The following is a 142,880-nucleotide window of genomic DNA, read 5'->3' on the forward strand; positions in this document are numbered from 1 at the left end:
TAAAACTAAACTACTGACAAAAAACTGAAAAGGGAATTAATCATAGTTGATGGCACATCAGTTGTTGAACTACTATTTACAGCCTGAATCTGACAAACAAAGTTGTGCTTGCAAATCAGATGTTTTTAATGTTGGTATCCCTAAAACAGGAATACAGTGATCTGCTAAGCCTGCTACTTTGACTCCAACAACATGCAAATGAGCTCATGATCGTGAACATCTTTTCCTTCTCGCAATGGCTCAAGTCCAACATGACAACAAACTAACGCGTGCCGGTGTTTCACTGTAGTGACTGAACTATTTATAGTTTCAGCCACACAGTTCAGAGCTCATCATCTGTATATTCTGTCAAAATTTACTTGCCATTCATTAATCCGTCCAGGAGCTAAACCTTTGTGCGCTGAGTCAGTTCAGACCTGCTCTGGAACAGACTCATTCAAACTAGGAGGTGATCAACTGATCAAACTAATTCAAATGGAACAAGGCTGGAAATGGACAGCACAACATGGTAACTGACTGAACAGTGTTTGAGGAAAAAAAGGGGAAGACCCAATGATTAAATTATGTTTGTAGTCAAACAGGCAACTGTGACAAGCCTCTTGCATAACCTCCTGGGAACACTGTATGGCTTTTAAAATCCATCATCTTGCCAGACTGTGCAAATGACACATGTATAGAGCTTACTTTGGAAACAAGGCACCACTTATCACTTACAATGTGCCAAACAAACACTTCCAAGTGTGATCTGTGCTCTCAAACTGAACAGCACAATTAAAAAAATACTTATTGTGCCTCAGAAGGAGCAGGAAATCAAACACTTTACTGACCTCTCAGCAGCATCTCTCCTGTCCTCTGGCAGGGAGAAGACACAGCCCATGGCATGCAGCCCTGTAGCTCACAGCTGCCACTAGCACCCCTGGCTAGGCCACGCCGGGAACCGCCACGCTCAAAATCAAAAGCAACGTCAACACTCCGCAGCCACAGGATGGAAAAACAAAACCGGTCCACAAAAGGCAGCCAGACGCTCGCAGGCTTGGAAGAGCTGCCTGCGTTCACCTTAGAGGCTCCAACACGATCTGAACTCTGCCTCTTCCTGTGCTGCTCTCTGCAACCAGCAGCGTCTGCTCTCCACACACACACACACAGAAAACTCCACCGCACTTACAGCCTACAAGCCCTGTTAGTGTCTGGCAACCGCTGAGGACACAATGGTGGGAAACTGACTTTCCCATAAAATGTAGCTGAGCTGCAGACCCACACTTTTGACTCACACAGACACGCACTGAAACACTCTGGGGCTGAAAATGCCTTCCTCCTCATCCCCGCCCCTTTTCCTCTCCGGTCTGAAAGGTGTTAGGAAGGAAAAAGTCTACAAGATCCATTCTGAGAATTTGGCCAGTTATCAGAGCAACTCCTCGGTGGACCATTGAAAAAAAAAAAAGGAGGGGGGGGTGAAAGCTGTGAATGGTAGTTTTTCATCCCCCGCCCCCCATTTCACTGGAGGAGAGAGGGGAATGTCATTGCTATGGCAACCTCATTTATCATAAAAGGATTCCATTTGTGACATGGCCCTACTCCAATGGCAGAGCAGCTCAGCCCACACAGGCACACAAGAAAAACAGGGGAGTGGGGAAAGAAGAATGAAAAAAAAAAACAACTAAAAAACAAAACTAACTCAGGACTAAGAAAGGGTTGCTTGTCTTTTTTTTTTCTTTTTCTGTCTGCTTCAACTTTCCACCTTTGGAGAGGACTCACAAAAGGAGCTTGGCTCACCCTCCTCATTTGCTCTCCTCCAGGGAACTTTCAAAATGGATTCAGGGCCAAAAACAAAAGCACAGGAAAGACATGGAAGACTACGCCCCCTTCATAACAGTTAGGTAATCACTGCTCCCTTTAAGGGGAGGGGAGACCAGCTTGGCTCTTGTGTTGCTCTGTGTTCCCTTCCTGTATTCCCGCCCTCCACAGATACACACTCTTCCCACAGCAAAACACGCTCTACAGGGGTCTTTCCCCCTGTTCTGGCCAACCTTCTGTTTTCGCACAAATGGTCAGGATCCCCCCTCCCCACTCGGCCTCCAACACTGTCTCCATTCACACAACCACGCAAGACCTCAGCCACACAGCGAGTGTAGCTGCTGCTGGCCCGTGGCTTTACTCCGGTGACCGAAAAAATCCTGTTGTGGTTGGGGAGGGACTAGAAATGTGGCCAATGGAAGGAGAGTCCATTGAAATTAAGCCAAGCCTCCATCCCTCTACTGACAAGTGATGAGGGGAGGGAACAGAGGAGGAGAGACACGCAGAGAGTGGAAGATCAGATAAGTTTCTGCAAGGCAGTGAGAGAGAAAACAAAGGTCGCTCCTAGTGGAACATTTACAAGCCTTAAGCCATGCACTCTCACACACTTGTCTAAACGCCCAGGGAGTTCACGCAGCCCACAAGAGGGACGGTATTTGTTTCTTTCCAACTGCTTGTATGTAATAAGACACAGGAAGACCACTGGAGATACATCCACCTATTCCAGACCTGGAATTAAGCTGCTTTTTAAAGCAAGGCTACTTAGGCATTGGATATTTACAAATTTATTAGGTCATTGCAGCCAAAATGTGGGGCACTATGGCCAAAACCAATGATGTGTGACAAGTGATATTACATTGTCTGAAGACAAAACAGTATACAAATCAAGTTATGGTATTGAGAAACACTGAACAATATGAATTATATTTATATTATATTAATATTAATATAGATATTTTATTTATTTATTTATATATATTTATATTATAATATATATATATACATATATGTGTGTGTGTGTGTGTGTGTATATATATATACACACACACACACACACACACACACACACACATATATATATATATACATATAATATATATACATATAATGTGGAAGATCTTTTGTATTGGTCAAGATTATAATATTCCAAAAAAGTTAAATCAATGAAATATGAAGTAATAAAAAGGTAGAAAATAAAAAGTATTTAACTTTTATTATTTTTATCTTTTTTATTTCAACCTTTGCTTCCCTTGTGTGTTTGTAAATGTAGACTCAAACTGAACACACTGTATACTGTATTGTTACACTCAACTGTGATTTACTGTAGTGGATCATAGCATACTAAGTATGGCATTAATTTGCAGATGCTCCAGTTCAAAATGAGACCAAACCTTTCTATGGATGTCTGAGCCACAACAAAGGCCAAAATGCAGCGTGCAACCATAAAAGAAGCAACTCTGACAGCTGACTCACTCTTAATTAGCCAATGGGGGCCGCAGGTAATCAGCAACTGCTTCGGTTTGACATCACAGAGCAAAAGGCATTAGGTTAGGCTAAAAACAAGCCCCAGTCTGTCGCAGACATAGACTGTATAAAAGAAGATTGAGCCAAAGCTTGATTACATTTAGAATCAATAAACAGAATAGGAATCAGGACAAGAATCTGCAAAATCTTCAAAATACCAAACACTACATGAGACAGACAAAAAGTAAAGCACGACCTTTCAAATATGTATAATATAGGCGCTTCTCCTTTCATATGGAAGCTTTAAAAGGTTTCAAGGTCTGAATACAAGTCTGGCAATACTCCAGATGCTCCAGGTCTAAGAATCATTAAAACCCAAGCACACAATGGCAGGTACTCACGGTGTGTCGAGCTTCTTGAATTCTGGAAGGGGCTCAGGCTTCTTGCGGGACATGAACCAATAAATGACGAGGCCGACAATCAGGGAGAAGAGGAAGAGGTCCAGGTTGCTGAAAAGAGGCTCCTCTTCGGCCACCACGGGCTCTGTATGGGCGGCACTCTCTCCGTCCATGTCTGTCATGTTAAGACTCTACATGGGGACAGAATAAACACACTTTATAGGCTTGACAATTGATTGAAAAACTCATTGAGCAGATTATGCAATCAATAATTGCAGTTAAGAGTATGTTAGTCCTTGATTGCCTTCCTTATATCTATCGCATGTCTCAGAAAAGCAGATGAATATGTACATTTTAAATTCAGTTTTACTTCAAAATTCCAACTGAACAAAACCGGGCGTAAAACTGGTTAAGCCGCCGCACAGAGATACATGATTGCTAACATATGTGGGAAGTATTCTACATACTGGACCACAATGATGGCTTTTGTTTCAGTATAATTGGAAAATTGGCACTACATTTAGCGTGACATACTCTAACATTGTAACCCACCGCTTTAGTATACGAGGAATTTCTTGTCATGCATCAACAGCAGCAGCTCTTTTCACACTCAGCACGAAGGGACTTCATGTTCTCAGCTCTCAACTTTCAGTGTGGTTGAAAGGGTGAAAACAATGAGATCGGGCTGTCTTTTATCCGTTAAAAACTGGCTAGTCCACAACCAGAGAAGAGTTTGAGTGGCACAGACAGTATACACACAGAGGCTTTCTACTAGACTGCTGACTCACTGATATATTAGGCAAACCACTTCAACTATCATGTGCAGAGGTAACTGCAGGCCAAACGCCTGTATGTACAGAAGTCACGTTGCCTTCAAGGCTTGTAATAAAACCACAGACGTGCTGACATGGAGTGTGTGTGACCATCTCTTAGATGATCATTATTATTATCATCATCATCATCATTATTATCATTATTATTAGTATTATTATGGGTCTTATATTAACATTTTATACCAGATCAATTTCTATAATCAGACAATATGTTTTGGAATAGGTGATAATCACTCATACTAAAATTCACTAAAGATTTGAGCTTTGAGCATGGCAGTAGCTGCACTGCAGCTTTGCTAACAAATACCTTAAGTTTAACTGGTTTGTTAAAACTGCACTTGCTAGTTTTATATCTGCATCCAACTATGCCCTTTACCAAATCTATAGCCTGACAATACTCCAATTTTAAAGCTCACAAAAATTTTGGCGGCTTTTTTCTGAAACACACTTAACAAAAACACATTGATAAAGATCACTTTACTATTAACTAATTACTTTACTATAGAATTGTGACTGAGCTATGTACAAGGAAAACATTTTACAGCTGTAAAATAAACTTGTCAGTGCTCTTCATCATTTGTTTGTCTGTACTGGAAATATGGTTTCTAAAGGACCTAAAACATACTTTCTGTACAGACATTTGTTTTTTTAAAACCCGACATATAGGCTACACGGATAGGACGCAATGTAGTAATGAGATAATACCAGTAAAGACATCTGCCTCACCTGGAGATTTGGGAGCCTTATTATTAGGTCTAAGGGCCACAATACAATTAAAAGCAGCAATAAACTCAAACTCAACCTGAGTTTGCTGGTTTGAGGCAATAAATCCTGCCATCATGAAGGGTATTAATCTCAGTTTTAATCAGACAGTGTGGAGGCGAAACAAGAGGGCAGAGAAATATGGCATGCAACCATGGTGCCCAGCTGGAACTGAACGAGGGACGGTCGTGATTATGTGGTATGCACCTTAACCATTTGTGGCACAGTGGAACTGTTGTGCATTACGCCGATACACCCCATTTATGTCAATAAAGGGTAGAATGAATATTACTGGTTTTAGCTGGATGTACTTGATAAACTGCCAACTCGTGTTAAGTCTGATCCTCCAGGAGCCACAAACTGCATCACGTCTACAGTTTCAGTGTCTCCTGTCTGTTGTGATATTGTATCCATGTCGACTAGTTTGCTTAGTGATCTCCCAGCGGCGTCAATTAGGAGACCGAAAACACAAGTGCCTCCTGTCTCAAGTTGTAGAAGTCAAAACATGTGTCAAACGTGTAAAAAGTTAGCTCCTGAAACAATCAAATCAAACCTAAACAGAAACAAAGGCCAGTTTTACAAATGACTTTGATAAGAATTAATTGATTTCTCCTCAGTGGTGTACTCCCTCGCAAAGACATGACCTGAGGTGAAACTAAAAAGGATAAAAATACCCATAAATAAATAGCTGTCAGCAGGCAAGCTGTGTTTAATTACGGTTTTAAATACTGTTTTTAAATCATCCATCCCAAACACATCTCCAATGACTGTACTTTATTTTAAGTTGCACATTTTTGCACACATGTAAATATATTTATATCTAGCAATAGTAGTTTATATTTATATGTTTTTATATTTTATTCTATCCTCTTCTTTTTCACTCTTTGGCATTCAGTGCAGATGGCAAAGTAATTATTAAGTATTTTCATTGTACAGAGAAACCCGTTTCTGCACTGTACACATGACAATAAACACTTTGAATCTCTTGAATCTCTTGAATTCTGTATACTGTAGCTTCAATTACACACCAATCACTGGCTCACACATGGTGCATTCAACATCATGTGAGACTATGGGTAGTTTCCAACAAGGCCAAATGAAAAAGGCTTTAGTAGCTGTTGCCGGTGGGGATTTAATTGATCAATCAATCAGACATGGACGAGTTTTACTGGAGTTCATTCAGACAATTGACCTCCTCTGCTTCAAGCAAATAGTTGTGCAAGTACCAGGCGAGGCGGCGGCACCGGCTCCATGTAGCTGTACATGTAATACAGACGCCACTTAAATTCATTTTAGTGGAGTTAAGTCAAAGCTGATGGGATGAAAATAACGATGCTGGACAGATAAAACTAGTAAAGTCACAGCCAGCAGGAGTGGAGAACAGGGCCCTGACTAATCCCCGGAGCGTAGTAACACCGGCTGGAAACATGACACTGTCAAAAATACAATTTAATCAAGAGACAGAATAGTGTCGGCTGTAAAATAATGTGTGGAAAGCGTATTAAATCTAGTGTATTTAACGCTGTTCATGCCGAAGACACCACTTGCTCCAAGACAGAAGTTAGCTTCAGTTTGCGCAACACCAGAGTCAGCACTTCACTGGAGCTAATGTTTCACTGACAACGCCGCTCATTTCCTCTGCTTTTAAAGTTTTCTTGTTGTGTTACTACCTACGTGTAGTTCCCGCAGACTGCCACGGAGCACAGCTCGGTGTAAAACAGATAAAAATGTGTGTTTGGTGCTGTGCTTACCTTCGCCTCCCCTCTTTGTGTCAGTCAGACTCACACTGCGCTCAATGCGGAAGGAAACTTTACGCCATGTAGGATCAAACCATCTCGATCCTGGTGGGGGGGGGACTCCTGCACTTTCACCTCCAAAATACGTCTAATTTCGGCGTGTTTTCTTTACTTTAAAACATTTACATGAGTGTTTTGTTATGCTACATCTCTGTTGACATTGGCTCTTAAAATTGAGCGTGTTTATATTAAATTTTTGCGGACACGTGCTTCAGGTTGGACCAGCCCACAAAAGGCATTATCTAACGTCACTGTGTAGATGTAACCTGCTACAACAAACAAGTGTGGATGTGCAGCAGGCCAAGGGTCACGGTTATGTAATGCAATCAGCAGAGCAGACTGTGTATCCCTCAGACGGACAGGCCGACATTAGACACGTCCTTCTCAACTTGAAGGCTGTTCACAACACCAAGGACACATCATGTTAGATAGCACAACAACCAATAGTGGAAGAAGTATTCAAATGCTGTGCTTAAGTAAATGTGGCAATGGCACATTACACAAGTATGTCACAAATAAAAGTCATGCATTCAAAGTCTTAATGCAGCAGTTCACTATGAACTATTACACAAAAATGTACGTAAAGCACGAAAAGTTAGAATAATCATTTTATGAGCAGGACTGTACTTGAGTACAGCTTTGAGCTTAAATTGATGGCTTTCATTTTTACTGTGTGTGTAGATTCACTGTAGTTATCCCCAAAACTCAATACACAACACAATACACAATACTGTACTGTAGCCATATCAGTACATGACAATAAACTGCACAGTATCTGTAGGATTTGTAGTTTACCTGTGCAGAACATTGCCAGGTACTTTTGTTGTATATATGGTGGTGTGGCCGTAGTACAATTTCTAGTGGAGTTATTTGTTTTTATATTTTCATCTCTTTGTGTTGCCTTATGTTGTTTTTGGTTTGTGTTTTGAATTTGGATTAACACTATTCTATTTGTCTATGTATCCTATACTTGTTACTGCTATAGTAACTTTTCAGATTGAGGTTTTCAATTGGCTACTATTATCAACATTGAAGTACTACTAACACAGTAGTGCATCAATGACAGTGATGCAATAATAATAGTGTGGCAATACAACTGTGAAAGGGTTGTCTCTGCATAATATTTAATATATTGTGAGCACATTTTGTCGCTAATACTTCAGTACTAGGAAATATTTGAATGCAGGTACTTTTATAGCATGGTATTTACTGAAGTAATCATATTTGATCTTTTTTTCTGGTTTAGCATGGTAGTAGCTGGCAGAGGTGCTAATTTGAACTACTTTAGATTGTACTTAAACACAATACTTAAGTCACACCCCCACTGGTTCTGTCTACAGGTAAGCCTGCATTTGGTAGCTAAACATAGGGAGGAAAGAATTGTTCAATGTAACATAATGATATAAAATAAGATGCAGTGTTTTGATCCCTGCAGGGAAGCTCACACACTCACACACCCAACTTTAACTCTACCAGTTAAAATGCCAATATAGGAATGATGGCTGCAATCCAACATATTCAGACACATGTATGCACAAGCACAAAATATGTAGAAGTACTAAAAACAGCACCACAGAGACTAGAGTACCTGCAAAAAGATATATTTTATTAGAGTGTGCGTTTAACCATTATTTTTTCATTATTTGTTGTTTTTTGTCTTTTCCTATGAGAGTAATTATACAAAGACAAGAACATGGATGTGCTGTGGAGCACAATTTTACCTTTAACACTGCTTGATTAGTTATAACACATTTTTCATACTTATGTATCTACTGCACGTTTTGTTATAATAACCAGAATACTTAAAACAATTCGAGAGCAAAATAACAGCAAATAATGTTTATGGCAACAATGATGATATGAGCTTTAATTTTGAATAGACGTGTTGCGTTTTTTTAATTGCCTGTATCACAGACTCTTTGGTTTCTGATTCCTGCTCTTGAGCTTCTGACGAACCACCGCGACAGTAGTGAAGAAGTTTCCCATGAAGAGAATAAGGAAGCTGAGACTGCACATTAAGACCTGGCATCGCGTGGAACACAGAGAACAACATGTTAGAAATAGTTGAAGCTTTAATTTAATGATGTGTGGAAGGGATCAGGTGAAGATTAAGCATTCATCATTAACATGGAGTTAGTTTGAAACGTGTGAATGCAAATGCATGAGGGTGATTTGACAGAGAAACTATAGTTTTACAAGAAAAGAAATACATTTAAAAGTACATTATAATGTAATTCTAGTCAGTAATATCTTATTTTCATACACACGATAAGCTCTCTAGTGATGTAAACATACATAAACAAAAACAAAGTGTTAATGCTAGAAAACGAATTGATAAATTATCAACTTTTAGAAAGCAAGACTGGTGGTTATGAAAGCACCGACCTGCCATTCTGTACAGTCTGGAAGCTGAGCCATTCTGAGGAGAGACAGGCCATTGAAGAGCTGCCAGAACTGCAAGACAAAATACGAGGACATGAGAGGTTATTTTGTTAAAATTGACTGGATATAGTTAAGCTATCACGCAGAAGACCAAAAAACATAACCATTTTTGAAATCAGTGCTAAATACGTAGAGTCATATTAAGTCTAGAATGACATCAGCCTTTTTGGTCAGTTTTGTCTGTGTCATTCAGTCCACACCATGACAAAGCACGATCTTTAATGCAAACTAAGCAATAGTTAGAGGGAATTTCTCAAGTTCAGTTGCACATTATCTCAGTGTTACAGACTGTCCTGTACTCACATGACCGAAAAAGAGGAAGGGCAAAAGAAACGTCAGTCCTTTCCACATCCACGACTGAAATCCCTCTGAAAACAGAATTTTTTTTTTACTCCCACTTCTGTTTATTACAGCAGTGATGACAAGAGCAAACCTGATGGAGCAAATCTTTACTAAACATTTAATTATTATGATGTGCCTGGCTGGGTGTGTGTCCTTGGCGAGCTACAGTGTTTCTCACCCACGGTCAGATCCATGTTGTGTCTTTCCCCCAGAGCTCGTAGTCTGTACAGACACCCACTCTGATAATAGCACTGCAGACACTGAACAAAACCTGTCCAGATGAAAGAAACAGCCATCAGGCTTTGGTTTGATTTAGTTTGAACCGCGAATGTATTTCAAGTACATTGACCTTACTTTGATACAAGGAGTAGGCGAGGAACTGGTTTCTGAATGTTTTGTACAGTTTCCCATCTGGCCTTAGGTTTGAAAGGGAGGAAATTTGTTATTAAACAAGGGAAAAAAACTGTAATTTCATTGATCCTGTTGCATTTTCAAGTTTAATTTCCCATGTTTGTATGTGTTAAAATGTAGTTCCATTGATACTTCATTTGGTATTTAGAGTATTTATCTTCCTCTACTCACCATGTCAGCATTACACCGGACAAAAAAGCTGAGACGTAGTGATGAAAAACCCACCAGCCTTTAATTCTATGGTACAGGACACATTTTTATCAGATATGTAGATTATATGTTTTCACACTTTGCTTCAGGATAGTGGGAGGGGTGGGAGGGCTGACCTGGAGCCGTTGGTGATGAGGATGCTTTCCCTGATAGTTAATGTACAATAGTACCACACCAGCAGGAAATTGAGGATTGCATCAAGAAATCTAAAGCCAGGGGCATGAGACAAGTGCTGGATTTAGTCAGACAGTAGAGAGAGTATCCATGTGATGGAGCTTCTGTGACGTGCTGATGCTTACCTGTAGCTCACAAAGAAATAGCATATGAAGGAGAACAGCAGCAGGAGGACTGTGAGACAGAGCTTGAACTTCTCGTATTCATCTTTGTAGGCAAATCTGACGAGGACGTGACAAATTCAGGTCTCAATAGACAGTGTGACGCTTTTCAAAACTAACGAAACAGGCAGAAATTTCCCTGGACATGGTCACTGCTTACTTTGACTGCTTGGTGAGAAGAGTGACATTCACATTTCCAAGAACCAAGTGGAGGTACAATCTGCAATATGAAACAAATATATTGTTATTCTTATTCAGCTTTATATAAGGAATTAAATGTCATTTTTGGGGTGCTTTTGGATAAATAGAAGTCATTACCCATTTTTACTAGGAAGGAAAGTTTCCATTTCAGAGAAAGTATTTGGCCACATCTTCATTTTCTCTTTTATTTCATCCAAGGTCTTTGCATCTTCTTCTGATGCTCCTGTGCTGCATCTGATGGATGATATAAGTGCATACGATAGGTCTGTGTCATTGGCACATGGTGTGTGTCTGCATACGTTGCTGTACACCTGTGTCCATGCAAATGTGTGTGTGTGTGTGTGTGTGTGCGTGCGTGTGCGTGTGTGTGTGTGTGTGTGTGTGCGTGTGCGCACAAACTTTTTCATCAGGTGGGACATGTCCTTAAGTCTTTTACGCTGACTGGAAATGGAGGATGAGCAGTTTTTTTGTATTTTGGAAAATTCATCCAGTTTCTGTAAGTACAGTCTGTGTGTCTCCTGGATGAGAAGAACATCCACAACCAAAGGAAATGTAGATTATCATTATTATCATTAGATCTTCCAACCTTTTTGAAATATGGTAGATTACAATCTAGAGCACGATCAAGATATCTGACATGAAACCTTGCTGATCTATGGCAGTTTTACAAGACGTTTTCCTGGATATCAAAAGCACTTCATTGTGTGGTTTGAGTAAGACAACAGCAAGCAAACAGTATGTTAAACACGATTTACACCAGTGCTCCTTGTGATTAATCTCATACTGTCAGCTTTTTTGGGTTAATTTCTTACCTGAAGTTGTTGATACTCTTCTTCCAGACTTTTCCACTCCTCCAGAACGCCTGTTAAACCGTGAGGCATTTTGTTAGCACTAGTCTTTCTTTTTAATTGTTTTACCTAACCCTAACCACCAAGGAAAGACATGCACATAATGCTATGCTCAAGTATTTCTCTTCAGGGTGTGTTTCACATCTCCATAGTCAGTTTATTATGTAACGTGAACTTTGGCTGGTACAAATGTGAAAGATTTTGACTTGGACATTGTTCTGTGGCAATGCTCCGGTTACCACAATGTCCAGTAATCACTCATAGAGCTTAAAGCAATCATCGTTGACTACATTACAATGCAACGCAAAGACAACAGGTATACATTTTTTACTTTTACCATAATTCACCCTGATCCCTGTTAGCTGCATGTTCCTTTTGAGCATGTTTTCTCTGTCAGCATGTTCTGTCACTTTCACAGCAGCACATTAGTGACATCTTGTGGATAAAAGGACTAAATCAGTGATCAACTCACTTCGCCATTTCGATCATGATGGAGGGGGAATGTTGTGGCACTTGTAAATCGCTGGGCCTAGTGAAAAATGAGCAGAGACAATAATTAATTAAACAAAAATTCAGTTAAATTGTTTGTGAAAATGCAGAGTTTTCTTTTCAACTGTAACCTGCACATTATAGACTGACAGCAGCCAGTCAGATTAGTGTCTTGACACTGTAAAATTCCCATCATACAGATCATAAGACACACCCAGAGAGATAGATAATAAACAAAATTGCACAAATAAAACATAACTAAGTAAAATCTCACCAAGAAACTAAACTGAAAAAACAAGACCCTAATATAATTCTTTATGCATTATAGTTGGTTAGAGCAAGTCTTGTACAGTAAATTCTTCTATTACATTGAATTTATGTACTGCATATACACAGGTTTTCAGTTACAGGCAGGACATATGCAGTATGTACAGGTGTACAATAATCTATGAAAAACAAACTGCAGTGGTGTATTTTTTTTCCCAGTGGAAATAATTTCCCAAAAAACAGCACTCAGTGAGGGTTTGTCGAAACGCCGCTTTTACTCTGAAATGTTCAGGCGGAAGTGGCTTTGTTGACCCTGTGAGGCGCTCATGTTGGCGCATGCGCGCTGAGCTGACAGCGGCCGGTCAGAGACAGCTGTGTGGAGCTGCGGAGCTGCAGTTCATCAGTTTACCTCCACACAGAGAAGCTCTCTGCACAGCTTTCTGGACGCCAGTTAACTCACAGCGAGACTACACAGGTTAGTCAACACAGAGGGAGAAAGAAAGCCCAAACAGTTTTATGACAAAGGTAAGATTTGATCCTGTCGGTTCGACCACAGCTTAGCTAACGTTAGCATCCTTTAGCTACAAGGCTAACAGCTGATTATCGTTATTGTCATTTATCAGTGGTTGAAACTGAGCACTGTGAAGGAGAATGGATGTTTATAATGCTATCTAATATATGATCTGAACTAAAAACCCTTTTTTAATGTTGAAAACAAGCTCAAACGGCCCCCTGGCAATGAATCGGTAGACAGAGTGACTTTAGAAACTCAAACTTTAAATCTTAAATACTTTGAGCTGCTGAAATGTGCTGTTTGAAGCCAATGTAGCTTTCTGTCCCCTTTGACGCAGGATTATTTGCACATTAGTGCTAATCTTTTCCCGATTGGGCATGATTGTGGAAATACCAACTTCTAAATGAATGTTGGTGGGGCAATCATAGTATTAAGATAACTTAGACTGAGATTGTGCCTGGTTTCTTGTACTTGAAAGGGACAAACTGGTGCTGTTGTTCACACCGAGCTTATATGATTAGTGAGTCCAGTGCCTCAATTGCAAAGACTTCAGAAATGTCAACAGAAATGTCAACAGAAATGTAATGATTTAGGGGTTCTTGGCTGTTCAGATCAGTTAAGTAGCTTTAAGACCTCACTTCTCATTTTTGGTGTTTTATTTGGTCATTAATTCATTAGAAAATCTTGGTAGTTCTGCTCTAGTGGTTCCTGAAAGTGTGCTTTTTTTTTATTCAACTCAATATTTCTCTGTTTAGAAAAAGTGTTTGTTCACTGTACTGCTTCACTGTTAACTTTGAGGGGCTTGTGTTTGTTTTCCAGCTGACTGATAGGAGATGTGTGCTGCTGTGTACGTCCTGTCTACGGTAACGGGCTACGTGCTCACCTCTGCCCTGCTGCTGAAATGCCCCTCTCTTTTGCACCGGAGGAAGCGAGAGGCTTTTGTCAGCAGACACATTTCCCATCGTGGAGGTGAGTTAGTGGAACTCATTCTGATTTTCAGCATGTATTATCCAGGAAGTTATTTTTTGTATGAAAATGATGAGCGTAATCTCGTTCTTGAGCCTCAAGGTTCATGTTTTGATATTAGTGTCTACATTTACAGTATCATTATTATCGTATTTTTACATCTTGACACAGTTGAGTGATGTGTGATTGGGTTTTTTCAGTTATTTTGACTACCTTTAATTCTCATGAGCTAGTTACTTATAATAACTAGCTCATAGTGAATAGAATAAGCCTACTGTTCAGTGTCAGGCTGGTTAAGCTGTTACCATGTTGTTAATAGATGTAATTGCATAGTTTTGGTTATATTGCAGTGTATTTATAGCTGTTCTTCCATCAGGCACAGGGCCATTAGCTCATCCCTGTTTGGCCTTTTCTAGCAGCGATGGCAATGCTCCAGCTGTGAGTCCTACAGAAATGTCGATATTAAGAAAAAACTGTAGCACGCTCAGTGTTTACTTTTTGTATTGCAGGAGCAGGCGAAAACCTGGAAAACACCATGGCAGCTTTCAAGCAGTGAGTAGAAACCTTAGAGTCACATTGACAAAGCTCTTTCTTCGAAATTGTCTTGGAAGTGTGAAACATAGCTGGTGCTCGTACTTGTGACTGTGGGCAGCGAGTGTCATCTGAGCCCGGTAGTGATCCGTTTGTGACCACAGACCGTTTTGTCTGCTTGTCTGTGCTTGTTCAAGCATCCACACGTTTCTGATTGATTTATGAATGCAGTGGGAGGTGAACTACTTCATATTATAATATATATCTAGTATTTTATTGAACGTATATGCGCCATGTTTTATAGCGTGACTGTATGTGCACTGTGTGTTGGTTCATGCAGCGCGGTGGATCTTGGCACAGACATGCTGGAGTTGGACTGCCACCTAACGAAAGATGAACAGGTAGTGGTTTCACATGATGCCAGCCTGCAGAGGTCCACTGGCATCAACGCCAACATCTCCGACATGGCCTACGCTGTGAGTTATGACTCTGCAATTTCTCTTTAATCACCCCATTTTTGTATCTTCCAGCTCTTGGAATTGTTTGGCTCTAACTTTTAGAAAAACATGGAAGTTTGTTAATTTTGGAGTCTGTATTAAAGGTTTCCTGAGGACTTTAATGCCTCTAGTAGCTGTTATTTCTCTGAGTGGGTCCCTGTTTCTCTCCAGTTACATGGATTTAAACAATTTAGAACACTTTTAAAATTTGGCTTTGCAAATGTTTTGTGTGGAAGGAATTGCACTGGACACTTTAAGGATACATCAAGGTGTTTTGGTCAGTAACTCTGAATGCAAAGATAACTTTTTAATTCTCCTCAGGGCACATTTTACATGTCCCCATATATTTGAATATTTAAAACTTAAAACCAACTCAAGCAACACTTAGAGTTGTGTTTGTGTGTAGACTAGAGGGCAGTGGATGAGGTAACAGCACTAGAGCGGGGTGGATGAGGTAACTGCATCGATAGATCACGTACCTTGATCAGGTGAGGTCCATACCAAGTCACGTGATGTGTCACAGGATGAACTTTTGCCTGATAAAAAGTAGGAAGTAGAAGTCTTGCTGAGTCAGTGGATTAATTGTTGCTCACTTAGGATTTCTGCTGTGCTATCTTCTCTTCTGTGGCCTGCATCTCACATACGTACATTGAAACAAAGCTCTTTGTTTTTCTGATAAGCCTCACAAAGTTCAGCTCCAGTATTTGTGTGTGTTTGAAGATCAGAAATCACAACTTGTGGTTAAATGCCACATCAGCGAAAATAAATTATAGTGAATAATTTCATACCAAAATGATATGTGTGGAAGTGAAATTAGTTTTACAGTTTTACAAACAGTAATTTTGCATCGAAGTGTGTGTCCTGGGTTCCTGACTCTCCTATGCTGACTGTCATTAATGTTAACACAGATCCTGGTTCTGACCCGACATTACAAGCTCTGACTATTGGCTGTATTTGTTGTTTGTTAACCACTCAGTGCCGTGTGCTCTTTGCAGGAGCTCCCTCCATACCTCTGCAAGCTGGGTGTCACTTTTCAGAGAGGTGAGCCTCACATACCTAAGATTGGTGTAATTATTCCAAAGCTAACACCTCCCACACACACATGCTTAATAGCAACATCAGTTTTTACTGGTTAGTGTTTATGCATAGGAACAAAAACATAAATGTTGTGTCTGTTTAAAGCACAATACATCAGTTCATCAGCAACAAAATTTAAGACATATATTTGTAATTCATAAGCTGTTGACACAGGAGCCAGAAAGCCACAGAAATGATGAATACGTTCATGCTACCTGTATTATTGAGTAGAATCTGACGCTGACTGTGTTTTTAACTTTGTTCTTGTCTGTGCAGAGTGTTTCTGCGAGGGCGGAGAGGACAAACGCATCCCTCTCCTCAGGGACATTTTTGATGCATTTCCCAATACACCTGTCAACATTGACATTAAAACCAACAACGACACGCTCATCAAGAAGGTGTGTGTGTTTGCAATTCACAGACTTTTAGGTGTGTTTTTTTTTAGCTCATACATCCTTAAAAGCAGCATTAGGAGTTACCTCATTGTATAAAAGATTAAAGATGAATCGTTGTCATTTTGTCCCTATTTCCTGAAAAGGCATTTCTGCCCCATGTTTCGCACCTGTGCACACCAAGTATTATGTGCGATGTCTTTAATGATGACATTTTAATCCTTGCAGGTCTCTGAGCTGGTCATTAAGTACGACAGAGAACATCTGACCGTCTGGGGCAACGCTAGCAACCAGATAGTAAAGAAGTGTTACAAAGAGGTACATTTACAAGAAATGCAAAGTCCAGTTAGTCTTCAGTCCAGTCAATTCAGGGCATCAATCTCAATCTCAAAAGACACTAGCTACCAGTAATAGATTTATTTTATCTAGTAGGCCTCACATCAGCATGGATAAGGTGCAGAAAGCAGGAGCTATGCAACTGAAGAGCAAATTTCAGATATCTTTTTAAAAAAATCATCTTTTGATCAATATCCTGTTTTACAAAATGTCCAAATTTGATTCTGAATAATCTTTAAGAGTACAGATGTGTGTTTTATTATCATGTATCACTTGTGGTGACTGAATTTAAGGGAGTTGACCCTAAATCCTAAAGCCTGTATGTTTGTTTGTGTTTCGTAGAATCCTCGTATCCCAGTGTTGTTCAGCTTTCCCAGAGTGTTGCAGCTGTTAGGCCTCTTCTACACCGGCCTTCTGCCCTTTGTTCCCCTCAAGGAGCAATTTCTGGAGATCCCCATGCCCTCTATTATTACAAAGTAGGTAAACGGACTGTAAAAGCACAAATAGGATCTGGTAAAAAAGGATGCACTTACAGAACATGCATCAACCCTCTGTAACAGTGTCCTTTGCTGGTTGTTGTACGACACGGCACGGGTACAAGTCCTCTGCTGTTCTCGTTTTTCGGTTACATACAACAGTAACGCTACACTCCACCAGAGGTGATCATTATCAGTCTGCACGTCCACTACATTTGATAGCAGCAGGTTGGTAGGTTGAGGTCTGTTTCCCGCCTCACTGTGGCTAAAGCCCATCCCTAAATGGTAGCACGGTTTACTGGGTCACAGGATTAAACTAGCATTCTGCTAAAAAATGAACAGGAACAAACCTAGTGTTTAATCGACAGCGCTGGCCAGAAAAAGAAAAAAAGACATGTCCATATATGCTGTCAATATATATGTAGCTCAAAATCTTTACCATAAAAGGCAAACTTGACATCTGCAGCACTTTTTAGCTGCTGCAAAAAAATGTTCTCTAAATGTTACAACGTGATTTCAATTTGTGGAATTAAGCGTCAACATTCACAATAGGTTTAAATAATGTTAGCACAAGGTCTATTTATAGGGCAATTTCCTGACCTTTCAGCCACCTCTTGTGGCCTTCATCAGCAGATAAACACATCATCACTTCAGACACCAGGGACAAACCTTGAACAGAGACCAGGGTGTTATCACATCCGTCTATCATCTATCATGACCAAAGTTACATACTGTACTGTATGAGCCAGCTCTGTGTGCTGATGAAGGCGTAGAGATGTGGCTGAAAGCTCTGGAAATGTTCCAATAAATGGACCTTAAATGTGCGGAATAGCTTATTTCCCTCTGAGGGCCAAACGTCTTTACGTGGCTTGATGTTGATACGATAGAAGCTTTTTAAATGTTAACACACACGACTTTGCTTCGTTCTCTTTCATTAAATGTGCTTGATGTTTTATTTAGGTTTTTAAAAGTTGCAAGAGGTTCCTCACTTCCTCGGCTCAGGTGTAGCCACTACGCTGGGCTCACTGGTCGGCTCCTTTCAGAGCGCCCCGGTCTGTCCGTGCTACCTCAGGACTGTTTGAAAGATTATTTCAGTCGTTATTGAAGTCATTAAAAGAAATATTCACACCCCGTGCCTGGAGAGTGTGTGTTAGTGGCTCACAAGGATCAAGGTCACAGAGCAGATTATACATGCTGAACATTCATTAAGGATTAAGTGATTATCTTTGTTACACATTTGTTGCATCCAATTTCTCTCAGCCCACTTCTTTTACGTCTAATTTAGGTATTGATTCTGTCATTATTTTTGGGAAATGATTTTCAGCAGAAAATGTGCAACAAAGTTTTTGCCTGACTGTAGCCACATCAGTGGAACGTAACTTTTTGACTTATTCACTTCTTTTTACATTGCTGTGTGATTTTGCAGACTTAAGGATCCCAACAGATTAACAAGGAGTCAGAGATTCATCACCTGGCTGGCAGACAGGTGAGTCATTATTGAGTCCCTCTGTACTCTCACTTCAATGTCAGACTGTCTGAATCCGCTTGTCTTTTTTTTTTTTTATCATCTTTACTTACATTTTGTGACTAATTTTATGCCTTTCTCTCTGCTGAGCATTTGTGTTTCTGAGAAGAGCTGATATTTACTTAAACGGGGACTTTGGGAAAAACACACATACATTACTGAGTCACCGTGATTAATGCGAAACATTTACAACTAAACTTCCCTCTCCTTTTACTACACTTACAGTTTGTCTGTGCTGATGAGTATTTATTTTTCTGTTGCAGTTTGCTGATGAGGAAAGCTCTATTTGAGCATCTAAGCGCCAGGGGAATACAGGTAAAGTTGCTGTAATGAACTCCTCCATAACAATCCTCACAAATGAGAAAACTGTGAATCCAACTGATAGATGCACATTGTATAGGAGTAATAAAGTGGCCACTTCCTTATTAAGCTGATTTATCACAGTGTTTTAGTTCCTGCTTGCTTGAATAATCTTTTTTTAATAATGAACATACCTAAGAGCAGTTAGGGACATACACATAGTTATGTCAAGGTTAAGTCGGTTCATCTTTATTATCTTCCAAGAATGACTAGAAATCATTCCATAGTAATCCTGAGCCTGTCTGCGTGCTCAGAGCTGTTTGTTGTAGCTGCAGTGTGATGCTGTAGTTAAGAGCAGTCACTGGGAAATGTTCCTACTAGTTCAAAAATAGGCCCGAGTGGCCACCAGCGCCGCTCTCGCGGCACAGAAGCATTCTTAAACCTTTGTGTGACTCCCTCCACTGTGTGACGAGCCGTATGTGTCCCGCGTCTGGTTTCAGGTGTACATTTGGGTGCTGAACGATGAGGAGGACTTCCAGAGGGCATTTGACTTGGGAGCCACGGGAGTTATGACAGATTTTCCCACCAGGCTTAAAGACTTTATGGGCAGGAATGGCATTTCTAAGCCCCAGTGACCTGCCAAAATCTACCTCAACCCAACCCCCGCCCCCACACCAGTGATTATCCCTCAACCTGACTGACCTGCCAAATCAGCCGCCCCCCTCCACGCCAACACCACTTTTACTACACGCATTCCTGCAGGGCTCCTCTCCTCCTCTGTGTTTTACAGTCAGTAGGAATCTCCATCATGTTCTGCATCCTGCACTGTATCAGTAACCACTTCTTGTATTGGTGATACAAACGTCAATGTTTTCAACAACCTAAAATACTCTTAGAGGACACACACACACACATACATATTATTTCCTTTGAGTTGTGTTCCTTGCAGCTTTTTTGTTCCCTCGCTGGACACCGTCCTGCTCAAACAACTATCAGTATCACTCAGCTACTTAAAACCACACAATCTTTTCAAGTTCATCTATAAAATGGGACAAAATAGCCATTGAAATCAAGTGTTTCCAAATCTTATCGGTCTTGAATTTCATAATCAATTCATGGCTTTTGACTTGAAAATGTTTGTTTTTTTTAAATTATTGTTATTTTGGTTTTTAAATTATTTTGGCTTTCAATTTTTTTTTCCAATTGTACTGATGTAAAGATATGATTTTGTCTTAAAGTAAGTAAAGGGCAGTTTGCAGTATTACTGTGTTGTGGTTGGAGTATTGATCTAGTAACAACACCAGCAGATGCAGTCTGATGTTATAACGTTGTGGAGATTTACCAGCAACAACGTGATGTTTCGAGGTCTGAAACATTCTTTTGTTTCACAGACTGGCTGTCACTTTGCACATTAAATAATCCACTAATCTTAGCAGCTGGGAGATATTCCTGTTTGGTTCTGATGCAGCCATCAGGGTGCTGACACGAGTCCTCGGCTACGTTGAATTTTAGTCTCCAATGAGCAGCGTGAGCCCTCGGGTGCCACTGCTGCATATTTACAATTCAAAGGCACATTCAGTTGAACTTTGGGCGGTTCTGTAAAAAAACAGTTGTTTTTTTTTTCTATTGTTTAAGACAATAGGTCGTACGTTGCATGGCTATGTTGTGTGTTTATGCGTAGTTGCTTAGATTTCACACCGATTCAAATGAAATGACAGCGGCCTCGATTGCCCATTAATGAATCTGAGAGAGAAGTTTTGCACAAAATAAGAGTCGTACCTTTTTTCATCTGTGTTAATGTGAGTACAGTTACCACTGAACTTCACATGTGAGATGTACGACTGTTTTTAATGACAGCACTTCACAGTTTGAAAGTGTAAAGATGATTAAGGATTATCATACCACTGACGTTTTCTAATCCAAACCTGTGACCACACAGTGAGGGCCAGTAATGAATGTAGTATTGGTTGAATGTATTCTATGTTGTTCAGTGTTTTACAGTCCAAACGGTGTTGCTGTTTAACTTTCTTCTGTCTGTTGTCGGACATCTTGTATCAGTGCTGTCACTGAGTGGTTTTTCATGATATTTTACATCGTTTTGAGAAATATCTGTTTTTGTGACCTACCAATCACGTTACTGATCTTACATTACTGATTATGATCGACAATATTTTGATTACTTTACCTGTGCTTTGCTGACTGTATATTAGTTTTGCATGCCTAAATGAATATGTGTGTGAATATGTTGTGAATTCAACAGAACCAGTTTGTGGGACCTGGCTGCTTAGGCCAATCAAAATGCCTTATCCCACATTACATTATCTGATTTCATGGGAAATTATTGACAAAGTAAATTTTTATCACTATCAATAAACACTTAAGATATTGCTATATAAGTGGTGTGTATGTGTGGTATAATAACTGCTTCATAACGTTGTTTTTGGCCACTTTGGGCAGCAAATATATGCCAGTTTATGTGGCTGCAGACTGACACAAGGTGGCGCTGCAGACTGGAGGGACTTAAGGAGTTTTCATGCAGACGGAAAGTTAATGATGCTGGACATGTTGTTACATAAAATCCATCCGCACTGACACTTTTCCTCCACTCCACTTTGAACAAGAACCGGTGAGGTATTTCGGCTCTTCCCCTGGTCGATGTCCTTTGATAAAACTACACAGTTAGTGAACATAAAACCAGACTGGAAAATAAAACACACAGTAAAGCGTGTAAGACTTTAGTGAGATTATTGGCTAATCGCTTCTGCTCTGGGCCAATAAGCGCAGTGTTGCTATGCCGTATCGGCTCTCTGATTGGCTGACACGGCTGTCATTTACTCATCGGTGCGACTTTTTCCCAAAGATCATCAACTCTGCCGTCAAGATAGTTCGCTTCCTCCGGAGCGTGCGCCTACGGCCTGTCACGTTGACGCCAGAGTTTTTATTTTTCCATTGAGTAACTTCATGAACAGAAGCTGGTCCATCACGATGGGAAGTAAAGTGTTGTAGTTAAGCAGCAGCCGTAGGAAAGGTGAACTTTTCCTTAAACGTGACACAGTTATGATAGAAACCGCCTTGTGTAACTGTTAGCTAACTTCTATGTTGAAGCTTATATAAACGCCAACACGGCAGAACCTAGCTTTAGATAATAAAAACAACATTAAAATTCATATAGCGTCTATTCATTCAATATAAGCAATACAACAAATGGCCATAAACATCCGTCACTAACGTAATACTGCGCAAGCCTTTTTACAATTATATCTAGTATATCAACAGCATTTGTAGCATGTGTTTCCAAACGTCTTACCACAAAAGACCAGACACCGTCTAGACACTTAAAAACAGAAGTTAACAGTGTTACTGTTCACCTAAAGAAACTGTGCTAACTACATAACGGGCTTTTCTGCGAATCCGGAAGTGAGCCGGAGTGAATCCTCTCGCTCCGGCTGGCTCTCACTCTCTCTCTCTCTCTCTGCCTCCTCTAAACTCTGCTGGGCATCGCTGCGCGTCAAAACATTGCGTCTCTGCAGGACTTGCCAGGGCCAGAGAGAAAGAGGAAATTTGCCTGGGAAGGAATGCGAAAGGGGGTTTAGGATTGGCACTGCCACGAGGAAAACGAGGAGGTGCGACGTTTTCTAGGCTACGTGGAGATCCGTTTTTTCCTCCCTTCAAAGGTAAAAAAAAAAGATTCCCTCTACGTTATTTGTCACTGTGCTGCATTTGTTGTTACGCACTGTTATTATGTCGCCCTGTGAAGCTTATTCTTGCGTCGATGTAAGTATACACAGCCTGTCCGGTACTTTTTTAACCGAGGCAACTTTTGGCATGGGCTGCAGGTACACAAGTCGTATTTTCACATTAAAAACACAACTTCATGGTTTTATTTCCTGTCGTCATGCGTGTCACGATCGTCACTGCTGACTATGTTTCATCGCTGCACTGATGTTTTTCCTCCTGGATGGGATGCTGAGGTCAACTCCGCAGTGTCTAGTGGGTGTTATTAGGACTCATGCTGTTTGTGGTGGCCGTCCTGCACGTATACGCCATCATCCCCGTGCGCGCGCTCGGCCGTGATGGTGCACGTCGGCGGTGATCAATGCGGGTTATCCTGTAATACGCACACGTGACCGCAAACTCTGACGCCAATCACCTGATTCCCATCGATGTGTCAAAGTCACTGCAGATGTTAGAGTGTGGATGCTGTGCTGAGTGTGTTGAGTGTGTTTCGTTGCTGATCTGAGGCATCCCCGCCATCTGTGCGCCGTGTGGTGGCTCAAGTTCTGCCCCAGATGAAGTGCGCCACTGCCTGTGACCTGATTCATAGAAAAAAAAAAATCACACACACGCACTATACATCTTAAACATTTATGATGTGTTACTTGGGGTGATGAGGCCCCTTCTGCCATCCCAGTCAAAAACAGGAGGAAATGCTGCATCCATCTCCTGAAAACACCCACTAAGTAAAGTCCACCTGAGCCCACATAGACCGATTAAGAATAGCCACTTTTATCAAGTCACAACCTTTGCACTCTTTGCGATCAATTTTCATTGCTGAGCGTGCACGCAGATAGTTATTGATGATGTTAGGAGTCGATGCACAGCGATCGAAGATGTTGCTCAGAGAGCTGCTGGCCCTGAAAGCCGATCCTCCTCAGACACAACATGTACACATAAACAAAAGTTGTGCCCAATGTGCTGTGCCTGCAGCTTCACACATCACCCACGTTGTTTTCTCTTGCTTCTCATGACAGTATTCACTGTTTATCATCGGGTAGCCACGCAAGAAGAGCAATGCAAGTAACACTTTAGGATGAATTAGGAACATATAAGTTATAACCACAGTGAACAAGCAAGTGTTTCCTTCAGGGTTTGTACTAAACTCTAAATACACATAAGCACAAGTGTCTAAAACACCTGAGAACAAGCTGCCTTCCTCTCCACAGACACACACACAGGAAAATTTGAAGCAAGTTCGGATAAAACATAGCAACAGTAACCGGACACACACACCTAGGATGCAGGAGCATCGCTTCATCAGTGAGATTTGATATGTCGGAGTAGAGGGGGGAGGAGAGAGGAGAGTTTTTATTTTCTCCTCCAGTCAGTGATGTCATGCTGCTGTATGCTGCTGGCCTCGGTGTAAGACCGAATGAAAGTACACAAAGTACAGAAACTGTGTCGGTGCAGCTCGTGGGCAGCATAGGACGCACTGATCATCCAACGCCGAAGGGACAAACGCTGCTTCTTCCCTTCCTTCTTTCTTTCTTTCTCTGCCCACTTCAGCGACGCCCTGTCCCTGTCTGACTCTCACACACACACACACACACACACCCCCCCACATCCATCAACCACCATCAACACCCCCTTCGGATCTCTTCCTCCCCTCTGTCTTTCTCCAGCTCTTGATCATTGTCAGAAACAGCATCAGCAGCGGCAGCATCAGTGCGTTACATAACAAAGGTTTTTTTGTTGGGATACAAGGGCCCTTTTTGGCTGCTGAGACTCGTGGCACGTAGCCTTTTGTGATGACACCCAGAAATGACCAGAATGAACAGCTCGGTGACCTCAAACGACCCGCGGCAGAACTGATGAATAGACAGAGCGACAGCAGAAAAAACAAATATACAAACAGGCTGAGAGGCAGACGGAGAGAAGACACAGGCAGAGTGACAGAGAAAACACAAGAGGGACAAACACCAAAGACGCACACACGCAGAGGTTATGCAGACAGTCTTCATCCTGATGTGATGGTTTCCATTAAATTTCCTAGTGTGGGAGCCCACAGCGATCAGTTCCTCCAGTCATCTGATCATTTATGCAATTTGTTATTCTGTCAAAGGAGGTTTTTTTAGTGCAAAGCAGCCTGAATTGACTCTTTTGCGTCAGCGTTTTAGAGCTTGTCAGCATCCTCGTTCCCACAAACAACGTTGCCTTACAAGATGAATTACAAGCATGTCCACCCACCAAGATGAGCGTTCTTATAAAATGCCAAGCGGCATCACAGTCCAGCCTTAAACAGGTCGAGGACATTTTCATCTGATCATTGCTGCACTAAAGTCTGTACCTGCTTTCTTTAGTAGTACCAAACACATATGTTTGTGATTATGGTGACACGTCAGCCTTCGTGCTACAGTGTCAAAGAAATGTAAGCCAGTGTCAAAATCAGTGTCAAGTCAATGTCTAAATAAGTCAAAGCCGTGACATCTGTAGGTTGTTTTTCATCATCAGTTAATCTGCTGATTATCTTATCAGTTAAACAGTCAATCAATCGGGTCTATAAAATGTGACGACATGCTTGTCACAAGTTTCCAGAGTCTTAAAATGTCTCATTTTGCCTGACAAACAGTCTAAAATCCAAATATATTCTGTTCAGAACGATAAAAATAGAGAAAAACACTTAATCTGATGACGACATTGCGATGTACATGTTTAATCACAGGAGTCAGAGGTGTCAGTTTTCACCCAAAGCCTCCCACATGCACACACACTCTGTTGTTATGGTCGTATTGGAGCGATTCCTCAGAGACCTCAGGCTGCAAATAATACCCAGACCGAACTATACATGGATTATGTTTGACCCGTGAGAAGATGTGTAACACGTGCAATACTTTAATCCAGCACCGCCGCTGAATGTCCGTCCGCTAAGGGCACATTAGTACCATTATGCACCAGAGGTCAGTTACCAGTAACAGCATCCCACAAAGCCTTTTCCCCAGATGTTGGTTTGAGTGAACATCTCATCCCGTCTGTCAGCTGTGACGGACGGCTTCTCCTCTGTACATCGCATTTACATTTTAAACAGTCACTTTGATGTTATTTTATCCCGAGTGACTTGTAGCAAATGAAGTGGCTCAGAAGAAGGAGAAGCTTAAATTTAATGTTATTAAATCTGTAGCTTAAGTTTGAAGCTTACATTCCTAGATTACCTACAGGACCTAAGACTAATTGCTGAGCTATAATCAGTCCGCTTTGTGCGACTTTAGGAGATTTTCTTGATTAAGTGATTAATTGTTTAGTCTACAGAATGTCAGAAAATAGAAATAAAACGCCCAACTTGTTTTCTCAGAGCCCAAAGTGGCATCTTAAATTGCTTTTTTTTTGTCTGATCAACTCAGATTTATTTAATCTACTATCATAGAAGACCTTTAAAGACATTTAAAAAGCTTGGACTAGTTAACATTTGGCATTTTTTGAATAATGACTTATTTATCAAAATTATTGCAGATAAATTTGCGTTAATTGACTAATGGATTAATAGACTTCATTAATCATCAATAGACTAATTATTTTGGCTCCACAGCTGCCACATCATTCATCAAGAAAATACTGTATGGCAAGAACAAATGTCAGAGGACTGGATGCTACATAAACTTCTTCCTTGTCCTCAGTCCTGAAATGACCGAGAGGATGAAACAGGCTTTGGGTTAAACATCAAGTGTGTGTGTGTGTGTGTGTGTGTGTGTGTCAGGGGTCATTTCTGACAACTGTACTGAGTGTGTCTTTGTGCCCCAATCCCACGCCGCTGGCAGGGAGTCAGAGGAGAGAAAACAAGGGCACGTCTCACTGCCTTATTTATTTATATCCCCCAGTCCTTCCCATCAGCAGTGGAGCCTTTATCAGCCTCCGTCTGATACTAAAAACAATCATATTGCAGAGCAGTAAAGTAAAGAGGCCTCTCTCTCTCTCTCTCTCTCTCTCTCTCTCTCTCTCTTTTGTTTGTCCTGAACTCACAGAGGCCTCCTGCTCCCATTCAGTATTTTATTAGTTTTTCCAGATGGTTCAGTAAAGACAGACAGGAAGGAGAGGAGACAGAGTGGGACAGCATATTGTAAAGGTGATGAAACAATTTGTAAAAACAAAGATAGTACATTTATAACAGAATCTTACAGCGCCGTAGTCCCGTAAACTGTGGAAACAGGATGCGAGACAATAAAAGTTGCATATACTGTTTGAGAGAGGCTACGAAGCAGGTTTATAAAGAGTCGCGCTGGGGAATAAAACTGGATTAAATCTTGTGATTGATAGGGTGTGTTCTTCAACAGTGCCGAAATCACGATTAAAGTTGCATCAAGCAACAAAACCACAAAGATTATATCTGCACCACAAAGTGGAGAGCAGAGGCCTCGAACCATTTAGTTTTTCCTGTACAGTTAGTCAAAACATACCCCTGTCCTCCTGGCCCCAGGGACTTTTGGGATGGGTTCCCAGGCCAGCTCACTAATCTTCTCAGTCACCAGGGCACACCAGCAAAAGTATTTTAAGGGCTCGGTCTATTTGGATATCATGGAGTGAGCAGAGCACGATCCTCACAGTTGTGCTAGGCTAAGCAGATTATCTCTGCAGCCTCATAGACTTAAACACAGAATGTGAGGTATAGTTTAGCTGCCTGCGTCCGCTGCATTGAACTAGAGTCGGTGCAGAGCGGTTAACCACAGCTGCAACTGTTTCTCAAGTACTTTCATCATCAGTTCTCTGCAGTTTTGTAAAATGCCCATCATATTGCATAAATATCTACAAACAGCTGCATTGGATGAGATAAAAATGTTGTTGGCATTAGAGGAAAAGACAGTGGAGCACCAACTCAGTAGGATTCATCCTCTGGGGACCATGAATGTCAGAATTTGATAGGAATTCATCCAGTAGATGCTGAGATATTTTAGTCTGAGTCAAAGTGGAGGACTGACCAACAGATCGGTGTTGTCATCCGTAGTGCTACGCAGCTAGCAAGGCTAAAAATGTCTTGAAGTAGCTTTTATCTAATTATATTAACTAATTATCAAAATAGTAACCTATTCGTTTTTTTGTCTGTCCCTGCTGTGGTGCTTCAAACTGGCCTCTGGGGTTGGTCGATATGGTGGATCCCTGTGTGGTGGTTTTCTGTATTTGTACCGCATTTGAATCTCATCTCATCTCAAGTGGAATTTCTTCAGCTTGGAACTGAAATGTGAAGTTTAGTGACTCAGCCTGCAACACAGGCTCATTAATAATGCATGATGTCTCGTTACATCATAGCGTTTTGAGGTTTGAAGAGTTTCACAGTGGCTGGCGGGTCGGAGAGCAGACAGTAATCCCATCAGCAGTTATACACCTGTGGCTCAGTTTTCACCACCAGTTTAAGGAAGCAGCTGTTACACAACCGCGTAACCATTAGCTGCTCTTTCATCCTCACTGTGCTCAGGTGTTCGCCTCCCAACCCACCGCCCACCACGGCCCTCACCTGTGTGTTGCGGTGCTTCCCTTGTGAGCCGACCTGGGCTGGCAGTCCCTTCTTGCACCGCCCGCCAACCCCGCCCATGGTCAGAATGACGCGCTCCAAGACCTTTCAGGCGTACCTGCCGAGCTGCCACCGAACCTACAGCTGCATTCACTGCCGAGCTCACCTGGCCAACCACGACGAGCTCATCTCCAAGGTAACCGGCGGCAACAGTCTGCTCCGGTGACTTGACTCATCTTACCAACAGCGGTTGCCCTGAGAAGCCATAAGGACACAACTGAAATTCAGGCAGCTAATTATTACAGAGTTGAAAAATAAAGTCCACAGGCAGATGTATTTTGAAATGTATTTGAGAAACAAGCAATTTCTCTCTTTCAGTTTATAACACAGTTGACAATTATTTTTATTACAAAGGTTAACAGCAATTAAAAAGACAAGTGCTGAGGATTTAAAAAAGAAGGAGACCCGATGAAGAATTCAGCAGGCTGAACACCTGTATGTCTGTGTCAGCCGCCGCCACACTATTGCGTGTGGATGGATTATGTTATAAGCTGGTTAGTGAATTGGATTATGAATGCACTGTCACTTTTTCCACAAGCGATTATGAACACACTGCTCACCTGTGCACAAAGGCCTTCTGCCACAGCCGCACGACATAAATCTGTTTAATGTGTCTCTTCAACAGCAGCTTTCTTGTCGCGGCAAATAAACACCTGCAGGAAAATGAACTGCGTCGCTACCTGTTAAGCTGCTTTCTAACTTACATTAGTCCACCGTGATGTTATCAGTAGCGCATGGGCTGTTACTGGGAGACTAAAGACCAATTTAAAGTATATGTTAAAATAGATTTTGTCCTCAGGTTTTAAAATAAGAGCTTCTATTAAAGTAAAGGCCTGACTCAAATCAGCAGGTGGGCGTTTTTATAAGGAAACCAAAATAGGGCTCTTATTTGACTGCAGCAATATAACAGCATGCTGTATCAATGTGTAGTTTCTTGTGTCAGCCTCTTCATCTTTGTTTTTCGTCTTGTCTCTGCAGTCGTTCCAGGGCAGCCAAGGCAGAGCCTACCTGTTCAACTCAGTGTGAGTATTCCTCTAAAAAAAGCTTTTCAGCCCGCAAATAGCTTTGCAGTTGGCCTTATGTGTTGGGCCTTTATACTGGACTAACACAGGAGACAAGTGAACAGCTCAGGTGTTTTAACTTTATAATGGACGTTGTTCCACACAGTTGTTGTGCTGTTTTTGAAGTCCTGTTGTAGACAGAGCCAGCCTGTGCCTCGGGGTGCTGTAATTATCAGAACTGGGTGTGAAAATTAGGCTGTTTGAATCCATGTGGCCTGGTGCCCTATCAGTATGCGCTGCATGAGTGGATGGGAGGCAGTGACTCACATGGGAGCGCATCTTACAGACCATGCAAACCGAGCCACTTGCACAATACTAATTTTTAAACCTCCTTCCTCTCTACTTTCCTCCCCACAAATCATTTCCTGTCTCACAGGGTGAACGTCGGGTGTGGCCCTGCGGAGGAGAGAGTCCTGCTCACAGGCCTGCACGCTGTAGCAGATATCTACTGTGAGAACTGCAAGACGACCCTGGGCTGGAAATACGTAAGTGCCCTTGGCTGATTTGATGCACGGCACCACAAATTGCATCCAAGGTTGGGAGACGATAAACTGGGAGCTTGTTATTATAGCACACCCCAATTTTATTTGCACCCTGATTATATTTGGACCTCCTTTTCAGTCAGGGTCAGCACGGTGCTACGGCTGTGGGCTGCATTAAGTATGAGGCAGATTTTTCCCAACAGATGGAGACAAGAAGTTGATCTTATGTGACTTGCGATGAGTTTAAAATGTGAAAAACAGCTGGTCAACAGCAGGGTTTTCAATTAATTTGTCACTCAAATCTGAAGCTTTACATACGTACAGTTTAGTCTTTAACAGCTGACGAGAAGTTGTAAATTTATATGACTGTTTTCATCACAGCTGTCATATCTAGGTGGTAATAACGTTGACTGGACATTTACAAAGCGGCAGTGTAGTTCAATGAACAGTTTCACAGTTAAAATAGCATCAACAGCCTCACTAGTGTTTGAGCTCTACAGTCAAAATGCACATGCAGGATGTATTTAGTACAGGTGGTATTTTAGGTCCACCGTCAGGGTGAACTAGACAACATCCACACATGTTAGCTGTCTTCATGCATCAGCAGAGCTGAGCATGTGCAGCTGTCACCGGTGAACCCCGTCAGCATGGAGGTGAGAGTTTACACTATGGGGCACGTGACAGTATCTGTAAGGGGTTAACACACACTCATGCACACACACAGTATCCTTGTTGTTTGACTTCTGAGAAGGCTGCATTGACCAGCACTCTTTGCCTAACCTCTAACCGTAACGTTCAGCGCTACGTGTCCAACCTTAAACCTGATTCTTTAACCTTCCAGCCTAAAAATAACAATTTTCCTTATGACACCTGGTAAACAGCTGGCAGACCAGCTTCAAAATTAGATACTTTTCTGGGCAGTTTCTATTCCTGTCAGGACCCCACAAGGCAGAGAAAAACAGAGGTCACATGCCCACAGAAGCACACAGACACTAGATAGGACTTAATGGAGGGCTGCCATTAATATCAGTGGCAGCGGTATTGATTTTCTGCAGTCGTCAAAGTTCTATTGAAAGGCTTGACCCACTGCACTTCTAAACTGAGAAATCTGATAACGTGCCTCCGCAGTTCTGAACCAAAATAGCAAAAGACAAAACAAGGTGCAGACGCTCCACGGTGGAAGAACATTTGTGTCAGGCTGCTCTGTGACAGTGTTTTCAAGAGAGGCTTACAGCTCAAGGTGAGCGGCTTGTGGGCAAGAACACAAGGTTTTTAATGAGCTCAGACAGGAAGCAGAAGTCGTCATTTTGTGTCATTATTTATGGCATTAATTAGCAACTCTGACGAAAACTGAAAGAAAAAAACCATTTTTAAAACATGAATTGTGTCAAAATGATTCCCATAATCATACATAAATACAACACACATCATAAAAAACAACAGATAAATCTGGAGTGATTTAACCTTTACGTTTCCAAAGGGACCTTTATACATTTGGGGCTCATTTGAGGTTCACTGTTTGCTGCTATCACTGTCAGTTACAGGGGCCAGAAAAATCCAAATATGGGGATATTGGACAAACTGAGGTGGGATTAGCAAGCACAGCTGAGTGTGATCATGTGACCACCATGAGAGACATCTGTTGATTAAAGGCATATCCACTCCTAACACAATATCTTAGAAACAAGACACAAATACACATATCAGGAGAAGGAAAATTAGGTATTTTGCTATAAATTTCTTGGTAATTATGACTTTAGTTCATGTATTTTACCTAATAGATGGAGTAGAAAGCTTCGGTGTAGATCAGAGTCTTTTCTGGCTTTTCTTATAAATCCTCCTCTGATTTTTGGAATTTGGGGAATTTTGGATTTCATGTTACAGCCTGCAAGATTAGAGCAGAGTCTACATCTGCGCTGGCTGTTGCGAGGCTGAAACCTGTGGCCTTTAGCTGTTTTAGCGGAGAGAGACACATTCCTGCCAGTGCAAGGTATGACGATCCAGTCCGGTCAGCGTTTTGGTTCTGCAGTGTTTAGTGACTGACAGTTATATAATAAGCAGCTTCCAAAGAGCCGGCAGCGGAGACAGGCCAGGACTGAGTCAAGGATTTTCATGTACAGCTGAGAAGACTGTCATGCTACTGGTGTCCCTTTCCCTGCTGTCTTGCTCTCTGTCAGAGATATAAACATGTTATTATTCACTGTTCGTCTGTCATTTGAGTTAAGAGCTGTCTCTCTCCTCTCCTGTCCCCTGCTACACCCTCCAGGAACATGCCTTTGAGAGCAGTCAGAAGTATAAAGAGGGCAAGTTCATCATCGAGCTGGCCCACATGATCAAGGACAACGGCTGGGACTGAGGGACGAGCAGCACGGCGGCAGCAGACGGGAGGAGGGGGGACGCTGGGGGACTGGATGGATGGACAAATGGATTGGAGGGAGGAAGGGAGGGGTGGGGTAAGGGAGGGATGGAGGGAGGGGAGCTTGTGTGTGGTGGGTGAGTGTGTGACTTTGGTTTGGCTGATTTACCATTAACCTCTGTAACTCTCTGCCCATCCCTCCCTACCACGCGTCTTGATGTGTACACACACACACACACACACACAGACACACACACACACACACACACACACACACACACACACACACACACACACACACACATCAAGGTCCCAGACATCCCAGCTTGACAGAGAGACAGACCAGGCAGGCTTGTAAGCAGCTAGCAGGACTAGGTAACTGGCCAGCAAGACAAGACGTCTCTTTTTTCTTTTTAACCGACACATGATTTGATAGCTCTTTAAAAGGTGGCAACACTCCCTCTATACCCACTAGGAGACATCTTCATAGTGTGAAGTATTCTACTTAGTCTAACGGTAATGCTAAAACCAGTTTTTAACAGGTCATATGGCAGAAATTTAGTAAGAAGGTGGCCAGTTGGGCTGGTTCATTTCATTGGCCTTGGCTGAGGAGCTGACGGGCATTCACTCTGTCCCCAGCTTGAATGAGATGACTTAAGATGATTATAGCAAATCCAGCTGATCGGGGCCATGCCAGCTGGGCCAATGATGAGGCCTGGCGCTGAGGCTTGGCACGGAGGCCCGAGCACATGGGTGTTGGGTTGTGGCAGGGGAGGGGGTGGGGAGGTTGGGCGCGGGGATTGCCGCCTGGCCAGGCCGCTCACTCAACGCGACGGGGAGAGGAAGATCCTGATCCCAGTTATGCGGTGGCTTTGATGGCTTCTGGCTGGGATCCACTTCATGTCTTGCCAGCGATGCAGCACAGGATGGGCAAGGGTGGGCCGAGAGTGAAAGAGATACAGACAGACAGTTGTCCTAAAACCTCGCAGCAGCAAAGCAGCTCCCCTGGGTTTTATTCATCCTCGGATACAATGAGTCGTGTAAAGTGATCTGCTGATCCTTCCCGTGTATGTCTGGTGGCGGCGGACGCATCGCTGCGTCCACCTTTGTTACTTGGCCAGATAGAATTACACAACATAAGCGTGTCTCAGGTGAACAACTTTGGCTGGGATTCCCAAAGGTTTGCGAGCACTGTGAGCATCTTTCTGCTGTCGTAGGTCGATGAGCAAAGGTGACGGGGCTCTGCAGGCTGGGGGTGGAGGGGGGTGGCGGGCAGCTAGTGGTCAGCCAGACACAAACGCAACCCCTGCTATCATGTAAATTGTAGACAGTTTGATTTGAAGAAACTGAAAAACAAATGGCCAATGCATGACTGGTTTCATGGGCCGAGGGAAAACGCAAATAGTACAAAAAAAAAAATCAACACGAAAAGTAAGTAATTACTTTTACTGAAGTTACGAGGTATATACATGACCACAGATGTGTGTACTGTAGATGCATATGTATAAAACGTAATCCTCCTATCACTCTTAGGCTCTCTTTCAGTCTGGGATGACTGCTGTTTATCTGCTGTTACACCGATCATCAACTGGCGCTCACAAAACATTATTACAAACCAACTGGGAAACATTGTGAAACAATGTAGACCAGACTACTACTACTCACCTATTCTTTTGTTCCTCAACGCACCAACAACGTATCTTCTTAGGTTTTCCCCATTTTCAGATCAGTTTTTCTTTGTCATTTTTGCCCACCTTTAGCATACTAAATATTCTTCATGCGTCAGGGGCCTTCAAGTTCTGATACCTGGGTGATATTTGAGGTAGCATTAATGGGAAGCATTGCTCAGGTACCTTGATGCTGTCTTTTCTTTGCTAAGGCCAGGATCCTACTTAATGTGCTGGATGTGTTATTCTCTGATGGAAATTTTCAAATTTTCAAATGAGAGAATCCATTACAGCTGCTTCCATCCCACGGAGATGCAACATTAATGCATGCTTGAAGTAAAACAAGTGTTCTGACCACTTTTGTGCTCGGTCCTCATCACGTTTTTGTGAAGACGTTTTTTGTGTGTATTAGAGTTGCGATGAAACCTTGTGCTGTAATACAACATCAGTTTCATCTCGGTCCATTAGAGCTGTGAGATCCCTCTGCAGTGGCACACAAGCATTTCAGATTAAATGCGATCCTGGTTTAGAAAAGCAACATTAGTTTTGCCCTGTTTCTCACACGCAGTTTCCCGTTGCTGAGAACATTGCTCAAGAAGTTGTCCTGTTCAATATTCTCCGACCAAACCTAAACAAATAACTCTCTGCGGTGACGCTCAGCAGCTGACCGCTGAGGCTGCGACATTGAACCCAGCACAACCAAAGAACCCACCCATCAACAATAAATTGACCAAACAAAACGTTTCATTTTGCTTGGGCAAAACTAGGGGGTGTGTATAGCTGAAAGCCAAGGTTGTGGATAGCCTTTCTCTGTGATATATATAATGCATTATGATTTTGTAAACAAAAGATCTTAATATATGAATATATTCTATTTACTGTATTCACCACGAGGATTACCATTCATGTCAACCTCTGTGTTACAGACTGTAAATAGTGTTAATGTATTGTGTTTTATCTATGATCCATACGATGATGAATGAATATGATTTAGGTCATGTCATGCTTTCTCTCTGGTACCCCACATTGGCTGTACGATACTACTTTTTTACTGAAAATGTTTCAATTTTAATGTCTTTTGTAAAGGAGGATGCTGATGTTGACTATATATCATTGGATCTTCATCTAATAAAATGCACCTTGATATCTGTACAGAATATAGTGTTTGTTGTTTTTCCAGTGCTGCCTTAAGTGTTGATATCGGGTGTCACACACTTTAAAGGGGCACTCAAGTGATTCAGCATCTGAACTGGGCCACTCACAAAAGGCTGATTGTGGAAAATAATTGATAAAATTGATACAGCAGAGGCCGAGATACGCTGACTTTTAGTGCCTAGTATGAGTCCAGCTACAAAAACACTGGAATCTGCAAGACAAAATATTTGGACATTTTAAAAACAAATACATCTTTTCTATACTTAAGCTGTCTTGATCATTTAATGAGCTAGTTTAATAAATTAATCTTTGCTTAAATACATTGAATATGTGATGTGAAGGTTAATAAACCACATGAAACCAGCCAGAGGCTGCTGGCAGGAGAGCAGTCCCAGCTGTTTGGTTTTTACTTCTCTTTTCTCGATCTTGTGAAACTTTTTATGCTGTCTTTCCCCAGAAATTACACAATAATGTTTATGGAAAGATGTGATGTCAGAAAGTGAGATTCAGGTCAATTTTGAGCAAATATGTACTGTAATTATTGTTTTTTTGGCTTTGGAGGACAGTAATATCTAAAGTAAGCTAATATTACTTAACATTAACTATTATTATGCCAGAGCAAGTCAGGCTGTAGCAGTAAAGGCTGTATGTTTTATGGCTTTGTGTGAGGATTAATGTGTTGTTTCTTCTCTCTAAAGCTTTTGATTTAAAGCACCACATGTAAAACTGCAGAGGCCCTTTAAGAGATCAAAGTGGTTCTTGTGCACAAATCGCAGTCTTGCGTCACAGATAACTCACATGAACCTTATGATGATGATGCTTTGTTTTTGCAGATGATAGACGCGAGTGCAGCTTCAGCTACACTAATAACACCGCTGCCTAATTAAAATACGTCAGTAATAACAGTAATGGTGAGAGGAATGAGTCATTCACACTAATTCTGAAGTGGATTTGGTTTGTGTGGTTTGTGTGAACTCAGGCAATATCGTCTTCAGACAACGTGGGCACAAAGCCTTCTGCGACACAACGGTGATATCTGATGGTGACATTTTATTGTCCCCATGGTAACAAGTGCATCATCTGTTACTATTAGGGGGACTGGGAAAAAACAACAAGATGATGTTTTCTGTGAGAATGGATTTGTGTATTGTGTGTGTTAGTGTGTGTGTGTGTGTGTGTGTGCGGAGGAGGAGGGTTATGAGTGGGTGATATAAGAGTCACACCTGTTAGTCATACATTAATCGGGCTTCGCGTCACGTTTGCTTTCCTCCCCTCCCTCCCTGTTCTCCCTTCTCTTCCTAATTCCCTCTCCCCTCCACTCACATATCTTTCTTTTCTTGTCTCCCTTTCATCTTCCATTATCATACTTTATCCCTTCCTCTCCGCCCTCTGTCCTCTGTCCCTCCTCTCTCTGTCCCTGTAGTGTTGTTTCCAATGATCCTCCTCTGGGCTGATTTCTCTCCCTGTCCAACTTGGCTAACCCACTCCAAATCTCACTGCAGCAGATGGTGCTGTGTTTGCATTGGACAAGGTCTCCTAGCAACCCTGTCTTTCTCTCCCTCTGTTTCCTAAAGCAGAGCAGTGGAGGAGTCAGTGTCATGCACTGTCTGGGTCTGCCGTGCCCACCCCTCCTCTGTCTCTTTGATTGACCTGACCGCCTCTCGGTGTTGATGTCTATGTTTATGTCTGTGCGTCTGTCTCTCCCTCGGATGCAAAAGTAGGGCAGGGGCTGACTGTCTGGATTACTATACATGTGTAATGATTAAATTTGATGTGAAAATGGGCAAAGCAGGACACAACACCCAATGTGATTTATAACCCTATGTGACCTAGATTTGTACAGATGTTCACATACGTTGTGGCAGCAGGGTGAGATCACATCTGGGTCACACTGGGTTTAAAGACAGTTTTGCACTCATTCAAGGTTTTTCTGCAACTGTCTGTTCAGGTGCTTTCTCAGAATCTAACATGTAAAATGAGATGTTAACATCTTAGGAGCCATGCTAATGAAAACACACAATCAGGTCTGCATGTAGAGACATGCTGTACAGTCCTGCAGGCTAAAACAGACAGTCTGCTCTGCTGACACACACACACACACACACACACACACACACACACACACACACACACACACACACACACACACACACACACACACACACACACACACACACACACACTGCACTTTACAGGGGGGCAAATAAGGACTTGAAAACTGACATGGTGTTGGTTGCCTCAGGCCTGCAGACACACACACACACACACACAGACTCACACACGCTGTTGCATCTACATACATATGAGAACCTTTAATACAGCTTTACTACACTCCACTTCATCGGCCTATCTTAGCATATTCAGCATTTTAAAAGTCAATTAAAGCAAATAATTATGACCATTATGCAAATAAATGTAACTTAAAATAATAAGACTGAACTTTTAACAGAAAAGTGGATGATAAAGTGTTGCACAATGTGGTTTTTATCTTATCAGTTGAGCTGCAGCAACAGAGAGCCTGGACACGATGGGAGTAAGTAGAGGAACGCAAGGTCTTGTGGACCAATCTGTGTAAAGCTGAGCACCATATACTCAGATTCTTGATCCAGGCCGTCTACGATTTCTACCAAGCCAGACCAAATTGGGGAAATTCCAAACTGGGGAAAAACCCACCTCGCTGTGCCCGTAGAGAGGCACGGAGCACTTCCTCAGCTGCTATTCAAAAGCCTTGGGGGAGAAATGCTGCCGCTGGCCCCATGACCATGTCCTGAAGGCTACAGCGGACACCATCTGCAATAGGATCCAGCCACTGCAAGCGCCTCCGCCAAGCAAAGAAGACTTTTGTCAGGGGAAAAGCCAACACCAGCCTCCAGGACAGGACCAGCTTTGCCGGCCTGCTCACAATAGCACAAGACTTGGAATTGAAGGTTAAGTTGCTTCCCCAAGTCAAGTTCCCAGAACATCTTGCAACAACAACAACAACACTGAGGCCAGACATGGGGCTATTCTCGGTAGCCTCCAAGCAAGTCATCCTCCTAGAACTCACCGTCCGGTGAGAGGATCGCCTTAAGGAGGAGAGGAAGAGGGCAAATGCCGAGCTGGTGGAGCAATGCCGAAGCAACGGTGGCGAGCAAGGTGGTGTGAGCCAATCGAGGTGGGATGTCGAAACGCTAGGCATTCCAGGGGTCAGCAGGTCAGTAAGGCTGCTGAAATGGCCTCACAGTGGTTGTGGATTAGGAGAGGAGAGTCACGAGTAGTGCTACCTAGATCACCTGGGTGAGGGGGTCTGACCTGACACGGCAGATGGTTTTGTTACACAGAACCTTCTGGGAAATCATCTGTAGAACCTGCTTGTAAAAGGTGGATGTGCAAAATACTTGGCAGGTGACTGACTAACTTCAACCACTCAGATCAACAAACCATAAAACTTTCTTAAAACTGCTGTTGAAGCCAGTCCAGTTCTTTGCTCTTCTTTCAATTGAAGCTAAAAACATCCATTCGCCATCTTTTAACATATTCACCACGCAGGCTTGAGAATAGTATCGCCGTTCTCTCTCTCTTCTCTGCAAAGCAAGCGAATAAGCATATCTCCCAAAACTATTCTTTTAAACTGTTTAAACATTTGGTCCTCACAAATGCAGACATTGCGGAAGTCTCGAAAGTCTCTAATGGCTCACAGAGTAATCATCCATCACACAGACAAACAAACACACAGTCTCTCACACACACACACATGCACATAAAACCACCGCTGCGATGCCTCAGTATTGCTAAAGGACAAAACACAATACAAATGGCAGCGACGTGCCATGTTATGATGCTGTTCTCCCTGATTAATTGCTTTAATTTACTTTTGCAGCTGCATCACACAGACAATGCTTTTTCATTCTCCTTGAAGTCTGCTCACTGCTAGCACAAAGAACAGCAACCCGCTGCTATTTCCAGTAAATAACAATATACTGTCTCACTTCCAAAAGCTTCTTTTATACACCTAAGTGGCACCAGATATTGATTGAAAGGAAGCCACGAAGCCTCCCCAGGTGATCGTCTACTCCAGCATCTAAAAGCTACCTCTGTGGCTCTTCCTTCTTTGTGACGGGAATCATCTGCCCCTGAAGGAAGCAGAGTGCTGCCTGCTTGTTTTTTTTTTTTTTACTAGAAGAGCCAACAGGCCTCAGCAGAGAGGGGAAGGCTTTTTTTCCCCTCATCCTCCGACCTCATATCTGTATCAGGCTCTCAAAAAGCAGGCCGAGGCCGGCGTTGGTAGAGAGCAATGTGCAAGGCAAGCACAAAACAATGCATTCAAAGGCCTTCAGTGAGGGCGGCCTGAGTGATGACACTTTGCCGTTCAGGAGGCTGACGCTCCGACTCAGATAAAGCCCTCCATAAACAGTAAGAGCATTCAGACACTTTCACTATGCAAAGTTTGTTCCTTTCAGGTGTCCTTCACAACCTGAATTCCTCTGTACACTGTGTTACAGCAGCTGGGCTCAGGACAATGCCCACTATTATCTATAAAGTGTGGACAGAATATAGGTCACAATTTACCTACCTACCTAAGGATTTATGACATTTACAGCAAATACAGTCTCTGAGATTCCCCCAGTGTCCAATCAGGTATAAGAAGCTGCTTGTGTGTGTTTTGTGTGTGTGTGAGGGAATGGCAGCTGTGGTAAACTGTAGAAAACAAAGCACCTGCACACATGGGAAAGAAATGAAAGATACAAAAACATTCTTTTTGTTTTTCCTGCAGTCCAAGAATCACCGAAGTCGGTTCTTGTCCAATATGCAACTTACACATTGTGACATGGAAGCCTCCAGTGCACATGCACTAAAAAAAATGACTTTACAGTGAAATAAGAGACATTTTGTGTCCAACAGTTAAACTTTTGAAATGAAAAATATTTTCATATTCAGTGATTCTGAAACTGTAGATTTAAGTTAAGAATTAGTAAAGTAATTGATCTTTTTTGAGGAAAAACCATATCTGACACACATGATTAGTGTCTTCAAACATGTCTGAGGTGACATTCAACATGAACAAATGTCTCGACTCTGACCAGATGAGCTGGAGAATGATTTGTCTTTCTTTTTTTCCAGATCCATAAATCAAAAAAGCAATTTAGCTAATAGGCAGTGGGTAATTTTACTGGCTTTAAATGAATGTGGTTTGGTTTATTTGGCTTCTGAGTATAATAATCCCATTGTGACCAGGAGCATTTTTAGTGTGAAGAGCAGACGTGATGATTGAACGTTTTAAATTACAATAATAATAACTGAAGAGCTAATTTGGTAAACCATACACATTTTTCTTGTTGTATCAAACTAAATGCAAATAATCACTGACCATCACTAATCAACTTGGTACAGCTAAAATTGCTGATAACAGAAAAGTTTCACTTTTGTCTCCGAAACACATCGATGGTCTGAGTCTCATGTGCTGTACCTGTACCTCATCTCCATGACAACATTGTCACATGTTTCCAGGCACACAGATGATGAAGAAAAGGCAATTCATGCTGATGAAAACACCCCCTCAATCCAGTCTAATTCAGCGGTAAATCTGCATTGGAGAAACAGGGATCAAAGTCCAACTTAATCCTTGTAAGCGTGGGTAAGAAGATGAATAAAACCGAAGTGCACAGTGTGAAACTATGTGGACCTGAATCCCACTCAGGAACACATTTCATCTCTCTAATCCATCAACATTGTGTACTACTACTGTCAAGTAAAAAAACAACTGTAAATAAGAGGTATTTATCTTTGTTTGCTGAAACTACGATAACACAGAGGGTGGGAATAAGACTCAGAAAGCTGAAAATCTGAAGAAGAAAAAGATAAAAGGTTAATTATAAATTTGGAGAACTTTGGTGTCTTGTGATCATGTTGCTGTTGTTTTGTTGTGACAGTCTGCTGAGAAACGCAACACCGGAAAATAAATTGTGTGATGTAAATGATGTCATGATGACTTAAAATGCATTCATTTATTTTACTGCAATGAATTATTAGCAGTTTGAGTCTTTAAAGCTATTTTTTTCTAAAACAATTCATCAACTCATCTCAGATGAAAATCACCTTGTTTCAGGTATTTTGTAAAATAAATAAATAACTCTTCTTGATTCCAGGGCAGCAAACTCATATATTCTTTCCAAACTAATCCTGGACATTTCTTGGAAAAAGAAAATGACAATGACAGTAACATTTATGAGGACTCACTTAGACAGAAGGTATTTAACAGGATGGAGACATCTTTGCTCTAAAATTATATTTGTGTCTGCAGGAAACTTCTGAAACAGCATTAAAAACAACCACTTCAGTTCAGCAGCTAATCCCAGTGTTTGAAGCCATATTTCTTTTGCTGCTTGCTCAACATTTTACATGTCATTACATCGGCCGTCTACATGTTGTAGATGTTGTTTCAGCAGCACAGTTCTGCAGTAAGACCTTTATTCCCTCCTGTGCAGCCACATCATGAGTGACGGGCTGTAATGTCGGTGTGTTTTAAAGTATTAGTGTGTGTGTGAGGCTGCTCGGTCCCTGATGGAAGCCGCTTGTGTCGGAGAGCAGAGGGGAGACAAACACGGAGACGCTGCTGCTGCTGCTGCTGCTACTGCTGCTGCTGCCAGGAGACCTGCTGTAAGGCAGCCCAGCTCAGGACTGCAGAGACTATAAATAGCTCAGCCTGTCTTTCTTACAGGCACCACCCACCACATTACCCATGAGGCAGAGGAGCAGCACAGAGCAAAACAACACAGCACCACTGCATACTGTACCACATGTAAATCAGATCAGAGGTAACCTGCTGTCTACCGGCTGAATGTGGACAAGAGGTGATACCAAGAAACTGGCACAAGCAGAGGACAAGCGGTGCTGATAGAGAGCTCGGCTTTTCAAGATCAGGGGCTGGTTTTTAAGACGTGTTTTGGTCTGCAGAGACAGGCCAAGATTTTTGCTTTTAGCCTCGTGTCATTTGAGTTAGCAAACAAAAACTACTTTTAAGTCTAACAAGTTAGCAGCGGATGTCAACTGTTGGGAGTGAAGACAAACAGAAAACCAAGGCTCAATTTATAGTTTGAACAATGGTGTAAAGTAGCAAGTGAGAAGGTAGAAGGCCCTTTGAAACCACAGAAACTGGGGAAATTCTTCTTACGTTGGTCTGCTGACGAGCCAAATGTGAAGCCCCGAAACTCACAAATGTACTAAAAGCTGAACAGGCATATTAAAAACAGAAGTGAACACATCAATGAGAGTAAAGAGAGAATGTAAAGTTCACCTTTTGATCAGATTAAATCAAAACTTGATTTATTGATGTATATATCACTTGTACTTATGTACAGTTTTTCTTCTAAAACATATTTTTTAACCGCATGTGTAAAATGTATAGCTACCAGTTATATATCTCTCCTTTCTTTTTCTGTTTATCTATTCTTTTAAAATACTGAAGCAGCATTGAAGGTGAAAGGGCAAAGCAAGAAAATTCATTGTGTGGTGAAACTCTCTGTACATAAGACAATAAAAGGGATTGAATAATTGAATTGAATAATCATTTTAATCTCCCATCATTGGTCCAGGGTGTGTGAAGCTAATGCTAACAAAGTAGGAAAAAGAAGAAGATAGAATATTACATTTAATTATTTAACAAAGTAGTATTAATTATTGATTTATTCAGATACATTTTTGACTACCCTGATAATCTTTTACTACATTTAGTCTCAGGGCTTTAAGCTTTAGCTCAGTGTTCAGGGCGCCTGTGGTGGTATGACTAAAGCTCTTCTCTGGACTGTGTGGCTGTGTCTTTGATTTCCATCACTCTCGCTGTGGCTTTGTTGCACCTGTTAGGGTGGGACAGATTAAGATATCCCAGTGTAGCCCCTCCCACATTCAATCTGAGCAGAGGTCCCATAAACCAAAACCATTGTAAACACCCCTGGGAGGGTGTCAGGCCTGTCAGACACCCCAGAGCTAGTTTGGACGGACCATTTGTTTGAATGCATCTTGATGACAGCTGTCGGCCTGCTGTTGCTCGGTCACTGTTAGCTCACTGATTTCCTGAACAGCAGAACAATGAGGGACTGCTGTTCTGGACGTTAATGGTCCTGGCTGATGGTTAGCGAAGTGTGTACCTGGTTTGTCTTACCTGACAATAGGTGTGGCCCGTTAAGCCGTCAGCGAGGAATCAACTCCTGCAGAGCGCCTGCACAGTCTGAAGAGATAGGAATGGATTAATCATGTAAACAACAGACCCAGCATTCAAAGTATGTGTTTCTAGTAAAAAAAATAAAGTGAAGCAGAACGGGGGAAATAAGCATCAATAGAGGTCGATAAGAACTTGGAGACACTAGTTTCTTCTATGTTTCTGTGTTATTGTCTCAGTGGGAGCCTGTTGCACTGCAGATACGAGGAAATAAGATGATGTGTTTGATCCTGGAGCACACTTTAGCCCAGATTAGGGATTTCTGTAATCTCAGCACAGTGGTTTCAGATTACGTTCATTCATTTAAGGCCTCTAACATATCTGTCTGTGGGGCGGGTGGGGCATATTGTGTTATAATTTATTTCTGCTGTGGGAAAAACATGCAGGTTGGAGCAGGAGCGACAGCACACTCTCTACAAAGTCCATTTTGTGGTTCTAATTTAGCAGGTTTATTTTTTTATTTTTATTGAATGCCACCAAAGTACTTGCAGTAGTCAGTGCTTTTACTGGAAAAGAATCTACCTCGGGAAAAAAATCAATTAGGTGCTTTAGGATTTCAGCTCTGCTCAGATGTAGATGTGAGGTTACGGCTCCTGTAAGAGAGTCATTGAGCCAACACACACATCCCACGCTCACAAACAAGCACCCGATTGTGTCTGCGCCGAACACATTCAAATTAATCACATAGACGTATACATTATCTCCTCCTAAAAACAGCTTAAGTGCAGCCTTTATTCAGTTTCTCAGAACTCCTCGAGCGTTGCATCAGCAGGTAAGAGGATTAATAGAGCGGCGGCTGAGTTAATTTATCAATCAGCTGTTATGTAATATTTGACTTTTCCAAGAATAAAACTATGGTGGAAAAACAGGAACCATCAGTTCGAAGAGCGGGGACAACTGTGCTCTCTACTCTCTGAATTACCTAAAAAAAAATAATAAATCTGTCATCATCTCAGGCCTCTTCGCTTGTTACATTTCATGATCTAACAGCAAAAACCACAGTCAACACCTGAGTCTGTATTAACGAGTTGAAATGTTTATTTTAAAAACTGAAAAAATAAAAACAAACCCACCAACATAGTTTTAGTATATCATACAAAGACATATTTCAATGTTGCTATGTGAGTATTTGTTTCTCTTTGACTACAGTGTGAGGCAGTTTGAAAGGCTGGCTGAGCTGGTAGGACTACAGACACAGACCCCAGAGAGACAGAGAGAGAGAGAGAGAGACAAAGAGAAAGAAAGAGAGAGAGAGAGAGAGAGAGTGAGAGGTTAATAAAGAATATTTGGGCAAAAATACAACCAAACATCACTCAAGGTGCTTTCAATTCATCTTCCAAGACACTTGAAATACCGTAAAAAGTAGATCTATCCTTCTTTTGTGGCATTTTTTTCTGTTTTATATCCCAATTTCTAAAGAAATCAGCTACCGTTTTTGCCCAGGTGAGGAAGAAGTGACAGAACACAGCTAAAATCATTATTAAATACAAAGACCTGGAACAGTACTGCAAATATTACTTGCTGTGGTTTTAACCTGGTCGGAGCAGCAGATGGGTGGCGTCAAATTCTGATTAATAAAACAAATTTCCCGTCTGTCTTTTATCACACCCATCTGCCTCTCCAAGTGTTTCTTTGTTTTTTAAAGAATTATCGAAATTATCGGCAAATACTATTTGACCAGCGTCTGTTAAATAAACCAGTGTCACAACTTTTTTAGATACACAGCTGAAGCGGTGCGTCAAAACCACTAAAGTATGTTAAGACACAGAGAGAGACAAACTCAGAGAGAATCACCATCGGCATCATCAAACGGAAAGAAGAAATAAGGTGTGCCTGCTCGTCTCATGGTTCACACAAAAGGCATGAACTGTTTTCTCTCGGAGTCCACTGGCAACAAGCTGAAAGTCAGTCCATCAGTCTCTGTGGGAATCTCAGTTAAATAACAACCTCTTGTGGGAAATAATGACTTATATTAGTCGTGTGTGGCGTTCATGTGCACCATTTTGTATCCCTAATTCAATGAAACTGAATCCTCACTTGGCGAGATGCAAAATAATGATGCTATTGGGTAGAAAGAAAGCGTAACGATTAGAAGGCTTGTAGTTTATATACACAGCTACTTGGTCTTGAGGAAGCTATAGAAAACACTGCAGCCTGTGCTGCATACTTCAGAGTCCATTGTGGTCCTGGCAATGCAGTTAGTGAAGAATTTATAAAACTGCAGTCAACCATCAGTCCTGTAGGTTAGTCGGAGAGGCAGGATCATGTGATTCACCATGTAAATCTTCATGAATAAAAAGGTTTGTGCAGCCTTAAACTTCCCCAAAACGGACATTCGAGTTTGATCTGAAAAACGTTTTTTTTCCTTATGTGGCTTTTGCAGATTTCTCTGAATAAGCGGAAGGCAGTCCTGCCTCCAGGAGCACGGTCGCCCTGCAGCCAGAGTCATTACGTCTCCAGGAAACTTGGATACCTGTCTGTCAGAAGACACCACCATTAGCAGTTCGTTCCAGTGTGACTAAATCCCGGCTCCACCTCAAAAGCTGCTTCAGAAGATTTGTTGTGGTGCTGACATTTGCAAAAATGTGCACCAATAAGAGTCTTAAATTTGATTTAACAACTTTTGCCTTTACTGCCAGACTTGAAACTGTTGTTGCTAAGGAAACAAATTGGCAAACCTCAAAGTGTTGTTGCTTTTTTCTATATAAAAAGACCTTTAACCAGTAAAAGGGGAAAATGACAAAAATTACCCCATGTCGTTAGTGTTTGGGCAACGGTTCTCTCTCATCACCCCTACCCATGATGCACCGCTACCTCTGACGATGTAGCATGAGGTAGTTCACAGGGAGGAGATTTTTAGGAGGAAAAAAAAAAAAACGGTGCAGCTTTCCTCTTCTGAAACAATTTTCCCCCACTCCTCTGCAAGCTGACAGTTTGGAGTGGTTTGAAGAGTTTCCATGCCAGCTCCCGTTAAATTTACACACACACACACACACACACACACACACACACACACACAAAAAAAAAGGGGTCGGCTCAAGTTAACAGTCACGGTCGTTACAATGGTGGAGAGGTGAAAGGCAGAAAGTCCAGTGAACCAGCCAGTGAAGCGGTATGGACTTAACAAGGTGATAACTCACAGTGAGAAAAGAATAGGAAGAAACTAGGGAGTAAGAGGGCATCGACAGACAGAGAGCAGCTTTGTGAGCTCACGACGTGGAGGAGAAACACTTGGTTTAGTAGGAGAGCATGCACGCCATCAGACAACAATATGGGGGGGCGGCGGTACGGTGGGCAGTCACTGGTCTCCCCCACTTGCTGCTGAGAGCCCGGCCCTTGTGCAGTGCATCCTGGGATGTCTTGAGTAGAACTTGTGCTCGTAGCGTCTCCGCCGTTGTTAAAAACCAGCGAGGAAAAAAGACAATAAATACTCGGTAGAACGGGTCCACTTCACTTCGACTGCTCCTCACCGACACAGACCTGGGGGAGAGGCCAGGTCGAGGGTGGGGTGGGTGGCTTTGAGGCCGTGAAGTTGTGCTGTATCTTTTCTTTCCCCCTCTTTCCCTCACATCCAATTGTTCGTCCCTTTGACGCCCCGCCCCCGCCCCTCCTGCCTCGTCGCTGAGCCCTTGGTGCCGTCCTTCATGGAAGCTTTCGGACACGGGTGGAGAAGCAGGTTTAGAATAGAAGCACCTTTTAATTTGGCTTAGATAACAAACAAGAAAAAGAGAGAAGAAAACAAGGGAGAACGAGACTGAAAAGTGTGTATAAATAGAAAGGCAGGCAAAAGCTGGTCTTCTTGTACAGGAGGGGGGGCGACCGGGGAGGGGTGGGGGCAGGTCTCAACCTGTGCCTGTGGAGAAGGAGGAGACATTTAGTCATTTCTGACATTTTTACTACCACAGTACATATCCACTGTATCGTGGTTGCCCTTTGCCCTCACCGTCCTCGCCCTCTTCCCAGCCCTCCGCTACCCCGGCCAGCTCGTAATGCTTCTTCCTCAGCTCGCCCAGGCGCTCTCGCTCCCTCTGCAGACGAGCCTCCAGCTCCAGGACCAGAACCTGAGGAAACGCAGACACAGGCAGGGGACAGACGCACACTTGTCATTTCTCAGCAACAAAGCATGAAAAAAACATCATTATTTCTATGAGTCACACACAGAACAGAACAGAGACAAGACTTCTGGACCAATTAATTATTCTTCCTTTTAACCCCAACATGTAAGACAGAGCAGTAGTAAATACAGTTCTTTCTGGTTATATTATTTTGTCTGATTTCCCCTTGTGTCTGTGGATGTTCTCTAAAACCCAGTTAACAATCCCCATTTATACAGGGTTTAGTTAGACTCCTAAAAATACACTTCAAATAGAAGCCCTCTGTGCATTTACAACAATGGGCCGTGTGTGTGAGCCGGTCCAGACCTTTCTGTGTTTTTCTTTCAGTGTCGGAGGGGGGAGCAGAGCGGCAACACAGAGTGAAGTGTTCACATGGGTTTGAAAAACAATGCACCTTCAGAGTCTAATGTGGAAACTTTATTTATATATGCTTTATTTTATCTCTATATATCCCTCAATCTAATTTTTAATCTGAACAATAATTAATTAATTCGGCTGCTTACCTGTGCATTCATCTCTTGTCGTTTGATCTGGGTGAGAGTCATGCTGGAGAAGTCCATCGTATCTGAACACAAACCACAAATCATGTTCAAACACCTTGTGAGGTTTTCATAGAACTCATCAGTCTGACCTGCCGCACACTTAGAAACATATTTCAAACTCAAAGTCTGAAGAGATGACTGGACATTTTGTACCACGATCAGATCCAAACATGTGTGAAGCAGCTGTCAGTTTTTAAACCAAACAATCTAACTTTCTGAGATCTTTGTTTGCATGTGATTCTCTCACCTGTCTCCTCAATCTGGGACTTCCCAGACTTGGTAGAGGCCACGACAGCAGCAGTGGCCTGGGTGACGCCCCGGGACGCCTGCTGCAGGCGGTGCAGGTTGGCGCTGTCTTTGTCTGCTTTTACCTGGAGAGGGAGAACGGCAACAAGACAAGAGAGGTGAGATCAACAACATGGAAACGCTTATTTTGCCATTTTCTTGTACAAAACGCAAGTAGGCACACATCCTCTGTAAGATCACTGGAGTTGTAGGGCTGGAAAAAGGGCTGTGAACTGACTAGACACCACGGGGAGAATGAAATCTATGCACGCTCACCTTAGAGGCAGCCACTAGCTGTGCTGTGCTGGCAGCGATTTCATGTGAACACACCATCAACTCTTCAAACTTCCCTTTGCCCTGAACCACCAGATCAGCAGCGTCTCTGCAGCAACACAACACAGAGTAAATGAAGTCAAGGGGGACACAGCGAGAAACGCCTGATTTATTAAAGACTTTCCACGCTTAAAACCTGATGAACAGTTTTGTTTGTACTTTCTGTAAAGGTCACCTCATTCATTCTTTGGGACGTTTAGGATTCACAGAGTAACGACAGCCGAGTACTACACACTTTCCCACTGCTAACTTTATGCAGTAAAGCGCTTTTATACTCTGCAAGTGACACTCAAGGGAGGTCTGATACTTACACCATGACCGTGGCACCCCATCCCACTGCTTTGGAGGCAGAGATCAGGCCCTCAGTCCAGCGGGAGTTCTTGACATAAAATTCCTTCATGGTGGCTGCCCCCTGGTGGACAAAGAAGGGAAGTATTACATTTTTTAAACTCTCCAGTATGAGCACAGGGGCTGAAACTGATGACTATGATCCTTTTTAGATTAATAAGCCAATTATCATTATTGATTAGTCAATTAATTTATCAGTCTACAACACATCCGAAAATGGCAAAAAATGCAAATCACAGTTTCACAGGATCCAAGGCAACATATTCAAATGTCATGTTATGTCTGACCAACAGTCCAAAACCAAAAGATAATCAGTTTATTACTTTCGGCCATCGACTGATCAGTTAATTCAGTGTTTCAGCTCTCGTCTGCACACAGCGTTGTAAAGATGTGTAAAACATCCTGCAATAAATACAGCCTCTGCATTATAATGCAGCCAGTGCCTAATATTATTCTAATTATAGAGGTGTTTTTTTCTTAGCCGCATAGTCTGCTTTTTTTCTTTACAGATTATTTTTGGTATTGCTTTTGCTTTACTTGATAGTACACAGTATAGAGAGAGACAGGAAAGATGAGGGAGAGACGGGGGTGACATGCAGCAAAGGATTCGAACCTGGACGCTGCGGTAAGGACTCAGCCTTGTGGTAGACGCTCTACCGGGGTCCACGTATTAATATTTGATATTATTAATGTAATATGTGAGAAAAAGGGAGTCCATAAAATATATTCTATATACGTGACCTCCTTAGACAGAATAGTTAAGTTAAGTTTTCTAACTGTTAATTGACATTTGTGAAGATGAAATGTGTCCATTAGAACTGAAAGACTTCTGAAGAAGTTAGAGGCTGGAATTAGAGAAATGATGCTGAGTATCTAATGAGACATCTTCCGAATATGAAACCTTCTTCAAATTCGGGACAGAACCAAAGAATAAAAACTGCATCATAACTCACCCTGCCGCTCTCCACGATGTCCCTTTGGAGATGTTTGGAAGACAGAACGAGCTCCTTGATCGCCTGCATCAGCTCTGTGCAGGAGGCCAAAATCCTGCAGGGGGCGACAGAGCAGAGGACACAAACACTGACGTACTGATCTTTCTAAAACATCATGAGGCCCGTCCAATGCCGTGCCTGCAAATATTCTGAATGCATCTTATTCTGGCCCAGTCTTCTCAGCTTATAGCCAATAAAAACCAGTCAACCTGACAAAGACCGGCTCCATTTTGAAAGACGGAGCTCAAAACAGGAAGAAATCAGCCTCCTCGCTTTGTACAAATCACAGTTAGTTTCCCCACAGTTTAGTTATTGTGGGACCGATGCAACCCTGACCTAAATTCTCAATGTAGCATTTGTAGCTGCACTGGTTGTTTGCTTCTTTTCTTAATTATATCTTATAGCAGAGGTGCAGCAGTTACTGAGAAAACAGCTCTTTTATCATTAATAACTAAGAGAGAAGTTTAATTGGCTTCATTTGCACACAAAGAGAAATATTTTACAGACTGCATGAATAATACATATTTTTTCACTTTTTAGAGTTTAAATAACAAATACAAATCTGAAGTGCACGACATGCACGCACACACACATCACTATGAGGCAAAAGCAGCAGCACTGAGTTAAAAAGTCAAACCCTACAACTGTCTAGTGAAGATTTATATGTAGCCAACAAATCCCTCAGATGGTTCAGTTTGGAGCAGATTTCTGAACTTCCTGGAGCTGTTAGCAGCACAATGTAAATACGCCCATTTGGTGTAAGACATCTACAATATGATAACAGTGTGCGGAGCTGCCCCAGAGAAAAAAAGGAATGGCATTGTGAATATTCAAAACTAAACTAGACTAAACTCATTTCAATTTCGTGTGGACGTAAAAAAAAAGTGTAGTGCAGACAAACATTACGTGCAACGCTGGCTTCAGTCCTCACTTTCAAGCTTTGTGGCTGAGCTGATAAAATTCTTTTCACATCAGCTCTCAGCGTGTGGCCGTCTGCACTAAAATATCATGCGCCTTGTTGAAAAGCATCTCTATCTCCTTTTCCAGTCCATTGTCTTTGTTTGCACTAATTACTTATTGTGGTCAGCTCTTTCACAAATGGATAACTTCAGGTTTGGCTTGCTGTATTTACAAATAAAAGACGATTCGGTTCCTCAAGATTCCGATTTTTTTTTAGCCATTTTCATTTCTCTTTAACTGATGATTTCAGTTTTGCCTAAGTTACAACTTCTGTTTTCATCTTCATGGAACTTATCACTACAGTTTGGGGAGGAGAGAAGCCAAGATTAAGCCTTAGAAAATAGAAACGTTTGCTTGCAAGTCATCTGTATTTCTATTTCAGGTAAACATGATATTCTTTGTAAGCGTAATGAGGCTGATCTTTTTGATCAGTCTTGTTCAAATCCTCTCCTGAATCGCATTCAAATGCACGATTCATAAAGTATTCAGTTCATTTGAGGCTTCATCTTTTTAGCGTATAGACGTGGGAGACATTCGATTGTGTTTGTAAGTGATACAGAAAAAGTGATTCCCGTCTGTTTCCCTCATCTGCGTTTTTACCTCTCATTGACCTCCATCTTGACTCCTGTGTCAACTGCTCGAGAGGTGTTGAGCATTTCCTGTTGAGATCCACAGAGGCACAAAGGAGACAAAAAAAACACTTTGAAGTTAATACTGCGGTAGAGTGAAACAGGGGGCAACGTCTTCACACAGCATGCAAAGAGACACACACACACACACACACACACACACACACACACACACACACACACACACACACACACACACACACACACACACACACACACACACACACACACACACACACACACACACACGCACACGGGGATGTGCATTTCAATACACATCTGCCGTCAGATGACCACAGCCACACACACACACACGCACACAGACGTGAACACACACCTCTATCCTGGCAGCTGCTGATTCCACAGCAGCGGAAGTGGCAGCCATTTCCTGCTCCACAAGATCTCCCAGCTCCCCTTGCTGTAGCTCCAAACCCCGGGGACGAAGTTTCTGAGTGAAGACAAAACAAGACAGACTAAAGTCAGTCTGCAAAAGTTGTTAAACCAGCGCACATTTAAATAACCTAACCTTTCATCATGCTCTAGATTCAGTTACATTCCTGTTTTCATCATACAGCAACTTTGGAGACACTTTTCATTGAACTTCTTTCCAATTTCAGAGAACAAACATTATGGAACAGTATGCATGTAGGAAGTGCGGACCTCTGCAGTGGCCCGGATGGCCTCCAGAGCTGCCTTCAGCTTTCCGTTGTCTGCTGCCGCCAGGTCGTCCTGCTGCTTCATCTGGCCCAGCAGAGCCAGAGCTTCAGCCCCGCATGCCTTCACACTCTCTGACAGGGCTGACCGGGACGGAGACAAGGACAGGAGGGATGCATGTGTTATTGGCCAAATAACTGTCATTAAAATATACATACATACACGAAGACCATCTCCTGATAGATATAATCTAAAGATACATTTTAAAGCGTTAAAGCTAACATGTCCATACTGTGACATCGTTTACACTCCGTTTTCTATCAAAATACCGTGTAATGTCCTCTGTAAACTCTTGTAACATGTAACAGTGCCACTAGTGGCTGCAGCTGCAGTGTGAATTATACTGACATCTCCTCAGGCTAAGTGTCAACTAACAGCTGAAACAGCCGTTCTGATGGAGGGGGGGAGAGAGGGAAATCAAAACTACCTCTACAGCAGCTGTTGGCCTGTTTTTCAGATGCAGGGCAGCCAGACGATTTGCATCACACTGTACACAGACTTTCAAATGCTGCACTCAAATGTTTCAGCAAAGTGCAAACAAACACAGGCCTGATGCACTCTCCATCGATTTACAGAGCCACAGCTACCGACACAGCTCCAGTTCGACCCAGTTTCAATCCTACACGTCTGTTTTTTGTTGCACTGATAAGACTACTGGCCAGATCTCCATTATATTTTGGGCATGTTGAGACTTGCTCAGACTGCTAACACCTCCCAAGAAAGCAAATCCTGCAAAGATTACTGTGTGAAGGCAGCAACTTTGCTCATTTCATGCACGTTTAGGTTTAAAATTCTACTCTAAGCTATTTGGAACTCATGACTGATACGAGGTATTATGAGAGACTCACCAGAGGATCATTTTGATAAGACACAAGCTTTAATGTATATAATGGTTTTAACTTACATAACCCACCCATGTTGTAGACATGTAAGAGACATAAACCAGTTGAAGACATGTCAGAACATGCACAAGTCAGGGCGACTGACTCCCAGATTAACATCAAGACAGACCTGGAGAATACAACCTGATCATTTCTCCCTCTCACACACACACACACACACACACACACACAATGCACACTTACCATCAGCTTGCTCCACAGGCACCATGTGGGAGGTGGCACTACCCTGAACAACAGTGTCGCCCACCAGGTGGCCACACTGGGTCACCACTCGCACCAGCTCAGATACATCTACAGAGGCAAATCATTCAAAACCTTTAGATTAAAGCAGAAACTACACAAAGGAGGTACATTTGAATTCAAATGCTGCTGTTTAAAAGCTTCTTTTGAACTTTGATCACAGATTCTCTCCTGTGAACTGTGAACAGATTTCTTATAAAACTTCAAAAATGATGTTCAGCTTGAAAGGCAGGTTTCTTACATCCACCAATAGAAATAACAACAAAACCCTGGCCTATATCTCAGGGTGAGCAGAATTTCAAAACCACCAAGGCTATTGAAATTAGATGTCAGCTCAGAGGGCAGTGATTTCTTTTATGCACTAAAAACATATCACCTCCACAGCGTACAGCATTTAACATGCAAAGACAGACTGAGACAGAATAATATCCAGTCTGTAGGGCTGCAGTACTTTCTACAACGTGGCACTGGAAAGGTTCCGAGTAGCAAAGACTTTTGAGTGTACAGGTTTCACATGTAGGCTGAATCACACCCACTCCACAGACACAGAAACAAACATGGATGCACAGGGGACGCAAGGGGAAAGGAAAACACCAGGAAAAATTGGAGGCATGGCTGCGGCCGTCAAAATATATTTAATGTATTTCAGCAATAAAGGTAAAAACCGAGCAGATTAAGCATGCAGCGAAGGCTGAAGGAGCTGCAGCTGCTGCGTCTGGATGTGCCATGGCGTGGCTTTATTGCTGAAACACGCATTATCTAAGGCAGAAAAACACTCAAACATTTTAAAATGAAGCGTTGGATTTGGATTAAGTGCAGTACGAGTTGAGACGATCGCTGCCCAAAGCACAGGAAGTAATAAAACACAGCTGCTTTAATTGTTTTTTAGTTCAATTTTTCAAATGAAATGCAAAATTAGTGCATTGATTTTGACAGCACTAATATATTTACATGAGTGAGTTTGACCATATATGTATGCATATATGTATGTATATATGTATGTATGTATCCCCTACACACCTATTGTTCAACCACTTGAAATTAAAATGTTGTGTAAGAATGTGCCAAAGGCAGCGCAACATCAGTTGAAATGACTAATTATGACTTATTAAGTAGATCTTATTGCACTTCGTCACACATGGTGCTACCCTGAATCCTCTCACCTGTGTTGTCAGCCAAGAAGGCCTCTGTGGCAGAGTGGAGTCGGTCCATACAGTCTAAAGAAGCCTGACATCTGGATGCTAGGTAGTCTGCAGGGGTGGAAAATACAAAGAGAGAAGACAGGAGCTAAAACATAAATGCACACAATTACTACACACAGTGCTAATTAGCATCTCAACGCTGAATGAGAGCGGCTCTGAGCTACGTTACAGCTCCTGACCTGCGGAGCTGGTGCAGCTGATGTGTGCTGGGTCATCTATCTGAGCCAGCGAGTCCTGGATGATCTTCTCTGCCTCCTCCACAGCTCCCTGCAGACTGGACCAGCGAGCTGCTACCAGCTGGCTCTCTAAAGCCTGCTCTCTGCTCTCCTGTGGACGCACATAGACGCAGACGTGCTTGAAATGATCAGACACACACCGGTTCTCTCGCTTGCTACTGAAGCATCTGTCCGACTTATGACGGCTAATTAAGGAAGTTAATGAAAGAAAATGAGACTTCCTCACCTTCTCATTGAGCTGATTCTGCAGGGCTTCTGCTGTCTTGACCCCGCTCTCCCTCTCAGCCGCCAGCGAGCTCTGGACTCGCTCTAGCTCCTCCCCGCGGACAACCAGCTCCGCCTCCACCTTCGACAAGGACTGCACTAGCTCCGCCTTCTCAGACTCCAGAGAGACCAGCTGCGTGCTGAGCACCTCACTCGACTGCACAAAGGAAAAGTTAACATCAGAAGAAAAATGATTTTGCAGCACAATGAATGCAAAGAAAGACACGGTTAGGATTATACATAGCTGGCGTGACATGTCAGGATGTGGTATGATGCGAGGGCCCTGACCTCACATTAAGAAAAATACTTTATCTTCAACTAATTATAACAATATTGTGTCCATTTAAGTTTGCGGAGAGGTTTGGGTTGAGGTCAAGTTCACAGTCAAACAAACAATGGGAAGCTCTGGTTGTGCAACTTGGCTGCAGTGCAACAGTCGCCCGTTATGGCAACAGAGCGAGGAGTTACATCACCTGCACGTTTGTGAGATGAATATTTTGGACTAATGAGGTGAGTGCGTGAAAGTGTGCTGCAGGTAAGAAAGAGCGACTTACAGCCTGGGCGCCAGCAGGTCCGACAGAGAAGGAGAAACGAAGGAGAAACAGAACTGTTAAGAATACGGATGCACAGCAGGAGCTAGCGAGAGCTGGACACTGGAGGCATGTGACAAGAGCGATAAAACGTGGGCTTTGTGTGAAAAGGATTGTGAGAGAATAGAGAAATGGAGGAGGAGGACAGAAAGTGATGGGAGTTGATAAGTAGTGGCGACAAAAATAGGACGTCAGGAGTGGGAGGCAGAGATGGAGGAGAGGTGCGGGGGAACGGTGCAGAAAAGACGTGCGAAACCAGGGGTGGAGGGAGTCATGAGCAATCAGAGGGGTTGTGAGGGCTCATAGCCTGAATTCACGGCTTACTCAACGCATTTTCTGTCACTCCCCTCATTATCCACTTTAAAAATATTTCTGCACATCAAACGGCCGCATTTTACGCAGGCAGTTGTTTGGGGCGAGACTTCACTGCTTCTGTGTTTTCAATCTGGTCTCTTCTTGTAAATAAATTCCTTCACTGGCCCGTTACAAACATCGACTTGGCATCCGTGAGTTCAACTTGGCTCAGCCGTGCGACGAACGCAGGCCAAGCTGAACACAAATCCACTGATGTCAAAGAAATGCTTTAGCGATTCTGTCAGAAACACTTGAGATTCTGCTGCAGGAGGAGCAGTCAGTGACTGAGAGGGGAGGTGACATAACAAATGGAGGGAGAGACGGTTGTGTGATAGATGAAAGACATGGTTTCTGAAGTGTGAAAGGAGTCTGGATTTAGATCCTGGTCCAGGATACAGACTGATACACACACTAGCTGTTCTTAGCTAAGAGGAGAAAAAGCTCAGAATTTCAAGATTGAAAATGTTTCTGAAAGCAGGTTCATGAACAGCTGATCCATACTGTCGACCTTCACAATTACCAAAGATGTAACTAATGCCACCAAACTACAATCAATAAATGATTAATGATGACGTCATGAGTGTGACGCCAGCAGCCCATTAGTACATTTTTTCCAAACTGTACTCCATTAGGGTCACCCGGGTCTGTTGTTCAGTGTGAACATTTTCATATAATTAATCTTTTTTTAAAAAAAAAAAAAAGGTGAGAGGAAAATGACCTGTTGTGATGAGACCATGGAAGTCTTCAGGGAGTCCAGCTCCACCCTGCTGGACACCAGCTCTCTCTGGAGCTCCTGAAGCTGCTCCAGCTGGTCCTTCTCCTGAGCAGGAAAAGTCAAAATTTCACTTTTCAGTCCATATCAGCTTGAATTCGAACACCTTCCCAGCCTTAACACACGTTTCAAGCTCAAAAACAGTCAAAGAAATTATGTTTTTGTCATTTCGTAGCCATATGATTGCACTGTGGGTCCCAAAAATCCAATCTATTTCCCTCAGCATCAAAGCTCCGAATACATGCACCCTACAGTAGAGAGGTTTGAGTATTCTTCCACAGCACTGTTGGACAAACCATTCGTCTGCACAACTCTGAGCTGAAGTCATGGGGCTGAACTTGCTGTACGTGTGTGGCGCTGATAACAAAATTCATCTCCGGCTCACCTGTCTGTCTGCAGTCTCCTGAGCGGCCTTCACCTTCTCTTGCATCTCTTTCCTCACGGCTTCCACTTCATCCTGTGCTGCCCGAGCCACCGTCATCTGCCGGGTCACCTCTGCGTTCTGCGCACACACACACACACACACACACACACACACACACACACACACACACACACAGAAGGACATGGGACACAGATGCAGAGAAACACACCAAAATAATTAGGACAGATCTGGATCTTCAGCTTGGGGGGGAAATATTTAAGGACAGAAGGAGGACAGAACTTAATTTAACTTGGAAGGTCCAGGTCTATTTTATAGGAGCGGACAAGGACGTAGAGACCGATTTGATTAATATAAAAGGTGTAAGACTTATCCTTCTCACCTTTCTCAGCAGGTCTGCATGGCTCTGAACCAGCTCTGAGTACTTCTCCTTCAGTTTGGTGTAGCGCTGCTCGTTGGCCTGAGCTTTTTCTGGTAAGAAACACACATCGGCACACAACAGAGGCCGAAACAGACACACAAAATTACTGGCAGATATAGTAAACGACTGCAGGAACTCCAGGTGAGCAAAACTGCAGATAAAGGCTTCATTTAATAAATTCTTTAGTTTTCTCCTGTCAGATGACTGAAAATAACTGCAGAATGGCTGGAAGCTCCAACAACTGCAAACTATGCTGATGTGATTGATATCTTTCTGAGTCACATCTATGCAGCAGCGATAACATGATTACGTGACCGAGAGGCGACAGTGTGCGCTAAGCCCAGCCTCACTCTCTATCTCCGTCAGGCTCCGCTGCTCCTTCTCCGTGTCCTCTCTGACCCTCCGCAGGTCGTCCAGCTCTGCCTTCAGGAACTCGCTCTCCCCTGCAGCCTGCAGCCTCAGGTGGCTCTGCTCCGCAAGCTCTGCCTCCAGCTCGCTGACACGCCCCCTCAGCGCCTGACACAAGCGACCGCTCTGATGAGGGACGGGGAAAAGAAAGGAGGCAGAAAAAGATATAGAGACAGGTGAGGAGTTGGTGAAAAGCTGATGAAGACATAATTTCTGCAGAGCAGAAAATAAATGAGTAACGTGTGGTTTGTCTCCATTTTACCTCAAGTCTGAAAGACTCCAGCTCGTCTTTGAGTGCCTGGATCTCCCTCGTCAGCTGTTCAATCAGACGGTCTCTGACAGGTAAAGACAAAATATTAATCAAAAACATAATGAAACTGTATTTTCATGGGTGATTTGTAAATGTAATTCTGGTCACTTCTTTTGTATGCATCTAATTACATCCATTTTTTACATTTATGTGCTGCAGTCTCTAATATACAAACAAATTCAAACCAAAGATCCATATCTCTGCAAATGTAAAGAGAATAATTTGGCTTCATGGTGATTTTTAAGTAATTATGACAACAACAATCACAGAAAAAGGAAAAATGTGTGTTTGACTCACTTGTCGTCCTTCCGCATGCCGTTCTGACTGTTGAAGTTGAAGGGGTCTATAGCAGCCGAGGTGCCAAACAGGTCGTCAAACTTGGTCTCCAAAGCAGCCTGAAAGTTAAAAAGAAAAATCTCATTATGATCACTGATCATGATCAAGATCAACTTATGCTGGCACCATTTTATTGTTGGTTGAGCTTTGAGTTCCCTTCCTTTCCTATCTGTGTCTCGTGTCCTATATATTGATTAGGAATTACTGCTAAAAAGATTATTATCTCCTCCAAGCCAACCGTTCAACCGCCGTCTATGATCCAGGTGTTATGGGTCCAAAATGAATGAATTATTTACCTCATTGTCTCCATTTTTTTTTTTTTTGTTTCCACGTGTCAGCATGAATAAAAACCAGATCTTTATAGAGTAGTCTTGCCAAGAAACTAAAAAATATGTGGTTTCAAGGAGAATCTATTCTGTTGGCAGGTTATTTCCTGTTTTATCTCCCTCAGTTTACAAGCCTTTTCCCTCTCGACTACTCCCACAAACACGCCATCCCTCTTGCATATTTGATAGCCGATTACCGCCGGCCATCTACAAAACAGATGAATCGCATTTAAGAAGGTACCATTCGGGGGTTCTTGTCTTGTTTAGTTACCGGCAGCACGGGCACGTCTGTGTCCACCAGGTCGTCTGTCTCCACCACGTGCTCAGACTCGGGGGACGAGGACTCGGCGGGGATCACGACCACAGGGCTGATGTGCTCCGACAGAGCCGACGCACGCAGGAAGTTAGGAGGGTTCTGCAAGAGTCCCAAATCACAGTTTTAATCCCTATGTCACTTTAAGATGTTTTTCTTGATGTTTTGTCACTTTTAGATTTTTCGTAGATTCTACCAGGATTTTTAGAGAATTTAGGGAAGAATGTCTAAAATGTCTTTACCCCTTGAACGTGGGATTTTTCTTTGTCCTATTCAGATATAAGTTACATCAATATGTGCTTCCGACATTTGACATGGTTTGCAAATAAAGACACATATATCTCGATGAAAGTGAGTTCATCATTTGCCTTTTGTTTTGTGTCATGTCCATAGCAACTTGTCATGTAGCGCACGATGAGATGCAAGAATGAAGATAAAAGCATTAAAAGCAAACATTTCTGGTGTGTACTCCAATAATGTGCAGGATAAGTTACACTAGGAGAGTGAATGTGTTTTCTATCACATGCAGTAATGCATATAAACATATGCTGCTACAGCCATAGCATGTCAGTAATATGAAGAAGGGGTGCTAAAAGCTGAGGAGCTGATATGAGAAGAGAGACACTGAATAACATATTATAAGATGTAAGCAATAACAGCTGCGACTGGTGAAAGGATTCTGAATAGGACATCGGTAAACAGACACCTGGAACTGCCGTCATGGGTCAGCGTAGACGTACGTGTGGATAAAATGTGGAAAATGCGAGACAGAGTGAGGGCCGTCCTCACCTCAGGTAGCTGTGGGATCTGAATCAGCCTCTTGAAATACTGCAAGTTACTGGAGCGATAGAAGAGACTCTTTAACCTGAGAGAGAGGGGCGGGAGAGTTTGACATTGAAAATTCATTCAACACGGTCCTGAGAGCTCAGTCCTCGTGACCAGCTGTGTTTCTGCCTGTTTGTGAACTTCATACTTCTTAAACTGTTCCTGGAAGCGATCTCTGTGGCCCTGGAGAGTGTCTGCTGGAAGGCCTGCAAGTACACAAAAAACACAACCACGTCAGTGCTAGGACGCCACAACTGTTCAGGTATTCTGGATATATATAAACACAGTGGATGATGGGATCGTGTGCATAAAAGTATCAAAGCCAGCAGGTGAAAGTCTTCAAACCTGCGAAACGTCTACTTTTCAGAAACTGAGAGGAGCTTTTTTGAAACTGAACTGCATGCATTTATGAGTTTATCCAGACGGGCTTTGAAAGGTTTTTGGAGCCCGAAGGGCCTGAAAACTTCTTTAACTCTGGTTCTTTACTTCAAAGATTCAAAGCTGACACCCTCTCAGTCACTCATATGAAGTACTCATACATTATTTTTGTACCTCCGGATGTTTGAGAGCTAAAGGTAAAGCTAAAAACTTGACAGCTAAATCCAATGTTCCTCAAGAGGCAGCGGACCTCATGCAAGGAAGCACTCGTACAGGCACATTCAGTGTACGAGTGACTCAAGAGAATTTGTGGCGTTCAACCAATTTTCTCCTATTTGAAATGTTCAAAATTCTCCAGATAGTCCAGACCTGTCGCATGAGTCACAAATTTTTCATTTAGTTTAAATCAATTAACTAAAATAAACTTTCCATTTCATCATCATGCCTCGTAAACTTTGTTTAATGATTTCACTGTCTTATATTTATTTGCATATCTAGCCTCCATTCTGTCTTTTTTTCTGCTCTGGTGACACATCGCTGACAGCTGTATTAATATTTTCTCCTGTAATTGTTTGAGGTCCTGTAATACAACTAGAAACTGATTAGTCGATTGAAAAAAATTAACCGGCAACCATTTGGTTAATCTTTTATAATCATTAATGTCACATTTGAAGCAAAAAAAGCTTCTTGTTGGTTCCATCTTCTTCTGTTTCAGCATATATGACAGTAAATTAAATATGTTTTGGTTTCAAACTGTTGGTCAGATAAAACAACCAATCGAAGGACATCACTTTGGGCTCTAGGAAGTTAGGATGTGTATCACTACTTTTTCTTCTTTCAGTAACCAGGAGATTGATTGATAATGAAATGAATTGCTCGATGCAGCCTCACTACGAACATTACTACATTTTCTACATTTCTGTCAGCTTTCTGACTGGAATAACTGCCCTGTGCTGTGTGAATTAGGTGGCATATCCCTTTAACCTAAACTCAATACATTCAAATCACTAAAACTGGAGTTAACAAGATTTTCCAATCCCTGCAGAAACATTCAAAAATTCACAATGTTTGTATCTTGACCAAAACCACAGAGCAACCTTTACTGTGTACTATTTCTACTATCCCTAGTGAGCCTGTAGTTGTGCTGTTTGACCAACAGAGGTGTGCGTCACTCACAGGAATGCAGCTTAAACAGCAGCTTGACGGTGTAGTCATACAGGTGGCTGCAGTCCAGGATGACTTGGATGAGGGGGGCCAGGCGACACTGACCCGCCGCCGTCACTGACACTGACCGAGACATGTCTAGAGAGCTGAATACTGCAAGGGGAGAGAGAAACGCACACCCAATCAATAGATGTATCGGCGAGATCAATATGTGCCCATTTAGACTTGTGTGAAGCCATCAGGTATGATTACAAACACAGCAGGAGTCACCACACACTCACACGTCAGTGACTATTAATGCAAACACGGACAGACAGTCCCGCTTGAGTCTCATCAATCATGAATTCTTCATGAACCAGTCAAGTTGGGCTGCCGTGCTCTCCATTCAGTTCACCGCCTCGGCCACCAAACTCATAAAATGGCTGAAAGCGACACACGGCCCGAAAAAAAAAAAAAAAAAAGGCAGGAAAAAGGTTTAAAGTGGAGCAAAGAGGGAGCAGCAACCTGAACACTAACAGGATTGTCTGCCTCCATCATTACACCCCGCTTTCATTTCCCTGCCACCCTGCTCACACCACCCCCAAAGCCAGGCCCAGAGAGCCTCTGTGCACTGCAGAGGTGTGGTTTCCTGCACAGCTAGAAAACACACACAGAAACATACACAAAAACACACACACCTCAGGCCTGCTCTCTTTACCCCAGCATGACGTGATGCTTTTAAAATACACCAGACCAGACGAGGAAGCTGACAACGGCTGTGAGATTTGGGTGTGAGGTAACGCAGGCTCTAATGTGATGTGGATTTTTTTTTTTTTTTTAAAAACACTAAGTCCCATTTGTTCTGATGCAGGGATGTGGTTTTGGCAGGTATCTCAAATTCTTTGGAAAGAAGACAAGGAGGCAGACATGGAGATAACATCATCAGGATGCAGAAAAAGACTGCAATTTTCTTCCTGCTCATTTATGAATGGGAGCGCACAGCTTTTCCAGCGCTTCTTCTGAGCTCCTGGTCACATCCTGGCCGTCTATTTTTAGTCCTGTCCATACTTTAAGAGACATTAGTCTGGGATGACTCACCCAGACAACAACAGGGCCACAGTGCAGGATGAAACCGCTAACAGTGGTGAAGCAGGCTGAGTCACATGAGGTGGAGCTCTGATAGAGATCATCTACAGCGTCTATTTCTGCAAACCATTATGTACGGTGCACCTATCAGTCAGGCCACGTCTTCCTGTCTGTCAGGGTGTGAACTGCATCAGTCTGTGCGTCTGCGTGTGTGTTTGTGTGCATTACGTCATGCTAAGATAAGCACAGTTGGTAGCACAGAGCGTGGAGTCACACCAGAATAACTCACCACCCAGGAAGAGGTTGAGCTCACACTCCAGGTAGTCGAACATTTCTACGGTCAACTGGAAGCTAAAAGGGGCGAGAAAAAAAGACTTTATTTTTTTTTTTTTACAATTTTACTGGCTTTCACACACAGGTCTGTTTTTCTATTGTATCACAGTGGTAAATTCTGACCGAGGTGTGTGACGGACAGCTTTCACATTGATGTGCTGTAATTCCTCTCTCTCACATGCCAACGCCACTGCTGCTTCCAACAGAGCGAGTGTTTCCCAGTTACTTTAAAATACTGGATCATTTCCTACGTAATGCGCACTTGTGACTGTAGTGGGAATGTATCCAAGATGTCACAAATTGATTCAAGTGATTTCAGTTACGCAGAATTATACTATCTCCTACTTTTTCATACCCAGGCCTCTGAGAATCTTAACTATTTAACAAGTTAAAAAGTTAAAAAAAAAAACATCCCTCTTGGGTTGAATTGCTAACATGTTATTTAGGCTTTAGCCACTGATGAGAGGTTACTAGTGGACCCTAACTTGTGATATGCCTAAAAGGTCAGGAGTTACTACAACAGATAATCGTACCAGAACCGCTTGGAGGGAGACAAAAACAATGAAATGAACCTGCATCATGAGGGTTCATTTCATTGTTTTTAGCATCATTTCACACCTTGGCGAGCACAGTTTGAGAAATAACACTGAAACTCATTAATATCTGGATCCTGGGGCCCGGTCAGCACGGCGGTCCCGCTCAACCACAATAACAATGACAAACGGCCAAGAAGCAGCGGCACGCCACACTCACAAGTTATTAACGTCGTTCTCTCCCGCCTCGTCAAGCTGCCTGTTTGACATCTGCAGGTTGCCGGGGAAGCGAGGGTTCTGAAGGAGAAGACAGCAGGAGGAAGTTCAGCCACGCTGACCAACACATAGCAAGAATGAAATGTTTCGAACCACTTACAATGTGATAAAACTGATCTTTAACCAATCAATAATGATGGCTGTTTTGTAAGGCCGGAACATTTACATTTACTTGAATACTTAGGAACAATCTTGAGGTACTTGTACTTCACATGAGTACCTCCATTAAACTGTTAACACATTCAGCAGATGCAGAGCATAATCAGTTTGTCCACCTGGCAACCTCATTTTTTCAGATTGTTGATTAAAGCAGCTTTCAGAAAATGATCTGAATAGGTAGATGTATTGTTTGGACTTTGGCTGCTCTTGTGAGTTTCGCCTCACTCACTGAAGCCAATCAAAACAAAACCCTGTGTCTGAGTCAAGCGGGCTGCTACGCTGGATTTACATAGAACTACTGTTTCTCTGCGGTCCAGATGGTTGATGAGCCAAAAACGTAATGAAGTTTAACGCCGTTTCCTCGTGGTGAGCAGGAATGAGGACTCCAAAGTTGTGACGTCAAGAGAAAAAGGACCCACTGTTGTCAGGTAATAGCTGTAAGTATATAATAATTTAAAACTTGAACTCATTATATTTAGAAAATAATGCTAAAATCAGGTAAGGCGTGTACATGTTTTTGGTTCGCCAGCTCTTTGCAGGTTAAAAGTTCATATGAGACTGTGTCTACAGGAGCAGATTGTTCATTAATTGACCTTTTTACTAGTGTGTGTGGAGAGAATTTGTATTTCCTCTTCAGTGAGCTCAGAGGTTATTTTAGACACTGCATGAGGCTTATAGGTTAACCTGCATGCCGACAGAGGCAACACATTTAGCAAATACAGGGTACAGAGAGGTTAAAATAAAGTTGATCAATGGTTTAATCTGCCCAAGTGTCACATGACTCCTTTATAATTCCCAAGTTACGCCTCAGAAACCTGCCCTCTAAGATCGCTCTCAGCCTCCAGCAGGGGAACGACTAACCACATCTTCCTGTGATAGCATCAACTCTGCCTTTTTGGTCACTGGTCCGCTCCAATGTCTCATAAAAAAAAAAAGCTACATTACAGATTCTTGAGAGACCATTAGCGTAAAAGCCAGAATTTTTTTATGAAGCTTGTCCCCCGCAGAGACATGCTCGCACTAAAAGGAGAGTCTGAGACCAAGATAATGAGTGATGAGGGAGACTGGCGCAGGGTTTTATAGGCCAGGCCGACTCACTTTGATGTGGAACTCCATTTTGGTGATGAGCAGTTTGAGGTAGATGCTGCACAGCTTCCCATAGCCTTCACTCAGGTGACCCTGGGGGGGGGGGCAGAGAGAGAGAGAGGGGGAAGAGAGACAATAAGAGAAAGAAGAGAGACATGATCAAATGTAGACATTCATCTTTTGCCCTTCTGGAAGGGTTTGCAGGTTTGCTGGATAAAGTACACAGAGGAAGCAAATCGCTTAGGTGTTTTGAGGAAATTTGTTGTGGTGTTTTGGCTGAAAGCAGCACACAATAAACATGAAAAGAGCGAGCAAACACTGAGGGTTAGACTAAACCACAGCAGGCAAAATATTCTCTCCTACTGCGCAGAAAAACACCATAAACCAGCTGACGTTTGGAGCAGGTTCACTTTCACTAAACATTTCCCTGGCCTAACAGTGTGGACAAAGTGAAAAGTTAGAGAAGCTATGCGGCCAATTGCTTCTCACTTCCTTTTTTCTTCGAGCCTGGGAGTGCGGGAGGCGATGACACAACAGGAAAGAGAGGCCACAACCCCAGTCACAGGGACTGAACTTCCTGCATCCTCCTACTTAGTGACATCAGCAAAAGCCGAGTAACCAAAAAACTAAAAGTACATCCGCAAATACAAACCACCCACCCAAGCTAATGTTGCTTAAGACATAACTGAAGTTTACACAATGAACCCCACAAATTCCATCATAATATCAATGCAATTAGCTGTGGCGCCTTAAAACAGGTGAGATTCCCCACAGAGGAGCTTGCAGACAAGCTTATGTAATCCTGCTGTCTGTTAGCCACAACATGTAGCTGGCAGGCGATGTGTTGTGAGCTCGGACGATCACACTTGGCATGTTTTACGTGGGTTTGTCCATCACAGGCCACAATGTCTGTTACTCAGCAGCAGGCCGACTAGAAACAATCACGTGATCTGATGACCAACGCTAAGAGGACAGTTGGTGGCTAATAAACGACTAGAATCAGCGTCTCTCGGTTGTGTGCCACCGCCAAGCAGTCAAGCTGCAGTTTACACTCATGTCTGTCCAGACTCAGCATTAGTGTCACCAATTCTGTATCCAGCCAAATGTGAAATCCGGTTACAATCTCCCCTTCTGAGTTCCTGAGTGTTGAATAACGGCCAGAAAAGTGTTTTTGTAGAACATTATAACGTCACAGTGAACTTTCTGATATAAAATGTCATCACTTCATTATTTGATGCTGTCATAATTAGCGTACAAGCTCTTCAATTATGGCCAAATCGTGTTTTGTGAGGTCACAGTGACCTCGACCTTTGACAGCCAAAATCTGATCAGTTCATCCTTGAGTCCAAGTGGACATTTGCACCAAATTTGAAGAAATTTGAAGGATTTAAAAGAAAGGGACGGACAGAGGGACAACCTGAATTCACAATGCCTCCGGCCACAGCTGTCGCAGGCACCGAGGCAGAAAAAACAAGACATTCTCCTTCTTTTTAGGGGTAAAACGACAAAAAACTACTGATGCATGTCGCACTTCTGGCATGTCGTGATGTCAGAAAAGGTGTTTTTCAGCTGCTGTCAAAAGTCCAACTCAGACAGGAGTAAGTGGAGGAAGGTAATGACACATTTCCCCTCCTTTTAAAAAAAGTTGTTTCTGGCGGCATTTTAGCTGCTGCCAAACTGCAGGAGCTGGTTTTGCAAGAGCATAATGACACGCTGCAGGAAAAGCATGCAACCTTCATCACCAGTGGGCAGAGTATTACTTTTAATGTTAATATGATTTATTTGGTACTTATGTAGCTGACAGACAGTTATAAACTACTTCTGTCTGTCTTTAAGAAAAAGGATCAGTGCATCCAACAGTGGCTGATGCATGCAGCTCTCTGCACATAAAATCAGTTTGGTTATAAAAAGGTAGACGAGCAAAGACAGAACCACCTGTAAAATGATATTACATTACTTCACTTGTCAAACTATATGGCTACAGGCAGTATGCCTTTTGTGACATCACCGAGTTGTTCCCAGAAGTGTAATGTGATAACTTTCAGTATATTTTTCTTCCTCGATTCAGTGCCGACCTTCAAAGATGAAAATCCGTTATTCCGTTTGTAGAAAATCCGTTATATTATCTTCAGTCTGTTATTCACCCGTGTTACTCCACATACAGAGTCACCAGTAGAGAGGGTCAGTGGCATAAGGCCGGACTCCTGATGCCATTGTGACTGCGTGCTGTGATTTGACCACATTTATATAATAATCTCCGTGTTCTTACCCACATTCTGCTCATGTCGGTTAAATCAGCTTTGTTTCTCATGGAGTCCTTTATCACCTGGAGGGACATCAGCAGAAACAAGGGGGGGGGGGGCACAGAAGGGAAACGAGTTCATATAACAGGCCTCATCACATGTAATTCACTAAATATGTGACATAAACTGAAGAATGAATCATTAGTAATAATAATTAGTAATCACAATTACTAGAGAGAGGCAAAGCTACAGCGGAACAGATATGAGGGCATGTGTTCGTGTTGCATTATGTCGTCTTCACGTACGTTAGGATGGCCGTCTCGCAGCAGCTTGTGGAAGACGTGGCAGAACTTCCAGCAAAGCACCGCGTTGCTGGAGAGAGGAAGCCGGTTGACCGCCGCCCAGAAGGTGTGGGCACCTTTTTCATGATGGGTTCCCAAGATGCAGGGTGATGGGGACAGTCAAGGATCACTGGATTATAGTCATGCATTTAATCACCTGTTTTTCCACGTCTTTTTAGACCTCTGCCTCCTCACAGGGACGTCACACTGATATACCCAAACATCATCGTTTTTTATTAGGTTGGTTTTCTAGAAACACATATTTATAAGATCAATTTAAACGGATTTTTACTGGACTTTAATGTCCCCACATGACCAAAAGTTGTTTCTTTTGGTGCAAGAAGACCCTGATTACCTCTGTTTAAACGGATCTTCAGTAATTCAAAATAAAGACAAAAAAGAGAGTCTTAGCTATTTCTAAAGGCCAAATTACATGTTCTTAATACTCATTATAATTACAAATAATTTCCCAAATCTCTTTTTTGAAAAGTTAAAAACCAACAACGATGAGCTCTCTTTCTGTGTTGTGCTTTTCCGTATGTGTTGGATGAGACCAAAATAGGAGGAATCTCCAGAGAGCAGCACTCCCCTCTGTATGTGCAGCTTTGTGTTTTGTTTCACACATGACTAAATTAGCTCTGCAGCGGGGCCACGTGTAGATGATGGGGTTTCACTAAGTTTCTTGTTTTGATCTTGCACTAACATAACCCTCCAGCCACGGAGGAATGGCTCCACACACACACACACACACACACACACACACCGAGAGACAATATGAGGATATTCCTGGCATGCTTCTCTTTGACAGCGACCTCCTGTGTGTTGATGGCCTTATTGATGCTGACAGCCTGTGAAGAGGAGGACAGGAAGGGCAGAGGAGAGAGACGGAGAACACAAATCAACCCACAGCCATTTTCACACCGCTTACAGAGAAAAATATAAAAACCTTCAAGTGTCAAGAGCTTCATTTTGAAACCTGGCACCTTTCCACCTTTCAGAAAGTTGCTTTTTCCCTTTCTAACCTCCTGGGAAACGGGAAGCAGTAAAGGGTGATTGACCCATTTTCTGCAGAGTTGGTATTCAAGGCAGGAGCTGAGAGGCCTGAGCTCCTCTCTGCTTCTGAGGAACTCTGCAGAGGCAAACATCTGTCTCATCCACTGACATATGCTATAACATCTGTATTTGCATATCTCACATGCAGATAACAGTTACTATCTTAAATTAGGGAGATGTAAGTGTATGTAAGAGGGCAGGCAGTCAGAATAGTGCATGTGATTTTTCATCTCATGCTCCCAAAAAGAAAATATCATGTAGTCTGGCTGGATCACAGGATTTGGGACCACTTCCAACCCAGAGGCCTGCGTTCTTATGTCTTTTAGGGGCCAATCCTTCACATTAGGACTGTGAGCCGGCAGACTAAATGAAATAGCACCGGCAGTAACTCACGTGTGGATGATCAGGGGAGTATCTGTCTGCGCTGTGAAATCTGCTGAGGAATGTTGGCCACGCTACTACTGAACCCCCTCCAACTTCAGCTCAAATTTAAGTATCATCTAATTCGCCTCACAGAAACACTAGAGAAGTGTCACCACTTTTCAGTTACATGTGCATCCTGCAGGCAGACTCAGTTAAGGATTCACATGCACAGTTTGACAGCCATCATTCCTGTTATAAAGCTGTTGCGGCCGTAGCGCTCGGTGTTAACACGCTGAAATACAAGCAGAAGTAGTTTTAAAGGTTGTGTTAGCTGCTGTAGAGTCAGTAGTGTTGACACTTCCCTTAGTGACAGTTGTTGGTTGCAACACACAGTGTTTGTGACATTTATTTATCTAATGGAGAGAAAATTATATTTCAAGGAAACTTCAAACTTCAAAACCTGCAGCCTACATTACCCACAATGCAACTAAACCGCTCTGAGCTACAGGTGTGCTAATCTTGTATTGGCTAATGTAGCCTCCAGCTGCTGGCTTCAAGCACATGTGAGGGCTACACAGGTCAGCTCACTTCTTTTTAACTCCTCGACTCCAAATTTCTTTTCTGTTTCCAAACTTTCAGTCTTTAGACCCAAGTGAAGTGATTTCTCAGATTTCGCACAGCTCCCCTAAAGACATTCAAACAGGCTTTGGTGTGTGATGAGTTCCACTTTAAGGGATCTCCGAATCATTACGATTCATCCTCTGGGGACCACGGATATCTACAAGTTGAAACACATCTAATAGTTTGAGACATTTCACCAAAACCCGCCAACATGGAGGTACAGGAGTAAAAGTCAGACCATCAAAGTTAACTGGTTTCACTATCTGGTGACAAAATTTCATGGCAATTCATCCAGCAGTTATTAAGGTAATTCAGACTGGACCATCATGTTGGACCGGCCGACTATCAGACACTGACACTGCCGACCATGCAGCTAGCATGGCTGAAAACCCTGTACTTATTCTCATACGATGCTTTTTCATTACTTTGGGTTCATGTTATGCAGCAAAACAGGAAAACTGTATGATGAAAAAAATACAAAAAGGAGCCCACCACAAAATGGTCCTGCTATAAAGTCCAGGCCTGCATTGTTTGAGGGTTTCAGCCGTTTCAGATGGTTTTCAAAACAAGGTGTTGTGGCTGACATATCACGTTACACATGAGATGAAGATTAACCCCCCCCCACCCAACCCTTAAAGTCAAAACCTTGGCCTGAAATGCCAAAGTAAAAAAAAAAATATATAAAGCCAAACATGCATTTTGTCATGACCCTTTGTATGGTACTATGACCCATGAGTGGGGGGGCTGGGGTCAGCAGAGGACGGGAGGCCTGTTTCATAATCTCACTTCCCACAGATGTCCTGAGTCTGCTCCTCCTCTTCCAGTATGTGAGCTGTCAGGACTGGAAGTTCACCGCAAGGAATCATTGGAGGAGGAGTGGGCCAGGAGGGGCGGGAAGGGAAGGGAAGGGAAGGGAAGGGAAGGAGGCAGGAATGAGGGAGAGAAGATGGTCTCTATCAGAGTCACACTCTGCTAAAATGATTAGTTTTCATCTGAACGCTTCCGTATCCTTACAGCGAAGAAACAAATATGCTTCCAGGTGTCACAGATGGTTTTGAATCTGAAATGTCTGGAAACTCAGTCCAGAGTATAATATTTCAGTTATAACCATAATCCCTTCAGAAACACAGCTCAAAAACAAAAACTAAACTGGGATTAGAGAAAAACAATCTGGTAAAAAAAAAAAAAAAAAAAAAATCCAGCTCCTGTCTTGTCTAAACAACAGCACACAATAGACTGCATCTTCCACAACACACCGTAACTTTGTGATGTGACTGACATATCATCATCACCAGCTCCGGCAAGTTGGCAAACACGAGTTTTGTGTTGACAGAAATCTAATTTACGGGTGAGATTCAGATTAAGTCACAGGAATGGTTGACTAAAGCAGAGGGAGGACAGGAGGAGGAATGCAGGCGCTGGCTGCTGTTTCAGCATATCTGACTTTAAATTCCTCTCCGTCCACCCGTCTGCGCTCGGCTCGTAAAAACACGCGATGACGAGGGGGCTCTGCGGCATATCGTAAAGATGATGACCGACCACGCTTCCACTCTTGTCATCAAACACGCACGATGTTGTATGTTAAACATAAGGGCGCCGGACCTACAGATCCAACACCTGTCCTGTTGCATCATCTTCATAGCTGGTACGAACCAATGAGAAAACAGAGTTTCAGTGTGAGAGTTATCGACACGGACGAGAACCAACTGCAAGGTGGTAATTGCAGCTCTGAAATTATTGGCAAAACACAATGCAAGCTCAATTGCGTAGCTTTATAGTGAACATAAAAAGGCACAGCAATAATGGTAATATTCTCAGTGACACCACGCACGTCCTTTATAACCAACTTTAGGCTTTAGGATTACCTGTATGTAAAACAAACAGGAGAAAGTTTTAGTTTTATCAGTTCCTGATGTAGAAATTAATACATACACTTTTTCTGCATGTAAAGAGATATATATATATACACACACACACACATATATATATATATATATATATATACACACACACACACACATACATACATATATACACATATATACACACATACATATATACACATATATACATATACACACACACACACACACACACACGTGTATATATATCCTCGCTGTATCAGCTGGTGTTGGATGTTAATGTCACACTTTGAACACAAGAAGAGCAATTTCATCACTTCGATTTTGTTGTGTCATTTCACCTCATTTTGCTTCCCGTTTTCTCTCACTGTCACTCACACACAAAAATCAAGGGATGATTGAGAGACTCCCAGTGCAAGTGGTTCCCACATGAGGATGACCCAATTAGCCCACAGTGAGACTTTGTACTTTGTGTTTGGGTTGAATGAGAGTGCCAGCTGCCTAGGACTCCTGGCATTGGCTGCTGGCATCGATGCATCAATGGCCTATTAGCGCCTCGCAGTGCGGCCACGCAGACCGGCTACAAAGTGAAACGATGAGGAATTAAATCAGAGGTGAGAAGCAGGCAATTACGAGGATAAAGGGCAAAGATCAGCCCTGAGGGAGTCCTCCTTACATTGGATAATGCTGTCAGAAACCTATGTCACTGCGTCCACGGGGGGCCAACCTCAGCTCCTTTCTGTTTCACTTCCTCCCTCACGTCTTCCTTTCATCCTTCCCTCATTTTCAACTCATACCCAACAGTTATAAGAGGGATTCAATCCATTACGCGCCAGCTGAACAAAAAACTCCTTTTTGCATCTTGGTATCTACAGAAACATCTTTTTTTGCACAGCTTTGCGTGCGAACAAAGTGTTATTGATACAGTGTTGAAAGCATGTTAAGTTAAGCCTGGCAAGCCCCAATCAGCCCTTCTGTAGAAAGCAGGGCATTGATATGCTGATCGTAGCCTGGCTCTGTCCACTGAGGGGTCAGTGCACAGAGCCCAGGGAGAGGAAGCATCTTCTGCCTGCTAAATGAAACAGCCCTCACTCATTGACTCCCTTCCCCAACCTCCGCCTCGCATCTGAGCGGCTCCTCTGAGCGATTCGCAAGAACATGTGACTAATGCCTGCCTTTGGAATTCGATTTCCACGTTAGCACTGGAGATATGTCATCGCATCACCGTCACTCCCTGATGGAGCAGAGAAAAGACAGCGCTCTTGGTTATTTTGGTCTCCGCTGTGGCACATTTTATGTCAACATTAATGATGAGGCTGGGCCGCAGCCAGTAATGTTCAATCATGAGAAAATGACTGTGGAGAACCTTATAAGAGCCAAATGAAAGGGGGCAGGGTAAACTCGGAAACACTTGTTCTCAGTGGATTCGAATTCTCATGGTCGAGGAGGCGGAGGAGGTATCCTTGTGTGACCCTGATGATTTATTATGGGAGGGCAGTGATTAATCTTAGTTACAGTACTATGATTATCTGACCCCAGTCATTTAGGTCTGGAAGGAGGAGGACACAGAGCGGGTGGCACCCATGATAGACTGCGCAGTCTTTTTATCTTCACACATTTATCAGATCATCTTTGATAACTGGCTCTTGTTTCGTTCTTCTTTGAGTTATTCTTCCTATCAAGTTAGTCCAATTTTCTTAGGAGCCCTTATGCCAGGTCCTCTACTTTGTAGGGTTAGCTCTGATAGATCTGTGGGGCTTTGATGTTTGTAGAATGTATTCGGGCAAGAGACGAAACGATTACTCATAGTGATCGATTAGACCAGTGTTACCCACTGTCCTGCATGTTTTAGATGTTTCCCAGCACCTGATTCAATTGATCAGCTCCTCATCGAGCTCTGCAGAAGCCTGATAGCGCCTCGTGCATCTGAATCAGTTGTGCTGGAGCAGGAAAATGCCTAAAACATGCTGGGCAGTGGGCCGCCATTACCAGGATTGGGAAACACTGGATAAGACAAATGACAAAGTTAAATGGCAACTATTTTTGCACCGAACTAGCATTCCAGTCACTTTTCAAGCAGGAATACCAAGCATGCCCTGGTACCAGCTTCTTAAATGTTTGATGTTTTGTCCGATTTAGTTATCCGAGATAACTCAATATCTTTCAATTTCTTTTACTGTTCAAATGAAAAAGTTATTTGAAAATATCCCCTTTGGCACTGAGACAGGTGATAGACTTTGTTACCCACTGGACAATAATTTGAAATTTTCACCACCCAAGAAGAGAAGACAAGAGTAATCTTTTGCCATAAGATGCAGTTAAGTGAATGAGCTCAGTCCTTGTGAGGGTTTAGAGTCCTTGCCTTTAACCATATCACTTGGTCATATCAAATGGTCCCCAAAACTTGTCTTGTGAACACATGTGAACTTATGTATTTATGGAGTGTACTTGCAAGACAAAGCACAGGTGTGCACAAATATTTGACAAACAGTCAAGTACCTGCAGTTAGTACCTGCAAACCTCTATAGTCCAAATCCTACAGGATGTGCTCCCTTTGATGCCATTATAAGCCCTGAACATCCCTTTTGTCAAGCACTTGCCCTGATGAAGACCTGAAGACAGCAAGCTTAGTTTTGAGAGTAAAATATACGTTGGACTGATGAGTACACAGCCTTCCATTCTCAATATTTGATGCTTTTGTCCTTCTTGCACCTTCACATTGTCTTATAAGTACGATCTGATCAAACACGTCTTCCTTATCAAAACTAACTATTGACTATCTTCATCTGTCGTTAAATCATTCCAATTCCACTTTTCCCACACAACAGAGAACACATAAAAACACTTTTCATGCTTATTCAAGAGATTTTAGTATAAATGAATGGTGGTTTAGGTGCCTCATCAGGGAGGCAGGTGGACACTGCTGCTGCTGCTGGGACTTGTCCAGCTACTGTACTGTACTGTAACTGGGGGATGGGTAAACATCGAGGGGATGATGGAGGGAGGAATGAAAACAGGAAACATGCACGGCTGTATGTGAATGCAGCAGCACTGTAATGCTGAGGTGGAGGCATGGTCACTGTGGCTGACGCACTGGGGTGGAGGTAGTGGTGGTGGTGGGGAAGGGGGTACAGGCGCTCAGTCAGGCTTCCTGTCTTGGCACACCCTGTACTGCCCATTTCCTGCCTGCCTGCTGAAAAATGCCCAGCTCCACCTCCCCTCTGGCTAAAAACCTTGCTCAGTCAACCCAGACAGCGCCTGAGACAGTCAGCCAGGCCGAACATTTCATTCCTTCTACCCTCTCACATTTCCAGCCACACTCTTCCAGGTGTCTTTTAAGGAAAACTACTTTTTTTTCCAACTCTGGTCTTATTTTCATAGCTTTGACTATCAGTTATGAAAAAATGTACCAAAACAGTTGCCGAGATCCGGGAACAAAATATGCCTAAAATACTAAGTACAGGTCATCTAAACAACTTTATCAGGATGTAAGACTGAAAGTGAGCACACCTGTAATATCACTAGTCATCCCTCATTGCACAGGAATGCACTCAAAAGGAAGGCTAAAGCTCAGGCAGGAAGTTGATCTGCAAACTATGATGACAGTTTTACCATTCACTTTTGCCGTCTCCTGTAAATTAGTCTGACTAACCTCACAAACTGCCTAATCATCTGACTATTTTGGTTTCTTGATAACTAAAAACACATTCTATAATGCAAATGTAACCAATGAATCACCCAAAAAATAAAATCAAAATCATCCTCATCGCTCCCTAATTTATACACAGGTACTTTAACACTAAACAACTCATAACATAAGTTATTAAACCTAGATTTCACTGAATAATTAAACAGTTGCCTATTTACACATGTGGCCAATATGGAGCAACATTAGCATTCATCTGGAGTCATGTTTCTGGTCAAATAAGTCAAATATTGTATATGTGGTTCTTTAACTGCTAAACACTCCACTATGTTCACCAGCTAACTTTGAATGTCTGCTGTTTGGTGCTGGGCAGGTAGTGTACAATGAGTTTATCACAGCTTTTTTACTTTTTTACCAAAACTTTGAGCTGAAAGAGGCTTAAGCGCTCCATAGAGCTGAGAGGAAGTGAAGAATCGGGTCATAATTCTCTGTGGGTTCATCATTGCAAGTGACCCCTTTTACATATTAATCTGTTTCAGTCTAAATTGTTAATATAAAAATATAGATAATAGCAGCTTTGATGTCAGCTGATGCGGTACAAAGTTTCTTTACATCAGTAAGATGAATATACCTGCAATTTATATGATCCAAAAATGACCAATTGGACCTTTAATATCAGCATGTCTTGTGTAATTGGATGATATTATGGCTAAAGGAAGGTCAAACTGAAAGCTAGGCTTACCACAGTGTTTCCCACAAACACACAACCTTCATCATCATGAAATGGCACTTTTTACAAATGCATTCAAAAATAAGATAATACATGGAAAAGAGTTTTGGGCCCAAACATTTTTCCAAAATTAACTCCACCCGATTCCAAAGGTCAGTCTTCTGAACAGAGCCCTCTGTGTTGCTTGTTTAAGGACCATTTTATGTGTTGCATCCGACACGAACATCCGCTCCCATACAGCAGTCACTCCACACCTCTTGTAAAGGAGCCCAGCTGACACTGAGGAGAGGAAGGTAGTGGAAAAGATGGTCTATTATTCCAGCGTGCTTAAACGCACACACGGCTGTGAGAAGGAAATTACAAACCCACAGAGATCGAGACGTTATACAGGCCTCATCTGACGCAGTCTGCATATTGATCCGCACCGTTATCAACACAGTGAACAGAATCTGCACTGCAATTAATAATTGTGCTCATAAGTGATGAAGTGTAACTGGGGGTGTGTTTTCCACAGAAAGCACCGAGCATCCTCTATCCCACTAAAAGCATGATAACAGGGCATTTGGTGATGCAGATAAGCCCAGTGGGATGACGCCGTCTCTTAAGGGCCCATTAAAAAGCATGAAAACATACAGCTTCAGGATGTTTGGCGTGTGTGACCTCAGAGCACCGGGCTTCTGTTCCTGAGGGCAGAGGTGGAGGGCAGCAGCTGGTTAAAGACACACATGTGCTGAAGGCCAGGCTCCAGCATAATTAAACTCTCAGGGCGACACCCCCACGGCAGGTTTATGAGCCTCTCCTAATAGCTCGGCTTTCTGCAGCCTTGTGTGAAGGAGACTCGGCCCTAAACCTCAGCTTCCTGCAGGACCGGTGATGTCACGAGGACGCATTATAAAAGGAACATCTGTGCAGCACAGCGACAGTGTGCACAGATCTGACACCAATTAAACTGTCCGACAATACTGTTGTCAGTGTTTCTTTTCTCAGCGCCGGTCTTTTTAGCTGCCTCAGTTTGTAAGATTTGCTCATGAAATTGTTTGATACACGTCATTAGAGGCTTTGCTGATGTTTTATGTGGAGATAAAAACAGGTTTGTCTTCCAGGGGTGAGACAGTCCATACATACATGTTATTTTCATTATCAATGAAGCTGATTATTCTCTCGATCAATTAACCGTCTAGTCTATAAAATGTCCAAAAATGCATATTTTTGGCTTGTTTTATCTGACCAACAGTCCAAAACTTAAATACATTGATTTTGCTCTCATAGAAGGCTAAGGAAATCAATACACATTGATATTTGACAAGCTAGAACCAGTTTTGCACATTTTTGGATATAAATTCAACATCAAAATTGTTGCCAATTAATTTTCTGGCCCATGACTTTTCATTTCAGCTCTCACTTCAGGTCTGTTTTGATGAATTAAGTTCATATCGAACTTCTAAAAACTTCTGTTGATTGAGAGAGGTAGATTTTGCATTTCTCTTCAATTTGAGGAAGGTTTGGCCGGAATAAAAATGTAAGGCGCAATCAGGTAAATGCCACACAGTAAACTGAACTCATGGGGGCTAATGACAAAAAATAAAAAATAAATAAATCAGCATCGTCATCGTCATCATCATTGTTGTTTATCAGGTATCTCTTAACGACACACAGCAGCTCTGAACCAAACGTATGAATCTTTCATGCGATCAAGTTCCCCAAAACTCTTGAATCCATCTTGAATTGGCTCTACCGTGCAGTGTGGGAATGCGGCGTCTGCTTTCATCTATCTCTACTTTGTTTTCATACCACCGTGTCTCACTTGCATCCCAAACAGCCAAAACACAGCGGCAGAAAAAAGAAGACGGAGAACAGCCTTGGGGAGCTCTGTAAAACCACAATACTGAACCGTTTCCCTACAACATCAAGAGGTTTGTCTCCGACTACCAGCACAGTGAAACTAACAGGAGATCCAGTGGAAGAGATTTTCCATCACTACACCTACGACATGTCTGTGCTACATGCCCCGGCTGACTTCACGTGGGCAGCTGAGATTTATTTCAGAGACTGGAGAGCGATTTTCCCGTTTGGATTCAGTGCCTCTTTACACATTTGCTACTATCAACGTCTACCATTTCTTTCTCAAAGGATTTCCTTCACTACAAACCCAGAGGATCACTGGAAAGAGGACTCTGGGTGTGCTTTCATCACCCACCCTCCCCCACACCTATACAAGGGCTAAAAGTACACCCATCCATCCATGTTGGCAGTGAAAGGCCGGTCTTGTTGCTTTGGCTTATGTGCACCTGCTCCAGTACACTCTGGACACTTGGAGCCTCTATCGCATCGTTCCCAGCACGCAGAGTCAAAAGAAATCATATGCACACAAGATATCGGATGGTTTGTTTGGCTTTTGAATATGCAACAAAGTCCAGAAGGTTAAATGGTGCTTTTACTGACCTGCATGTAGAAACGACAGTGCATCATCTCACCTGACTTTAAATTAACACCTAGTGTCTTTTTGATTTGAGCAACACACCGACAGTTACACAGAGACACACCGTTAGTCCTGTCTTTAGGTTACTCGGACATCAATGCAATCTGTAATTGACATTCACGGCACATTTAAGCCGCGCTTTGCTGAACTTTCTCCTCTAACCTGCAGCTGGAGGACTGAGCCATGTGAAAAGCAGAAAGCTCCGGGCAACAGATGAGCACATCTCAGACATTTTCATGTCTAGGACCCCAAAAATAGACGCGGCTAAAGCTGCAAACACCCATGAGTTAAAGCCCTGGTCTCATGATAGGATGGTTTTGGTTGCTGTTGCTTTAATGTCGGGGCTTGTTTAACAGTCTTTCTATGGTGGAACTGAGGAGAAACCTGTGATTATTTCCACTGCATTAAGTGGATTTAAACTGTTCTTCCATAAAAAACTGGGATCCCCTTCAAGGACCCTCTGCCCCAGTCTGGCTGCTCAGACCTTCATGCCTTCTTCTTCACAACAACAACAACAAAAACAAAAAAACAAACTTGCCACAGTCACATTTAGCTGCAATATGGGCAGACAACAACAAGTCCCTGCTTGCATATTCGCGCAAACACCCTGTGCGTGAGTGTGTGTGCACGCAACAGGACTTCTTGGACACCACCCCCACCTCCAAAAAAACACGCAAAGCCTTAGCCTCTGTTTTGTTGGTTTGTGTTGTTTTAAGAAGAAAAAAAAAAAAGAAAAGAAAGAGAACAAATGGTTTCTTCAGCACTTACAATTTTGCTGAGATCCATGATCGTGCCCCAAAGCGGTGAGTGCGGATCCTTGGAGCCGGGGAGGAGGTCCGCTGGCTTTATCCTAACGCGGAGTAATTAGTAACGGGGAAGCGATTGAGGCAACAAATGCATTTGGGAGGAGAAGGGAGGAGGGGGGGAGGTGGAGCGGGCTCTCAGCTCAACATGTGTCCCGATTTGGTATTAAAATGCTCCTCTGTCCTTCCTACGCTCCTTCCTTCCGCGTCCCTTCTCCTTTTCTCCGCGAGCCCTGCGTGCTCCCTTATCGGCGAGGACTTCCAGCATCCGACCGCCGAAGGAGCCGAAGCTGTCTGGGAGGAAAAAAAAAAAAAAAAAACCCAGAGGAGCACCGCTGATCGTGGGCTACCCGCTCATTTCAGCGCCGCTTCACACTCAAAATCGGCCCTGTTTCTATGTATCAGCCCACATAGCGGCGAAGAGCGAGACAGTAGGCTACCTTTATTTTGCAAATAGCCCGCTCTCTTGTCAGACAATAGTAGCATGGAGCCTGCAGAGTGGGATGGCTCAAACCCAGTGGTTCCCAAGCTGGGGTCCGGGGACCGCCGGGGGGTCCTGTGTGAGGGGAGGTGTGTGTGTATGTGTGTATGTGTGTGTGTGTGTGTGTGTGTGTGTGTGTGTGTGTGTGTGCAGGAAATGAGAAACCAGCTGAATCTCCACTGCTGGTCCATTCATATGGAGGCAGTGTTGTTGCCCAGAAATGACTGTATCTGTTGATTGGCTCAGCTCCCTCGCAGCAAAACATCTGCTGCACATATAAAAAGCCGAAAATCCAAGAGGGTGTTCCTTAGGGTTGATGTGTCAGTGTTGAGATCTATTACAGGGGTCACATGCAAGAAAAGATGTGAGGCGAGACCCCTCCACCGCCTAAATAAAATGTGACCATCACCACAAACGGCTGACACGATGCCACACGGCCAAATGCTTAAGTTAAAAAGTAAATACAGCTACATTCAGGTTTTATTTCTGTGTGTGCAGTAATATCATGCTTATGGTAAACACATGAAGCCTTGAAATGAGCATGTTTCAAAGGTGAAAAGGGGGGATAGAAAAAACAAAAAAAGCTCTGCATCCACCATGTGAGCAATTCTAAGCGACTGATGCCCCCATCTGGTTTGTCAGAGACTGTATCCTCAAGGCAACACTTGTGTGTTTGACATGAGCCTGGAGCATGAACTAAGTACAGCTTTAGAATAGGCGTTTTATACACAGGACATTTTGACATGTCACAGTAGGAAAAAGAAATGCAGGTATAAATAATAATGAATTAATAGCTGAATTCTATTTAACTTTGGTTTTAGGGTCCTGCTCTTGTGCCATCGTTAATGCTATTATAAAATATTTGAAAATCTATCATAACACAAATTATATGATATTCAAAATTAACCACAGTTGTTTATTACTATAGCTGGAGTCTGTCCCGGCATTTTTGTTTTCCGCTTTCATTGCAATCTACCCAAAAGAAAACATTTATTTATCACTACTTTAGTTCAATGTGAACGCAGCCACAGACAGAGAAGTGGCTGACACCCATCTGAGAGACACTGCTTTCCTTGTATAGGTGGAAAGTTCATAACCATCACCCACACGATCCGTTCTCCTTTCCAGCAGGTGACGAATGCTGGATGCCTTTACCTGAAGACTGTCAAGGACAGATTCAGTGGAAAAGAGGCTATGAGGTGGACGAATGTAGAACTCAGGGTGGACTGGCATTGCTACAATATATGATTTGTTTCTCTGATGTAAATTGATTCATTAAAGAATAATAATGCTACTCTTGTCATGTCAAACTCACCAGAAACGATAAGCCCACAAGATCCATATTTAAATCCAGGCCACTGTTTTTAAAAGGCGTCTCTGTACAATCACAGGACATCAGCTGACCCACCGAGGCCAGGCCAGCCCCGATAATCAATATGCTACTAATTATGTCGTCGGGGCAGCACATTATACCTCCAGGCTGCTCAACATAAACAGTCTGTCTCCAGACAATGCTGGCTCTTTTCCCTCCCCGAAGTCGCTTCACTTCCTGGTACGGCGTGGGCCCTTCGCTGAGGGCAGCCTCACAGAGCATTTCTCACATACAGCGGTCCCACTCTGTCTCTGCCTGGCTTTTCACTCAGCCACCCAGAGCCCCTTCCTCTTTTTATGCAAGTTTACCATCCTGGAATAAAGGAGATTGAGTTCTCATCTTAAGCAAGGCACATAAAATATTTAAAAAAAAAACACCTGTTGCTTCCTCAAAATATACAGATAGGTGAAAATGAATGCTGATGAGTGATGTTTATTTTTGTGAAGCCCAGTTTACTACAAAATCAATAAAGGCCAGCTTTTCATCTTTGCCGTCAGGATTAATGCAGCATCAATGACGCGAGTATCTCCGTTTCTCCATTGAAGTGAAAGTTATGCAGCTTGTGCATATGAAGATCCAACAAACCTGCCTATTTAGCTTCAAAAAGGTAGTCGCTGCGATAGAAGCGATCCACATTAGTGTCTGTCACTGAATAATTTCTGTTGAGTTGTAAAGCCTACACTGAACAAAGTGATCGCAGGGGCTTAAGTCCTCTAAGGTAGCGGCCTCTTTCACACATTGACTGACTCTGAGGTTATATAATCTCTCCCAATGCAAAATCCCTGATCGGAGACCCATGTTTCTACCATCTGTATATTCTAAAGGAGTCTTACATCAGACTTTAGGCGGTCTGCTGCATTAAAGCAAGTCTGCAGAGAACATTTAGTCTAAAACATCACTTAGACTGCAAGACTATTTTAGTCATAAATAAGCTTTCCCTTTCATTTTGACAAGGTACAGTATAAAAATAAACAGCAATCCATGCAAGTTGGCCGTTACTAGGGCTGGGCAATAATCCAGTGTTATTGTTTATCAACTTTTAGCGGAAGCATGACCCACAGATGTGGTTATATCATAATTATTCTGCAAAAGAGGACACAGTTCACTTTCTATATGACTATTTTGCCATAACTGATAACAGACAATACCTGTATTGATACGTATTTAAAGCATACCACACCTTAGACGGCGCCGAATGACTTCTGTCACATAGCTGACGACCATATTGTATGTGAATGATTATTTAAAATGCAGCCAGTCGTGTTGAAACAGGCTAATTTGCATACCACACGCTTACACCGATGATGTAGGTTTCAAACTGACTTTTGACCTCTGCTGCATGTGGAACAAAAAGCAGCACTCCATCTGTCTCTCTCCCTTTCCGCTTTACAGTGCTGTAAAACACAGACGAGGACGCCAAAACAATCTGTAAATCAAAGCCATTGTTAACGTCGCCAGGAACTCATCGGTGCACTTTGTTCCACTTACTGACCTGTCACTCATGTCCAGCTCTATTATTCCACAGCCAGTCGGTGCAATGAGGCCACAAACCACCGCCTGCTGTTTCTGCTGCCTCAGTGCTTTTAATGGTCTCGCTCTCATGCCTGCATGCTTGTCTGCGTGTGTACTGCATGCATGCGGATATCCCTCCATAACTTCCCTGCATTTTGAATTGCAGGATGTAAAGAGAAGCAGAGGAAGGCTCGAGACAATGAGCGATGGAGGGGAGAGCGACCGGGCATAAAGAAAGACAAAAGAATGAGGAGAACGAGAGGCAGAGAGACGGGGTGATTAAAACATTCTTGTCTACGTCCGCCCTGCTGAGTCCTGCTTGTGCCCGACGGCCTCGGCCCTGCTCCTCCCCTGAATTCCACAGCTGCCAGGGCACCGAACAGCACTAAAAGTGGGTGCAGGGCATGGGGACGAGGGGCGCAGGTCCACACACACACACACACACACACACACACACACACACACACACACACACACACACACACACACACACACACACACACACACACACACACACACACACACACACACACACACACACACACACACACACACACACACACACAGTGATTCCCAACCAGGGGTACCTGTACACCAGTGGGTACATCTGCAGTTGTCTGGAGGTTTGTGGGAAGATTATGGAGTAGCTCAACTAACTGAATAAATCAGACACAAATATTAAAAAAAATAGACACATATTGACATAATTAACCAGCTACAACACTTGAACCATGTGTTGCAGTTGGGAATGCGTACAAATTAGAAAGTGGTTGAAATATTTAGCTAAAAGTGACGGATGAAGTAGGTAAAGTTTAAGGCCAAATGGTTGAGAAGTCCAGTTTTCTGCTGCTCCACGTGATGCTAAAGGGAACGCAAACTTGACCAAACCGACCATGATATTGACATCTCAGTTAGATAGAAAAGTTTGCAGATAGAAAACCCAACACAGACACAGATACAGATACAAACAGGAGTGACCTCCATGTAGACGAGTACATGAGGAGGAGGAGGAGGAGGAGGGGGAGGGAGAAGTGGAGGAGGAAGAAGAGGCTGGCAGCCAGTCTAATTTTAAGGCCTTAATCATATAACACACAATGTGGTGTCACTCAGGGGCTCACGCTGCATGTCCCAGCTGAGGAACTGGTGCCCCAGAGGTTTTCCACAAGTACTAATTATGGCTCATATCGGTCCAGAGATTACTACCTACACCAGCTTTCAAATGAAAAAACCTCCTCTGGCCTCAGAGGTCGTTTTGCAATCTAGAGAGAGAGTCGGCATCTCTGACATTTTGGAGCCTTATGATAAAGATTCCAAAATATGTACTGTTTCGCAAGGACTTGTTATTTACATGTTGGTTTTTCGTTCCGCTATTGAGAACACAATAGAGCGCAGACCCAAAACATGCAATGACGTTTGGGACAAACACACCACAGATTAACCCTAAACTCTAAATTAAAGAGTCAGCTGCTATTATGAGGCTAAACATGTCATTAAAAGCGAGCGTTGCGTGCTATCTGGCTGCCTTGTTTCGTTCTTTTTATAACCCAGTGTGGACACTATGGCAGAGAGGATTTTGAACACACCCTGGTTGTTTTCCCAACTCAACAGAGAGATAGGCGAGCACTTCTCAGAATCAGCGTTTTGCACAACTATGGCTTTAAAGCCGAGGCAGGCGACCCTGCTGTCTGCAGTGAGCTCTGCAGACATGTTCACATGTATGTAGCTGTAGAGCCGTGACTTCAGGTTGCATGTTGAATGACATGCTGTATAATCTAGTGTCGGACTGCTGACAGTCGCCTCTCTGGATACATTTCTCTGCGTGCACTAAAGATGAATATCAATGTTATGCAAAGCGACAAACTTCAGCAACTCAAAATGCTTCTCGGTCTTCTGCCACAATAACATGAAAGAGCCTCATATTTATCACGAGTATAGGCGTATTAATATAAACATTAAACTGTCACCAATTCATAGCTGAAAAGAGAAAAATCTAAGACAGACAGGCAGGCAGGCAGACAGAAGGTGAAAGCCAGCCACCCAGCAGATTTAGGCAGCTTTGGAGCACAACAGATCAGATGAGATTATCTCTCGCTGATCCCCTGTAAAGTAGACAGCAGATTCATTGATTCCTGCACCGCCTGCCACAACCCTGGGTCCCTAGTCAAAAATCAACCACAAAGGCAGGAGGGGGTGAGGAAACACAAACAGCGAGACTAGTGTGGTATCAAATCCTAATCAGTCATTTAAAAAACCATAAAAACTCAAGAGGAAACATGGGCCACTGCTACACAGACAGCACTGAGTGTCAATGACAAACCAGGTGATCGTGTCGAGACATGTTGGAACACAGAAAACTATTGGAAATCCAGCTTGTTTGATCTTGCATGAATATTTTCTCCCTCCATTTGTGCGCATGTCTTTTTACTTCAAATCTCACGACGCGCGCACACACACACACACACACACACACACACACACACACACACAGACACTGACAGAACATGGGAAGAAACTATGTACAAGTATTATGTCGAGATGCTGGACACCATTTTCCCTTGACACACTTCCAGAGGGTGTGATCTCAGGAGCCTGACAGTGACCTAGTGACCAGGCTTGGGACACATAAAGCCACGCATGCGTCTTTCCAAGAGTCTAATCCACGCTGCTGCTGCTGTCCCGGATGGGAGAGGCCCGAGGGGGCCGGGCAAACGGTATGAGACCATTCAGATGCAGAATTGCCAAATACCTCCTGTGCACATTTTAGGCCTTGTTGACTGTACTGTCCAATTTAGCAGCTGCTGCAAATGGGAGAAGCACGTCGCAGCACTACCACGGCAGTTTGGGCTGCCTTGATTCATCTGACCTACTTTCTCCCCCCCTTCCCATCCCTCCCCTGTGCCTGGTCTGGGGAGAGAAGAGGGGAGGGGAGGGGAGACCACCGGGCAGGAAGCAGCAGGCTCCACAGCATAACAGCAGCCTACATACTCAGGCTCGCTGGGAGAGCACTTCATGCAAAGTCACATGTAGCTACACAGCATTCATTATTCACCAGAAAAGCAAACATGACAAAGAAAAAGCATCCAGTCAGGTCTCACTTCAGATCATCACTGGCCCTCCATTGACTGTGAGGCCCACAGAAAGCACTGACTGGTCTGTCACACATGACACAGCTCCACAGGGCTTCAACCTGCCTCCCTCCTGTCTGGTTTTCTCCTGCACATGGGCTAAACAGCCCAATTATCTGAATCCAGAAGGCCACTGACCTACATTTCAACAGCTCTATTGTTGTGCAGTGGTATCTCTGCTTATCACGGGGATAGTAACACTGAAAAAAAACACACACACAACCATAATCTGGATTAAGCACAGTGTAACTGGAGAATCAAAACCGGAGGGATCACTAAATGCTTTTCCTCAGACAACATGCAGGAGCTGACAACACCATTATCCTCCCACCTTATGGAGCAGCTCTCAGACAGGACCTTCATCCAATGAGGAAAACATTGTTATTATATTCATGAGCCCCCCCCCCCCCACACACACACACACACAAACACACACACGTCCCTGCTCCATACCTGCCCCCTCTCAAAGTTTTCCTTCTCCAGCTCCAGGCTGTTGGCCCCTCCGGTCCGTCGGATCACTTTGGGGATAGCGTTGGGGACTTGCTGCATGGAGCTTTTCACTCGATCCATTGTCGTCCGTCTCGTCACAGCGGCGAAAGAAAAACAGAAACTTTCACCCGAAAAACCGGCTGGATGGTAACAAAAAAAAAAAAAAAAGAAATAATATAAAGCAATAAAAGCTGCACCAACTATGGCGGGCAGCGGTCCATGCTGTGCTGGACTCGGCGCCCCGATCACTGGATCATTTGGCCTCTCTGCCCACCACCCCAGTCACTGACAGCAGCACCACCGTCAAGACGCACACGCTCACACGGAGGGCTCGCTTCCGCTGCACTTCAAAATAAAAGCCCTGTTGGTTGACGCGCAAGGTCAGCGGGGCCTCCAGTGCGTGAAAAATAGCGCCGTTTGTTGAAACCTGCTTCAGCTCGGTGTCATAGTTACTAGTTATTAATTAACTCACATGCAGGAGGAACCGGGACAAAAAAGAGGACAGGCGACATTTTCCTTGTATTTTCTATTTTACATTTCTACTATTATATTTATATTTATATTTATTTTTGCTATTTTTTGTCTTTTCTATTGCTTTGTTTTTTTGTTTTTTTCACTCTCCCTGTTTATATTGTTGCTGCTGTAACAAGAAAATTTCCCCCTATGGGGGATGAAATAAAGAAGTCTAAGTCTAAGTCTAAGTTTTTTTTTTTATTAAAAAGTTATTTTCTTATAAGGACAGCTACAACAACCAGAAGTAGATCTAATAATTGCAGCTAAATTTCGGGAACTTTACAGAACCAAATATCTGTATTCACAACAATCATTGCTGAAGAAAGCTGCAAGAAAACACACACTGTGTGCTAAACCTTTACGCCAGTGTCCTCGGGGGCACGTGTGTGAGCGTCTGCTGTCTGTGAGAGGACACAGTTCAGCTGCATGCTGATAAGCGTCGCTGCTATTTGGATATTTTCTCTGGCAACTGTGACTGACTCCTCCCAGTGTTGTCAGCCACTGGCTGGACGTCCAGCAGGACCCGCCCTCAGCTTCAGTGATGGGTTGTGATTTTCATTTTCTTAACTTTATCCAAAATAAACACCTCCTCTCCCAACAGACATGGCACACAAGTCTTGCTGTATGTAATACTGCAGTGCTGCATAAATAAATTAAGACAATAAATTAAGATGTTTACATCAAAGTTAGTCATTTTGGTGTTGTAGGCAGCAACAATTAATATCACAATCACTGCATTTTCCCTCAGTCTATCTCATAGCAGCATAATGTGTAAAATTATTTCACATATCCCATTCCAGAGCTTCACTGTGACGAACATGTTGGCAGTCTGTGGCTGCTGTACATGGTCGACAGAAACCCCTACAAGTTTGAATAAATTGTAATATCTTTTGCCCAGAATCACATTTTGCCAAGACACCACAGTCATTAACAATACAGTGCTTGATGCCACCAGCTCTGCAGGAAATAAAGACTGAGCTCCCCCACTGTAACTGATCAGTGCCAGCACCACTTAATGTTGTCTGTGAAGTGTCTCACTACGCTCCATCAGTCCTGTCTGATCAGTGATACTGTGCAGTATGTGATCAAGTATTGATTTGAGAGAGATGACCCTGCTCTGTGCTCCCTGGAGGATATAGGGAAGATCATTTCCTCAACTGACTCAACCTCTGTATCAGCCAGAGGAGCCTGTTTGTTGTGCATGACTCCATCTGTTGGTCAAACATGGGAACCACAAGTGAAAACTGGTGTACATTTAATGAAGCTTTGTCTAAAAACACACATGGGCAAATCTAATTTTACACAAAAAAAATACAAAAAGACCAGATATATTAAAGAAAACACATTCTGATACATGAATATACAAATGACAATCAAACATAAAATATTAAAATAAATAGACGAGGGAATAAGTATTCCTATCCTTAAGTAAAAGTGCAAATACTACAATGTAAAAATACACCATTACGAGTAAATGTCTTGCATTTAATGTGCCTAAAGAATCCAAAGTAAATGTACTCATTCTTGAAAATGGACCCCTGTGACAGACAAATCATGTTATTAGAGATTCACTACTGATGGATCAGTGCGTAAGGGGCATTTACACGTAGGTATCTCAAGTTTTAACGGTGTTATTTGGTAGTTTAATCCAGTGGTTCCCAACCAATAGCTTAGGTGCCCCCAGAGACTCACAAGATAAATGTGGTGGGGATGTGAGATGATTAATGAGGCATGAAAAAAAAAAAAGTGACTCAAATCTGTGAGGTTATATTCTGTAATCTTTGCCTTTTGTGAAATATTGGAGTGTTACCTCTTTGGGCCTTGAACACTTATCTTGATGAAAACTTTTGAACTTTTGAAGGGAAATTATAAATCTAACAATATACATCTGAGGTGAGTCATGGAGCCCCAGCCAGATGCAGCTTTTGTGAGCAGGGCCACAGACCAAAAGGTGGCAAAACACTGGTTTTATCTTTGGCAATGAACTCTACATGCTTATGTGCTATAGTAGGAGTGAGTAGAAAATACACCTGCAACATAAATGTAGCCGAGTAAATAGTACGGCTGAATAAAACTGAGTTAAATGAGAGATATTCAAGTAAAGTAGGAGTATTTCAAAAATGTCCATATGCAGTGTACAAGTGCCTCCAATCATGTCAACCCAGATGAATGATATCTATATAATGAGTAAATAAATAAATAAACGAGACCAAATATGTCCACTCCGTCCTTACAGTACAGTACAGTACATACAGTATGAGCGTACTAAGGAGAAAAAAACAAAACAACTGAGACGATGTAATCTCGCGAGAGTTGCACTGTAGCGGAGGAGTGGGGCTTGGTCTTGGAAGTTTTCAGATGCATCTGTAGATGAATCATAACAGCATCAAGATGTCGGGACGATCAGGCCGTGCTGAGACTCGAAGTCGGGCTAAAGATGACATTAAAAAGGTCCTGGCGGCCATCGAGAAAGTGCGCAAATGGTACGTAGGCTGTCCGGGGGACAATATGGAGGGAAATGTATTAGTGGACTGTAGGCTGATATCTGCTGCGTCGCTCAACAAACTTCAGTCGGAAAAGTTAGATGATTGACGGGGCTGCCGGCCAATCGGGGCCCCGGGTTGACGGGCGAGGCGGGGCTAGCCGAGTTTTTTTCCGCCGAGAGCTGTCAATATGGCCACAGCCTGACATGCTGTAATCTACACGGCTGTCCTGTTGTCACGTTACAGTCCGATTAATAAACACCTCCGCTCCTCCTGATTTTTTTCCTACAGGCTCCTGCAAAGCAAACGACGGCTATCAGCGAGCATGATGGGATATGTGACTAGCTGTCATCTCTGCTGTGCACAGAGGAGAAACGAGCACGTTTATTGTGTGCCTTAGTACAGATTAGGGCTATGAAGGCAGATGGTGTTAACACTGAGCTCCTCCACACTAATTTCATCCCCAGGGAGAAGAAATGGGTGACAGTTGGAGACACATCCTTACGCATATTCAAGTGGGTGCCAGTGACAGAAACAAAGCAGGTGGGGGCCTCTGCCGAGTAAAAATACACTACTGTTGTGAGGGATTTACTCACATGAATCTCTGCAGTTTATAATTTTACAATTCCCTCTTTGTTACCAGATATATCGCACCAAATCCACAGGTGGAGATGTTAGAGGACTGAAGGACGTGGTCCTCGAAAATACTAACTCACTGCTGGATTTCACTGGTGAGTTTTGTAGCTGCTTTCTTTTAATACAGGAATAACTGCATGTATAATGATCATGGATGTTCTATAAGAACTTATGATACAATAATAATAAAGACTTATAATACATCCATGACAATGATGTGTATATGATGGGTCGGATCAGTTAAATTTCACTCCCTGCTTATTATTTGCATTCAGGCACACTGAATGCAAATGACATGGCAGTTTTTGAAATTGGTAACGTGATCCATTGGATTACATACAATATATAATTCAATCTGATTACTTTTGGATTGCCTAACAGAACATTGTACCGTACACTTAAAAAAAAGGACGCAACCACTTGAGTTCCACAAGTCTTTGTCTCTACAAACCTTTTTTCTCTACAATGGAAATAAAATACATTTTGCACATACATCAGTAAGCACTGTTGTCTCACAGCAAGAGTTTGCAAACTGTCTCCCCGTGCTTGCGTGGGTTTTCTCCGGGTATTTCGGCTTCCTCCCACAGTCTAAAGACATGCAGGTTAGGTTAGCTGGTCACTCTAATTCGCCCGTAGGTGTGAGTGTGAATGGTTGTCTGTCTCTATGTGTCAGCCCTGTAACTGGCTGGCAACCAGTCCAGGGTGTACCCCTCGCCCAGTGGCAGCTGGGATTGGCTCCAACCCCCCCACGACCCTTAAGGATAAACTGTATAAACAAGAGATGGATATACAGTATGTAGAGTTTATCAAATCACTGACACAAACTACAGGTGAACTGTGTTATTTCTATGACACGTGGGATGTGTTTGTTTTCCTGTTGGTCATTTATTGTCTAAGAGTATGTCAGACACACTTTTCATTAGTTGGTTTCATTGGTAACCATGAAAAGTATTACAATTGTTATATTTTAAAGGCGTAATCAAAAATGAAATCACGTAATCCTTGACAATGTAACTATAATTCAATTGGATTTTTTTTTCAAATGTAATCTGGGCTGATTGTAGTTACTTTTTTTTTTGTAATCCAATTATGCAATTGTGATTACATGTAATCCATTACTACCCAACCTCGCCTATATGCCAAGAAGCCAAAATATCACATGGTTCGATCCCCGACCTTTCCACTGATGAAAGGTCCTGTGAGTCAGCATGTTGAAGTGTCCTTGGGCAAGACACTGAACCCCAACTTGCTCCTGAAGCAGCTTCAGTGTGTGAATGTGTGTGTGAAAGAGTAATCTCCTCTAATTTAGATTCCTCCTGAATGAATGATGTGTGAATGGGTGAATGAGGATGTGATGTAAAAGCGCTGTGAGTGGTCAAAATTACTAGAGAGGCCAAATCATGCCCCAAAAAACCATGTTACAAAAGTTGTGGTCTGTGCTCTCCACCTCAGATGAAAACAGCAACCAGAGCTTTCTGTCGGACGTTTACCAGCCTAAAATGGATAACAGCAGCAGCACTTCCAGCTCGCAGCAAGTCAGCCCCCCACATACCTCCAGCCTCCGAACTGAAGACTCTCAGCCGCCAATGCTGGGCCAGGAGAGCGTGGATGGTATGTGGATGGCTCTCTGAAGCATTTCATCTCTCCATTTTATACATACACTTGCAATTTTAAGATAGATACAGATACAGGTATCGATCCTAGAGCTAGACAACAAGAGACCTGGTAGCAATTATTAACAACAAAATCTCTATGCACATGTCTGTGTTCCTTCATTGTCAAAGCTGCATGAATGAGGATGTATTCTCCTTGTGAATGCAGAGCCAGTCCATTCGGGACAGGAGGGGGCTGATGAGCCTCCCACTCTCATCAAGGAGGACCTTCTTTCATCAGGAGCTGTCAGACGGAGCACCCCAGACACACAGGTTCACTTTCTGAAAATGGGTTCAAGGAAGATCACAGCCTTTTCTTTGATTAAACAGGAATTGTTTTAACCTAGAATTGTTTCTGAGCATATGAGCTTTTTAATGTGTTCTTTTTTTTTTTATTCCACAGGAGGAATTGGATGAATCGGGAGCACCCCCTTTAAAGAAGATTTGTACAGGAGAAAATGCTGTTCTGAGATAGCTTATTTATGATCATTTTGTTAAAATGCTCACAATGCCTGTTTTCAGTCAGATTAGTCAAGCTTTCCAAATTATTCTAAGGTTCTCGCGACGTATTTACGCAAATATTACATTTTAGCAAATTACAAAAAAAAGGATTTACTGCAAAATCTTTGTCCACCTCTAAGGTTCTACAGTCTTAAGTGATTTCTTAAATGAATGGGGATGATTTTCCAAATGTTATGTGACAAGTCACATGCTGTAAATGTCTAGTTTTCTGACATCTAACTGTTTCTGATTTCCTCTTTATGCAGCCGAACTTTACTTTTGCATGTTTCCATATCCTGTTGCTTTATTTCTGAGATTTACGGGCCATTTTAAAAGGTGTTAAATGTGTAGCTTTATGCAGATTCATGGTTAGATGTGCCATTTTGTTTGAGATACAATCCCCTTTCTGGAACAAATCTTCATTCGGCCTATCACGTGCAAGAATTTTAAAAATGCTTTTTTAATATTTATAACATAATTTGCTCATGTTTATAACTGAAGATGTTGTTAACCATAATAAATGCTACTTTCCATTTCTATTTATCGGTGTTGCGATGGTTGCTATTTTTTTTTATGCATATGAGATGGCAATCAGTCTGCTAGGTAATGAAGGCAGACTCTATTGTTTAATCAGACCTGTTCAAAATGGATCCCAGACAGTGGGAACAGAAATTAGAGAGAAAATGTATAGAGGAATTAATGGCCGCGTGTTTTTCAAATAAGACATGATCAAAAATATAAAAAAGTGTTTTCGTAATAATGAGTTAAATAGATCATCTTTATTGTCATCAGCTGACCTCCAGTCTCATTTATATTGTATACGGGCGTGGTTTGTTTGAAGGGGCTGCTCTGGGCGGACAATAGACATGCCCGATCAGCCAATCAGAGGCCGCATCTGACCGATTCGATGAGGGCGCTTCACCGAGGGAGCCAATCAGCGTCGAGAGGGGGCGGGATGTGCATGCGACGCCGCTTGCTGCCGGGGAAACGGAGTACTGACGGTGTACGGAATTGTGCCGGTGGACTAGAAACTCCCGCCATTTCGACAAGGAATTAACCTCTTGATTGATCCAGGTTACTTTTTTCGTAACACTTCTTAACGCTGTTATCGGTTAACGAGAAGCCCCGACTGTACGAGCATGCAGCGAATACAGTTGATTAAACAAGAACGGGCCTAGTTTACAAAGACTTGGGACTGTACAGCGCGCCAGACCTCCCGCTGCACGGAGCTCGGGCTGTTTGCATCCTTTCACGTTCATCCGGAGGAGCTAAAAGTTTACCAACTACACCAAGGGGCAAGTTCAGGAAGCTGTCTTACACCTGAGACATAGCCTAAACCCAGCATGACGGTGCTGCTAGGGGAGAGAAGGAGCATGCGATGAGGCGGGCGGCCACAGGCGCACTGTTATTGTTTTGCAACCAAATAGCAATCCAGCCTACTAGCTCGTCCGTTAGCTGCTAACGTTACACGTTGAGCGCCGGGCCTGCCGGCGGTAACGTGAGACGTGCGACGATATTCCGGGACGCTTGGGTACATGCTAAGGACACATTATTGTACACAACTGCACTAGTTTGTTGAGAGAAGATTGAATTTTACCGCTGGCACTCGTGCCATCTGTGGATGTGAAATGGCACCGCTTTTAGGCCGGAAACCTTACCCACTGGCTAAGCCGCTAGCCGAGCCACCAGGCCCGGGAGAGGAGGTCTACATCATCGAGCACACCAAGGAGGCCTTCAGGAACAAAGAGTATCCTTTAACATGATGCTGGTGCTCAGTCTCGACTTGCCGAGCCACCGGCATGCTGTAAAGCTGGCTTTGTCTACCTGGATAAATGAATGTAGCACACAGCCACATGCCCAGGGCCCTGAAGCTGGCTAGCGCACCTAATTTGACGTTACCTGACATTTTTCCTCTCCCCCACATTCACTGCTTCTCCGCATGTACACAGTTTACAGTGGGTGTCAAGCTTGCTAGCTAGCTAATGTTCTGCTTTGCTAATCAAGTCATTGTTGTTAGCAGGCTATATCGCTAAAGCTAGCTAAAAGGTAAGATTATATACGGCACATAACACAATTAACATGCTTTTTCAAATGTAGAGAGCCGCTAAAAAGCGCCCTTTAATTTTTAGCTTTGCGGCCCGGCTGTCAGCTGCTAGCGGGGTTAGCTAGCCCGCTGCTAACGTTGGGTACTCCTTTATGTCACAATAGCCCGTCGTCTGAGCCCACAGGCTGAGTACAGTTAGCACACAAGCTAGCCTTAGCTACCGGCACATTTGTGTTTCTAAGTTTGTAAATAAAGTACAACAGCTGGTTAAGATAGTTTACTGATCCAAGGGTGTATTTGTTGGGTTGATAAGTTAGTTCTGGTGTAGTTGTGAGGCAACTTTACGCGCTTGTTTGAGTGTTTATCGTTCTATGAAAACTTTATCGGTCCTGAGCTGTCAGCCAGTCGTGACACCTCAATGTGACACACGTAGGGCTAAAAGTGATCTTTTAATAGCTGCCGCAGTTATTAGTTTATAGGTTGTAATCGGACTGGATTCTTGCAGTGACATAGTTATGTTTTTCACTTGATTGTTTGTGTCTACCTTTAACATCCAAATCTGTCACCTCTGCCTGAATAGCAGCTATATGAAGCACAGGCCTCCTAAACTGTCCCATCACACCGACACCGCTCACAGTCCTGTTGTGTTCTTCACAATCATCAGAGGCACCACAGTCAAACCTGTAATCCTACCAACTACCTTTGTTCTAATGTTTACTTTTCCCTCATAACATACCATCATCATAGGTAGCTAAGAGTCTCCCTGGTTTCTCAGGTTTTGGTATAAAATTATGTCTGTATGCTGGATGTCCCCTGGCCTGAGCCTCTTTAAATTACTGACATCAGATACACAAATTTGTCAACAACAGATCATGTACGTCTTGCTTGTAATTAGTAAGTAAAACCAGGATGAACTGTTTGCTTGTGACTGTTGTAATTTCCTTGACAAAATGTCTTCAGAGAGTATGAGGCCCGCTTACAGAGGTATGATGAGCGCATCTGGACATGCAAGAGCACTGGAAGCAGCCAGCTCACACACAAAGAAGCATGGGAGGAGGAACAAGAAGTCACCGAGCTGTTAGTATTTCATCCAAAGTGTGTTTGTGTGTATGAGCGCGTGTGGGTTCACACTTCAATCCAACTAGTGAAATAAGAGTCTAAACTGTGTTGCAGTACAGATTTTGTACAGCCTGTTTTTTTTTTTTCTATCCTGTTAAGAGAATACACAGGTACAAGGTCAGTGGATGGCAATTGTTTGCATTCAGATGTCTAGTAAAGCTCTGGTTCTTAATAATCTCTACTGTTTAGATGCACTTGCCCAAAAATACAGATTAGCCTCTCTAACAAAAGCTCAGTAGTATCACGAAAGAGCCGTACTCTCCCAGTGAAGGTCACAAGGCTTGCTGCTTTGCTATGATTGGATAAATCTGGTGCTCCTCCTCTTATTCTATTTAGAGGATGTGTGATTGAGTCATCCTTGAATCGACAATGGCCTGGTGAGAGTTCTGCTATCCTGATCTGCAAAAGGGAAGGCCCAAAAAAATAAATATTTTAACTGATCTCTTTCTCTTCACTTATCACCAGTCAGATATGTGTATACTGTAGGTATGTATGTGTGCTGTAAGCAAGAGCGAGGTAAACCAAACTATGTATGCGTAACAAAGTGATGTCATAGCAAAGACAGTGCCGAGCAGCGCTCAGCTGCCCAGAGCGCAAGTCACCCAGGATCACAGGCTGTATTTAAGCTCTGTCTAATTATATCAGCCAAGAGAGTTTACTCCCCCTACTGGTCACTCTCAGCCCTGTGTTAGTCCTGTTATGTAATGCCGTGGTCCCTGTGATGAATGCCTTTCAGAAATCCAAACAATGTGAAGGATATATCATAAAAAAAAGAGTGCATGACACCCGTGAGCAAATTCAATTCCTGACTGATGTGGAAACGGCCTTGGCCTTTAAGCATGTGTGTAAATACTATCAGGACATTAAAAGCACTGTGTCACTATGTACCGAAAGAACCATGGAGCACATTATGATGGAAATGCAAGACTAAATTATACCATATCTTCATTTATTTTTGTGTATAAAAATGTTTTTTCTGTGTGCAGACTTCAGGAGGAGTATCCCCAGTGGTTTGAGAAGCCCGTCCTGGAGATGGTCCACCACAACACAGTGTCTTTAGACAAACTGGTTGAAATGGCCTGGGTGGAAATCCTCACCAAGTATGCGGTGGATGAAGAGTGTGATTTCCTGGTCAGTTTGACTTCTTAGATTACTAAACTTGTGTGTTATGTGACCTCAGCACTGGATCACCATCACTATAAACATGATCTTTAGCAGACCATACACGTGGATTGGTATTTTAAAGAAAGAAGAATTAGCCACACTTTAAAGTATTTCTAACCATTTGCCAAAGCCTTGGTTTGGTCTAAAAAAATTTTAGATTAATATTCTCTCAGGGAAATCTAAATGATACCCATTCACAGTGTAAGCAGGTGTTTAATTGAAAACGTCTTCTTGGTGTTTTTTATGTATGCTCACAAGACTTTTTCACTTCAGGTGGGGAAGGACAAAAGTTTGCAAGTGAAGATAGTGAAGATCCACCCCCTAGAAAACCCAGAGGGCGAGACGGGGGAGAAGAAGCTTGAAGGTGCATGTGATTCTCCATCCAGCGACAAGGAGAATGCAAGTCAGGAGAACCAGAGGAAGGAACCTCCTCCCCGAGAAGAGGAGAGCAGGAGGGAGAGCCTCAGTGAGTACCAGTCAGGGCATAAACAAATGAAAGGAGAGCTTTGAGACACAGAAACTTTAGTGATGCAGCGCTGATAAAACCAAACTTGTTGCAGAGTGATTATCAGTGAGGTGGTTGTATTGTTCGATAAGGCAGGCCTAGAATAGCTGGTTTAAAATGTTTTCTTGTTTTGCTTCCTTACAGGTGACAGAGCACGACGTTCTCCAAGGAAGCTCCCCACCGCTATGAAGGAAGAGAAGAAGAGATGGGTGATGCCCAAATTCCTTCCTCACAAGTATGACGTGAAGCTCATTAACGAGGATAAGGTTTGTATCTTGTTGTCAGCAGTCAACAAAAAATGTCTAAACTTGTTTTCCTCCTCGGTCCCAGATAGGCGTGTCACGATTTATTGACGATAACCGTGTTAAATGGCATTTTGTGTTGACGTTTGAGAAACCACCTGTAATATTAGATGTGTTGAGCTATTTCAATTCTTGTTTGAGTTCATTGAACAAAGCTCTAAGTTTGTACATTTTGCCGTTACACCTAATTTGGAATGGGGGTTGAATGATTTTAGGTGCAACTGTTCATTGTAAATAATCTAGTACCTCGTAAATCATTCTTGTTTCATTTTGAGTGAGAAAGTCTACGGTAACCCGAGAAAAAGCTTGCTCGCCAGTATGGGAGTTCTTTGGATTCTGTTTTTAAAAAAAGCTATTGATTGACACCCCAGTCTGCACAAAATGCAGATCAACACCACCAACCACTTCACCCACCCATGAACGATGATCACTATGTGTAAACTGAACACCACAGGACGGAAACTGTAACTGCAGGAAACGCGTCTTTGAACAGAGGACGAGGCACTGAAAAACGACACTCACTGTTGGAATTAAGTTAGCTTGTTAACGCATTCAGTCATTTGTAAATGGAGGCTTTGACTGTGTCCCTGTTGCTATAGTTACTCATTTAATGTATCCGGCACATTAATTCAGAGCAGTGAACACACAGTTTCACTAGAACTACTTATTAGGTGTCCTATATTGCATTTTAACGCCGTAGTACCGTGGTGAATCCCAGACAGACTGTTTTTTTTTTTTTTTCTTCATAGCAGGCTCTCAAAATTCCATGTGTGGTTTATGATCTTTGAGGTCTACAGAGAAGTAGTGTTTTTGAAAGAAAGAGATATTGAATCTACCCCACTGTCGTCTCTCACAGATAATCAGTGATGTCCCAGCAGACAGTCTTTACAGAACGGAGCGACCTCCAACCAAGGAGATCATGCGTTACTTCATCAGGCACTATGCTCTGAGGCTGGGCATGGGAGAGAGTGCTCCCTGGGTGGTTGAAGATGAACTGGTGAAAAAGTTTAACCTGCCCAGCAAATTCAGTGACTTTCTCCTTGATCCGCACAAGGTAATTTACTTAAAGCTTTTTGCCATAATTACATGATTTAAAAAAAAAAAAAAAAGCTTTTTCTTCACTCACACCGTTTTGTCCTTCTAAAGTTTTTAGCAGAGAATCCTTCTGCAAAGCGTAAAAGCTTGACATCTCCAGAGGGTAAGCCAAGCAAAAAGATCAAGACCTCAGACACACCAGGAGAGGATTCAGGAAATGAGAAGGGAGAGAAGAAAAGGAAGAAGAAGGACTCTTTAGGAATGCCTCTTAGTCCCACCATTTGGGGCCACATGCAGGTGAGTTTCTGTGTGATATTACTTGATCTTTATGGAGTATCCTTTAAAATTCAAAGCTTAATGGACTCATGTCTGTATTTCAGAAAATAAAAATGAATGGCTCCCCCCTCAAGGTAAAGAACTCAGGGACTCCAAAGAAAGGAGAAGGCAAAGGCTCTGCTCCCTCTACTCCGAAATCAGGCAAAAAGTCTGGGGACAAAAAAGAAGGAAAGAAAACTGGAAAGAGTGGTGAAAAGAAGCTTAATGTCCTCAAAGCGTCTAAAAAGGACGGTAAAGGTGGTGCTAAGACACCAAAGATGAAACAGATGACTCTGCTGCATCTGGCTAAGAGCACCCCAGCTGGGAGCCCTAAGAAGAGAGCCCGTAGTACTGGTATGGGTACACCTAAGCTGGGGAAGCCACTGCATCCTATGGCTCTCCACCTCCTGCGTTACTATAAGGAGAACAAGGACAAAGAGGACAAAAAGTACTCCCTTTCCTCTCTCATCTCCAAAGCTGCAAAGACGTTGTCCTCGGATGATCGGGGCCGGCTGCCAGAGGAGCTCAAGGAGCTGGTGCAGAAACGTTGGGAGCTTCTGGAGCAGAAGAGGCGTTGGGCTGCCATGAGCGAAGAGGAAAAGCAGGAAGAGATGAAGAAAAAGCGCGAGGAACTCAAAGAGAAACTGCGGGAAAAGGCCAAGGAGAGACGTGAGAAGGAGATGCTGGTCCGCCGCGAACAGTCACGCAGATACGAGGACCAGGAGATTGAAAGTGACAAGGTCCTGCCGACGTTTAAGCTTGTAGACATGCCCGAAGGGTTGCCCAACACCCTGTTTGGTGACGTGGCCATGGTCGTGGACTTTCTTCACTGCTATGCAGGGCTGCTGATGCCGGATGACCAGTATCCCATCACGGCAGTGGCTCTGATGGAAGCGCTGGCTGGTGAACGGTCTGGCTTCCTCTACTTGAACCGCGTGCTGGTGGTGCTTCTTCAGACGCTGCTGCAAGATGAGCTGGCAGAAGGCTACAGCGAGCTCGATATGCCCTTATCTGAGATCCCCCTTACCATGCACTCCGCGTCAGAGCTGGCACGGTTGTGCCTGCGACCGTGTGACGCTCATGGCGAGGAGAGTGGCCAGGGCTCAGAGGACTCTGGGCCACTGATGGGCTTCGACGATGTGGTGACCAGTGAGTTCTTGGACAAGCTTGAGACGGTCGAGGTGTTCGAGCTAAGCCCTGAGGAGAAGGTCCACCTGCTGGTTGCCCTGTGTCACCGCATACTGATGACGTACTCGGTTGAAGACCATGTTGATGCAAAGCAGCAACGGTCAGCTGAGCTGTGGAAGGAGCGTCTGGCAATGCTGAAAGAGGTCAATGACCGCAAGAAGGCTGAGAGGAAGATGCGAAAGGAGATGGAGGGAAAAGGTAGGCTGAGTGCTCAACCTGCTGTTTGTAAACAAAATATTTTAAAATATTCTTTTAGCACAGGATTAAATGAGAAGATTTAACTTATTTCCCCGCTCGTTTTAACTGCTCTCAAAAGCTTATGTAATACACACAATACAGCCTGTTAAGCTAGGCCTTTATTACGAATGTATTTTTAGTCAAAATGCCAGAGAGGAAAATCTTCTTTCCTTTTCTCACTAATATCACCAAAATGTATGAATATAAGTTGATGCTATTTTATTCATTTTTTTTCTTTGACTTTAAAGGTGAGAAAAAGAAAGAGGCGAGTGCGAAGAAGGAAAACAAAAAAGAAGTGAAGGTGGAGCCAGAGCCGGAGCCAGAGGACATGATCAGCTCGGTGAAGAGCCGGCGGCTGATGGCCATGCAGGCCAAGAAGGAGAAGGAGGAGATGGACAGACAGAACAAAGGTAAACTTCTCTAAAAGAATGTATGATTTTTTTTTATCATTAATTACTAAATAATGATTAAGTCGTACCTCATTCTTAATTCTTCCGGTGTTTTTCCTTCACTAGAGCGCATGGAGAAGGAGGCTGAAGAGGAGCGCATCCGTAAACAGAGGGCTGCTGCTGAGCGGGCCTTTCAGGATGGAATAACCAAAGCCAGACTCGTCATGCGCAGGACCCCACTGGGTACTGACAGGAATCATAACCGGTTAGTGCTGCAAACAAACATCGAAAGATGACACACAGATTAATGGTGAAATTGTTTTGAATAACTTATTCATAAATTACATCCTAACCATGGTTTATGTGATGTATTTTTCAGATACTGGCTTTTCTCTGACGTAGTTCCTGGTCTGTACATTGAGAAAGGCTGGGTGCACGAGAGCATCGACTACAGCTTCACCCCTCCTCCGGAGGACAAGCCAGCTGAGCCGGAGGTAGAAGAGGAAGAGGATGGAGGGTCCGCCGCTACTCAGGATTCACAAGGTACTTGTTTTAATGTAATAAACTGAATATTGGCTGATGATATCACAAAAATGTTTCCCCACCCTGTCCAATTTTTGTTTTGTTTCGCTTGGTGTGCACATATGGTATGGACATAATTTCTTTTCTTTTTTTTGTGTTGATTGATATGTTTCTGCTTTTTTTTTTTTTTTTTTTGGTCATTAAAAATATTGTTTAACATTTTTTGATGAATACTTACTGTGTATGTTGTAGGAGCTGAAAAGGATGATGGCAGCATAGATGGTGCTATTAGTGAGGGAGCCCAGCAGGGAGCAGCAGTAGACATCTGTATAGAAACTACTGTTCCCAAGCAGGGACAGAACCTCTGGTAAGACCTTTTTATTTATTTCTATCCTCTTATCTTTCATTTGATGGATTTTACCTTTTTCTTTTTACACATTCATTAATTAATTTCTCTGAATCTTAATACAGGTTCATCTGTGAAAACCCAGCTGAGCTGGAGGAACTCATGGAAAGTCTTCATTCTCAGGGGGTTCGAGAGAGTGAATTGAAGGCAAAGATAAAAAGCAGGTGCATGCACGCTCATTATGAGAGATAATTGCTGTAGCACACATCAAGCAGTAGAGTCCTACTGTGCTGCTTCTTTTGAAATTAGAATTGAAATTTGTTGTGTTTGAACCAACAGCAGCAGCAAACTTGTTGGTTATGGAACAATTTGGAATAAAAATAAGTTGAATAGAAAGTATTTTTATTTTATTTATTTTTTTTTTTAAAAAGAGGAAAAAGGCAACTTTTCCATCACAGTGTCTCCCAGCCTCAACAGACAATATTGTTTTTAATAAAGTGGCAGCAGTGATGGCGTAAATGTGAACCTGAACACAAAGCTTTCCCTTCCCTGTTTCAGATACCAGGACATCCTTCACTCCATCCATCTGACCCGTAAGGGCAAACTGGGCCTCAGGACGTGTGATGGCTACACAGAGCTGCTCAAATACCTGCGCAGTGACATCCAGGAGGTGGCCTCACGACTCCAGAAGGGAGGCCTGGGATACCTGGACGACAACATAGACATCGAAGATCAGGTGATGAGTTGGTCTGAATACAGACATTATTAGTAGACCTGAAATTTCAACACTGAAAACTGAGAAATGGATTGTTTCTTTATCTTGGTGTTGAGTGATAGTGCTGAAATATTCATCCATGTCAGGCTGTAAACATAAAGCATACATTTGTTGAAAAGGAATTGGTGTTTTGCTTATGCAGACAAGACTACTAGGTATCATATGGTATAACCATTCTGACACTTAGTTTGATTATATTGTTATTGATAGATATTTTGTGAAACGTGTAATATTCTACAGTCAAGTGTAGCTGATCTTATAGCTCATGTAGTATTTCTGCATTGTGCACACAACTTATGCTTAACTGTGTCATCCTCTATTCGCAGCTGAAAGCCATCGAGAGCTTAAAAGACTTTGGCGAGTGCATCATCACCATTCAGGCCTGTGTCATCAAGAAGTTCCTGCAGGGGTTCATGGCCCCCAAGCAGAAAAAGAAGAAAAAGCAGGGAGGGGAAGAGAGCAGCAAAGCCGAAGAGGTGGACGAGGAGAAGAGACTGGCAGAAGAGGCCAGGGTAAGACAACAGATCTGAAACAAACTGAATATACAGACATAGTGAAAACTACCAAACTCTTTCTCCATGTGAATTTCTGCTGAGTTTAAACAAATCTGGGCTTTTCCTCTCAGGTAGCGACAGCGGTAGAGAAGTGGAAGACCGCTATCCGAGAGGCCCAGACCTTTTCCCGAATGCATGTCCTTCTGGGAATGCTGGATGCCTGCATAAAGTGGGACATGTCTGCTGAGAACGCTCGCTGCAAAGTCTGTCGCAGGAAAGGTAAAGGACTGAGTTCAGCTGTTGTAAATGAAATGTGCTTCACAGGTTATTGGTAGCCAAAGGTAGCACTACTCCTTCATTAGCATTGATAGACACTTGTTTAGCTTTCTAAACCAATAACAGGACAAATGACATCAGATCGCCTAAACAGAACTACAGCACCACAAATGGCTCCTGTCTGATGTGTTCTTCTTATTTTCCCTCACAAAGAAACCTTCAGCACAGTCAGTCCTCACTAATGCCTTTGCTGGATTTCTGAGTTACAGTTTGAGTGAACAGTGCTACACGACTACCCAACGGTCTTCTGCTCCCTCTTTAGTACTCAGGCAGAGCCCGTCTGTGCTGACGCTGATGGAGTCTAGGCCCAGATCCAAACAGGGCGGCAGGCTCAGGGCAGTACAGACTAGTAGTGTCAGGCAGGTCTACATTCAGAGCCGGCAGCTCCGCAGGCCAACAGGTGAACCTGTAGCGATAAGATGACAGTAAAAACTTGCACAGACACACGTGGAAAATGTGCATTGAGTGTGTTGGCCTTTTCAGGGAGGGAAGAGCAGACAAAGAAAGACATGAAGTACAAAAATGTGGGCATACAGAATCCATTCGCGGTAAAACCAGGAAATTGATTTGAAAATTGCTCAGTTTTTTCATGGGTATTGATCTCCTCCAGGTGATGATGAGAAACTCATCCTTTGTGATGAGTGCAACAAGGCGTTCCACCTGTTCTGTCTGCGACCGGCTCTGTACCGCATCCCTGCCGGAGAGTGGCTGTGCCCGGCCTGCCAGCCCACTGTGGCCAGACGTGGCTCCCGCTCAAGGTAACTTCAGTCGCACTGTGTTAGATTTATCACTGTCCTCTATTGTCCATACAAACTGTTGCAGTACATTGGAAAACTGCAGAGGTCAGATTGTTTTACTATATTAATATGAACCCAACGTATGTGACTATTCTCCCCTAATTTAACAAAACCTCCACAATGAATCCTTCCTCTTTATCCTTGTCTATTATTTATCATTTGTGTTAAATTATTCGACTGACAAACCTTTCCATTGCAGGAACTATAACCAAGACACAGATGAAGAAGAGGATGAGGAGGAGTCTGAAGAGGATGACTCTGAGGAAGACGAGGAGGATGGGGAAGAGAATGACTACAGAGCCATGGGGCACAGCTGTGAGTATCAGTGAGAAAAATGAACACACAAACTTTCACTGCTCGACGATCGTTCGCCATGAAGGTTTGAACGAGGATGCGTTTCTCTGTTCACGTCACACTTAAGAAGAATATGGTCAAATGTTCCCGTCATTCACATAATTAATGTACCTACTCGTCAGAACAATGGCACAAAACAAATACAATACATGTATTTGATTGTTGAAAAAGAGATCACAGATTTGAACACCTGAGTTGGTTTTGAAAAACGGGGGAGTCCTCGGTGCTGAAGGCTGGGAATGAGAGGAATGCCGATGGGGAATGTCGGCCCCTATCCCCGCTCCCCGTCTCTATTGTCTGTGTGTTGTCATGTAGCACAGCTCAGGTCTGGACCTTTGCTTTGAAGCCGCGTCTCACTCTGGCTTCACTCGGAGTATGTGGCAGGATGATCCCCCTCTGTCAGCTCAAGCCTGCGTGTCAAGGATAACGATTGACAAGTTTCATGCATTGTTGCTGAATATTTCAAGAGAGGATCACAGTTAACCTATGAAGAGCTTGTCTTGCCATTGTCCCACATCGCTCAACAGGATTGGTACAATTTAAAATGACAATATAATGAACAATCAGGCTCTAATTTTACTAAATATTTAAGTTTATTAGCAGAATTGGAGCATCTTCATGTTAAATAGTCTCATGGAGCACATAGTGATTTTTAGTTGGAAGACTTCTTTTTGCAGAGCGCTCTTGTAGGGAATGGTTAATTAAACTTTCAAACAATAACCTTATTACTGTAATTACCTATCTGCAGGTTGTCTGACATAATAAACTAACAGTTAATTGTGGTAACACATGGCAACATTTAACATTTTTCACTGATGATATTCATTATTTCATGTGCCCTGTTTTTAGTGCTTACAAAAATCTTAGTATTTCTACAGCGAGTGCCTTTTTTTTTAACTTTCTGATTGATTCTCATTATTTCTCTGCAGTGAGGCCAAGGAAGAAAAATAAACAGTCTTCATCTCGGCAGAAAAGTTCAAAAAGTAAATCCAAGAAGCAGCCGTCTTCAAGTAGTCAGAGCAGCAAACAGAAGACCGGCCCCAACAGCCCTGCAGACATCGACGAACTGGTAAGAGTTCACCAGGACGCACACGTACAAGAGTCAATGAAGAGACGTGTGAGGACAGGAGTTGAGCTATATTTCGGAAACCTCACATGCATTTCTGATCAAAGTGCTCATTAAAAGCATTGAATAAATCAGTTTTGTTATTGTTTCGCTGTAAATGTTTGTGTGTGTGCTTTCTGCAGGTGCGGCAGAGTTCCCAGTCAGGAGTGAGCAGGCAGGCGCTGGAGCTGGAGAGGTGTGAGGAGATCCTCAAGAAAGTGATGAAATTCCGCTACAGCTGGCCTTTCAGGTACATAAAGAGCATGATTTTTGTTTGAATATGCAGCTATTAGCGAATTTCTGAAGTACTCAGGTGTTTCATGTGTGATAACTGGACCTCTTCAACAACACCACTTCAGGTTTTGTCTTTTTGGCACTCAACTGAATGAAATTAAGGTGCAAGATTAATTTCTACCAGTACAGAGTCTTTACCACTGGGGAAGGCACTTTTCTGTGGAAATCGGTAGTGTATGTTTACTATATTGTAGCTATGAAACAAAATGGAGAGCCGTGTCTTTGTGTCTGCTGCTGAAGAGCCAGACTGTTTTTGCTCCTGCTAAAATCATTTTCATTTGTTCACAATTCTGAATTATTTTCTGCTTTACACTTCAAACATTTCAGCTCTTGTGTTGGAGGCCTCCTTAATTTTCAAACAGAATAAGCAAATCACATCGATCTATCCTACGACCTGAATGACTGGGAATGTTTAGATGTCCTGAATTATTACGGTCCTTAATCTGTTGTCCACTGGGGCCCTCATCTCATGCTCTGCTCCTCTCACAGGGAGCCTGTGTCTGTGGAGGAGGCAGAGGACTACCTTGACATCATCTCCCAGCCCATGGATTTCCAGACAATGCTGGGAAAGTTCAGCCAGAGCTCGTACCGTCACGCCCAGGACTTCCTGGAAGACATGAAACTGGTCTTCTCCAACGCAGAGGAGTACAACCAGCAGGGCAGCACCGTGCTCTCCTGCATGGTCAAGACGGAGCAGACGTTCACCGAGCTGCTCCAAAAGCTGCTGCCTGGCCTCAGCTACCTCCGCCGGCGTTCACGCAAGCGCGTCAGCCAAGCCCCTGCGACATCTGAGGAAGAGGACGAAGAAGAAGAGGAGGAGGAGGAACAGGAGGAGGGGGATGAAGAAGAGGAGGAGGAAGAAGAAGAAGAAGAACCGAAAAAGAAGATGCAGAATGGCAAGTCGACCAGGAAGAAAGCGAGAAGTGGTCGGGGACGGAGGGATGAGGAGAGCGAGAGTGAGGAGGAGGATGAGGAGGAAGAGGACGAGGAGGATGACGGCAGGAGGAGAAGTAAGCGGACCTCTGCCACCTCAGGCAAGAAAGATTACAGGGAGCAGGACAGCGATGGCGAGCGGGACACGCGGAGAACTCGTCAACGGGGGGGCCGGGGTGACGCAGGGGGTGCGAGCAGCGACGAGGAACGGTCCAGCCAGCAGCGACATTCCAAGAGACAGAAACGCTCATGAAGGCCACGGTGCTCGTTTTTTCCTTCTTTTTTTTTTTTGTCTCTCTTTGCTTTAAAATTTCTGTCCCGCTCTCTAAACATGATCAAGAGCCCTCCATCTCCTCCTCCTACAGCCAGCGGGACTAAATCCTCAGAAGGACTTTTTTGTGGTATTGAATCTCTGTTCATATTTTGAAAAAGAAAAACTGATTTATATTTCTAACATGTTTAATATTGGTGATGTTTTTTTTGTTTTGTTTTTTTTCAACCAAGAAAAAAAAAAATGAGACATTTGAGATGATGGGGAGGTCCTCATAGCTCTTAAGACTCTTGATTCAAGTTGACAACCTCACACATAAGTGTAATTTGACTTAAAATGTCCTGTGAACTGCTTTGGTTTTACATTTGCGCTCCCCAAACACCAGTACATTGTAATCAGAGGTCTGTATCACAAAGTCCAGTTATCAGGACAAGTAAATCTAGCTGTATGTTCCACATCTCTGTCACACGTCGCTGCGTTTTCACTGATTTAAAGTACTTCTTGTTAAAGCGATTGTTTCCATGTAGCTTAAACCCTCTGGGAAGTCCTTCTTGGCTTAAAAACAGCACTGATGACTGATTTTGAATCCTGTCCGCTGTAAATCTCTCTTACTACTAAGCATCTTGACACCAGGATCATCTTTGGTCAAATGCAACTATAGATAAACATTATAGGATTTTACTAGTTGTAGTAATTTTTTTTTCTTTCCTAGCCCAGGTTCAGATTTGGGTTGAGACTGCAGATCACACATGTAGTCAAATCACTCGAGTGCTAAAACATGAGTGTCATCTCAGCTCTTGGTGCCAAGATGTTTTCAAAAACAGGGACCCGACTTGGAGTCTCTTTGTTGCCGCGTGGAGCTGACCAGCCTTTCCTCCTCTGTAGTTCCCTGCCACTTTAAAAAGAACAGGTACCTCAATGCTCCGTCAGTTTGCACTCCTCCTGTGTAAAGTGCACCTATTATGCCAGCAGCTGCAGGACCATACTTTATTAAAATTATGTGCATAAACATTTGTAAACAGTGTTTAAAACAACAAATGTGACGTTTGTTAAGAAAATGGGCATTTTTGAATATTTGATATCTTTTGCACATTTTATTTGGTATTGTAAATGATAACTTGTTAGTCAATCTTAATCGCATCCGATAAATTGCAAGGTATAACCAGGGCTCTCCTAGTCAATGCAGAGAACATGTCAGACTTTTCTCACAACAGGATATTTTTCGAATTAGTCACGTGTACATTTTCCTGTCACTCATTTAAATAGATTTAGTGACACAGACGTGGGTGAACCGATCTGCCCCTCTGGGGCAGATGAAGGTTTCCCTTGCGTGTCCTGGTTCCGTCACCAGGTGGTGCTCTACTCCCGCACTTTGAATACTTTTCTCCCAGCAGTTTCCAAGTAATTCTGTGTCATAGCAGCTGGTAGCTGAACTGGTGCAGCACCTGACTCCCACTGCTCAGTGTGAGCTCACTGGTCATCAGAGGACGGGGGAGCGTCACACTGCTGACGCAGAAACTGCTGCACCCAATTGATGTAATTTTAGAATCGGAAACATCCTCTAAACGAAATGTGCAGAATTTCCTGTAGTTTGTGGTGAGGTTTCCAGTAATGTATATGTAAATATATATACTGATAAGGCAGTGGTTGGTTTGTCCTCTTCTGTCTGTACTGTGCTGTGCTGTTCTCCTGTGTTTCTCTAGTGCTGTTATCATCAAGACTTTACTGATTTCATTTGGCCACTGATTTGCCCCCCCCCCCATTGTCTTTGTTTAAATTTGGCTTTGTTCCTGACGTGATTAACAATTGTTAAAATCACCGTTATAATTGTTTGACATTTCAGCGAACAAACAAAAAGCTTACTGCCCTTCTCAAGTTGAGACCTGACTGTAAATGCTTTCTTTATTCTTGGAGGGACTGCAAAAGTCTTTTACACTTCCTTTTTTTATATATATATTTATAGTCTCTAAAGCTGGGTTTGGGCAGGTTCGAAAGATTCACATGTAAAGAATTTCCAATAAAGGCTATGGACGAAGACAGTAGCTCTCCCTGTTTTATTTGTGTTGAGCTGATGAGCATCCCCAGGTCCGACACACAGACATCACTGCCATCTGTGAACCTTGTGATAACACAATGAACGGGGAGGGAAACGGGTCAGCCACGACCACTGGCTGGTGTCTAATTTTACTTTTTAATAAAATAAACAGTTGTCTTACTCTCTGGTGTGGATTTCTTTTTCTTCTCAGAAACACCTGCACCTTCAAATAGAAGCCAAGTTAGCTACGAATATGGCCTGCTGAGCCAAAACTGAGAATTATAGACGATGAATGGCTTCATCATTCACAGGAGATGACCATCTTGGACCTGTGGAAAAGGTGAAGCTCACGGTTCAGTTTGGCCTCAATCACACAACTCTGGCTCTGACGTCCGCTCAGTGTCATTGCTCTTTCGGTATAGTTAATATAATTTCATTTGGTTGTTTGAAGAGGTAGAAAGTCAGCAGAAAGTTGTGGACAGAGGAAACATTTCTCCAAGGCTATTATAGTGTCTAGACGGCCACTGAATGTGGCTTCTAAGGTTGTTTATGGACCAGAATAACGTGCCCGTACAGGTAGTGGGCGGCAGCGGTGATCCCTCCCAACCAACTGGAAAAATGAGTCCCACAGTAATATAGCCAAAAATCAGCAGAGTGTCTGACGTATGGAGCAGAGGAGAGCGCGAGGAGGACAGTGTGCTCTTATGAAATATGTCCTGAGGTGCTGACAGCCGCAGAGCCATCTGTAACTTGGCAACAGGTGTAGAGTCTAAGATGGATCAGAGTAAAGGTCAGAGATGTGAAAAGTCAGTGGAAACGTAACACTTTATTAGTGACAGTTTGAGCACAATGGCAGCTGCAGTAAACCTAAAATGCTTTTTGGTACATTTTATTGTCCTTTACTACATTTTAGATGATCTACTACATAAGACGAGGGTCTTATGAAGGTGCGTTCTGTCAATCCTCCCAGAAATCATTGCATTTTGAGCCATAAAAGCAGAGAGAGGCTGCCCAGTTCAACCAGTTTGGAACTGTTTTGGGAGCCAAACCCAGCTGAATATTGTCATATAACCTAAATGAATTCCACCTGATTTCATTGAACTTCTAATGAACTCTGAGTAGTGAATCACTTCGCTCTTTGGTTTCTTCCTCTTCAGCATTCAAGAATTAGTTGTTGACTTGAATAAAATACAATACAGTCATGATAGATTAACCTTTAGATGTTTGGTGGATCTGTTGGGGTCTTTTCAAACTCATGACACATGAAGTATTGTTCCTCTCTCACACAGTGCATCCCACGCAGTGAAACATAGTTGAGGCAAGCATTAATCACACGGCTTTTACTCCCCATTGAGGAAAAGCAAAATCAGTGACTGTACATGCTGCCATGTAGCACAAAGGATCCCTTGATTTATGGCCTTGCCTCATGATGAATTTTTAGCCAAGCTAATTGTGGGATTGAAATATAGTCGGTCGGTCTTTTGGTCCACCAGACAGACATATCTCATCAACTACTGGATGGATTGTTGTTACGTTTTGTACATACATTGATTGCTCACAAAGGATGAATCCATCTGACTTTGGAGATCTTTTGAGCACCCAATGACAGCCCCCTCCCCCCCGCCCTTCAACTGTTTCTGTCGTGTCATCATCAGGTCAAAATGTGTCCACTACTTTATGAACAAATACCTGCAGAGGTAATCCATTTCCATTAGCTTCATCTGTAAAAGTGAAGCCAAAGCGCAGGTGTCTTTAACCTGCATTCTTTCTAATGGCCAGCAGGGGGGCGACTCCACTGGATCCAAAAAGAAGTCAGAATGGATGGAAGTCTATGGGAGAATGAACTGACTTCTCACTTGATTTATTACCTTGGTAAAAAATTTTATAATGAGTTTTGGTCTCAATCGCTAGTTTCAAGTCCTCATTAATACAGCATGATGCATTTAGAGGGAAATAGACGATAAAGCAGGGTATGCTTTAGGGTGGGACTACCTTGTGACTAACCAATCAGAGACGAGGAGAGGGAGAGGTGGTGGGGGGGCTCATGATCTGCAACAAATTCATATTAAACATCATGTGGTGACCCAGTACTTCACATATTGTCCCATTTTTACCACTTCTAAAAAACCATAAACTCAGGACAACAGTATTTTTATGAAGCAAATGGTTTAAATAAAACTGTGTGTTTTTAATCTCTTGTAGTAGCAGATGCCTCTGATTTGACAAAACAAACCACTGAGCAGCACATGGTCAATTCAGGACACATGCAACTGATTTAACAAGTCTGGATGAATAAACCACAAGTGAATTATTTAGAAATATCATACAGTTGTTATGTTGCCTGCACTATTACATCACAAAGTCTGACCTGACAGGTTAAAGCAGCAGCAGCAGCAGCAGCAGCAGCAGGTGCTCGTGCTCTCTAACAAGCAAACACTGGCCGGTAGACTAATCTTTGAACCCTGTGTAAACTGACAGCAGCAGTATGACCGAGCCATCTACACAGAGTGTGTATGTTCGAATGTGTGTGTGTGTGTGTAGGAGCAGAGCAGGGCAGAGCAGAGCAACCCACCCAGCAAATATTTACCTCAGGTCCAAGTCAGTGCAGAGGGCATCTGGCAAGGAGCGAACAAGTGTGTTTCTCACCCTCATTCCACCAGACACGTTGTGCTGCAGGACTGCAAAGTGAAAAATAACTGTGACCGCATGAAAGGACGCTCAAAGTGTTTCATTGAGGCAGAGTTTGGTTTTACGTTCTTTGGTCTGGTTTTATGGTTATTAAATCTAATCACACCGTGTGTTTCAATCATTTTCAACAATTTCATTAATTTGTTGTCTCGTACTATTTTTTTTTTAATCATTTTACAATCCTCAAGTCCTTTTTTTGTTTTCTCTCTTATCGCTTTATGCAATTAATTGTTAACATTATTTTTTGGCCCTCAGTGCCTACATTAGAGGAAGCTAAAGGGGATCCATTCAAGGAACAATAGAAAAAGCAGTTACTTAACATCAATGTCCTGTTTCCTTTTGTCTTCTTTCATTTGATTGGTTAACATGAAACAAACCACCGATATCTTTTTAAAAGTTTTGTTGTAGTTGAAACAGAGTTTCTTTACTGAAATCATCACTTGAAAATCTTGTTTTTGCTGACCTTCAGTGGCCTTAGCTTGACACCCATCTGCAGTGACATAGAGGTGCACTGCAGGGTGTGTCAGTACGCTGTGACATCAGTGTTGGGTGTGGTTATGGGTGCAACAGAGCACCGAGTAATACTGATCGGTGTGGTGAGAGGTGAGCCAGAGACGATATAGGAGTATTAGATACTAGAATATCTCTGCTGTAACCCATCAGACTTGACAGTTTGAACCTGAGAGGTTGCTGAAACGCTGCGTTTCAGTCTGCTATTAGTTACTTTTTGAATTTCTGTATTTTTTTTTTTATAGTTACAGATAAAGATGGGCAACAAATGAGTGGTACAAATGCAGACACTTCCGTACGGGGCATATGGGGTCACTGACTGGTTTGAGGAGCATGTGAGTGAATCATGTGCTGTTCATAAGTAGGTTACATTGTGGGTAATGTAAGAGGAGATGTCAAGACTCTCTGAAGGTGCTCTGGAGGCTCTCAGTGGCTCGACACCTTACTAAGACACCCATCTGCACCTCTGTTGTGACTCATCTTTAGCTTTATTATAGATGACTCCGGAGATCAAATCTTTATAAACACCTTACATGTTGAACAGGTCTTCAGCTTGAGATGAGGCTATACTGAGACCTACTTGCTTGCTTTTTTGACACCTGTCCCGCTGGTGCCGTCACACAAAATGACACAGTGACTCAAGCTCTCCTGGTGGAGTCGGTGTTGCAGTGCATGAAGGGAGTTTTGAGCTGTAAGCGTAAACTGGATTTGTGTCATATCACGGCACACTTCAGAATGAGCTCAGTCAATAGTCTATCACGCTGGCAGCTGGAAGATGGCACACAGAGAAAATGAGGACAAGGAGAAAAATCCTGACAGTCTGCCAGAAGAGAAAGAAGAGAAGTAACATATTCATTCTCAGAGCATAAAGGTGACCTGAAAATTGAGTGCCAAAACCAACTTATATGACCACAGCGATGACATGCCCTAAATTTCTCTCTCCCTTCTGCTTTAAGTGCAAGTACAAATGATTATTAATGCATTATTCACAAAACAGAGCCTTCTCCCCCAATTTTCTCCACTCTTGTGCGTCCTCTCCCTTTGATGATATAACCAAAGTAAGAGAGGAGAAAAGCGAGGGAGTGTAGAAATGGAGGAGTTCAGAGGATGGCTTTTCTCTTGGGAATACAGAGCTCTCATCCCAAAGGGGATCCTGTACTCGTCTGAATCTTCTTGTAGACCAGGCTCCAAACAGCGGCATTAACATATCAGTCATATCCTCTCTGCCATGACTGCAAACATCAGTGCCAAGATGCACACTTGGCCTGTTTACTGCGGCTGGCGTTTCATCAAACAGGTAAAATGTAGGGTAGTCATGCACATGCCGCCTGCTTCTTTATCAATGATATTTTAAATTCAAGATTTACACGAATGGCACAAATCTGAAAAATTTTATAAGCAATCTGGAAAACAACCGAAGAGAATAACCTCAGAATCACCCAAGGATTTCTTTGAACTCGGGGATCCAGATATGGCAGCAGCAACAATTGGATGAGCGCGCTACGGGGAAGATGAAAGGCAGTCAAACTTGTAGTCGTAATAAGTGGGCTGAGGCCTTTCATGATTCATACTGAGGCTTCATCTCACCGTTCAGTCAAGCTAGTGATCCCAAATGTTGAATAGGTTTATATATATCTCTGGATTCTTTGTAAAGCTTAGTAGTGGTGGATGATAGAAAGCCAATTAAGGTCCTCCCACTGTTTGGAGTGGGCACATGGAGTGATTATTAAATGAAAAAACACAAGCACCTGACAATTAATTCAGTTTACTGTTTAAGCCTATTTGAGCTAATAGAAAATTAAGTCGTTTCATTACTGTTTGGTAAATTCAGGTGAGAAAATTAATCCTGCGCTCATTATCTGGGTGTTAAATGTGAAGTTAGGGCCAAGGCTAGAAACAAGGGGACACAGTTAGCCTGTGTTAATGCCCCTGCTGAGAAATAGTCCCGCGTACGACCGCTCGTAAAAATGTTACATATCGTTTTTAAACTTCAGCAAATGAGCTATAATGTGTTATTTTGGTACCTGTGAACAGAGCCAGGCTAACTGGGTCCCCTTGTTCTCCTTCATTATTATTATTATTATGCTAAACTAAGATTAGATATTTGCAAAAATACAAAATTGACATAACGCAGAGAAAAAAAAACGTCAGTTTGCAGTTTAACAGGGTTGTGTGCTTTTAAATTGATTGATAAAAAACAGCTATAATGTGTTATACAATGAACTGTGGGCAGATTTTGGACAGAGCTAGGCTAGGCTAACTGGCAGCAGGTGGCATCAACCTTCTCGTCAAAGAAAAAGCACGACAGCAAAGCAGATTGCAAAATGCCGAATGACTGCTTTAAAATTATATTTCCATGTCTTAGATAAGGAGTTTTTCAAGAAGCTAAAATCTCCCATTGCTCTCTGTGAAGTTAAAATCTTAATCTAATAATAGAAGGGGATAGATGAAGGATAATCTCCTGTCCCACCAGACCAGGTCCTGTTTACCAAAAGCATCTTTCTTTGCAGAATTACTGCTGCACTCTGATCATGGATGTTTTCTCTCTCTTTTTTTCCCATCTTTTTCTTCAAATCAGATCCATCTAAAGTTACACAATGGCCTTGCCGCTGTCACGGCTCATGTTCCTCTGGAGTGTGCATATGCCCAGTGAGGGGGATGTCAGCAATAAATAGATTAAAGTGTGTAATGGCCCAATAACCACCCCTGCACTGCTCCACCATGCACGGGTGATTCACTTAAATGAAACAAGGAGGCTGCAGCTGTTGGGGCTGACTTAAGTTCAGAGTTTTGGTTTGAACTGGCCGTGAGTGTGTATGTCTCTATATGTGTATGTGTGTATTTGTATGCAGTATATGAGGGAAACGAAAGACAGCACACCGTATATGAAAACACCCATTCAAATGTAGGCGTGACTGTAAATGTGTGCATGAAGACAAACCTTTATGTGTGTGTGTGTGTGTGTGTGTGTGTGTGTGTGTGTGTGCGTGTGCGTGTGTGTGCCAAGGTGTGCATGTGTCTTAATAGGAAGCAGTCACAGGGCTGCTGACGGCTCCATAAAGGAGCCTTTGAATGGCTTGGCTCTGGTAAATTCATAGCAGATGTGAGGGAAAGAATATCCACCCAGGTTGAGTGGCCCTTCACTGCGAAGGCGACAGGAGTCCAATCCAGGGGAGGCAGACGGACGGCAGACAGGAGCCAGGAGAGACACATACACACACTCGCATGTTGGGTGAACTCCAATCAGGAGGGAACTCTCCACGCCACTAAACAGGAGACAGGAGTTTTTCTTTGAGCCACTCAAGTTTTAAAATTGAAAATAATTCCCGTTTATTCCTGAAAGAACAACAGAGTTCCCTCTGTTGCTCTCTGGGCAGGTTTTCCGTTCAAGTCTATGAGTTCAGGCCAGGTGTGTGCTTCAGGGATGGCCTCCACACACTGGATCACGGCTTCTGGTTCCCTCTGGACCCACGGAGTCTGGAGTGCTCTGAGGCCAGGCTTTATGCCACCTTTCCTGGCTCTGACCGACGCCAGAGGAGGGGTGGGGAGAGACTGGCGCCTCACCGCCAATTAACGTCCTCTCACGCTGAGAGCACGGCCAGGTAACACATGATAGGCCAGTCAGGTGGAGTGAGACTCATTAACTTTGTGCACTGGCCATCTGTCGGTGATAGGACCCGAGGCAGGTTTCTTTTTCAAAGGGTGAGCGCCAACAGTGGAGTTAGCTTAGCTTAGCACAGAAACAGGGGGAACAGTTGGCTTAGCTTTGTCCAAAGTTAACAAAATCTGCCCACCAGCATCCCTAAAGCTCACTGACTCACCATGTTATATCTAAATGGTACAAATGACAACAGCACTGAGGAAGCTCACAGGTAAGAAATAGAAACCACTGCTTAGCATTTTCACTCTTTGATCTAACTATGAACAGAGTCCCCTGTTTTCAGCATTAATGTTAAGCTAAGCTAAGCTAAGCTAACCGCTGGCAGTAGCTTCATGATGTAATTTGTCTCATCTAACTTTTGGCAAGAAAGTGGATAAAAACATTTCCCCAAATCAAAAACATGAACATTTATATTCATGCACATACTGTAAACCACAATTTGTTGTTTTTACACTTCTGTCTTTGGACAGACGGAGGTTTTTCCTTGTTTCCAGTCAAGCTAGGCTAAGCTAATCAGCGGCTGACTAGCTTCATATTTACCGTACAGGTATGAGAATGGTAATAAAAAAGGGTATTTTCCTTGAAATGTTGTTGTAACCATCGCCAAAAGAGTGATGGGCACTGTGTGTGTATGTGAGTGTAATGACTCAGAATTATGGCTATATCTAGAAACTATGCAAATAAAGTTTACTCTGGACTACATGCAGAAAACCACATTTGAATGTTTTTAACTTGACAAATTTAAAGGCCCCCTGGTCTGTGTCAGCAAAACCAACTTTGATTAAAAGTAGTCTGGAACATTTACCACATGGGGGCCTTGAAGCTCATTCACACACTCTCTGTCTCCTAAAGGCAATTACAACTGATTGATGGAAGGTTTAGCTTTATTACCTGTGTTGCTATAAACAAGGTGTACGTACAATGAGCTTTTTTTAGTTTGAACCCTGATGAGGGAATCCATGTGCCAGCTCATAAATGAGGCCCCAGCACTTTGTATCCGGAGGCAATTGGTAAACACAACATGAGCTCAGTCTCACTCGTAAACTGCTGCTCTGACTGTGACCGCAGTGCAAAAGCTGCAGCAGTGTCAGGATACTTTAACAAAAATATGTTGCAAAAATCTTGCTGAAATGGGGACGATTCTCAAAATTGTGAAAACCTCAAAACAGGATAGGTGGATGTTACAAACTAGTCCCCTAGTTTTCCTGGATCGGAATAATGAAGGTCCTTAATGTGCTCTAAGCCAGTTGACAGAGGTGATCTTGCATGCAAGGGTGCTTCTGGAAAACCAGACTCTGGAGAGTAAGCAGATTTTTCTGTAAGCAATACGCCCTCTTCTGTGTGTGGGGGCAACGGGCACTTTGTCTGTAACTCAGGCCGTTCCATCTGACTGCAACTGAAAACAAACGGCAAGAAGGGAAATTTCACACCCTGAGCACCTCCTGAATAGATAAATTACTTTGTATCTCCTGTCTGTATCTCTTCTTCTACACATCTCTGCATTTGTCTATTTTCTGCTTTTTTCTGCCCTCAGTCTGCCTCTTCTTCTTCTGTAGTTTTACTTTTCTCTCTTCTTTCCACACAAGCTCAAGGGATAGACAAAGCTGGTGTGTGTGTGTGTGTGTGTGTGTGTGTGTGTGTGTGGTGGCCAGCGGGCATCGCTTTCACTTTTAATTAAAACTTCACACCCAAATAAATGTAGCTGAGTATCACACCCACTCATATCGCCCTATGAAAAGAGCCCACCGGGGCCAGATGTTTGCCTTAGTGAGGATAAATATCTAAGTGGCAGCTTTCTCTGTAAGGGAATCTGCTCCCTCTGTCGTTTCGTCGGATTAGCCGGGGTAAGGAAAACATGGGGATCGTGTTCCGTGCGTTTCCCACTCTCTGGCTGTTCAGCATAAACACTATGAGTTCTTGGCCTCCCTCACATCCGCCTCCTCAGCTCCTCCGCCACTCTCCTCAGCCCCTGGGGTTCCAGCGCAGGGTTTGTTTTAGTAGCATAGCCCCAGAAGAGTGTTTGGTTGTGTTGTGTGTCACACTGGGTGAGTGTTTGATTATGTTGAGTGTTACACGGTGCGGGTGTGCACGAGCAGAAAGGCGGGGGATGCTAATCCCTCTCTGCTTTGTCCTCTGCTGCACAGCTTTAGTCTTTGCAGGACACTTCACACTGGAACTGTGGAAGAATCCATGTGGCGGCTGCTGAGAGAGGGGCCTGTGGGATGTGGGGGTCTCACAGTCGTGCAAGCATAAAAAATGGACAAGGAAGGGCTACTTGCACGTGCTCAATCAGACGGAGAGGATGAATCAAGGACACCTCAAGCTGATCAAACTGTTTGCAGTCATATTTCACAGTTTGGTCTACATTTAGCGACAATGCTGACACTATGCACACTATACACACTTCCACTAAAAGGATAAGTCTTATTGAAAATATCAAACTACTATAAACACTTCAATAAGCCACTCAAGGTGACATGTTGCTCCATAATGATGAACACTATACACTTTTTTAACAAAAGTGTATATATTGTTACCTGTTTTTAAAGATGTACGTCTTTAATAATGACTAATAGGCTTTGTAGAGAGGTTGGAAAGTATGCGCAGAGAGAGAGAGAGATCCACACATTGTTGATTTCTTAGTGGATTTGCTATTTGCCATTCTTAAAATGAAATGTCCTATCTGACAAATCATCATGAATGAGAAAATGTGCTGTTTGAGAAAGGGGATTTCTGGCAAACTTCATGATGCACACTTTTCTAATGAGTAAGCCCTGATTAGCCCTGTTTGGCTGTGTTGTGGAAACCATCCTGTAGCACGGAGCACCTGGCCCAGTTGGATTCTGGTTTGGGGCTACAGGCTCAGGCCCCACTAATAGGCACTTGAGCCCCCCCACATCTGCCTCGTACCATGTTCCACTTAATAAGGCTCTACTCCGGGCTGTAAACAAGCCCAGATGCAACCCCAAAACACACACAGGAAATGTCTCATGACCATAACAACACAAGGATCCTGCCAGCTCATGCATGATGGGGTGTGAACAGGAAGGCTGATCCTTGCAGGTTTTCTCCATCTTTGCTCCACAAGCAGTTATTATCCTGAGGGAAAGGGCTGCATGTGGTACTGCTGCTCCAGCTCTTGCTCTGCGTGCCAAATCCTCACCAGCCGCCAAGATCATCACAGACCGCTGCCTCGCTCCTTTTCCACAGCCTACAGTTACAGTATGTACACAAACCACAGTTTATTCAGCACTGTGTTGGACCTGGCATGTCAGCTTTGACACGCCACAATAGGAACAATGTCTGCTTCCACACAAAGAGTATCTCTCATGCAACAAGGTTTTTTATTTTACTTGTAGGGGGGCTGAGACCTTGACAAAAGGTCCAGTGTTAGAGTGAGTGTGGCCCCAGCTGGTTCCTTTTACTACACAGACCGGCTAATGTACAGTGATCAGCCTGAGTCAACAGTCCTGGCCGGAAAAAGGGCTTAATTGATGATAGGAAACTTTCTGGCCAAATGTGTTTGAACTGCCCCAAAATGTCCCATTGAATTTTCTGTCATTTTGTTCGTAAAATACAAACATCACGACACAACCTCAGCAGATACTTTCACACTGTGCAAAAACTACAAATGTGAGTTAATTAACATGTTCATTTGGACAAAAAAAGAACAGACACCGGCACTAAAGATTAGTTTCCACGGGTGATACGATGAGGGCACTCCCCCAAAGTCCACACACACACACACACACACACACACACACACACACACAGGGACACGCACAGCTTCTCCTTAATTAGCCAATTACATCGCTTCATACAAACCTTTGAGCTGGTTCACAAAGGACTTTTATACCTTTAGTCTGGTTGAGTAAAATCACCCCTCTGTTTCAGACGTCTACATGGGTCCCACTCACTTATCTACCACAAGTGCACAAGAATAAATGTCACTTTCAAAGGAATAGTTTGACATTTTGGGAAATATGCTTATAGATATAAAACTACAGCAAGCAGCTGATTAGCTAAACATAAAGACTGGAAACAGGATAACAGCTAACAAAATCTGCCTCCCAGCACCTCTAAAGCTCACTTATTATTAACATGTTGTATTTTGCCGATTATATTTGTACAAAAAGCATGCACACACAACATCCCATGGACCTGACTTGAGTGGAAACTAGTGTTTTTGGGATACATTTCCCAAATTTTTTAGCTAAAACAGTTTTTCATGTTAAAGGAATACTTCAGGACATAATCTTGGGATATGTGCTCATTCAATTTCTTGCAGAGTTTGATGATTGAGTGCTAAATATGAAGCAGGAGCCAGGCGACAGATAGATTAGCTTAGCATAAAGAATGGAAACAGGGGGAAACAGCTTGTCTAACGTGCTCCTGGCAACTTCATATTTACTGTACAGACAAGAGAGAGGTGTGAATCTTTCAACTCTTGGCAAGAAAGCAAATACATTGCATTTCCCAAAATGTCAAATTATCCCTTTAACCTAAAACATTAGCAAAAGGACGCATTTCCTATCAGCGTAAATAAGACTCATTTCATTTTATGTAGCTAATTATTGGCTTACTTTTCAAAAAATGCTGTGATTCAAAGCTAATGTATTGCAAGTGATTAAAGGAGCCAGGAGTGCCACAGAGCCAAGTTTGCAGAGCGCACATCTTCTGGAAACTTCATGAATCAAGACAGTCAATATGAAACACAACCAAGGCAAAAAAAAGACAGGAAAAAAAGCAGACAAGAACAAACTTCAAAACTCCAAATCAAAGAGTGTGAAATGCAACGGAGAATAGCAGATCCTTACCGAGCCCGGGGCCGGGGTGGGAGGGAGGGGATCAGTGCATGTGTGTGGGGAGGGTGGGGAGGGAGGGGGTGTGCCTCCTCTCTCAGAACACAGAGCCGAGGGGTGAGCCTTTGATGGCGGAGCGTGACATGAGCACATTTAGGATGGGGGGTGCATCGGCAGTGTGACAGCAGACACACTTGCCAGTCGACCCAGCCCCGGATTTGAGCGGTTCTGATCCATTTTGGTACTTGTTGACACGTTCATCGCATCAACTGACCCTCTGGAGCATTTCCACTTGAAAAACTGTATCCAAGAGTTGAAAGATGTTACGTTTTCGCACCCAAACTCTAAAATAATGTTTCCCAGAACTTGCGAAATGGCACGAGTGTTGAATCTACCCTGCTGCTGGAGCTGTGCGATTGGCTGATCATCCTTTAGTTATTCAGTCTGTGGCACAAACAAAACCACTGAGGTTTAAAGATGTTCAGGACGGCCGGAGTGGGTTTCAGGGCCGAGCTTAGACTCCCACATCCTGTCCTTTTCCACTCCCTCTCTTTAGAGTGTTTCTAAAAGCAGTCCTTGCATGGGTTTGTGTTCTTTGTTGATGCTGTTTTCACATTTTTTTTGGTCCTTTGTAACTCCTGCTCCCTCTCTTTTTCTCCGGGGAGAGACTCTTTGGTACAAGAGATTAGAGCGGGTGCTGCCTAGCAACTGAATAAAAATGGCAGCTACAAAAGGGGCGCTCTCACTCTCCAACGTCTGACCTACATAATCCCAAGCCTCTGATCGTGCAACATAACAACATGATGAAAGGCCCGCTGTGATTTAACCCTCAAACAAATACTTGCCATCGCTGACCCTCTAGCTCAAAGAGCAATCTCGCCGGCTGCAGAACACCAAAGGATGACTTCTGAAATCTTGACGGTGCCTAATTAGAAAGGAAGAAGAGGCCGTGAACACTATTGGAAATGAGATGAATGTATTTGAGGAGATGGCAGCAGAGTGGCAAAGGAGATTAACAGTGATCACAGCAATGCTGTTGGCCTCAGAGAGCGAGAGCGAGCGGTGGAACCTCCCTCTGTTCACTGATTCATCTCTCCTTCAGCCACAGGCAGGCAGAGCACAGGAATGAGTACAGAGGGATGAGAAAGCTTTACTTCTCTGTCTTCTGCTTATTGATCAAAGGAGATGAAAAAAACACTGGAAAAAAAAAAGAAGATACAGAAAAAAGCTGGAAACTTTTTCTTGAAACTTTCTCCACCAGCACTGTGTTCTTAAAATAATCTGCCCAGCCTTTACTCGTCCTTGTTACCACTTTGTGTTGTAGCACGGCTTTCATTTGCATCCATTTTGACTTCTCTGCATCTTTGACGGTACACTACACTGATGTGGCAGATGCTTTGGTCCAAAGTAACTTAGGATAAATGCGTCTAATCACTGAAAGAACTACATCAACCCGAATAAGATCAAATAAACAACCGAGAACGCTGATAGCGTGAGGTGTCGAGGTGAAGTTTAGAAGTTTTCAGCGTGTGGTGGAGGATCAGGAAATGAAATCTATACTTTGCTGCAATTGGATGTAAAAATACCCACATGCTTTTTTGGTTTGCTCTTCATTGAACTTTAGTAGTAGTTCATAGTCTTTTCACAGAGTTTTCATTTAATCCTTATAATGGCACCAGCTGAACCCCTGAAATGTATATGTGAATTCCACTGTAATGTTACTGTTGCTGTTTCTGTCTGCTCTCTACACACATCTGTAACGTGTCTGACTTTCCTGGAAGAGACATCCCCCCCTCTGATGCGCTTCTCTCCCCCATTAAACGTTTTATCTTTATTTTCCAGCATTTCGAGGTTTGAGGGTCTAAGAATAGAGGCTGTCACGTATAATATAAATTTACTTGGTTTGACCGGAGTTCATTCAGATCTCAAATCTTCGCGTTTTGGGTCCTAAAACTAAAATATCATTCTGATTTGAATTCGTGGGGACATCCTGCTGACTGTGTCCATGTCTTTTATATCGAGATGAAAGGATAAAGTCTGAAAAGTTATGTTCTACAGATACAACTTGAACTACATCCACGCTGCAAAAGAACTCCATGTCTATTACTGAATCTTAACATCTGTCTTTAAATGTAAGTGAACAGAATCAATGCGTAGGCTAAAATTGTTTTACCTATTCCTAAAAAACTCTCGAATCAAGGGTCGCTGTCTTGATATCTTGTGCAGCAAGTTGCCTTTATTTCCAGTTTTGTTTTGGAGCTGGAATAATCTCAACCCGAGAGGAAGTCTAAATCCTTAAACAAGGACCTTGGACAGAACGGAGATGGAATATGAAAGGGAGTTTTGCTTGTGTAAAACCTCCTGATAGATTTGTTGCTGTTTAATAGATAACATGTTATTTTGAATCAAACAAAACCCTTTAAGTATCTCTTCCTCTGCAGTGCTTCTGAAATTCCAAGATAGTGAACAACACAGCCAATCCTCTGTACTCCACCACGTTTAATCTCTCAGCCTGCGTGCTTACGTTTCATGGACGTGATAGATGCTGCAGAAATATTTCAGCTGCTGTATCTCTTCAGCCACTTCAGACACTTGACACTGTTTCCTCATTTCAACAGAAAACCACTGGAAAGCCAAATTCTCAAACTGGCCTGTGCAACTTTTTTTTTTTTTTTTTCCTTTTTACCTCTCCATGTAAATGTTTATGTCTACATAATGATATGAGTCAGCATGTGTCTGCGCAATTGTGTGTGTGATTTTATGTGTGTTTATCTGTGTCTTGCTCAAACAGACGAGACAGCAGCGGCGTACTGGGTGTCTGATTGGAGTCCGGTTGCGAGGAGTGGTGAGCTGTGTGAACTCTGGTGCTCTCTGACTGCCGCATTTTCATGGAAAGCATCTCTTTGGGGGCCTGCAGGTTTTCAATACACTCATTTACACATCAAAACAGCACAGGAAAGGGATAGTGCTCAAGGGGGGTGAGGGACTGCAGAAGGAGGGAGGGCAGGGTAATGAAGGATGCTTTATTTTCTCTTTTTTCCCCTCAGGGGTGGGCAGGGGTTTAAGTCTATGAGGGAGGCGCATTGATGCCATAATGATCGCCTTTAATCAGACCCATGACCAGATGGAGGGATTTCTCCTCAGCAGACAAAAACATGGTGTCAGCAGCTAAAGCCGGAGAACCACTGAGGTGTTTTTACGCCTTTTTATGGAAAACAAATTGTACAAATCCTGGGTAAATAGACCTGTTCTGTGTTGCTTTAGAATCAATAAATACATTCTCGGTCAGCACAATGAAATATTCCTGAGAAACCTATAAGGAAAAGTGCTGCCTTTTCTGGGAGTAGTCTCACTTTTGGCCCACACAAACTTGCTGCTCAGTGCGACTGACTCTGACACTATTTAACCTCCTGAGCCAGAAGAGAAGAAAAACAGTGCGGAGACTTGGGCCAAGCTAAATCTTTCGAGCGAGACCACGCTCACTTACTCCTGAAATTGGACATTACTGGAAGATGGGGTGGGGTCTTCTGCAGAACAAGCTCGGGGTTGATTGGCTGCTGCTGCTCCAGCACTGCAGACCTCAGGTGTGAGTGTGTGTGTGTGTGTGTGTGTGTGTGTGTGTGTGTGTGAAGGGAAGGTGTTCCCGGCAGCCACATCTCTGGCGCCAAAGGAACCACAGCTCAAACAAACTCTGTTTTTGGAATGAGCCTTTCTTTCTTTGCCTCTATCTGAAGCACTGTGCTGTGTGATTCCTTTCCTCTGTGAAAGGAGGGAAGCTAAAAATAGCTGTCAGTGACCTGGAAATGTAGCAATAGAATTCATATTTGTGGAAAAAGAAACAGAGCGAAGACATCCTGTTGATGGTATGACAAGTCATTTCTGTTGACCTTTGTAATTTCAAAAAAACCTGTCCTAGCCATATTCAGCAGTACATGGGAAAATTAAATAAAAGAAATGCAGAAAGGGCAAAAAATGAAAAATGAACTGCTGAGAAGGAGAAAAAAAACGTTTAAACAAAGCATTGCTGCAGAAGACAAACTCGCCCTCTGTACTGCCCCCATGTCCTTAACCCTCTGCAGCTACCTCCTTCCTATCTAATCAGTGCAGCTCAGCGCAGGTGGGACAAGCTGGTTTTTGTCTCACACAGCAAGTGTTTAGCCTCTCTGGGTCATGTCACTGGAGTGTAAACTGGGGAGGAAGCACGCGCCCCCGTTCAGGCGCCCATGAACTGGAACATGTGGCTGAAACACCACCAGCCGAGTCTCTGGCTGCGAGCACTCTCCAAGCAAAACAGCCTTTTTTTAATACTTAAATGTGATCCACGCAGTGTCAGAGTCCAGGACTCGCAGCGCTCGCCTGCCAAGCCATGGACAACGTCTACAATGGCTGAGTAATGAAAACAAAAAAGGGGAGGATGTTGGTAGTTAACCCAAATCTAGTTCTGCAGAAGGAAGGAATAAGTAATTGAAGTTAACTCAGGCGTTGCACAGATCCACAGAGTGGAAATGTGGTTAATTCACCACAGAGACATAATGCATCTTTGCCTTAGACTGGTGTGTGTTTAGTAAATGAATACCAACACGTGCATGGAACAAGCTGTAGTACACGAATCTTATTATTACTCCTGCTGGAATTGCAAATGGTGGAAAAATGAAAACAAAACAACTTTTAACCTCTGGAGAGGTCGGCGAGCACACGCCTGCTTCACACTGCAGAGGTTCCAGTAATGTAATGAAAACAAGCTCCTGGTCATCACATTTTTTCCATGCTATCACTCCCATGTGCTGCTGCTGCTGCTGCTGGTGACATAGCACACAATCACACACACACAGACAAAATAATCAACTCCACAACTGTCAAACACTGTAATTCCCACTGTGTTTTGCTGTGTGTGGCTGCAATTTACGTTGGCACTTAAATTGTTAAAGTCCCATAATGTAAAGGCTATTTATTTTCACTTCTTTATGGACCATGTGAGAGCATGGTGGCTCTTGTGCACAATAAAATGGACTTTATTACTCAAATGTTACTTGCAAAGTCCCAACTTAGGGTATTTATTTAATGAAAATAGCACTTTTTCTCTGAATCAGTTAGCGATTATTTATACCTGATGGTGGTTCTTCAAGAATTAATGGTACACTGTTACTTTGGCCAAACAAAATGCCTTGCGGTAAATCAAATTCAACCATTCAAGCATGGAAATTTGGATCTTTTGTACAGTGGAATTCCCTTAATTAATATCAGGAATACAGCTTCCAAGAAGCACACGCGTAAATATAAAGTTAATAATCCACCTACTCAATGAGCAACCACAATTTTGAGTGCCTGTGCTTAACTGAGATCTGTCAGTGAAACCGTGCAATAAGGCTGAAATCCACTTCAGATTTGTCCTCTCAGATCAAAGTGCTGAGTGTTTGCACAGGGATCAAATGGAGCAGTGAGAGGGCAACAACAGTGATTCAGTGAGGGGATTAAAACAGCCATTAATTAAATATATTCCTCCGCAAACTGCTGCTGCATTTTTAAGGCGATGATGCAAACATTAATACATGCCACGGATTGTCACTCTATTCATCAGCGATTCTCTTTGAGGATTATTGTCGAGGACGCCTCTGGGATGTGTAGCATGCACTTGGAAGACAACACATTCGGCGCGGAGCCCTTGCTGTAAAAAAATGCGTGAATCCCAGGAGAAGAATGGCAGGAAAATCAGGAAAACAAGACTGCAATGAGCAATCATTTGTGACTATTAAACGTAAAAGTGTTTAAGACTGTTAAATGGTTAAATATTCATCATAAGCTACAGTGAGATAGTTACCAGAACGACAACAATAACACCAGGCAGCGAGGAAGCCGAACATGAATTCCACAAATTTATTTTTCCTGCAAAAGGCCAGAACCAGAGTTCTTATAAAAGGCACTTAATTTCCCTTTACCTTTAATAAATGCATCTAAACAACAAATCTGATAAGAGCCGAGGTGAACTTTAAATTAAATATATTTACAATAAATAAAACATTTATACAGATTTATACAGTTAATCATGCCACTTTAAGGGAGGAGAATAGACTAATATTTCCCAAGATGCCTCCCATAACAGTCTCTTAATTTTTGCTTTGAAACACTGGGCATGTCTACTGCACAGAACACTATGAAACAGAAAACTATGGGTAACAATACTGAACATTTCCCTTTATGCACTGAATACTGTTTATAGATAGTTTCTCATAGTGACGCTGGTACCTGTGTGTCCCTTGGCAGCAGCAGAGCAGTAACTGACAGTCCAATTAAACCACTCGTCTTCTTACAAAGTCTTTAGCAGCTCCTTACTCAGGGCATGTATGTGTGTGTGTGTGTGTGTGTGTTTGTGAGTGTATGTGGTTGTATTTGTCAGTGTGTGTGTGTGTGTGTGTGTGTGTGATAGATGCTCCTCTCTCAGACATGTGTGGGGTTGTCTGAGTGCAGGTCAGTCTTGGCCATGTGCAGAACCACAGCAGGGGATTTGTAGTGGCAGTGTGTGCTGCCACAGCTGACACCGCTGCAGGGTTTCCTACTTCTAGTCCTGTCTGCCAGCTTCCTGCTGCACAGGCCCTGCCAGGTCTGCAGGGTCTTAGAGCTCCACACCCACACCCCGCTGGTGATGCCGACCACCAGCGACATGAAGATCTTCAGCATGAACACGGCCACCGTGGGCACCGAGGTCTGCAGCGAGCAGTCGCTGCTGAGGCCGTTGAACGATCCGCACGTCATCTGCAGCCCCCTCAGCTTCCAGTAGTCCATGTTTAGCCTCTCGTAGAAGTAGCAGACTATGACACAGGTGGCCGGCACCGTGTAGAGGATGGAGTAGATGCCGATTTTCACCATGAGCTTCTCCAGCTTCTCTGTGTTGGTGCCCTCCGTCTTCATCACTTTGCGGATGTGGAAGAGAGCCACGAAGCCCGTGAGGATGAAGGAGGTGCCGATGATCAGGTAGCAGGACAGAGGGATGAGGACGAAGCCCGTGAGCGCCCCGGAGTCCATGCTGCCCACATAGCACAGCCCCGTCAGCTCGTCTCCAGCCACCTTCCTCATTGTAAGGATGATGATGGTCTTCAGAGCGGGGATGCCCCAAGCCGCCATGTGGAAGTAGTTGCTGTGGGCTTCGATGGCCTCGTGGCCCCACTTCTTCCCGGCAGCCAGGAACCAGGTGAGGGTGAGGATGACCCACCAGATAGAGGAGGCCATGCCAAAGTAGTAGAGGATGAGGAAGACGATGGTGCAGCCCGTCGACTCCAGCCCCTCCTGGATGATGTACAGCTCGCCGTGCTCCCGGTCGCAGGCGATGTTCTCAGCCCCGGCCACTGAGCGGATGATGAAGGCCACAGAGTAGACGTTGTAGCACATAGAGAGGAAGATGATGGGGCGCTCTGGGTACTGGAAGCGGTGAGGCTCCAGGAGGAAGGTCAGGACGGTGAAGGCTGTGGAGACGAAGCAGAGGATGGACCACACTGTCATCCAGATGAAGGCAAAGTCTTTGTCCTGCCTGGACCAGAAGACGTCTACAGCCGGGGAGCAGCGTGGCGCACACGACTGGCTCTTCTCCACAAACTGGAACTTGTCTGGGTTCTCACAGGAGCCCACGCTGCCCGGGGGGCGTCCGCTGCTGGTGCCCGGCTGCTTGGGCCGAGGGGGCACCGGAAGCATGCCTTCGCCTTTCTTGACCTCCGTCCGGGTCTCATTCTCTGGAGCCTCCATGCACAGAGCGTTGGGGTCGTTCCTGGTGGGCAGCTTGGAGCAGTCGAGCGAGTCCGGCCAGGTGTAGCTGAACTTCTTCATGATGGGGGCGCACCTCTCCCTGGCTTGCTCGCACATGGGTCTGCAGGCGGGGATGGAGGTCGAGACTTTGTCCGTGCACATGGGGGCGTAGAGGGAGCAGAGGAAGAAGCGGAGGTGCACATCACAGCCGTAAGCCACCAGAGGGGCGAACTCGTTCAGCTTGATGGCAGCCTCCTTCTGGTCGTCGTGGTCCATGAAGTTGGGCATCCGGGTCAGGTTGTAGCCGATCCCCTCGCACATGGGGATCACGATGGGCTCGCACTTGGCCGGTCTGCCTCGCTCCAGGTCGTAGGAGCCGATCTCAAAGCTGGAGCCAGAAATCACCAGCAGACACCACAGAAAAATCACCACCTTCAACGGACTGCCATCCATGCTCATTGTGTTCGTCAAAAAACTGAGCTCTGTCTTTTAAAAATGGGCATGAAAAAGGTCAAAAACACGGGGTACGGTTACAGAGAGATCCCCGCTATTCCCCCATGGCGAAAGCAGGTCCAAATGTCTCCTTTTACGCACACAGCCCCGTTAGGAGGACGCTCCGAAAGAAAAAAAAGAAAAAGAAAAAACACCAGGCGTGCGCAGAAAGTAACCAAGTGCTGAATTATTTAGTCTTCAATCAAAACGATTAATCCCACAGACAGAAGCGATAAAAGGTCCGTAACTATGAGGAGACAGTCGGAAACTTCGACAAACAAAAGAGGGCAAATGATCCGGATCAAACACCGACAGCTCAGAGTTAAATCCTCCGTCACCGGGATGAGCAGCAGACATGGAGGCTCCTCCAGAAAGGCTCTTCAGCCGCGTCTGCCCACCAGTGTCGGCGTGTTTGTCGGCTGCTGCTCTTCGTCCTCCGCTTTCAGGCTCCACACTGAAGTTTGAGAGCCGCTCAGTGGGACTCCAGTCAGGGAGGAGGAGGAGGAGGAGGAGGAGGAGCGAGGTGGGCGCTCCGTGACGCTCACATTTCACCCGGCAGCACCACACAAGGAAAATTATCAGACAGATGCTGGAGCGCGGTCAAATACCTCTGACATTTCTGCTTTGAATAGTTTTCAGACCCTTTGCTCGAGGAACAGCCTTGCCACTGTGTGAACCAGCCCTCTTCTCGTGCATTTGAATTTAAAATGAAGTAAAACTACAGAGGTGTTGTCGGAAAAACATGTGCACGAAGTTGTGTTTTGCAGTGGTGGAATGTACATTCACTCAAACACTGCACTTCACAGGATTTTTCACTTGACTTGAGTATTTCAGTTTGGGCTGCTTGAGCCAACATTGTGCTTCACTATGATTCAGAGGAGGAAAATATTGCACATGTAACATCATTTATTTGACATAGCAAAAGTTTTACATTTTTTACAGCCCACACTGTGGGCTGTAAAAAATGTACAAAATGGTTCAAATTTGTTCTGCAATTTGCAAATTCAACAGTAAAATGCTACTTAGTCACACCAATAATACAATACTATGCTACAACACACACTCTTGCATGATGAATGCTTTTTTGACACCACTGGTACATTTTGAGTGCAGGACTTTTAGCTGTAGTATTTTTACAGTGTGGCATTGCTGTTATTTTTACTCAAGGGATGTGAATAATTCCTCCACCATTGACCCTTGAGTTTATTGGTTTTTTATTACTCATGCACAATGCAGGAAGAAGTATATTTACATAATTGTATATATATATATTAGAAATGTAAAAATATACAAACATTCAGCAATATACTTGAGAATTAGCAGGGCCGGATTAACCTGCTAGGGCGACCCGGTGCAAAAATGGGCTGTGGGCCCCCACAGATGGTGGTAAGTTGAGAACCTATGCCACTGCAAGATGAATATATAATTCATCTGTTTGTGTTAGTGAACGCACAGATTATCATACATTTGTTTATATTAAAAAAAAACATGGTTTAACTTTATTCTTTTAATAAACAGGTCTTCTACAAATCCTCAGTATGTAGGCACCATCTTAAGGCCCTTAGCATTTTTAAGGAGGGTTAGGCTAACCCTAACCGTACATATGTGGCATTTGGGGCTCTTAAAGGTGTGTGGGGCACTGGGGCAATTATCCATTTAACCCTTCGGTAAATATAATCAGTAAAATACTCAAATATGAATCAAATCTCTGGTATGTAGCAGAACGTTTCCTTTCCCTGTTGGAACTACTTTTAAGTACGTCATATAGGGATGGGTAGTTTTATGTAAAGCAAGACATTATACATATAAGCTTATCCTATATTTGTTTTATAGATTACTAATTAAAGTAAAAGTAAAGTAAAAACACCTTAAACGTCTACTGGGGTACAGTGTTTGAGTAAATGTACTTCCACCAGTGCTGAGACATTATCATGTAAGCAGCATTTTCATGTTGGAGGAGGATACACATACAATTAGCATAACAATGAACACACCACCTGCAAAGTAGCTACAATCAAATGCAGTAAAAGTACAAAATGATATATTTTACTTTTCATCACTGGTGGGTGATTGTACAGTCATTTATCAACAACAGTGAGTCACATTAACAACCATCAGTTGGGTCCAAAATTAATTAACTATCTTTTATTAAGCAAATATAAGAACTATAGCATTAAATAAAAACAGTGAAGCAACAACGTTCCCTTCTGGATTCAGAGTAGAAATGTGCCTCTGCTCTGAGTCAAACACTCAGTAGTAGACTTTTTTCCAGTGTACTTGTAGAAAATATCCCGCACCTCTTGTAAAATGATAGTCCCAGTGGCGTTTTACTGTTGCTGACTCATAATTACTCTGTCACCATTTTCTGCTAATGTTTTTATGCAGTATAATGTGAAACTTTATTGAGCCCCGTGGGTCACTTTTCTTCCATAAAACAAAGCTGGCAGTCATTTCGCTGCCTTGCTTAAGGACACTTCAGCAGTGGAAGGTGCTTTGAGGGTGGACTAGTTGAAGGATGATCCTTCTAAAAACACGCAGACCCAGTTAATAGGATGTTTGGCATGATGAAAAAACACAAAACGGGGCACAGAACCGGGCATAACATGGAACAAATGAATACAAAAGTGGCTGTGCAGAGCAGAGGACTATTGTTTCCATCTAGTGGCTGAATGGGGAGAGCCTGCAGCTCCACAGCTGTTGCACCAAGCATTTGATCTTTTCTCAAACAGGGGTGGAACTCGAGGATTTTGGCCTCTCGCCCTGCAGCATTGAACTGGCTGTCAACTGCATACTGTCTCTATTAGTCCCTGTGTTAAAACTCTGCTGAAGTTTTGCACTTGTCTGGTCTGAGAATGGCTTGTTGTTCGAAGTGCCGAAATAAGCACGATGCTGTGGCCTCTTGCACGCCAATGAAATCACAGAAAAGTGTGTTGTAAGTTCAACATTTTGGGAAATACACATATTCCCTTTTTTATTAAAAGTGGGATGAGAGGACTGACACCACTGTCATGCCTGTATGCAAATATAAGGCTGCAGCAAACAGCACTTAGCAGAACGTTTTCAAAAACTTCATTTTGTTGTCTTATTGTGGCTTATATGCATTTTTTTCTCAAATGGTGAACTATTCCTTTAAAACGACCGTTACTCATAATATTTTGATCCTGTCCAATGAGGTGTGAGAAATACTGCCGCTTAAATACAGTATTTTGTATTATCAGGCAGTAAATTTACCGCTGCCTTATGAAAGGAAATCTCCCGTTCTTGTGCTTTCTAGATGACAAATTGAGCTGGATGAAGGCAGTGTGTGTGCTGCTGTATCAGATCTGGCATCAGGTGGGGGAAAAAAATTAGCCTCCGACTTCAAATTAAGCCTGATCGAGCAGGGGAGGAAATACATTCCAGACTCCGAGATGATATCTTTATTGTACGTCAGCGCCGAGGCTTTTGGTGAATCAAACAGAAATGCTTTGACTGAAGTTCCATTACTGCTCAACAGCCTCTCAACTTTAACATTTTCGAGTTCACACTTCAAAGACAAGGGGTCATCAGAGAGGGCTTTGAGGAGACTGAGCGTGCCCTTAGAAGGCCTCAGATTATGATCAGACAGATATCTTTCTCCAAGGTAAGCAGCACATTTCAGGTTGCATTAGTGCCCAAGTCGCAAAGCCACTTAAGGTGGGAGCGCTGGTGGATCAAGATTTTTCCCTCAAAGCAGTTCGGATTATAAAGAACTGACCCTAAATTTGTATCTGTGAGGGTTGAACCGAGAATAGTAACCCCCGTTAAGCAAATTTTTTGTTAAATATGAAATAATGGTTTTACATTTAGGGAAATGCTCATATGTACTTTATTGCTTTGCGTTAGATGAGACGACCTCCTTCATTTTTTGGCAGTAAATTGGAAGCTACCACCAGCATACAGTTAGTTTAGCTTAGCATGTAGACTGCAGCTAGCACTTGTCTTATGTTGTTTTTACACTTTTATGCGTAGTACACGTACCCAGATCTTCTGCACTGTTGCAGCCAAGGAGCACGCACACTAGCATCTCAGTTCTGCTGAGCCGGCTAGTCTTCCGCTATAATAAATGGGAATAAGATTATGTAATTGTGCGGCTCTTCCAGACTTCTTAAATGTTATTGGACCGAATGGATCAAACTCTGATGGTGACAACGAGTCGTTTTTGTGGGGTTTGTGACTCTCAAAAAAATGTATCAGCTGATATCAGCGGAAAAAAGGCTTTTCGGGCCCAATGGCATCACGTGACGGACGCCATTGTCGTAATTACACAGTTTGGCCACGATGTAAAATTGGCTTCAGCTAACCAGCTGGCATATGTTGGCTCCAATCGGTCACTTAATGGTATTAACACAGTATGAAAGTGGTATCACTCTTCTCATCTCACTCTCTGCAAGAAAGTATTTAATTATTTTTTGTTTCTTCCTAACAGTCCATATGTAACAACATCAATCACCTTTAAAGCTTACTAATGAGCTTTTTATATGTTAGGAAGTTACTTTGCCAGGCCAAGAAAAAAAAGTCTGCCACATAACAAATAAGATCTAATGTGTTAATTAATGCACTGTAGCAGATTTGGTCACTTTTGGACAGAGCCTGACAAGCTGTTTTCCTGTGTTTACAGTCGCTATGCTAAGCTTGCGTACTTCTGGCTGTAGCTTCAAATTTACCGTACAGACATGAGAGCAGTATTAATCCTCTCTAATCTAACTCTTAACTCTCAAAAATGTCAAACAATTCCTGTAATCCATTGTGATACTTCTTACTGGCTTGATGTGCAAATTAACTATTGAGTAAATTGAGTTTGGGTGGCTTTTGCTTCTTGGCTGATGAGTTTAGGAGACACAAGGTCTGACCGCAGCTCAGCTCGGTGTCCTGGACCCGACAACAGGATACCATTGTGCTTTCTTGGTGTGTTTGCATTTCACCTAATTGTGTTATTTCTTCTCGACCTGAACGGAGAATGGGGAAAGACTAGGAATAATGTGCAGCTGAGTATTTTGATTTGGACGTTTGCAGTGGATTTGTTTTAAGAAGGTCAATGCTATTTACTTTGCCATTTAGTGGAGGAAATGGATATATGCTATTTATTTCTCCCCCTGCCAGCGCTCTCCTGCTCATAATACTGCCGTATGTCAAGTCCTTGTGTGTCTTTGTAATAACTAGCCTCCACAAAGAAACCCCCCCTTCTTTTATTTCACGCATTCATCAGGCGATCCGGCGGAGTGTGGGCCTTGTAATTACTACCTCTTACTTATTGGTTATCATATATCAGGCACAAAGCTATAAACATCCCATGGAGAACAATGGGAGAGCCTTGCCACAGCCCGGCATGACATTACTATCCTGTCTGAGATTGTTATGGGTGTAATAAGAGACACCTCACACTTAAAGCAATACATCTGGACCAGTGCACTGCCTTTGACAGGGAGTATAATGGCAAATTGTTGAGGCTTGGATCATGCAATTATCCCTTTGTTCATACTGTGCAGTAATTTACGCAGTGCTGGTGGGCAAATGTGCAGACACCGGAGGCGAATGGAAGTAAGCAGCAGCTATGTTTGTAGTTTTCTTGTTTTCCAGAGAGCTGTGATGTGTCTTTAAGTGACACTGTTCACCTCTTTCCAAATCCACAATTTGAAATTGTTATTTGCTGTAATGAGCGCACAGCGTGCACAAAATGTCTCAGTTTCACTGTTATGCAATTTTATGTAGTGCTATTAGGTGACTGAGTGAATGGGCCTGATTCATCACCTCGGTCCATCTGCGTTCCTCATCCTCCAGTGTTTTGAAATGAGATAATGTCCTTTACAGCCTGTGTCAGGTAGCAGGAACGACGCTGCTGTCATATCCTCAAAATGTCAGCATTACTGGAATTAAACAAGCTGCTAAAGTTTCAAAATAATCCAAGTCCTTTTGAAATGCTTCTGCATACAGATAACTGATTATAACTGTGAATTTGAATGTATCAAAGCCAACTGAGCTACAACGCATAATGATGTTTTCGGTGGTATGTTCACACTCGTACAAAAAAATTACAAAGTACAGTTAAATATGCCAGCATGGATACTATAATCATTTGATTTATGGCGGTGCTGTTGATCGTCCCACAGTGCAGCACAGAGCCGAAATGGAGGAGCTCCGCACAGCTGGAAAAAAGGTGAAATAACCGTGGATGTTGGCGCAAAGGGAGCAATGGCGTAAAACAGAAATTGAAGCAATAAATCCTTGGAAAACATTTGTGACGGCTATTTGTGAAGCTTTCACATTTCAAATTGGGGGTGGCGTCCCGTACGTACATGTCAACATCAGTTTAGTGCAGTAATTTCTTGTTCTCTGTCGTGTCAACCTACAGTGAGTGTATACTTTGTAGTATAAATACATATTACAGAATTGGGGCACAATCACTGCTATTTCCTGCAGCTGTTTTGAACTTTACATCTATCCTATACTGTTGTACTTGTCAAACTAATGTACAACACTTACATATAAACCACACATTAATAGTGGAAACTAGGTTACTGGTTGAATTTAGAAGTCTTAGCAGTGTTGCCAGCTCCTTGTCAAGGACAGCGGCTACTTGTTGCTAAAAAGGTTTGATCGAGTTGCCAGATGATGGTTCATATAAATAGTATTTTCTACAGTGCCGGGGTCAGAGTGAGGGGTATTGCACAGTGTAAGACCACCAGAAGTAATAGGATCCCACGTGGGTAACAGGTAGTAGAAGTATGTGATTGGAAAATAAAAAGTTGGCTTTAAGTATAATATGAACAGTGGTTATGTTTAGCATTGAGATGGTTAAGCTTGGGTACAAAGTTGAAAGTCATTGTGCTTTAAGTTGAGGAACTTTCCTATCAATCTTAAACTTATGCTGGAGAGCCTGCACCTTATTTTGACTTCATCGTTGCAACAAAAGCACAGGTGTCACTAATAACATTAACCAACGGCTCTGTTGTATTTAAGTGTCACAGTAAACCACGACAGTGTGACAGTGAGCCAGCCTGCACAATACAGGTCCCTGAAGCAGCTAAATGGGATGCAGCCATTGTTATTATTATCTTTTTTTTTAAATTTACATCTGTGTTTTTCCTTCTGTGACACATCAAATTGAGTTCAGTGAAAAAGGCCTGTTGTCAGCTGATCACCTGCCTGCACACCTGTCCCTCATTCCTCTGATGAGCCACCAAGGATATTTACACCGGTCCACCAGCAGCTCGTTTGTTGAGCTCATCAGCCTGCGTGGCCAGCACTCGTTTTGTCTTTCTTTTGTTTGTTTGCTCACTTGTCTGCTTCCTTTTTTGCTGTTTTTCCCCTTTTCCCAACCTCCGCTTGGTCTTGTTTTTTAATCAAAACCAAGCAGCCTGCCCTTTACCTTCTCCTGCTTTTACCAGATTTTAGGAAGTCAATAAAATCACATCAATCAACATCAGAGAAAACTGGAAATCTGTGTGAGAAGTTGCCAAATTAGTCACTAGATGCTCTCGTGAAAATAAAGCCATAGTCTTTAAACACTTTAAAAAAAATAACTTAACTTAATAACTAGTCTTTGCCAGGTTGGAAACATTCTGGTAAAACATAGTTTGTTAATGATTTGCATACATTTAAAAAAAAGAAAACTGTGATAAATATTTTTTATACAGATTCATAAGTCACACATTTTAAGGGAATATTAATAGTTTGTCTAGAAATGATAGTTAAACAGTTGGTACTCAACAGCTGGTCTCCCTCCGAACATCCCACCCGGGCTGACATAAATTCAAAATGGCTCCTGTGGGAATGAGGTTATTAGGGTTTCAGTCCTGGAGCTGAAGCATCAACTAAAAAAAAAAACAGACACACAAAAATAACATCACAGATGTTCACAACAGCACCAAAGTCTCTGAAGGTTTTGGGATGAAGCTTTCTCACAATGCCTCAGACTCACAGGCAAAGCAACCACATCATTTTTTATCAGTTCGGAGTTCAACTTCAGGATGTTTGTCCGTACTTTAGGGAGATCATGTAGTCTGAATGTCAAAACTCTTTTTTCATTCTGCAGGACTGAGAGTCCACGCACAGTTTCCGTAAATATGTCCTGAATGTGAATGCTTGAATGGCTCAATTTGCAACAGTTAAATATCTCTTTGTTTTTAAAGGCTGGAGTTTCTGGGCACACTCAGGTCCACTCTCGGACGTCCTTGGGGAGCAGTGCAGTTGAAAGCAATACCACTGCGCGGTCACACAGCCGTAGCGGAGAGGGGTGGGGGTGTTTTGAATGGCTGTGTGCTTTGCGCAGAGGGAAAGTGGGGTCAGAGGATTTAGAAATATTCAAAGATAAAGGTTTTATGGGAGAGAAGCCTAAACAATGATATTTTGTTGTTTAAATTGTTAGAATTTCTGTGGGACGATATGTGAAGAAACAATGCCTGTTTGCCAAGGTTGCAGAACTGGAGAATATGTTATATTCCTCTTTCCCAGAATGTGAATTCTCCGCAGGCGTCCTGTACTGGAAGTGCTGGGATTGATTGTATTTCACTATGGGTCGCAGTGCAGCTAGTGAATGACTTCAGAGTGTGAGCCAGACAGGCCTGATGGACTAAAAATGGACTGAGGGGGGTGTTGGAGCAGGCAAGGTTAAAGGAACAAGTAGCATATCTGACTTGAAATAACTTGCAGTTGCCATTTATTTTGTCAAGAGCTGTCAATCAGCAATAGAAACTGTACTTCCAGAGGGAAAAACACGCAAAGGTTTACTTACATTTCAAATCTGGCCCATAAATCCTCTGTTTTCTTGGCATTTTAAATCACACTGAGAGATTGGGGGTGGGGGGTATTTGGACTTTGGAGATTCAGCTGTAGTTCAACAGTTTGGGAAATACGTTTACTCGCTTTCTTGCCGAGAGTTAGATGAGAAGATTGATACTACCCTCTGCATTGTAAATATGAAACTACAGACAGCAGCTGGTTAGCTTAGCTTAGCATAAATATTAAAAACAGCTTGCCTGGGTCTGTCCAAAGGTAACTTAATCTGTTAACCAGCACTTCTAAAGTTCACTAATTAACACATTATATCTTATTTGTTTAATCCGTAGGTGCAGTTTTATGGGGGCTTATGTGTCGGAATATTTCTTGACTATAAAACCACAAATTGTCCTTTCTAATTGCCCTTTCTAGACAAGCAAGACATAACATATCACAGCTTTAGAGGCACTTGAGGGTAGATTTTGTTACCTTTGAACGGAGCCAAGCAAGCTGTTTCCCCCTGTTTCCAGTCTAAGCTAGGCTTACCTGAGCTTTTATATTTACTGCGCAAACATGAAAGTGGTATCAATCTTCTCATCAAACTCTCTGCGACAAAGCAAGTAAGAGTGATTGTCAATCTGTTCCTTTAATGTTTTAAATCCTCGTACACAAACACACAGAGCATGAAAATACTTTACACGGTTGCGTTGTTGTTTAAAGGAAATCAGAAAAAAAGATTCCTCTATCGTGGATTCTAGTTACAGACTCTTCTCAACTTAAACACATTAAACAGGCCTTGGTAAATGTTTAATAGCTGTTGGTCTAACTAGTGCACCAGTCTGGAAAACCCGCCATGGTGCACAGGTTCAAGTCCGAGCCCCCTGCCAGGCCCTCACATTTCTTCCTCCTCCCTCTCCCATCTCCTCCCCTTCATCTCCGTACTGTCGGAAAACTAATAAAATACTGAAGGAGGGCGGATTGCTTGCTCTTTGAAAAAAAAAAATTGAAGGGAGAAGATTATTCTTCACAGCTGTGCAGTCCTGAGGCCACAATCTAAGGAGCCGCCATCAGAGAGGTCAGCCCTGTCGCAGTCTCACACCAGCCTTTAAATCAATCACATGTCAAGGCTGTGAATAGCAGGCCAATAAGCTCAATTAACACCAAAATACTCTGAATCCGTGCCCTTCGGCCGCCCGTCACCACCTCCTGGGAGAGGCCTCTCAGATCTCAGGACATGACAAGACACCGACAGGCCGACCCGCCATAGCCAACCAGTACAGCCCCTATCAAGCTATAGCCACATAACTTAAGCCTGCACTCGCACACAAACAGCTCTGTGTCTATTTATACATCACATCCTGGCAACGCACATGGGAAAACAAGACCCCTGCACTATCAGTGTATCCAGTGTTGTCTGCCCCTCACTGTTCTGTCCCTGTCTGATGTCGGAGGGGACAGAGACATAAGATAGCTGCCTAGGATAGCTGAAAGATGGCTGCTTTAGATAGCTGGAGATACCAAAACAACTTGATTATGCATTTGGCAGCAGGGAGCAGTTGTTGATATTCCAGACGTTGCATTCCCTGCCGACATTCCTGTGCGTGTAATTGTCTGTAGTGTCGTGTTATCAAATCATTATCAACATGAGTTAGCTACAATAAAACAGCAGGAGGGTATGACTTAACTCTGCCCGCGGCTCTTCGTGCTGCACCGTGAAATAAAAAGACACAAACAATTCTTTAACCACTGGTCTTTATTGGGATCCTGGTTCAACTGATACCCCGATCAAAAAAAAAAAACAAAACTTCACAGCACAAATAGACAATGCAACGTGATATAAACATGTGGTGGGCAAAATATCAGGAACACCTCACAGTACAGTGCATTGCAAACCAATATACAACAATATCTGCAAAAAATATGAAGAATATATGAGATTTAAAATGTTGTGTTTGTGTTTAGGCTGTTTCGAATTATATTGTAACACGTTTAGACCCTCAGTGAAAGCTGAAAACTCTTCAGACACCATTAAGAGAAGAAACTGGACCTGCTCATGGAGAAATCCCAGGGTGGTGTTAAGTTACAAAAGGACATCTGTGAAATTCACATAACTCGTGTTTCATTTCCTCATTATTCCAAAAGAATTATTCTGTGCGCTTGGCATAAGAACAACAATCACCATACACAACATACCCTACACTACAGCACGCTGCTGTAATGTTCCTGCTTTGAGTCAGACTGGGGACGTTTTGTTGCATGTCACCCTTCGGCCCCATTCTGTCTCCCCACATTTTCTGGCAGCTCTCTACTTTCTCCTATTTAATGAAGGCTAAGAGGAAATATTTATTTTGTTATTTCAAAAAACAAGTTTATTGTGTCAAATAACAAAATTTTCATCATCCATTGATGAGAAAACAAATAAGGACTGAAAAAGAAAATGAAGTTGAGCGTGATGTTGTGCTCTTCACTTTGGGAAAAGTGGTTTGACAAAATAGTCTTATAGCAATAGTTTGACATTTTGGGGACTACGTCCAACCGTAACAAAGTGCGTAGCATTGCATAGCATGCAAGCATATTTCCCCAAATTCCAAACTACCCCTTTAACTCAACCAATGCGCTAAATTTTCCCATCCATAAGTTAAGACTGTTAAGACCTGCAGTTGGAAAATGGAAAAAATGAAGGATGCAAGCGCCCCTTTGTGAAGCTGGGAATGTTCCTCCGTTATTCTGCTGTCAAAGACAGAATGGAGGAACTGTTGTTGTTCCACCTCTGACCCAGCAGTGGAGGTACTAACAGTGGCCAAATCAACCTCTGCGTGAGCCAATTTGAACCAGCATATTGCAAATTTGCCGTCGTTGTTTGGGTCAGTGTGAAAAAGCAGTGTGTGGTTCACTGGCGAGCCTTCTTTATGGCGATATTGTGTGGTGTGTAAAAAGAGCTCATGTTATTGCTTTGTAATGGTGTTTATATTGGTAAGTCTCAAATTCCACTCGGTAACTGTAACTCCTCTGTAAACATATATCCTGTCAAATCAGGTGGGTGGATCATCCGAACGACACCGAGCGACCCAACCGAACTCATTTCATCAGTGTGTTGTGTAAACTGTCAGGACTGACGGTTGGTGATCGAACCCAGGTCCACAGCCCAGCATGGTTCCTCCTGTCTTATCCTGATTAGTGTTTTATCTCTGTTTTGCTTTCTCCAACATGGCACCAGGAAGTTGGATCCTCCAGGCTTGTTTAGTTTAGAGCACTTCAGAGGTGGATCAGCAGTGATCACACAGCGCGAGCCAAAAATGATACACTCAGACTTAAGACGGGGTTTAAAATCAATTTGTTGTTCTCCGCTCACTTAGACTCTGCATTTAATCTAGTTGATCTTCTTTGATCTTGTTAATCTGCATATCCTGTTTCTCAGGGACTCTCTGTTGGGGAATATGACATGTGCAACGCCAAAGAATCATAATTCATACATTAACACATGTTGACTCATGCTGTGCTGCAGCCAAGTGTGTGGACGTGTTCAGGGGGAGGGTTTGGGGTCCATTATAATTATGATGATGAAGCACAAGTATCTCCTACCATTTGCCATGTGTCCAAGCAGTCCGATTGCAAGCTGTCAGCCGAGCTCCAGCTGAAGAGAGACAGCGAGCGAGGGAGACTCTGCAGTGATGATGATGAAGCACAAATACCGCTCGCCATTTGTCATGTTTTCATGTGTTTGACCATTTCAATTACATGCTGTCAGCTGGAGAGAGGGAGAAACGGAGAGAGAGAGAGAGAGAGAGAGAGAGAGTGCATGAGAGACAGAGCGCATGCCGGAGAGAGTGCGAGTGACACATGTTACACAGAGTGAGTGAGGGGGGACACATGGTGGGGAGATAGAGAGTGAAAGAAAGAGAGAGAGAGAGATAGAAAGCGAGGGCAGAGAGAAAGCTGGCAGCAGAGAAAAGGGGGGCAGGGGGGTTATACAGGGAGCGAGAGCAGTTAGAGGACAAGCACAGGGGTATCAACTATCTTTGACCCTCCATCGCCTTCTAACCCCCCCCCCCTCTCACCGTCGGCCCACCCTGTGAGCCTCAGCACTGGTACGTCAAACGAGTCCTATTTATAACCTGTGGATGGATGAGGGAATCAGGTGGACTCCTCTCTGGAAACAGTCCACATCTGAGGGGTGTGTGTACGGGCTGATGTAGAGGGGTGTGTGTGTGTGTGTGTGTGTGTGTGTGTGGAAGGGGGGGGGGTGTAGCATATGTGCATTTGTGCCTGTGAATGCGGACAGGAATGTGTCCCAAGACTTACTGATCTGCTGTGCTAATGTGTTGTAGATGTGAGATTAGAGTCTGACTTCTTACTTTATTATTCTTTCTTTTGTTCGTTGTAGCAGGTCCTTCCTCTGTTTTTTTACTCTTTTGCTCTGTTTTTGTCTGTATTTGCAACACAGGTCTAAGGATAAAGGGTGTTACATGCTGCACATTCTGCAAGGCCCTTTGAGGCTGTCAACATAAAACTGACTTGACTTTTATCTTTATTGTTGTATTTTATTTATCAGTACAGAGAACACCATTTAACACTAACACTGTCTGTATTCAGTGCTGAGATATTTATGAGCTACGCTTAAATGATCTTATTTCAAACATTTCCAGAAATTTCCATTGTGAAATTCTGGGCCAAAACAGATGTTTGAAATAACAGTTTGGCTGATAGTTGATGTTGATTTTTGTTGTTTATTTTATTTTTGTTGGTAGATATCCCTCTTTTTTGTGCCAGGGAAACAAAGAAAAAAAGAAAATGTTCATTATCTATATATTATAGATATAACTGAAGTCATTATATTGTGTTTGAATGACAAATCATACAAATTTGTGACACAACCTTTAATATAACCTTCCTTCACATGAATTTTAAATAACTTTTTTCCCTTTCTCAAATGCTTGCTGATTGTGGTTATCTCTCCCTTTTTTTTTTCCAGCTTTCAGGTAATCGTGCACTTATTTGTGTCTGTTTTCGAATGAGCGATGAGATTTGATTTAAAATTTCTGCTTGTAGCCACTTGCTTGAAATGTCACTGGAACATGTCACAAACTACATACCCACACGGCTGCCATTTTCTTTCATACCATACCCACGTAGGTGGGTATGGTATGAAAGAAAATAATTACATAATTAACGTGAATTAATTTTGACAGCACCAAATCAAACATGTGTCATTAATGCAACCTTTGTCAGTCATTTCATATAAGAACTGAAGGCAAGCCAGCAAAATTACATACAATCAGCCGAGTACAGACAATGTTCAGAGATGATTTGTGTTTTTAGTTAAACACTTTCCAAACTTGATCTCGTCATCTCATCCTCAGCAGTCCTCCCTTTAGCTGCCATAATCAGCGCGTGTGTCCCGGGGCCCGAGGTGTAAGGCTAAACCTGCGCTAACACTGGACAGCTAATGGGCTCATCCATCATGGAGGAAATGAGACAGGCTCTGCCTCGCTCTCTCTCTCCTCTCTCCGCTCTGTCTCGCTCAGCCAGCTCTTGAGCCCAGACGTACTCGCACTCTTACAGGCAAAATTACAGAAAAGTTCTCCACCAGGGTATCCTTTCTTT

The 142,880-nt window shown here is 43.0% G+C and overlaps 8 protein-coding genes across 10 annotated transcripts in view; 4 read left to right on the top strand and 4 right to left on the bottom strand.

The window, feature by feature from the left end:
• Positions 1 to 7,043, bottom strand: part of porb (P450 (cytochrome) oxidoreductase b) — an 18,595-nt gene extending 11,552 nt beyond the window's left edge. Inside the window, exons 1-2 of the mRNA XM_070829127.1 lie at positions 7,003 to 7,043; positions 3,660 to 3,847 (exon numbers count right to left, since the gene is read on the bottom strand). Of these exons, the coding sequence (XP_070685228.1) occupies positions 3,660 to 3,838 (179 nt within the window). The 5' untranslated portion in view covers positions 3,839 to 3,847; positions 7,003 to 7,043. The remainder of the gene's footprint in view (positions 1 to 3,659; positions 3,848 to 7,002) is intronic.
• Positions 7,044 to 8,672: 1,629 nt separating this feature from the next.
• LOC139200585 (ion channel TACAN-like) lies at positions 8,673 to 12,070 on the bottom strand. Its single transcript, XM_070829913.1, has 12 exons — positions 11,801 to 12,070; positions 11,388 to 11,506; positions 11,106 to 11,222; positions 10,948 to 11,007; positions 10,752 to 10,847; positions 10,569 to 10,658; positions 10,414 to 10,479; positions 10,186 to 10,247; positions 10,010 to 10,102; positions 9,793 to 9,857; positions 9,433 to 9,501; positions 8,673 to 9,069 (listed from the first exon to the last, which is right to left on the bottom strand). Exons 1-12 carry the CDS (start codon positions 11,867 to 11,869, stop codon positions 8,956 to 8,958), a joined length of 1,020 nt encoding a protein of 339 aa, XP_070686014.1. The 5' UTR covers positions 11,870 to 12,070; the 3' UTR covers positions 8,673 to 8,955.
• Positions 12,071 to 13,053: 983 nt separating this feature from the next.
• Positions 13,054 to 20,822, top strand: gdpd1 (glycerophosphodiester phosphodiesterase domain containing 1). The gene is made up of 11 exons (XM_070829915.1): positions 13,054 to 13,117; positions 13,926 to 14,075; positions 14,582 to 14,624; positions 14,944 to 15,079; positions 16,096 to 16,141; positions 16,454 to 16,575; positions 16,798 to 16,887; positions 17,248 to 17,381; positions 18,808 to 18,867; positions 19,170 to 19,221; positions 19,707 to 20,822. Exons 2-11 carry the CDS (start codon positions 13,940 to 13,942, stop codon positions 19,839 to 19,841), a joined length of 954 nt encoding a protein of 317 aa, XP_070686016.1. The 5' UTR covers positions 13,054 to 13,117; positions 13,926 to 13,939; the 3' UTR covers positions 19,842 to 20,822.
• Positions 20,823 to 22,734: 1,912 nt separating this feature from the next.
• Positions 22,735 to 32,451, top strand: ypel2b (yippee-like 2b). The gene is made up of 5 exons (XM_070829924.1): positions 22,735 to 22,880; positions 28,385 to 28,616; positions 29,459 to 29,502; positions 29,918 to 30,026; positions 32,290 to 32,451. The coding sequence occupies exons 2-5, from the start codon at positions 28,500 to 28,502 to the stop codon at positions 32,377 to 32,379; spliced, it is 360 nt and encodes a 119-aa protein (XP_070686025.1). The 5' UTR covers positions 22,735 to 22,880; positions 28,385 to 28,499; the 3' UTR covers positions 32,380 to 32,451.
• An 11,958-nt stretch (positions 32,452 to 44,409) lies between these two features.
• Positions 44,410 to 86,611, bottom strand: hip1 (huntingtin interacting protein 1). 2 transcript variants are annotated; one of them, XM_070829180.1, is made up of 31 exons: positions 86,273 to 86,611; positions 68,557 to 68,620; positions 67,737 to 67,879; positions 67,458 to 67,514; positions 65,201 to 65,281; positions 63,888 to 63,964; positions 63,091 to 63,152; positions 61,749 to 61,889; positions 60,343 to 60,400; positions 60,159 to 60,234; positions 59,328 to 59,471; positions 58,692 to 58,789; positions 58,347 to 58,419; positions 58,027 to 58,210; positions 57,638 to 57,726; positions 57,259 to 57,375; positions 56,820 to 56,921; positions 55,120 to 55,314; positions 54,837 to 54,984; positions 54,619 to 54,705; positions 53,399 to 53,506; positions 52,260 to 52,396; positions 51,937 to 52,047; positions 51,571 to 51,629; positions 49,972 to 50,065; positions 48,982 to 49,082; positions 48,614 to 48,719; positions 48,300 to 48,423; positions 48,014 to 48,075; positions 47,339 to 47,456; positions 44,410 to 47,248 (listed from the first exon to the last, which is right to left on the bottom strand). In XM_070829180.1, the coding sequence occupies exons 1-31, from the start codon at positions 86,387 to 86,389 to the stop codon at positions 47,238 to 47,240; spliced, it is 3,144 nt and encodes a 1,047-aa protein (XP_070685281.1). In that variant the 5' UTR covers positions 86,390 to 86,611; the 3' UTR covers positions 44,410 to 47,237. The 2 variants fall into 2 exon arrangements, with proteins under 2 accessions (XP_070685281.1, XP_070685282.1); XM_070829181.1 differs by lacking the exon at positions 86,273 to 86,611 and adding an exon at positions 79,295 to 79,364.
• Positions 86,612 to 89,158: 2,547 nt separating this feature from the next.
• Positions 89,159 to 92,632, top strand: bcl7bb (BAF chromatin remodeling complex subunit BCL7B b). The gene is made up of 6 exons (XM_070829388.1): positions 89,159 to 89,304; positions 89,772 to 89,847; positions 89,948 to 90,035; positions 91,393 to 91,551; positions 91,762 to 91,865; positions 91,996 to 92,632. The coding sequence occupies exons 1-6, from the start codon at positions 89,192 to 89,194 to the stop codon at positions 92,065 to 92,067; spliced, it is 612 nt and encodes a 203-aa protein (XP_070685489.1). The 5' UTR covers positions 89,159 to 89,191; the 3' UTR covers positions 92,068 to 92,632.
• A 473-nt stretch (positions 92,633 to 93,105) lies between these two features.
• Positions 93,106 to 108,834, top strand: baz1b (bromodomain adjacent to zinc finger domain, 1B). Of its 2 annotated transcripts, none has more exons than XM_070828808.1 (21): positions 93,106 to 93,840; positions 95,098 to 95,214; positions 96,243 to 96,387; positions 96,694 to 96,886; positions 97,070 to 97,191; positions 98,084 to 98,281; positions 98,374 to 98,559; positions 98,643 to 99,963; positions 100,251 to 100,412; positions 100,518 to 100,656; positions 100,771 to 100,934; positions 101,166 to 101,280; positions 101,385 to 101,483; positions 101,818 to 101,995; positions 102,361 to 102,546; positions 102,660 to 102,807; positions 103,475 to 103,622; positions 103,861 to 103,976; positions 104,945 to 105,084; positions 105,264 to 105,370; positions 105,904 to 108,834. In XM_070828808.1, the coding sequence occupies exons 1-21, from the start codon at positions 93,722 to 93,724 to the stop codon at positions 106,598 to 106,600; spliced, it is 4,800 nt and encodes a 1,599-aa protein (XP_070684909.1). In that variant the 5' UTR covers positions 93,106 to 93,721; the 3' UTR covers positions 106,601 to 108,834. The 2 variants fall into 2 exon arrangements, with proteins under 2 accessions (XP_070684909.1, XP_070684910.1); XM_070828809.1 differs by having other exon boundaries at positions 101,169 to 101,280.
• Positions 108,835 to 126,189: 17,355 nt separating this feature from the next.
• fzd9b (frizzled class receptor 9b) lies at positions 126,190 to 128,979 on the bottom strand. The gene has a single exon (XM_070829561.1). It carries the CDS (start codon positions 128,505 to 128,507, stop codon positions 126,750 to 126,752), a length of 1,758 nt encoding a protein of 585 aa, XP_070685662.1. The 5' UTR covers positions 128,508 to 128,979; the 3' UTR covers positions 126,190 to 126,749.
• Positions 128,980 to 142,880: the final 13,901 nt, after the last annotated feature.

This window comes from Pempheris klunzingeri, chromosome 4 (assembly GCF_042242105.1).
Source record: "Pempheris klunzingeri isolate RE-2024b chromosome 4, fPemKlu1.hap1, whole genome shotgun sequence".
In the NCBI taxonomy this organism is placed as follows: Eukaryota; Metazoa; Chordata; class Actinopteri; order Acropomatiformes; family Pempheridae; genus Pempheris; species Pempheris klunzingeri.

Bases quoted from the DNA above. Each gene is read 5' to 3' on its own strand.
- LOC139200585 (XM_070829913.1), bottom strand. From the start codon at position 11,869: ATGCCTCACGGTTTAACAGGCGTTCTGGAGGAGTGGAAAAGTCTGGAA. The intron at 10,659-10,751 runs GTAAGCATCAGC...CCCTGGCTTTAG, and splicing joins TATTTCTTTGTGAGCTACAG to ATTTCTTGATGCAATCCTCA. The intron at 10,248-10,413 runs GTGAGTAGAGGA...TTCAAACCTAAG, and splicing joins TCCGGTGTAATGCTGACATG to GCCAGATGGGAAACTGTACA.
- gdpd1 (XM_070829915.1), top strand. From the start codon at position 13,940: ATGTGTGCTGCTGTGTACGTCCTGTCTACGGTAACGGGCTACGTGCTC. The intron at 16,576-16,797 runs GTGTGTGTGTTT...TAATCCTTGCAG, and splicing joins ACGACACGCTCATCAAGAAG to GTCTCTGAGCTGGTCATTAA. The intron at 19,222-19,706 runs GTAAAGTTGCTG...GTCTGGTTTCAG, and splicing joins TAAGCGCCAGGGGAATACAG to GTGTACATTTGGGTGCTGAA.
- ypel2b (XM_070829924.1), top strand. From the start codon at position 28,500: ATGGTCAGAATGACGCGCTCCAAGACCTTTCAGGCGTACCTGCCGAGC. The intron at 28,617-29,458 runs GTAACCGGCGGC...TTGTCTCTGCAG, and splicing joins ACGACGAGCTCATCTCCAAG to TCGTTCCAGGGCAGCCAAGG. The intron at 29,503-29,917 runs GTGAGTATTCCT...CCTGTCTCACAG, and splicing joins GCCTACCTGTTCAACTCAGT to GGTGAACGTCGGGTGTGGCC.
- hip1 (XM_070829180.1), bottom strand. From the start codon at position 86,389: ATGGATCGAGTGAAAAGCTCCATGCAGCAAGTCCCCAACGCTATCCCC. The intron at 67,880-68,556 runs ATATCCTCATAT...TGTCCCCATCAC, and splicing joins CAAAGAGAAGCATGCCAGGA to CCTGCATCTTGGGAACCCAT. The intron at 56,922-57,258 runs GTGAGCCGGAGA...TTTCCTGCTCAG, and splicing joins AGGAGACTGCAGACAGACAG to GAGAAGGACCAGCTGGAGCA.
- bcl7bb (XM_070829388.1), top strand. From the start codon at position 89,192: ATGAATCATAACAGCATCAAGATGTCGGGACGATCAGGCCGTGCTGAG. The intron at 89,305-89,771 runs GTACGTAGGCTG...TTTCATCCCCAG, and splicing joins ATCGAGAAAGTGCGCAAATG to GGAGAAGAAATGGGTGACAG. The intron at 89,848-89,947 runs GTGGGGGCCTCT...CTTTGTTACCAG, and splicing joins CAGTGACAGAAACAAAGCAG to ATATATCGCACCAAATCCAC.
- baz1b (XM_070828808.1), top strand. From the start codon at position 93,722: ATGGCACCGCTTTTAGGCCGGAAACCTTACCCACTGGCTAAGCCGCTA. The intron at 98,560-98,642 runs GTGAGTTTCTGT...TCTGTATTTCAG, and splicing joins CCATTTGGGGCCACATGCAG to AAAATAAAAATGAATGGCTC. The intron at 99,964-100,250 runs GTAGGCTGAGTG...TTGACTTTAAAG, and splicing joins AAAGGAGATGGAGGGAAAAG to GTGAGAAAAAGAAAGAGGCG.
- fzd9b (XM_070829561.1), bottom strand. From the start codon at position 128,507: ATGAGCATGGATGGCAGTCCGTTGAAGGTGGTGATTTTTCTGTGGTGT.